At 34.8% G+C, this 133,949-nt stretch overlaps 3 protein-coding genes across 10 annotated transcripts; 1 reads left to right on the top strand and 2 right to left on the bottom strand.

The window, feature by feature from the left end:
• Positions 1-16,058: 16,058 nt before the first annotated feature.
• Positions 16,059-53,362, bottom strand: LOC123531217 (vacuolar protein sorting-associated protein 41 homolog). Of its 3 annotated transcripts, none has more exons than XM_045312010.2 (27): positions 53,315-53,362; positions 52,480-52,563; positions 52,056-52,151; positions 51,518-51,601; positions 47,647-47,721; positions 45,469-45,720; positions 44,735-44,796; positions 44,048-44,129; positions 42,724-42,790; positions 41,842-41,939; positions 41,204-41,336; positions 39,567-39,584; positions 35,330-35,445; positions 34,142-34,198; positions 33,050-33,193; positions 32,518-32,610; positions 30,254-30,381; positions 29,503-29,550; positions 29,183-29,321; positions 25,165-25,215; positions 24,562-24,754; positions 21,690-21,830; positions 20,836-20,972; positions 19,756-19,855; positions 19,103-19,147; positions 18,451-18,527; positions 16,059-17,946 (listed from the first exon to the last, which is right to left on the bottom strand). In XM_045312010.2, exons 1-27 carry the CDS (start codon positions 53,339-53,341, stop codon positions 17,881-17,883), a joined length of 2,613 nt encoding a protein of 870 aa, XP_045167945.2. In that variant the 5' UTR covers positions 53,342-53,362; the 3' UTR covers positions 16,059-17,880. The 3 variants fall into 3 exon arrangements, with proteins under 3 accessions (XP_045167945.2, XP_045167943.2, XP_045167946.2); XM_045312008.2 differs by lacking the exon at positions 39,567-39,584 and adding an exon at positions 38,353-38,379; XM_045312011.2 differs by lacking the exon at positions 39,567-39,584.
• A 431-nt stretch (positions 53,363-53,793) lies between these two features.
• Positions 53,794-89,401, top strand: LOC123531267 (POU domain, class 6, transcription factor 2-like). 3 transcript variants are annotated; one of them, XM_045312079.2, is made up of 10 exons: positions 53,794-53,928; positions 67,077-67,260; positions 73,523-73,703; positions 75,046-75,198; positions 75,867-76,028; positions 76,755-76,906; positions 77,099-77,480; positions 78,884-79,061; positions 80,575-80,795; positions 81,597-89,401. In XM_045312079.2, the coding sequence occupies exons 2-10, from the start codon at positions 67,162-67,164 to the stop codon at positions 81,719-81,721; spliced, it is 1,653 nt and encodes a 550-aa protein (XP_045168014.1). In that variant the 5' UTR covers positions 53,794-53,928; positions 67,077-67,161; the 3' UTR covers positions 81,722-89,401. The 3 variants fall into 3 exon arrangements, with proteins under 3 accessions (XP_045168014.1, XP_045168015.1, XP_045168018.1); XM_045312080.2 differs by lacking the exon at positions 53,794-53,928 and adding an exon at positions 53,974-54,116; XM_045312083.2 differs by lacking the exons at positions 53,794-53,928; positions 67,077-67,260 and adding an exon at positions 67,584-67,910.
• Positions 89,402-95,063: 5,662 nt separating this feature from the next.
• LOC123531059 (uncharacterized) lies at positions 95,064-132,148 on the bottom strand. 4 transcript variants are annotated; one of them, XM_053517592.1, is made up of 10 exons: positions 132,031-132,148; positions 118,094-118,340; positions 114,785-114,864; positions 111,088-111,160; positions 109,781-109,939; positions 107,579-107,737; positions 107,232-107,302; positions 106,824-106,899; positions 104,265-105,538; positions 95,064-101,041 (listed from the first exon to the last, which is right to left on the bottom strand). In XM_053517592.1, exons 2-10 carry the CDS (start codon positions 118,287-118,289, stop codon positions 100,922-100,924), a joined length of 2,208 nt encoding a protein of 735 aa, XP_053373567.1. In that variant the 5' UTR covers positions 118,290-118,340; positions 132,031-132,148; the 3' UTR covers positions 95,064-100,921. The 4 variants fall into 4 exon arrangements, with proteins under 4 accessions (XP_053373567.1, XP_053373569.1, XP_053373566.1 ...); XM_053517594.1 differs by lacking the exon at positions 132,031-132,148 and adding an exon at positions 121,571-121,720; XM_053517591.1 differs by lacking the exon at positions 132,031-132,148 and adding an exon at positions 121,565-121,705.
• Positions 132,149-133,949: the final 1,801 nt, after the last annotated feature.

Below are 133,949 nucleotides of genomic sequence, written 5' to 3'. Positions count from 1 at the left end.
TAATCCAGTATACAACCTCTGTCTTATCTGCTGCTTATCAGCGATTATGTAATTGTCGCTAATTGATGGGCACTTTTGCACAACAGGGGTCCCTATTAGACCATGAAGATTTGCGGAGTAGGAATTAATTTTCCTTTAATGAATGTAGGATAATAATAATATAATTATAACAATAAAACACAGATATAGTGTAAACTAAAAATTGTCTTTGTAATATATCATGATAATGAAAAAGATCATATACCGGTGAAAGTGATTATTGTATTTAATAAATATATACATGTCTGTGTGGTTTTTCTTTTTTTATTCTATATATGTTCAATAATAAGTTGCATACAATGCGCCCTTTTTCATCTTCTACTTTAATTATAACACTGAAATGCACGCACGAGTAAATTAATCACATTATCATCACAATTAAAATCACCATCATTCATTAATTTGTAATTCATACTTTTACATTTATGCAGTGATCAGAGAACGTAAAGAAGCTATGGTTGTATGCAACATTTTAGGCACAGGTATATATGTGAATCCAACACAAAATTTTCGCGAAATGTTTCAAATAAACGAAGTATGTTATATTGTAACATCATCAAAAATCATACCGGCACACAGTTTGTGTACAGCAATTACATAGAATTAATTTTAATTGCTTTTTTAATTTAATGCGGACTTTTTAAGACTTATAGTTCGTCGATTCAAAAAAGTTTTACCTTTAATCATAATATCAAACAGAATATATAATTGGCACTAGAGACGGATAAATAAATAAATAAATATATAAATAAATGAATAAATAAATCGCTCGAACGGACATGCAACACATTGATATACCTTGCCTTGTACCGCCGTACCGACAAGTAAATGTACTAGTATGTGAAAACGTACTCAAGATTGCGATTACTTCATTTTCAAATTAAAATTGAAGCAATTTGTCATTCTTCAATTTTAAAATAAAACAAACCTAGACAATGTTCAGACAATGGAGAATACTTCACGAGGTTATAAAATAATGTCATTTTGACAAAAAATATAATTTTAAAGCCTTATAAAACCTGACATATACGGTATTTTCCTCATTTTTATATAGAAATACATAGAAACCATAGTCATCAACTTCAAACAAAAATGGAAGCAATAAGTTTTTGTACCACATCGATAAAAAATACATTGAAATAAAGGGCAAAAAATGAAGATTACTTCACGAGGTCACAAAATTTCGTTAAATAACGATAAAAATACGTTTTTAATGTTTGAAATATATTTTCCTAGGCTATACAAATCTATGGTAAAACTGTTTATCGATAAACGTTATCGGGTCCGCGATCCGTGTATATTCAAGGGAGACTACTTTTGCCGAAACTACTGGTCAGTGTATTGGAATGTTGGCCATGGAAAGAAATGTATATTTCATACCATTTGACGATAATAAAAACAAGATTTAATCTAAAACACAATATGAGCACATTACAATGTGACAGATAATGTCTTACTGAATATTCTACTACTCATGGTATTATTTCTAAAAGCATATATGATATTGTTGATTTTTTTTTACTGCTTAATTTTTAATTGCTCTTAGTATTGATAACAAAATGCATCTAAGACACTTGTTCAGATTAAACAACAAACGTTCCTATAGAAAATGCCAAAATGCCGACAAATACACTTTTGCAGTTTTTATACTAAATACAGAACAAGCAGACATGTGCAGTCAATACACTTGTGCAGTCTCGTTTTCAAATACGAACAGACCGCCAACTGTCCTCGCACTTGTGCACTTTGGATTCCAAAACAACCTGACAACATTCAATACACTTCTGCAATTTTTTTAACCAAGTTCAGAACATCCTGCCAATAGTCACCACACTTTTGCAGTCTCGATTCCAAATGCAGAACATCTTGCCAACAGTCAAAACACGTGCGGTTTGTTACTAAATACAGAACAACCCGCCAACAGTCAATACAATTGTGCAGTCTCGATTCCAAACACAGAAAATCCTGCCAACAGTCAATATACTTTTGCAGTTTCCATTCAAATGCAGAACAATCCGACAACAGTCTTTACACTTGTGAACTGTCTATTCTAAATTCCGAAGAAAAAAAAAAACTTGAAAAAAAGTCTATACACTTTTGAAGTCTCTATTCAAAATGCAGAACCACCTGAAAATAGTCCATCCTCTTGAGCCGTCTATATTCCAGGCAGAGAACCACCCGACAACAATTGTGTAGGCTCTTTCCAAACAGAGAATAACGTGACAAACGTCCATACACCTTTCCAGTCTCCATTTCAAATGCAAAACAACCTGACAACAGTCTTACACTAATGAACTCTCTATTTTAAATACAGAACAACCTGACAACACTCCATTCATTTATGTAGTCTCAATACCAAATACAGCCTGACAACAGTCCATACATTTTTGTAGTCTCGATTCCAAATACTGAACAGCCTGACAACAGTTCATACATTTTTGTAATCTCGATTCCCAATACTGAACAACCTGACAACACTCCATACATTTATGTAGTCTCGATTCCAAATCCAGATATAATCTCGATTCCAAATACAAAACATCCTGACAACAGTTCATACATATTTGTAGTCTCGATTCCCAATGCTGAACAACCTGACATCACTCCATACATTTATGTAGTCTCGATTCCAAATACAGAACAACTGGACAACAGTCAGCCTACACTTTTGCAGTCATGATTCCAAATACAAAAAAAAAACTGACAAAACTCCATACATTTATGTAGTCTCGATTCCAAATACAAAACAACCTGACAACACTCGATACACTTATGCAGTCTCGATTCCAAATGCTGAACAACCGGACAATATTCCATACATTTATGCAGTCTCGATTCCAAATACTGAACAACCTAGCATTCAATACCTAGTGCAATCTTGACCAACTTATATTAAGTAACAGTCATACATTTGTGTTGTTTAGACGATATATATTTTAAAGAACATACTGACAAGAGTAAGGCTGACATTCTTGGAATCGATGATGGTTCCATTTTCATACAGCTCCGTGCAGCGATAGATGCCAACGTCGTCTTGAGTGATCCCTGTAATATTTGAACAGAATTTATAGACAAAATCATTCCATTCCTTTGAAGTAAATCACATAAGTAATCTTTTCTCAAATAGTTAGATGTGGATTAGACTGTCAGTAAGTTTTGTTTACTTTTTACTATTTACAGTGCAGATCTTGATCAGACAGCACGGATGTGCTAAGGAATAGCAACAATAATACAGTAAATCGACATACAATAAATCATTTATACCTTTCTGCTACTGAATTATGGAATACACTTGATATTGCTGTTCGCGATTCAAATTCATTAGAATTAGAGGTGTTTAAAGCTCACTTAAGTACCTCATCATTTTTGTTCGGAAACAGACTTTTTTCGGTTATGCATGCGCACATAAGAACTTATTGTAGTAATTTGCATGGCGATCTGTTCAAAAACTATTTTGGGGAAACTTTGACATGTAAGTGTGGATACTTTGTTGAAGATGCTGAACATTACCTATTTCACTGTCCCATATTTAAACTTCTAAGAATTATACTCTTTGCAGAAATCAGAATCTTTCATCCGCTTAACTAATGTTAATCTGTAACTATCGGTAGTGATTTGTTAGACGTTGAAAATAATCAAAAAGTATTTACAACTTTTCAAAAGTTTATTAAAGCTACGAAACGTTTTCACAACACTTGACTTTATTTAGTATGTGTTTACACTCTGCAAATGTTTATGTAGACAGAAACCAACCCATTGATCGTGGTGTGAGGATACTTCTTTACTTGATCCTTAAACCTTTTCAATAGTTTCCAATATATATATTTGTTAAAGTTACTGGTTCTAACGCAACATTTTGTGTCTTTTTTTCCCCTTCTTTTGATTTATATGTATGCATGTTACTAAAAGCATGCTTAAAATAATGCCATTATAATAACATATATTTACTTTCTTTGTAGGGGAGGTCCGATCGCTAATGTTGTAAGAACTTAGGCCAAACCCTGTTGCTTTTCAATGTATCATAAAGGTTTTGTTTCTGTACATACATGTGTATATAAGCAATAAAATATGACTAAACTAAAACTATTCAAAGTTTCACGAATTTGAATCGACAACGGGGCGCATACTAGCTTTTTTACAAGGCTGGACTAGTTTAACAGGTTCGTCCAGGTTGATATTTTCTAACAATTTTTGGATTTTTTCGCTGGTTGTGGCTGCAGAATATCCAGCTCGAGGGTAACTGTATAGGCGGTACCGAGGCTCTGTCGAGTGGCATCACCGGAAAACCCAGTCTGGGATGCAAGAACATACTTTTCTAGCCTTCTTTCAGTCTCTTCAATGTGTATTAATATTAATATATGAATACATGAATAAAGAAATAATTTTCATGTGTCTTCTGATTTCAGTTCTCATCGCTTATCGTTAAAACATAACATATCAAACGTTTGAACGTACGCTTAGCGGTCGCAATATTCTGCGTAACGTCAAAATTAAACGTTTTGACGTTACGCTTGTCGGTCGCAACATTGTGCGTAACGTCAACATCAAACGTTTTGATTGCGCTTACCGGTCGTAATATTGTGCATAACGTCATTGCATCTCTTCCACTGGACGGAACACGGAAATTTACGGCTGAGATCTTGAAGTAATGGTACGGAACATAACGATATAGATGATGGGTAATATTTTGAACATTCGAATCAATATGTCCACTTGATTAGATACCGGTATTATCCGCCAAAACGGAACAACAGTTTTATTTTTGAATTGCCTACAAACTTACCAAAATATAAATAGTCCGTAAATTTTGTTCATTTTTTCATAGTATGTATACGATATAATGAGGTTTTAGATCCCAAGAATATTTTTGATGTAAGAAATGATTAAGCTAGACGTTAGTCATGTTAAGGCCAAAGCAATATTCACTTTAATATGCAAGGAAGATAGAAATACTTTAACATCAATTAATCCCCTCCCTTCAACTTCAATATAATCCCTTTATGGACCTCTTTCGCAAACAGTAAGGGGTAATTGAGAAATTGGGGTCAAGGAGTCGAAAGGGGCGGTAACGATAATCTATAAAAGACCAAAATACTCTGAAAGCGGATGGCTTAAATTAGTACATATAGCACGTCTGAGGAGATTTTGGCCTTAATTAAAATGTTATATGTCTTTGATATAAACATGCCCGTGCTCTTCAGAGTCTGCCATTAATAAGAGTTTGTTTGCACGGGATCACACACGAATAAATTAAGGCTAAACATATAAGAGTAGTACACATTAATTTAGGTAAACTGAGAGCCGAACGAAAAAAAATCTCAATTAAAGTCCTTTCTGATAAAGAGTAGATAAAATACTTACCGTGCAATTTAATCTGAAAGTTATAGAAATCTTCCGCATTCTTTTGGGCATATTGAAACGTTACGTGTCCATTTTTAAAATTTTTATCAGCGTAGTCAGAAACAGACGCCTGGTAGAAAGATTCTGTAACTGCATGAATGGTGCCGTTTTTGTCGACAAAGTCCCATTTGATTCTGTAATATTTTAAGTACAATATATGAGTATAAGACATTATGTAAAATATCACAGTCTTGAATCAATATCATAGTACAGCTCTATGGAATAAATTTCGGAAAACATTGCTAACCATGAACTAACTAGCAACTCAAACAAAATGAATAACCAAGAAGTATTTGGTACAAATTACACAGTGAAACGCAAGAAATGGTGCCCATAAATACGAACTCCACATATATTTTTCGAAAATCATTTTATGAACTAATGGCAACCGGTGAGTAAATTTATTACAACGGCAATATTAGAACATCTGACAAGTTAAATAATTCCCAAAAAATGTCTTAAAATTAGCTGGAAAGGCACGGATTTCTTTAACCATGGACAAATATCTGCTATTTTATTTTTTCTTATTTTTTATTTTGTTAGTAATACTCACAACAAATATGAAGTCGATCCTTGAAATATTTCTCAATTTCTTCGGTAGAAAAATTTGCCATAATAGGCTGCCTTACTGAATGTTGTTTTAAAACATTTTATCTTTTTTAGGGGACGTAACCCATACTTCCTTAATTCACTGAAAATTGTGAAGTGTACTGGTTACCCCATTGTCCCCTAACTTTCTTGAATATAGACAAAAATTTCGCCACGGCTAAACATAAAATGTGTATTGTAAAGAAGTGAGTATTACATATATAACCATTATAAGCTTTTAATAAGGGGGGTGGGGAATCACGTTAAATGATAACTCTAGTTATAATATTATAATAAAAAACGATCATATTTGTAACAAATATTCATACCGATTTTTTATGTAGTAACTCAGAAAGTTGGAACTACCAGTACAGTTGAGTGAAACAACAACTCTGTTGCTGTCTGGTGTAAGCTTCACAAACACGTCTTCATTTACTGTTATACTTCTTGCTGCTAATGAACCTGCAAAAATACTAGTAGGGCGTAGTTAGCTTAAAATATTATGTACGCAAACCAATTTACAATGATTAGTGCGAGCGAACGAGGGGGTATGGCAGCTTGTTTCTCGGGGAAAATGAAAGGAAGACATATTAATTAAGCTTGGAGTAAGTTATTAGCCGCTGTCTCTGGATGAACTGCGTGATACAAAAAGTCTATACAATAAAAATCTGTGTCTATGCAGATCCATACAATACTTCCATTACAATGAAAACGTCCAAATGGGAAATTTCAAAGTAATCTTTTTTGTTTTTTTGTTTGTTTTGGGTTTAACAAACGCCGTTTTCAACAGTATTTCAGTCATGTAACGGCGGGCAGTTAACCTAACCAGTATTCCTGGATTCTGTACCAGTACAAACCTGTTCTCCGCAAGTAACTGCCAACTTCCCCACATGAATCAGAGATGGAGGACGAATTAATTCAGACACAATGTCTTTTATCAAATCGTCACGGAGAACATACGCCCCGCCCGATCGAGGATCGACCTCACGACCCTGCGATCCGTAGACCGGCGCTCTCCCTATTAAGCTAAGCGGGCGGGTTAAAATTGTGGTCTGCCGCCGACTGTTCCGTCAGCGCCGGAACCCGGGAATCAAAGTAATCAAATTAGTGCATGTTTCTAACGGGAAGCCAAATCGTCAAGAATAAGTTCGACAAATTGGGTTACTGGATCCCCGGCGACCTTGGAGAGGCTTACAACTATATTTTTTTTAATTCCAGTTGTTAAGACGGGCTTTAATTTTTTTAAATATCTTAAAAAGCATTTCCAAACTAGTAAGTTATCTGAGCTTGCTTCACCAGCACCGCATTCGGTACCGCCGATTTTCCAATAGAGTCTTCAAATTCTTCATGACACTCCATTAAACTGGGTAAAGTCCTATTTGACGGAAACGACCATGCGCAGTGGTTGTTGATAATGTATTTTTCAAACATGGAACCATTGAAATTTGGTGTGCCTCAGGGCGCCTGTGCATGTTCTGTCATTTTACCATGTATATCGCTGCTCTCAACAAAGTTGTTCAGAAATACTCAAATAAACTGTATTGATATGCAGACGACCATAAAATAGCATTCAGAATACAAGCTGAAAAGGTGCAGAATGAGACAAGTGTTCTTCAGTCTTAATGGCGTGATCTTTGGATGACAAAAATCAAGTTCAAGACCTGAAATCATCATATATGGAATTAAGCATCAACTAGCAAAATTGAATGTCTCGAGTTGGTGGATGTACAGTGATGAGTGTTGGTCATGTAAGAGACCTAGGTGTATATATTGACTGTTCACTTAATTTCGATATGCATAATATTATATTAAGATCTTCAGTTGACATTCAGTTTACTGTCTCAAGAACAAGAAAGAGAGTCGCTGATAGATCATTTGCTGTTGTTGGGCCAAAATGGTGGAACAATCTTCCTAGTGAACTGAAAACTTACCTTTTTAGAATATTTAATGGTTGAACTGCTTATATGCCTTGATGTCGTAGAGTGGAATGTGTAAATAACCTATGATTTGTGTGAAGCGCAATAGAATATTTTTGAAATACAAGTAGTATTTGTATATATGTGATAACGACTGTCAAACGGTGTTACTTCATTAGTTGAAAAAAAAATTGTGGTTATATAATAACCATCTGGATATAAAATACATTATGTTGTGTGTTGCGGCAAGTGTTTGTAATAATTTTACAACAAAACAAAAAAAAAAAAAAAAAAAACAAAAACAACAAAAAAAAAAACAACATGCGTTTGGATAAAGCATCCGGTATTGAAGGGAATGTGTAACTGATATGCATCGATGGTTTTTCTTTCTTTTTTTCTTTTTCTTTTTTGATAATGCATTGACAGAATACACAAGAACAAATTTTATGCATTTAGACAATTTTCCGTTCTACAAAGTGACCATTTCTTGTATCGGATTTCAATGTTTGCAGGATAGAGCAGTACTCACATGTAAATGATAGCACAAAACACGAGATCATGAAACGTCTACCTGTAAATGAAAAAAAAAAGAAATCCATTAAAAGTTCATAAGCTTGGTCTCTTTAAAAAAACCCTTACGATAGTCACCGTCACGTTAACGGCGTGAACGTCAAATTGTTTCTTTTCCAAACAGAGAATACTAATATTTTTCAGTCTCATTTAAAGCAATAAAAACCTGAAAAATTTAACTAAAACCTTATTTTAACCTTACAGAAAAACTCGACAACACTCCATTTTATTAGTTTAAAAATACGGCTTGCGCCTACGTATTTTAGTCTCGATCCCCAATCTGACAAATGTTAAAGTCATACATTTGAAAAAATATTCTTCCAATAATGTATATGAAAACCCAATTTTGTGCTTTAACCATAAAACTGACTTCAAATATAAAAGCCTCCTGGTTCATACATAAATTGTAGACGTCACCGAAACTGAACGTGACGTCATCTACATTTATGTGTTTTAAATACGCAACTGGTCCCCTTTGCGAACCTATCAAAAAAGTACGACATAACCTCCATACTTTATGTAGCCTGATTGCAAATAAACAAAAATCTGACTCGATAACTACAGTCGATTCCAATTGTACGACGGACAATTCTAATTAGGGTTTTCAAATCAATAAGCATTCAATACCTATTTCATTTAAACTTATATAATTAACTGTCATACATTGTTTGTTTAGAGATATATATTAACGAATCTTAAAAATAGGTACATTTTGGCATATGCCGATTCGCCCCAGTAAACTCCCGTCTCTTGGTGTTGTAATATTCGACCAAATATAGACAAAATCATTCAATTTCATTTAATTAAATAATATAATCTTTCCAATAGTTAATGTGATACTGTAGATATTTGTTTTTATACATTAAATAGATCTTAATAACAAATTGAAGGAATTAGATGATAACTACTTCAGTATTTCCACAAAAAAGCAATTACCTTTGTAAATTATAAACATACCCATTAATCGTTAGAATTAGAGGTGTTAAGGCATTCCCGGTTACACAACTTTTGGTTTATAAATTTAAGAACTTATTTTTAATTTGACATGGGATGATTCAAAAACTAAATTGGGGAACTTTCATTAAGTTGGACTTTGTAAGATTGAGAATTACCTAATTTATTCATATTCTTCTAAGAATGCCATCTAAACAGACTTATCGCATTAATTTTAAATCTGACTATGCCCGTAGGTTTTAGCGAAATTCAAGATAGTATTTAAACCAAAAGTTTGATTAAGCAAAACCACAAACCATGCTTTCATTTAACGGTTTACTCTTTGCAAAGTTTGAAAGACAGAACAACCATTGATCTGCGTGAGGATACTTGATCCAAACACAATGTTGTTTTATCATTGAGTACGGTTCAACATTTTGCTTTTTCTTCAACTACTTTTGATTTATATTATCATGTTACTACAAACAGTTAATATGCATTAATAAATTTTTCTTTCTTGTAAATTTTATTTGCAAGAATCAAACCGTCCAATTAATAAAGGTTTTGTTTTGTACATAATGTGTTTTTCAGTAATATACAATCTGAATATTGCAGATTTGGAAACTAATTTTTTACAACTGTGTTAACATTATTATATTTTAACAATGAATAGTGGTTAGTGCTCAAAATGTCGGGGGTATGTATAGGGGTTACATCTTGTAGTGGAAGGAAAACCAGTCTGGGCTGCAAGAAATTTTCTAGGTTTTCATCTATTCAGTGATTGCATATTAAAAAAATTATAATAAGAAATAATTTATTATTTCTTTAAATTTGTATAATTATTCTTTAAAATCATAACTAAATATTGAGCCCTAGCTCGAATTTTCTGCGTGAAAATTTTTGATTGGCTTGTTGGCAAATGGGGCAAAAAGCATCAAATATCAGATTCACTTCCAACGAAACAAAATTTCGGATAATCTTATAATTAAACAAACAAAAAAACTTTTAACATTAATTATTTCCCTTGATTAAGTCATTTTGGTTTTAAATATTAAATATTGGCACTTTTTCAAGTAGGGCAAATAAAGTTTTGAAAAATTATATTATGTAGAAATATTAAAGGACGTATGCATAAGGCAAGTATTCATTATATAGGAAAATAGAGATACGTTTTTTATTTCCTTCTTTTTTGGAGCTGAGACAACAGTAAAGTAATTAGATTTGTCATTTTTATCATTCTGGAACTGAGCAGTTTGGTATAATTAAAATGTTATATTTTTGATATAAACATGCTTCTTAATCTTAAATGATGTTGGACCAAATTTGGCAAGTTTTTCTTTTTTGGAAACAACCAAAAAAATTAGAAGGTTACCAATATACTTGTAAAAGTTAAAATTTATATACTCTGATAAAAGTAATAAATATTGTCCCAATTTAATCAGAAATTTGAATATTTCCAGTTTTTGAAAAAAGTCGCTGCACACTATTTAAATTTTTATGGGAAGTAGGAAAGGCCTGGTTTCACCAATTCGCGAAATCCATTTTTCCTATTTTTTTTATTGAGTATAGGTTTTAAAATATTTGTAAAATTTAAAATTTCAAAATTATAATTAGTTGAAAGCCCATACTTCAGGGCTTCCTAAAAATTACTAACTTGTATATTTGGTTACAACAACATAAAAAAAATGGTGCCCAAAATGATTATCATACAGAAAATCTTTAAACAAGGAAGTAGTTTTATTAATTTGGATAAGAACATTACCAGAGTAAATACATTAAAAAAACTGTTTGAAATTAGACTAAAAGTTCCAATTTCTAAAATGGACATCAATCTGTATTTTTATTGTCTTTAACCTTTGGAAATATAAACAAAAGAAATATTATTATTTTGATTCTCAATTAAAAACCATATGGTGTTTGTGTTTTTTAATAATTTATATTTTGGGGACTACCATATTGTTTTATACACTGAAAATAATTATAGATAACCATTGTCCTAACAGTTCTTGATCTAACAAAAATTTCGCCACTACAATAATTGTTTGTAACAAGGAGTAAATATGAAAGACATTATAAGTTATGTAAAATTTCAGTTAAATTAACTTGCATATAATAACTAAAAAAGACTTTATTGTCTCACATACATTTTTTTTTAGTAATTAAGTTGGAACTCCCCAGAAATGTGAGTGCAACCTCTTGCTTGTGTACTTCACAAAAGTTATTTTGTTATTCTTTAAGCTTCAAAAATGAAACAAAAGATACAATATTGTGATAGTTGCTTAAAAGTAACCTTTAAAAGTTTGTAAATTATAGTGTATCTGGATGAAAATAACTGATAACATATTAAAAGTTTTTTTTACCTTTGCTGGATTACTGCGTGTCTAAAAGTCGTATAAATTTAAAAATCTGGTTTAGGGCCAAGCTCAAATTATTAAATGAAATAAAAAAATTTCAAGAAAATACTCTTTTGTATGTGATTTAGGGTTAAGACTGCAAAAGTTTTCAGTCATGATAGCGGCTGTTAACTGCACATTTTCCTGGATGTTTATTGCGAAGCTGGCTTCTGAAAGTGCCAACATCCCCAAAAAGCATTGATTTTTGAGGCGAATTAATACATCTCATTTAACAACGTTCAGCTGGCCTCATCGAATCACTCACGAATCGATTAGATTCCTATTACTACGGGGTTAAATTTGTTGCGGGACTTTTCAAGCAGCCCAACCTTATCAAGTTATTCTGAATATTACTTGGTGACATTTTGTAAAAAAAAAAATCATGGCTCAAAGCCTACAAATATATAATTCAGTTTAGCACCATTTTTTAATTCAAGAGTTTGCAAACTATAGTTATCTGTCTTGCTTAAGAATTCCTCAAAAACTTTCAACTTCATAAACCAAAACGGGGAATGTCCTATTTAGCAGCTATCGCATTTGATAAATGTATTAAACATTAAAATAAATTTGTGTCTTCGGGGCCTCTGTGCATGCCTGATTTCCTGTAGTAATTGCTGCCACATAATGTTAAAGCTATAGTGTATTTGATACAATGACTATGATTCAGGATAAGAGCTGAAAAGGGTAGATTAACATGATCAGTTTAATTGGTATTTTGATGACAAAATCATTTTCAAGATGAATGTCATTAGAATTGAAGCACAGATTAATATCTGCAGTTGGTGATGGTATTGTGTTTTGAAGGAGACTAGGTGGATATTATGTCAGTTAAATTGATATGAATATGGGTTTTTTAATTTTGCAAAATATAACTTATGATGATTTAAATGGACGATCGTTTATGCATGAACAAAAACTCGCAAGCTTTGCTTTGGACATTTACAATCTTAGTTGAACAAAACATACCTTTTAGAATATTTAATGGTTAAATTTTATTGGGCTAATAATTTCAATACTACAAGTGTGAACATGTTTCATCTGAAATACCGTAGTTTTTATATTTTTTTGTCAAACGGTGTTACTTCATGTGGGGAAAAAAAATGTGGTTATGTGATGACATCTGGGAATATAAATGCATTATGCTGTGTGTTAGCGGCAAGTGCTTGTTACAATTTTAATAAAAACAACAAAACATAAACAGAAAAACCAAAATGCGTTTGAAAAAATCGGGGTTATTGATAAATGTGGTACCGCTAATGCATCGATTTTTGCAGTCTTTTTTCTTTTTCCTTTTTTGTTTAATGTGAACAAAGACAATTATTGCTTTGAGACATTCGTTGTGATTTTTGTTCGGATTTAAATGTTAAATGCATAAAAAAGATACAAAACCGAAATGAACGTTACTAATTGTCATTAGAATTCAAATTTTCCGTTAAAAATCAGATAGGAAATTAAGTTTTCATGTTGTTGTTGCGAAAGGATCATTCTTATTTTACTTGGATAAAGGATAAACAAAATTTATAGGTGGTTTTAAACACTCTAGCACTCCTCTTTACGTCGACTATTTCAGGTGCTCGCTGTGAAATTATTTTGATTAACGCATCTGCTTTGTTAAATTTATATATATTCTAAAGCAGTTTTTAGCCACAATGTTTTGACTATTTTGCCTTTAGTTAACTGTACATAATTGGAAGCCATTTTTGGGAACAAATTTGGACAGACCAGTTAAGGGTATTTAACTGGAACAAGCATATTAGAGTGTTGCTTAATCTGTTTTGTTTTGTTCGTTTTGTTGAGTTTAAAGTCGCACCGACACAATCACAAGTCATATGGCGACATCCTAGCTTTGATGGTGGAGGAGGATCCCAGGTGCCCCGTCGTGCATTATTTCATTACGGGCGGGCTTCCGGGTAGAACCACCGACCTTCTGTAAGCCAGCTGGATAATTTTCTCACATGAAGGTTTCAACGCCCCCAGTGAATGAGGCTCGGACTCACATCAGTAAGGGGTAAGTGATTTGAAGCCAGCGACCTTACTCATTCGGCCGCGGAGGACCCTGCTTAATCTATTGTATACACAGCCGTACGTGATATACAAAACCATACGTGATCTAAAATCCTAAAAAAGTTAGATAGATTAATGTATTTATGCGAAATTATTATGCTTATTTAAAGCCTGTTTCCAAATAGAACGACAAAAGTTTGTGTCTCTCTGCACGTGACATTAAAAAAAGTTATAAACTTTCAGAAAATAATATATACGTACAAGTCAACATTTTCCCGACAAACTATGCAAGGCTTAGTCAAAAATTAGTCCGCTCCTTCAACAGATGATAGGGATAAGAAAAGATCACAAAGAATGCGGATCTTTCAAGTTTTAGATGTCAGTATAGATAAGACATAACAGAACAAGAACTTAATATTCAAAGTGCATGATGTTTGTACTAAAGCCCGTAAACAGATATGTAATCTCTGAATTCTTGTAACTATGAACGGGAATGAATACTAGTAGGCCAAAACCAAATACGTGTAGACGGATGTCGCCATATAAAGACAGTGGACTACCGAGTTTTAGATAAAGATGGTTAATTAAAAGTTCATTTGAGTCATCGCACAATTAAATGACCATTGTACTAAAATTTCGTGCTAAATTATACATCACGATTGTTCTAAGTGGTCAGTCTGAATTTATAAACAGTCATCATCAGATTATAGATGCAGGAAAGAAGTCCGTCTAAACTACTGACTAGTATATACTGTAAAATCATAAAATTTCGTGGTTTTGGTCAAAACGGCTATTTCGTGGGCATCTGAATTCATGGATTTCAACCTTGGACATAAATGAAGGGAATTTTATGTTTATAAATTTGATTATCGTTGAGGATTTACATTTCGTGGAGTTGACAACGTCAACCAAGAAAAAAATTAGTCAACCCTAACAAATTTTTTATTAATGATTTTCAAGATGTCAATCCTACATTCTACTTGATGGTAGCTATTTTCAGTCAAAGCAAAAGACCCTTTCAACAAATAATGCGCTCCTTAACGAGGAAAATTCAATACCTGGCAATGATAGGTTAAATAGAAAAGTTTATCATCAAGGATTAACATTCAGGATCCAAATTTTCACTTAAGATATGGTAAATAAATGGGTCGGCCTCTCAAAAAGTGGGTTAACTAGCTTATTTCTTTGATTTTTGACCATTAAAACAGGAAGTGAAACTTTAGTTTTTTGCCCTACAAGTCAATGACCCAGATTCGAACTTGACCTATAGATCATCAGGATTAACATTCTGACTAAGTTTCATGAAGATACATCATAAGTGTGGCCTCTAGAGTGTTAACAAACTTTTCCTTTGATTTGACCCCGTGACCTAGTTTTAGACCCCACATGACCCAGATTCAAACTTGACCTAAAGATCATCGAGATTAACATTCTGACCAGTTTCATGAAGATACAGTCATAAATGTGGCCTCTAGAGTGTTAACAAGCTTTTCCTTTGATTTGACCTAGTGACCTAGTTTTTTTTCCCACCTGACCCAGATTTGAAAGTGACCTGTAGATCATCAAGATTAACATTCTGACCAAGTTTCATTAAGATACGGTCATAAATGTGGCCTCTTCAGTGTTAACTAGCTTTTCGTTTGATTTGACCTGGTGACCTAGTTTTTACCCTCCATGACCCAGATTCAAACTGGACCTTGAGATCATCAAGATTAACATTCTGACCAGGTTTTATAAAGATACAGTCATAAATGTGGCCTCTACAGTGTTAACAAGCTTTTCCTTTGACTTGACCTGGTGACCTAGGTTTTAATCCAGGATGACCCAATATCGAACTTGTCCAAGATTTTACTGAGGGTAACATTCTGACCAAGTTTCATTAAGATTGGGCCAAAATTGTGACCTCTAGAGTGTTAACAAGCTTTTCCTTTGATCTGACCTGGTGACCTAGTTTTTATCATCCCAGATGACCCAATATCGAACTCGTCCAAGCTTTTATTGAGGGTAACATTCTGACCAAGTTTCATTAAGATTGGGCCAAAATTCTGACCTCTAGAGTGTTAACAGTTAAATTGTTGACGACGATGGATGAGAGACAGACACAGGGCGATCACAAAAGCTCACCTTTGAGCACCTTGTGCACAGGTGAGCTAAAAATACACCTTACTTTAAGAATGACTTTGTTCCTATTTGGAGTGAGTCAAAAACAACGTACTTGCAACTTAGTACTTTTTATTAAGTAAATAATTATATATTAATAATTTAACAAGTTTACATCTGACTACTGACTGATTCAGCAAATCTGTAACCAAGGTTTTTTCGTAATTTCTTATTTTACAGATACTAACTGGAGCTGCTTTTGAGAAAAGCGTATGTCTCCCACAACTGCCTAATCATCTAGATTGACATTTCTTCTCCATTATGTGTCTCAGTCAACCATGCACCAAGACCTGTATCACTGGCATCAGTATTTTCGGTAATTCAAGGGCCATAATTCCTATGTTCCTAAGCCGATTTGATTAGTTATTAGAACTTGGCCGATGACTCATTTTGTTTAAGTTTTGTGAAGATCGGATGGAAATGTTCGACTTAGAATGCGGACAAGATTTGTGACAGATGGACACACACAGACAGGAGTAAATCAATATATCTCCAACCACAGTGGTGTGGGAGACATAATTACTTATTGGTCTGCAAGGGTGGTAGTGTAAGCTTCTCGAATTTTGAAGATACTGTAACAGCTCCTCTCCGTAGTACATCTCTATACATGTGTCCCACAGGGTGAATGGTAGTGTATTCTGAGGCCAGATCAAGGTGTCCCCGACAGAACTATCAACCTAGGAAATGGGGGTATTCCTATCTACAGTGAAACTCAAGGCAATGTAACATTTCAACCACTCTTACTAGATTTATAATGTAATGGAGTACATTACATCCTTATCAATTGAAGTGTAACTTTCATTGGAAAAAACCCCACCATTTACAAGACAATTTTTGGCCCATGAAAATTTCTCTTTTTCTTTTTCAAAGTTAAAAAGAATTACATTTAAGTATTGCTTGATGTTTTAAAACTTTTCAAATGTATAAATTTATGTCTCAAAATATGGAAGAATACCACACTTAAATAATTATAATGATGAATTCAAATGTAATCAGAATATTTATAAAATTTATAAAGTCTTTCAGAGAGAACGTTTTGTAAATTTTTGTTGGGTCTAATGTCACACCGACACATCTGGGTACAGGTCATGTGGCGACTTTCCGGCTTCTGATGATGGAGGAAGACCCTACCATCCTTTCAGAAAAAGAATTAATGGATAACCCTTGTTACGGAATTGGTGAAACAAACATTAAGGAATAAATTATTGCAACAAACTTCAATTTTTTTTTAAGTTCGCCAACAACAATATCATCAGCTAATACACAGTAAAATAAAAGTCTGTTCAACACTTTTTGTTTTACAGCTGAAGTATACATGTATATCAATTTATATATTAACTGATATAAAATAATTACGGAATTTACCTAACCTCGAGAAATAAAAGATTCCGAAGTAATTTTTTTTTAAATATTAGTAAAGTTCAATGCAGAAGTATCCTTTCTTGGCTGTTTTTAAATGTTAGGAGTATAACTTCTTTCTAAACATTTTGTTCTTAACATGGGTATCTAGCAAAAATATTTTTGTCAGCAAGTCTATACCAAAAGCTACTTTCAAAAAAATTTGAAAGGATTTCATTTTACCCTTCAAAAAGTTGAATTAACACATCTCTGAAACACGTTAGATATACCTTGCAGAAACTTATTCAAAAGCTAAATTACTGTATTTCAGTTACTTCATGTCTTTGTCTGTACTCTTTCTTTACAGTCACTGAGAGTGTTAAAAAATTGTTAATATACTGAGAATAATAGAAGTATAATTAATATAACAGTTAACGATTGCACATTTCACTTCAGGAGCACTATCACATTTATCATTACCGTATGGTGTAGGTTATAAAACAGAATGGTATGGTGTAGCTTTATACATTATAGAGAGTTTATTTTCTAATCATAGTACTTCTTCCTGGGCCTCTTCTCTGTGTTGTACATATGGGACAAGTTTCCTGAAATTCAGACAAAAAATGAATAAACAATCTAATCTGGCACAACATACATGCATACTTCCCATAACTTAATCAATATTCTGGACAATAATCTTCATAGTAAAAGGGCCATCATATATTTATATTTAGTCTGATACATTTTTGCAACAGTATTTCAGATTTAAAATAGAAGTCTGCTAACCTAACCAGTGTTTCAGGGTTCAGTACTAATACTAACTGTGTTCTCCACTGGTAGGGGACAACTTCCTAACATGAATCAGATGTTAAAGACAAATAACTGTTAACAGTAGTATTTTCAATTCAGTTGCTCCGGAGGACACCCACTTTCCTAGAGATCAAACCTGATGTTCTCTACCTACTGAGCAAAGTGGCTGACCGGACACAATTTCACGTGCAAACCATGAAAAAATATTGTTAAAGCATCAGCTTGGCTTTGTTATCTTCACCAACTTATAAATACTATTTATGGTACACGTTTTTGAAGAAATTATATACATGTATTACCGTTGTGCTGTTGAGGCAAAGCTCATGGGCAGCGTGGCTACAAAAGAACACAATGACATCACTTGCATGGCGGGTTTCTGAAATAGAATAATTAGACATTACCAGTTCAGACAATGCAGAATAAATCTTCAATTCGTAAACAAACCCTGCTATGGATTAGCTGGATCATACAGTAGACAGAAAGCCTCAAATAAAGAATACATACTGAAGTGTATGTTTGTGTGCATGTGTTCAGGTTCTTCTCAGCGTCTTATTAAAAAGACATAGACCACAATATACCCCTCCTCCTTCGAAGGGGGGCATAAGTGGGCCTAAAAATCAGTCATTTAAACAATGGTGTCTACTTGTAGCAGTAAGCACAATGCACAACTTTATAGTGCTACCTTGCTGAAACATCATGCCGTAGCCAAGTAACGTGATACTATATCCAGTCACAGTATACTGTCACCAGACTGACCAGTCCTTGAACTATCCTCATAATGCCGAGAGCCAAGGGAAAAAGCTACTGACCTGTTTTTTTTCATGTATTTGGTTTTATGATGCCAGGGAGTGAACAAACGACCTTCAAAACTGGAAGCGGGCCCTCTTAATACTAGGCTACTGAGGTGGTTACGTATACAATCTGTTGTCAAATAACAACAGCATTACTCACCTGTGACTAAAATCCTTTCATGACATACCGTGCATACATGACTAGCTGAAGAAAAAAACAAAGTTTATTTAAAGGATAACTCATAAATTCTCATGCATAATACATGAATTTATAAAAGAAAATACAATATATTACAAAGTCAATGGCAATGTACATAACTTGTCAATCCAATTATTTTTAAAAGGATACGTCGTCAGCTTTAAGTCAAAATTTTTGAAATCAATAAACATTGGTTGTAAAGCTATACTTTACATATTTCTCATGAGATATTAATTTGAATGATATTGGACTTGATGCTTTTTATATCAAAGTTGACCAAAAAAAATCAATTTAAATCAATGTTTATATAGAGGGATGCTGCTTTAAGACCTAAATATCTAAAACAAAAGGAAACATCAAAACAACCTTGAGTTTCTTGTATCATTGTATAGAAACTGCTAATTTTTGAATAACTTCATTACTAATGACCAAGGCAGTATTCAAATCAAATTTCATTGAAACTCAGATAACTATAAAAAGAAAACTACTATCTACTTCAAATATTTCCCTAAGTAACAAACTTAGTCTCTCCAAAAAAAAAAAACATGTACCACATGCAAACACGTTGACTACTTGCAAAATCATCGGAACAAAATAATACCAGAGTCACTTACTGTCTACTGATATGGCTTTTTTCTGCGTCTTTACTAATCTATTCATGAGACCAAAGCTATCGGCTACCAAAATTTTCTTGCAACCCTCTCTCAGAGATATCTAAAAAAGTAAAAAAATGAATGAAATCTCCGCATTCTAAACACTCTGAAAGGTACTGAATAAATACAGTAGACCAAATCAAGCATTCATAGCGTTGATCTTATGGCTATGGTTACAGTCAGACAACCCAGGGGTTGTGGGTTGGAGCCCAACTAGGGGCACGACCACGCCTTCTCATATTTATAGCACCAGTATTGGTTTTTCCAGGAAGCTGACTAGAGAGTGGTTCAAATAAGCCTGAAGCTTTCATCATTACTGATCTAAATTTAACTGGAGTGGCATAAACTAAACTAAACATTAAATTTTGTTTCTGAAGTTGGACACAACATTTCAAGAAAACAAGAAAAACAATTCTTTATATTTGCCATTTTAACTTGAGATCCATGGATTAATTTCTCCCAAGAAAGAACGCTTCTTGCTGAAACCACAAAATTTTATGCACATAAAATTAAATGATTTTTCGCAGTAATGTTTGTTTACCCTTTAGCCTGCTAAATTTCTAAAATGGAATGGTCCATCATTCAATTTGGGCAGCACCACTTATTATTCTAAGGGGTGTTCACTGAAAATTTACTGCCCAGACAGTGAACAGTGCAGACCATGATCAGCCTGCATGGATGTGCAGGCTGATCTTGGTCTGCACTGGTCGCAAAGGCAGAATCACTTGCCACTAGCAGGCTAAGAGATTCATAACTGATATTCACCAGTGGCACTGCTTGCAAATATTAGTGAAATTAAGCAATCACAAATAAAACCTAACCTACAGTATCATATATCTAGCTATCCCATTTTCACTTTGCAGACACCACATTAAATTAAAGGCAGTGGCTAGTGGTCTGGTAATCGGACCTCTGAAGCTCAATTACCATATACAATAGTAATACTGTACTAGTATATCAATCTGCGTTTAGATGTCTGGTTACCGAAACCCTAGCAACTTCCTTAACTTAAACCATTGTCAATGTAAAATATTTCCTAACCTGCAGATTGTAGTCCTGTAAAATTTTCACCAAGGAGTCTCTGAGTTCTGGAATCTCCATACCTGTCCTAATTCTCTTGATCAAAATGATTGGATCAACGTGAGTTCCAATGTTGTTCAACAAACCAGTGATAAAATCTGAGAGAAAACATGGTAAACAGGTAAAGAAGATGTTAACTTAAATGATGAAACATTTTGTATTTCTGCATGAAGTAGGAAATCTTGACTGATAAAAACTCATCTTTTCAAATTCAGGTGACTGAAGTTCAACCAAATGCAGATATCCCCTCTTTCACCATGTCTCATTCAAAATTTCATTGGCATTTAAATGAATCATGGCTTCTCATGGTTTATCTACTGCTTATTAACTGCATTAAGAGCAAATTATATTTTTTTCTTTTTTGTTCGGTTTAACATCATCCTGACATAATTATTTTGCAATAAGACAACCATCCAGATTTTGATCATGGAAGCAGACCTCGGCTGACAATCCAGACACCAATTCAGGCACTGACAGGCATCCAGGTAGAACCACGACCTCCCATAAGCCTGCTAGACAACTTCATCACATGATGGAATTCTACACCAAAAGCGAGATTTTGAACCCAAAGTGAGATTTTGAACCCAAAGCGAGATTTTGAACCCAAAAGCGAGATTTTGAACCAAAAGAGAGATTTTGAACCCAAAGCAAGATTTTGAACCCAAAGCAATGAAAGCAAGCAATTTAAATCAGTGGCCTTAACCACTCAGCTATGGAGGCCCCCGTAAGAGTAAATTAATTTGCAGTTGCAACCTTAACAATTCAGTCAAAGAGGCACTTCCACTCTTATTAAAAGATAACATATCTGTACATACTAGGCTTGTCCAATGAATAATGAATAAGGTCCTCCCACAGTTCCTGGTCGTTATGTTCCTTACAGAACTCTATAGCCTGGTCGACATCATGAAGTTCGTCTACTATAATCTGCAGAGCTGTTTTCATGTCACCAGTCCGACCTGTGAAAAGAATGTTCAAACTAGAGATGCTTTTGAGAAAAGCGCATGTCTCCCACAACTGCCCCTATGAAAAATATTAGTTTCTCTAGATGTTTTAGACGAGTGGATCCAATTAGATGGTCTGGATGAGTGGATCCAATCAGTAATTTAAGGGCCATAAATCAAAAGTGCCTGGGCAGATTTGGCTAGTTATCAAACTTGGGTAAGGTCTTATGGCCAAACACATTTTGTTCAAGTTTGGTGAAGATCGGATGAGAAATGTTCGACTTAAGAGTGCGGACATGAGTAAACAGACGGATTTTTTCGGTAATTCAAGGGCCGTAACTCTAAAATGCCTGGACCGATTTGGCTAGTTATCCAACTTGGCTGAGGTCTCATGGTCAAACACATTTTGTTAAAGTTTGGTGAAGATCGGATGAGAAATGTTTGATTAAGAGTGCGGACATGAGTAAAAAGGCCAATTTTTTGATAATTCAAGGGCCGTAACTCCAAAATGCCTGGACCGATTTGGCTAGTTACCAAACCTCGCCGAGGTCTTATGGTCAAACACATTTTGTTTAAGTTTGGTGAAGATTGTATGAGAAATATTCAAATTAGAGTGCGGACAAGAGTAAAAAGACCGATTTTTGGTAACTCAAGGGCCATAACTCCAAGACGCCTGGACCGATTTGGCTAGTTATCGAACTTGGCCGAGGTCTTATGGTCAAACACATTTTGTTCAAGTTTGGTGAAAATCGGATGAGAAATGTTCGACTTAGAGTGCGGACAAGCTTTGTGACAGACACACACACAGACACACACACACACAGACTGGAGTAAATCAATATGTCTCCCACACCACTGTGTGGTGGGAGACATAATTAACTAGACAGGAGTGAGGACTAAATGTGGATACTGCTATTACAAGTGAAGTTTAAACAAACAAAAACATTCATTCAAAAATAATCTTGTTAGAACGCAACATGAAGAAAATCTGTAAGAAAACCCTTTAGAAGCATAGAATGCAACCAGGCAAATTAAATGCATACTCGGTTTGATCGAGTCTGTTCATAATAGGTGCTAAAAAATAAGAGCTGTCCGTAAAACAGCGCGCTCGACTTTTCTCAGTGCTTGACTCTGAATTAGAGCTTTGCCAGTAAAATAAATCGAAGTTAAAAAGGGACATAACTCTGTCAAAATTCAAATCAGAGTTATGGGAATTGTGTCTCCTGACTTTGATAGCAAATAACTACTCTGAGTTTTAAGTTAAAAGCTTTTATAGTAACAGAGATATTTGACTTTGTAAAAAAATTTAACAAAAACTTCTAAGTTAAAAAGGGGCATAATTCTGTCAAAATTCAAATCAGAGTTATGAGGATTGTTTCTCCTGGTGTAGACTTTGATGGTAAATAAGTATTTTAAGTTTCAAGTCAAAAGCTTTGATAGTAACAAAGATATTTGACTATCAAAAACATTAACCAAAAATTCTAAGTTAAAAAGGGGCATAATTCTGTCAAAATTAAAATCAGACTTATGGGGATTGTTTCTTCTGGTGTAGACTTTGATAGTAAATAACTATTTTAAGTTTCAAGTCAACAGCTTTGATAGTAACAGAGATATTTGACTTTATCAAAAACTTTAACCAACGGCGACGCCGACGCCGGGGCAAGTGCAATAGCTCTACTTTTTCTTTGAAAAGTCGAGCTAAAAATGCAACACCTCATGCTCCCTAGCACAGACTTAAGCGGAATTCTGTTACAGAGATACTGAAAGATCATGTCATAATTTTAGTACAGGTAAATATTTGATTCAAACATTTTTCCAAAAAGTCACTGTGACAGATGATAAGCGTAACATTACCATATAACCTTTACACTTTCCACTGTCAGTAATAAGCATTTTTACAAAAAAAGAAGTCAAATAAAACTCGGGACAGTCAGACCAACATGTTAAAATCAAAATGCAATGTAGTGCTCTCAAGTAAGACTGATGTGCCTTAACACAGAATACCACATCAAAACCTTTTTATATATTTACAACATTAGGCAACAAAAATCAGCTCAAATGTAATGAACAAAACAATATTATGACAATTTAGAGTAAGTTTCTCTATGTTTCCGTGGCAACAGTTACTAAACAATAATAATGTTGTGTTTTTTTTTGTTGGATTTAATGTCATTTAGGCACAATTATTGATCATATGGCCATTTTTAAACCTTTCATAGTGGAAAAAAAGACTCCAGGTGCTCCTCTGTGATTCATTTCAGGCATGAGCTGGCACTTAGGTAGAACCACCAACCTACCACATGACAGCCGAATGGCTTCCTCACATGAAAGAATCCCATATTCCAAGCAGAGTTTCGATGACACATTGGTGAGGGGCAAGTGAATCTAAGACACAGACCTTAACCAGTCTGCTACGGAGCCCCACCCCACCAACCCCTGAAAAAAGACCTAAATGATAATAAAAAACTTACATGACAATGGTTCAGTTCAGTTCAGTGACACTGAACAAAGTTCTAAACAATCCAATGTAACAGTGTTATTTCATTACTTTACAAGAAAACCAGTTCGAACTTGAATTCTCGAACCGTAACTCCCTTACATAATAAGAACGCAACATACGGCTTGAATTCTCGAACTTCCTTTCATTAGAAGAATACAAGTTCTGGCTTTAATTTGTGAACTATGAATTCCTTTACCAAGAAGAACATAAGTTCTGGTTTAAATTCAAAAAGCTTTACTTACTTACCTAACAAAAACACAAGTTCTGGCTTGAATTCTCGAACTTTTACTTCATTCAAGGCCATATCGAGATTATATTGCACGCTCCCGCGAAGAAATGGAAGGAGCTTGGGACGGTCATATTCGGCATATAGCTTTACCATCTGTGTAGCGAATGACTTGATTGACTGCTGGTCTTTCATTGCAAGTTTGTCCAAATACTGTAAATATAAGTTAATCATGTTATACAAGAACGTATGTATTACCCATTCATCTTTCTAAATGCTGGCATGGAGTTTATGATACCCAACTTTTTAACCCAAAGCATCAGTTCAGTAAGGCAACCATCACAACTTAAGTCAGCACTTTTGTAATGCTGAATTCCACAATTCCATTATTTCTACTTTCAGATGATTCAATATGATTTCGAAGAGTATTTTAAAATAAAAATTGGTGTCTTGAAAGCATGTATAGGTTCACAAGTGTGCCTTTAGATATGATATTTAACGATTTTTAAGTACTACAGAAATTCATTCACGGTACTTACAGGTGTGCTTTCTCTTTCATTGCCAATGATTACAAATACATATCTAAACAAGACATAAAGAAAATATATTAATTATACACTCACCACATACAAATATTTTGGTCTTTTCTCTAGCTGTCGAACAACTTTGTCAACCTGAAAAACATAACAAAATCATTTTATTTACTATACTGACAGCTTAGTTTACCTGCTATTGTTTCTAATTTGCGTCTTGTATTCCTCAAATGTAGCTAAAAATATAACTCCTTTATCATATAAACATCTGAAATACATATAAAAAATAATTTATTCTAAAGGTCATGTGATTTTGACCTTTGACCTACTTATGCTCAAAATGTTACAGGGTCATCTACTGATCACAGACAATCATCCAATGAAGTTTCATAGCCTTAAATGCAAGCTTTCTCTCAGTCTGGAAACTTATTTCAATCTCAAGGTCACTGTTACCATGACCTTTGACCTCAAAACAAATGGGGTCATCAACTGACAACTATAATCCTATAAAGTTTGGTAGTGATCAACAGGAGAGTTCTGTATTCATTGATTAATTTATTGACTTCACTGGAATAAAGTTTCAGCAAAGACATGACTATTTTACGAGGACACGAATATGTTGATTTAAAATTTCTCACATCAAATTAATAGAATAAAATCATCCATTTGCTCTATAGTCTGCCAATATATTGAGAAAATGTGACTTATGATGGCATTTTTTGTTAATGCTCGGATATGAGTATAATAGTGTTCCTTAGGATCGAACATGAAATTTAAAAGGGCTGTCGCCTTCTATGGTTCCTAATTACAGTACAATGGGGTCAAAGGTCAAATAAGTGCATTTACAAATAAACTATGCCGCTATGCATTCGTTTTATTTTCATATACCATCTAAATTGGTTTAAATATTGTGTCTTAACGCCCTTTAGTATTTTGTAAATAAGACTGACGAAAATATATAAAAAAATGTATATAATATATATAATATTATATAGAATAATATATATCTGGGAAAAGTGGCATACGATGGCAAAATGTGTTTTACTTGACATGTTTGCTAATCTTTATATGCGGATGAACTAGAGAAATATTTTTGGAACTGTCGTATCCAAGGTTTATTCAAGGTTTATCCAATGTAATTTCAAGGTCACAGATATGTCAAGGTCAAAACTGAACTTTAAAAAAATGACTTCTATGTTATTTAAGGTAGCAAAATAGTACGTATATTAATAAAATACTCAACAACTTTAATAACTCCACACTTGTTTTATTCCCTTCATCGTCAAATTTTGACAGACTTGAACGAATGTTTTATTCATATAAATGTATAAAATTCTCATGTAAATATTTAATATCACTTTACTGTCATGTATACAAACAAGTATTTTTAGCTCAATCAGTAGGGCGCAGATCTAATTAAGGATCGCGGGGTCTTGAGTTGGCAGTTACTTGCAGGGAAAAGGCTATTACTTTTAGCGACTCCAGAACACTGATTAGGTTAATTGATCGCCGTTAAATGACTGAAATACTGTTGAAAGTAACATATATAATGTTATATGGAATCCGTCTCCAGCCCCTAAAGAAATGATTTCGAATCTGGTGATGGTTCATTACATGATATATATTTATGTTAATTTGTCCACGCGGTGGTGGTTAAATAGGACCATTTTAGAAGAATAACTGAAATACTGGTCACCACATAGGTGTACACAGTACATATACGGTATTAAACTTAACAGAACAGATCTGTAGGATTTCAACTAGTTAATATATACACTATTCCTTTGATTTGCTGTAATATAGTTCTATTTTTTTTTACTGTCGGTCAGACATTTATCGTCATATTTTATGTATTTGCAATTAAGTAGCACATTTCAAGAACTAGATTTTCTCTCACCGAAGCTCTTAATGCGATATTTGCATCATTTTATTCTGAAAATTCAGCAAGCTATTTCTGTTTCGATTCTTTTTATCTTTGGCTTTGCTTCTACACTCTTACTTCCTGTTCAAAACAAAAGATGAAAACGAATCAGATCGTAACAATTTACAGATCTGACACTTGGTTTCAGACAGGATGTCCTTGATAACATTGTGAAAACAAAGCTTGTGTCTTGACACTGAAACATTTGTCATTCAGACGTTTTACCAATAAAAATATAAAAATAAAGGTATAAAAACATCAGAGGGTTGATTTAGAAACCTTTTATAATAGTAAAATTGAGGCTCATTCAGTGAAATATTGAAGTTATACCCTCCGATATTTTCATGATTACTGACTGATGATGGTTCACCTAATCAAAATGATGAAATATGGTGGTTCGATATAAGAGATATACAATGCGTAAAAATAACTTCCTGCAGGATGAGAAGAGCATGTAGAAAAAACTTGAAATTCAAAACGATGGGTTTATAATAAACAAATAATCCCGATTGAATATGTAAGGCTAAGACGTATAGCTTGCGAAGAGTTATGGGGTTTATTCATTTTTTCATATAAGGGTAAGAAGTTATTTCTATATAAGGGTAGTTCATTCTAGCATTCCGCACTGAATCTAATTGACAATATATTTATTTGTACACGTTTAAGGCTACAATAGCGTAAGCTCACATTTGTTTATTTTATAACATCAGTAGATTCCTTTGTGATACATTGGTAAGTTTGCTCTACTCGGTTCTATCACCAACGAATCACTCGGAAATCTAAAGGTGCTGTAACAGGAAAACAAACATGCTTTGCTCCTATATTCACAGGCATAAAGATCATACTAATAACATTCGATATACTATCAAATTCACTGACAATTATCAAGCCTTTTTGAAGTTATGACATCTATTGAACAAACATAAACAAATAATTACAAAATTGTAGATATTGGAAACACTTGAAGAGCGGTTACCAGTTCTTATAATAGACTAATGTTAATGTGCAAAGAAATATTTTTTACCTGATTCAAAAATATAAGAAGTACCATTTTCATACTAATGGAATGAAAAAAAAAAAAATATTAAACACACAAAAAACATAACATTTGCGGTAATCTAATATTTATATTTAGACTTTGATACATAGGTAGTATTTCTAAACACCCACACATTCATGAAATTGCTACAGCACAAGCGTAAACCACTGGAAAAGTTTTGCTTGACAGCATAGATCATTTTAGATAATGCTAGCGAGAATTTGCACATCTCACAAACAGACATAATCAAACCAAGTTTGCTATTTTTACGTCCTTGAGTTCTATGCTTCCGAGGGAAACTTTAGATCTGTCAACAGTTAGTACAGTCAAAATATGTTTGCTAGAGATCGACGGGACAAGCAAAATGTGTTCGAGATATTAGAAGTACAAGCAAACGTGAAATATACATTATATAGACCTGACACCGAGTTCGAGCCAAAATTAGTAATTGGATAATCCGAATTCGAGCAAACGAAGTTTGACTGTACTAGTCTTTATAAAATATGCGCCGTAGATTTCTTTCTACCTGTACTGTTCATACAGACAATCATACACTCAGGTAACCAACCAGCCTTTGTGGAAATTGTTAGTCTGAAAACGGAAGTTTTAGAAACACGGGAAAGATAACTTCCATAAATGAAAAAAATATCTGAACGTACGAAAAGTTAAGCTTATTCTATAGAAATAACCTTAGTCGTTTTGAATTTTGCCAGTCTCAAATGCAATATATCTATTTGAATAACTTATTTTACTTCTCAGATTCCTAATTATCACCAAAGAATTACAAGTATGTTTTAGAATGCAGCAAAAATGGCGAAAATCTAAAGTTTATAGCAAAAATGCACTTATTGACGTTTGACCTTGTGCTGTGACCTTGCTATGACCCTTAGAAGGCGACAGCCCCCCTGAAAAGTTTCCATTTTTTATAAAGTTAACAATGAATATGGCTGTCGGGCATTAACAAAAAATGCCATCAAAGGCAATTTCTAGGCCTCTTTTTTTTTGGATATATAGGCAGACTACTAAATGGGACTTGATTTAAAATTTCGCACATCAAATTAATAAAATAAATCATACATTTGTTCTAAATGGGACTAAGTTTCTTTGTCTGACATATTCTAATTCAGAAGATTGGAAAGAAAACTTACAGGTATCTTGTCTAAATTATTAAGGAGCATTGTCACAGCTGCGTCTTGATCAAATTCCATCAGCTGAACAATTTTATCACTGACTGACTCAAACAGGTTATGTTTGTGTATCAGTACAAACACATCTCTGTCCTTCAACCTGTAAAACAATTAAAACCGAAGGTTGGCTTAAATAAAAGTTATAGATAAGAATTTTCAAAACAGTTTTTGGAAAATTTCCTGTGCAGTTACACTGACATAGTTTCTTTTCAATGTTAAAGAAGATCATATACTATTTAAATACAAAAGACGTCCACTAACAAAAAGATTTCATATCTTACTTGAGGTATATAGCCAAAGCTTTATCAAATGCCCTCTCATATCCATGCCTGAAATTGAAATATTTAATTCTATTAACATGCGCATATTTGTTTCATCCATAGCATACATAAAATGAAGTACTGTAACATCATTTTCATTTGCGTATTTCGCGCTAGGGCTGATGCGTAAATTTAAGACCGTGCTATTATTTTTTTTTATTTTATTTTTTTCATTTCTAAAATTGAAAATGCGCAAATTAAAGCCCGCGCGAAACAGTCCTTTTTCACGTTTGAGCATAATTTCATGCCAGCAAATTTAAATGATTCTACTGTATAACTACAATCACCTTAACAAATCTTTTACGTTTCCTAAACAGCATAAACTGTACATGCTGTATTCTACTGATTTTTTGTTACTTCAAGAGACTTAAAAGAGTAATGAATTGCTGATTTTATCATGTTCATAAAATCTTACTGCAACTACGAAACGGGCTTCTGGAACACTGAAAGTTATATAAAATCTCTTTTAACCCTTAGACTGCGAAATTTCTGAAATGGACTGGTCCATCATTCAATTTAGACAGTACCATTTATTAATCGAAGGGGTGTTCACTGAAAATTTACTGACTGAATAGAGAACAGTGCAGCCCATGATCAGCCTACACAAAAGTGCAGGCTGATCTTGGTCTGCACTGGCCGTAAAGGCAGAATCACTTGCCGCCAGCAGGCTAAAGTTTAAAATAGGCACTGAGTATATGAAATTGAAGCTTACAATTCAGCTAGTGCATGTAAGAGATCCCTGTTGTTCCTGTCTCTGTCCAGTCTATCTATCACTACTTTGATGATAGCTTGTATATTGTACAATGTACACTGCCATTCTTTGACCAACTGAAGGAACACCTGAAAGATTTAAATGGAAAAAAAAACATGATTATCTTTTTAAAAACTTTTAATGCTTGTCTGGTTTGGTTTCAAATCATATAAATACAATTCAAGTCATCAGACCTGGGCAGGTTTATTGATAGAACCCAATCTCCTTTGTAATGGTCTCTCCTTTCAGTAAAAATCGTGTGTTAACCAGTTCTCCATTGTAGTCAATAAGGAGTTTGAAATACATGATTTTTTGTGATGTATATATGGACAGACTAATGGCAAATTATACGGTACTCTGAGATAGTTCTGAAAGTATATATTGTACTGTACAAACTGTTGTACTGAATTATTTCTGGTTCAATAATTGACCAGCCTATTTCCTCAGTCAATATTATTTTTAAAGCAGGTCAACATAACTACATATTGACCTTAGGCGTAAAAAAAAAAATTGTTTGTTTCCGGTATCACGACCTACCTGTTTTTATGGCCTTGGAGAATATTTTTTTCAACTTTTTAACAAAAAGTTGCAAAACTGCACTTTTTATGCTTTAAACATGGTCAGCGATGTTAGAAATCAACTTACTGATGCTCTACTGGTTTCCCAGTAGTTTCCGGACCCAAGTAGTTTTCCGGACCTTTTATATTTTGTGCTGTACAGACTTTACGCTGTCGTAAAGCATCTGGGTAATGATATCATATCATCTAGACCTTTGTTACCTTTACATAGCAGCAAAAACGTAGCATTACCGAACTAATTTATTATTTGAATATCCCGGTTGTTTTAACTTACTTCGATGTAATGTTTACACAAGAGATTGTCAACTGCAGGGGAATGCCAGTTACAGTGCGCATGCGCAGAAATTGAGGCCCCTTGAAGGTAAACATCAGTCAATTGATGCTTCCATTTACAGACGATACAGTAAAAATATTCCGAAAGTAATAAAATAAAACAATGAAAGTCAGAAAAAATCTACCTATTCACTATACTACGGCATTAAATCATCGACTGAAAATAAGAACCAAAATAGACAGGGATTTACCTATGATACCGTCAATCAATCAAATGTTTAGCAGCAGTGTCCATGCCCGAGTGGTCAGGGCGTTAGACTAGCAATTTTGAGACCGGTCTTTTTCTTTTTTATAAAAAATGTTGTTAATTATATTAAAAGCTCTTAATTTCTTTTTTATAATATTACCAGTCCGCTAAATACATCCCGTCATTTTAGTGTGACGTTGCAAACGTCATTCAAACGTAATTAGACGTAACTGAAATGAGCGTATTATAAATCTAGTATTTGTTAAATTCTTGAAATATACTTTTCAAATCATCATCACGCCTTAGAATTATATTTTAATTTTTGATATAAATAACAAAATCGGAAATGTTTGCTTTTACAGTAAGGTTACAACTGTTACAATAGAAGGTCCGGAAAACTACTCGGACTAACTGAGATATTAATGGAATTAACTGCCCCGTTTGAGGCCTCATTTACATTTGTGTTATGAACGCAACTGTAATACGAATTCTGCATGGTGGTAACGAAGAACCTAACTTTTTTCTGTGAAAATTTTATGTTTCTACTATGTTTTGTTTGATAGTTACTGGCAAAAAATAGTGATTTCGGTCCGGAAACTACTGGGAAACCAGTAAAGGCATAACCCCCTTATTTGCATTCATTTTTTTTACACAAAAATAATTTCTGAAAAGTCTCCCTTAATAAAAAAAAAACAAAAAAAAAATTCCGACCTACCTACCCTAATTTTTTTGAGCATGTTACCGGAAACAAAGATTTTTTTTTTTAGGCCTTAATACCATACATCTAATGCATGCCCTGGTGCTCTAAAAGCATAACCCCCTTATTTGCATTCATTTTTTTATACAAAAATAATTTCTGAAGTCTCAATAAAAAAAATTCAAAAAAAAAAAAAAAAAATTCCGACCTACCTACCCTAATTTTTTTGAGCATGTTACCGGAAACAAAGAATATTTTTTTATGCCTTAATACCATAAATCTAATGCATGCCCTGGTGCTTGTCAACACAAAACAGTACAAAACTGTTGATAATGTATGGCACTTTGCTGGACAATTGAATAGTTCTTGACAGTAATGGTACGTTTTTGTATATAAGAAATAAAATAGTTTGGTTACTAGTATTGGTTACCTTACAGTTTGTGTGCAGGAAATCATTCAGTACCATCTCATATATAGCAGGACTAAGTCTGGGGTCATCTTTAGGTAAATAGGGGGCCAGCCACTGTAACATAGAAATCAACAAGGGAAGTCAATTGTTGTATATTCTGCGATGAACAAATGAATGCAGTCTGTTATTTTTATCATGATATTTCAATGTCCATATTAGAATGAAAATAAACTGTAACAAGGTATTCTTGTGATTTGTTGATGGATTTGCCACGGCTTGTCATTCCAATGCTTGGATATTTAACCATTCAAGGTTACACTCTCGTAGTTAAATTCCAACACATCCTAGCTCTGAACCATGGTAAATGAGACAATAAACCATGCAAAAGGTTTGGTTATTTCATAAATCAATAGCAATAAATTTGCCTTATATGTTTTGTTATTTTGAAGTAAATTGTACTGTACAGTCATACAGTGGCTATGAAAGTGTGTCTATAATAGCTCCAATTTCAATGAAATTACAAATAATCAAAACTAAAAGCTGTTTAATATACCTTTAGTTGGTTCATTCTGGCAAACTTGTAAGCCTCCGCCTCCCACAGGTCTTTGTTCTTACCAAATATCTTCACACAGAGCTTTGCTGCATCTTCAAATCTCCTCTGGTCTATGAGGTAGTTAAGAAACTGCCTTCCTATATCCTGAAAGTTCAAATTTAATCGTCAAACATATTACAATCCATCTTAAATATTTCAACTGGTTATACAAACAAGTCTTATTTAAATTATGAAACTGTGAAAAAATAAGATTCCTTTTAGCTGCCTATAATTTCATGAAACAAACTTGATATAAATGAAATCCTCTTATCAGAAAGCTTTGGCAGTCTGACCTTATCCATCTCAACATAATTTCCTATGTCTTTAGACTTAAGATATTATCAGTTAGGAGCACCTTTTCTACTTAAAATGTTATCAACTTGGTGCATATCTATAAAACCTAGCATACCAATAGTTGAATGGATAAACTTGTGAACTTGCTTACCTGGAATGTCTTCTCTTAATCTAATGAAATACTTCACTTACATGGAACATTCATCTCTTCAACTCCTGTTTATATTTTACTTACCTGGATTGTATGTCTATGACTCTTTTACTGCACTGCCAATAGTTTACTTACCTGGAATACATGTCTCTGTAACTCCTGATAATACTTTACTTACCTGGAATACATGTCTCTGTAACTCCTGATAATACTTTACTTACCTGGAATACATGTCTCTGTAACTCCTGATAATACTTTACTTACCTGGAATACATGTCTCTGTAACTCCTGATAATACTTTACTTATCTGGAATACATGTCTCTGTAACTCCTGATAATACTTTACTTATCTGGAATACATGTCTCTGTAACTCCTGATAATACTTTACTTATCTGGAATACATGTCTCTGTAACTCCTGATAATACTTTACTTATCTGGAATACATGTCTCTGTAACTCCTGATAATACTTTACTTACCTGGAATACATGTCTCTGTAACTCCTGATAATACTTCACTTATCTGGAATACATGTCTCTGTAACTCCTGATAATACTTCACTTACCTGGAATACATGTCTCTGTAACTCCTGATAATACTTTACTTACCTGGAATGTATGTCTCTTTAACTCCTTGCTGTGCAGGGTTGCTGCATTCATTGCTTCCTGAAAGAAAAGGCAAACACTGATTAGTAATTGCTGGATAATTCAAACTTATGGCTTTTTTTGTTTTGTTTTAAGTCACAGTCATACAGCAACTTTCCGGCTTCTAAAGGCGAAGGCAGACCCTAGGTTCCCATCCAAGCAGTATTTCAGGAACAAGTGAGCACCTGGGTAAAACAGTTAACGTTCAACAAACCATCTGAACCACCTGAGCAGGCCGCGAACTCAAAGGGGTGAGCATGCGTTTCAGTCGGTGACCATAACCTCACGATAATGGAAGCCCCATCTTGTGATAAAATATGCTACATTTTAGACAGAACATTTTTTGCTTTGTGACAAGAAATAAATTATCAAATTCAAATGAGCCGTGCCACGAGAAAACCAACATAGTGGCTTTGAGACCAGCATGGATCCAGACCAGCCTGCGTGTTCGCGCAGTCTGGTCAGGCTCCATGCTGTTCGCTTTTAAAGCCTATTGGAATTGGAGAAACTGTTAGCGAACAGCATGGATCCTGACCAGACTGCGCGGATGCGCAGGCTGGTCTGGATCCATGCTGGTCGCAAAGCCACTATGTTGCTTTTCTCATGGCGCGGCTCAAATTATCTTTTGTCTGTGTAATGACGAGATCAGACTGATGACATCTATGGGAGGTTTAATGTTTGCGAGGTGAGGGACCTTGTGAATATAGCAAAAATTAAACCCTCATGAAAATTTCTGCTTTTACAGGAGTGTTCAGGAATGTTTAGAGCGTGTGCAGACTGTTCTATATAAGAGCTTGTTGCAGACAGAACAGTCACATGATAAATATGTATAACAATGGAAAACAAGTCTTGATTCCTATCAACTGTGGATAACCTCAATGGTGCTGAGTACCACAGCAGAACAACTTGCTACTTCATTCCTTTGACAACATTTAGAACATTACTCCAGAATTTTTAGAACACTGTTCAGAGTAGTGAAAGGAATATGGCCTATAATAACAACTATGGCTAACCTCAATATTGCTAAGTACCATAGCAGACCAGTGTTCTACTTCATTCCTTTGACAATAATTAGAACATTACTCCAAAATTTTTAGAACACTGTTCGGAGTAGTGAAAGGAATATAGCCTATGATAAGAAGCTGTCATTACCTCAAAGTCTTCATGCTCAATAAGCCATGTAATATGGTCATCTTGATCCCTTGGTCTCGCAACCACAACATCCTTAGGACTGATGATGTAGAACAAATTGTCTTCAATCACATTCTCTGTAAAATAAGCAAACCTATCTCATAAAATTAATTTAAAGTTACAATACAGTCAAATTTCATTTGCTCAAACTTGACGGGACCAAAATATTTTATTTATTAGTACACTGTAGTTTGAGCCATCAACAATATACATTATGCAGGGACTCTGCCAGGCCCTGACGAGTTCGAGCAATGGGTGGTGCTTCAATTATCTGAGTTCGAGCGAACAAAGTTTTACAGTACATAGTACTTAAGTATTAACCATTCTTTTTATCATTTACTATGCCCAAATTAAGTAATAATTCAAATATATGCCTTCATTGTTACAAGACCTTTCTCTTGTTCTGAATAAACCTACCAATTTTTGTAAAATAAATATAGCTAATATTCATTCCAAAATAAGCTAATTTAAAACTTTCTTTTTATCATAAATAATAAATTAATTCAAACAAATACTCTACTACATGTATTAGCATGATTTAGAGCTTCAAAGGCATAAAATTAAGTCAGTATTACACAAGCATGTATGACTGATTATGCACTGGAAATGTATTGTGTGAGAAATAATAAACTTTTATGCACTTGTATACCCCTGACAATGAAAACCCCAGTTGCTGTGGCCATCTACTCATCAAATATCACTTTCAGTCAATCCAATAGGAGACCACTATAAACAGGTTTGTATGTATTCTACATAGATCCTTATATCAAATGTTTACACTTTTCAGGCAAGTATTTTGTATTTTACATAGATCCCTATAAATGTTACATTGGTCCATACAAATTTTTACAGTTTTACACTTTTCAGGGAAGTTATTTTGTGAAATATTTCACATAGGTCCATATAAATGTTACACTGGTCCATACAAAATTTTTACACTTTTCAGCAAGTTATTTGTATTTTACATATTAGGTCCTTATAAATGTTACACTGGTCCATACAAATTTTTACTCTTTTCAGGCAAGTTATTTGTATTTCACATAGGTCCATATACAGACAAACCTGTGCAGCGACCACCCATAAATAGCGACCACATGTCGACAACGACCGGTCTCTGGTCCCCCGTTAGAAAAATGCTAATAAAAAGGCCGTGAATAATGACCACCTGGCAACCGCGACCAGCCTAATTCATTCCCGAGGGTCATATTTGCCCCCCAATAACAACCAAGCTGAACCGTTCTGGCATGAAAATATTTGAAATCCGCCAAATTTTCACGACTTTCGCCTTAAAGCAAACATAATAATTACTGCTTGACTGAAAATTTGCAAGTTTGCACCGGCCAAATTAATACAGAGAACACAACGAAAGCAAGAAGCTGTAAAAATACTTTTTATCAGCATGATAATGGCTAACTGAGAAGTGACCCTTCCCCTCGAATAAAGACCACCTGTGAACAAAGACCACTTTTGCTTGTTTCGAAGAGTGGTCTTTGTTCACAGGTTTGACTGTAAATGTAATACTGGTCCATACAAATTTTTACACTTTTCAGGCAAGTTATCTGTATTTCACATAGGACCATATACACGCTTACATTTTTCAGGCAAGTAATGAGTGTTGTGCATAGATCTATATTATGTTAAGCTTTTCAGGCAAGCATTTTGTAATTTACCTAGATCCATATATATGTTAATACTTTTTAAGCAAGACAGGTTTATACATGTAGGTCACTAAGAAGAAAGATGGTATTATGGGATGAAAGCACAAGCAACAAATGAGCCCTGCCATAAGAAAACCAACATAGTGCGTTTGTGACCAGCATGGATCCAGACCAGCCTGTGCATCCGCGCAGTCTGGTCAGGAACCATGCTGTTCGCTTTCAAACCCTATTGCAATTAGAGAAACCATTAGCAAACAGCATGGATCCTGACCAGACTGCGAGGATGCGCAGGCTGGTCTGGATCCATGCTGGTCGCAAATGCACTATGTTGGTTTTCTTATGATGCGGCTCAAATACAGTACAGAATTAAGGTGTATGGTTAGTTTTTATAGATATGTCATGTAGCATGTTGTTTTTTCTTACAGTATTAAAGCTTTATCAAATATCATGTCAGCACAAAAATATGATTTGATAAGAGAGTTTACTAATGCTGGAAAAGTTTCAATAGAAACAGTGGTCCATTGTTCGAAGCACGATTTTCATACGTTTTTCTCGCATACCAGACATGTCACAGTCTCTGCTGTTTTCTCCTATACGGGAAAAACTCCATCTTTAACACACGGGATGTAAAAAGACTCTCATGTTGTAAATGGTGTGTAACAAACTACACTTTTGTATTTGTGCAGTAATTTGTATTTTCTTACATAAAACCAGATGAAAATCAAATATCTTGATAGTTTTTCTGTGTTCATTATAATAGTATATTTCTTGATTTGTAAAATGTTCTCTTATGGAAAATACATGTTATGCTGCAGATGATTAAAAAAAGCTGTACCCAACGCTGTGGTAAGAAAATAGTGCTATCAAAGTAATTTCTTTTATTTGGTTATTACTATTAATAAAGTTTGTTGAATATCACATGCCAAAAAAAAAACCCTATCACTGGTTGTAAATGTAGACTGGAATATAAACCTATGACTTGTGCAAGAATCTTATAAATCATGATGGGAAATGAAGTCTTTAAAGGCCCTAAATCTGTTAACCTTTTGCCTGCTCTGCCTTTGCAAGCAGTGCAGACCAAGATCAGCCTTGCACATCCGTGCAGTCTGATCATGGTCTACACTGTTTACTATTCAGTCAGTAAATTTTCAGCAAACATCCCTTTTAACAGTTAATGGTACTGTCCAAATTGAAAGGTGGACAAGTTCATTATAGAAATTTAGCAGGGTAAGGGTTAATACAGATATTTAAAGCAGTAGAAGGGAAGAGTTGTATTCTCTAGAACTGAAGTAAATTGCACACTGTATCACTTATAAGTTGATTTACCATCCAAACTTGCTTCTGATGAAACAGCTTTACATATAAAGAGGAAAAGAAATTTTAGGAAAAATATCAGAATATATTCTAAATCTAGATGCGCATATTACAAACAAATAAGTCTTAAAGACATCATTAAATGATTGCAAATATTTGAATGTGTTGTACCGACATTTCAATATACAGTCAAACTTTGTTCACTCGAACTCAACGGGTCAAGCAAAATTTGTTCAAGTTATCAGTAGTTCGAGTTATCAAAAAATATATATTAATTTATATAGATATTTTGCCGGGACCGGACGATGAACTGGGGTGAAGGGTGGCGCACAAATTATCTGAGTTTGAGCCAACAAAGTTTGACTGTAGTATCAAGAAATCATGCTGTGACAAGAGTGCCAGACTGTCACAAAAAACGCCCGTCTACATATTCAGTTACTTATCATAAAGGTAATAATCATTATGTTGATGTTGTATGCCTTGTTAACCCCAAAAAAGGGTAAGAAGGAATCAAGGTATTTGTGAGGTTCCATGTGGGATGAAATTGACAATCGGATCAAAACTGTTAGAATGGACAAGGCTAATTTCGCAGATTTCGAGTAATTCAATGGCCATAATCCAAGGGTGCCCGGGGCGATTTGGGTGGTTATCGAAACTGGCCAAGATATTATGCCCACAAACATTGCCAGCAAGTTTGGTAAAGTTCACATGAAAACTACTTGATTTAGAGACCAGACAAGGCTAAATTCGCAGTTTTTTGAGTAATTCAAGGGCCATAATCCAAGAGTATCTGAGGCAATTTGGGTAGTTATCGAACTTGGCTGAAACATTATGCCCACAAACATTGGCAGCAAGTTTGGTGAAGAACTGAATATCGGATAAACTGTACGACTTAGAGAGCAGACATTCTTTAGATGCCGACCGCCCGCCCGCCACAGGTGTTCACATAATACGCCTTGCTCTTTCAGAGATGGGTGTATTAAAAGTGCTTATCATAAACATATTTAGAAATGTCAAGAATTGTACTTGATAAATTTGGCAACAATTAGTTTTTCTTTAAAATCTTGTATATGAGGTTTACACAGGATGTGTTTAAGGGGAAAGCATGAAATTAGGCTTTTTTATATATAATAATTTTGCTTCATGTATACATTTAGCTACATACTCGGGTAAAGCGTGCAGATGGGTACATAGCTGAATAATGGTGAAACAAAATGTTACAGTACCATTTATACACATATTCCCTGTGTTCAAAAACTCAAGATTTTACTATGTTTTACCAAGGAATAATTCATGTAGAAAACACTCTTGAAACATAATAATGCAAAGTGCCTATTTTTGACATGATGAAAATATATCATGTTTAATATATTTAATTAGTTAACCTTAAGCCTGCTGGCAGCAAGTGATTCTGCCTTTGCGACCAAGATCAGCCTGCTCATCCGTGCAGGCTGATAATGGTCTGCACTGTTTGCTATTCAGTCAGTAAATTTTCAGTAAACACCCCTTCAAATAATAAACTGAATGATGGACCAGTCCATTTAAGAAATTTAGCAGGCTATAGGTTAAGTACTAGTGCTGTTTCAGAAGAACATAATAGACCTATGGTAAAATATCGGAATTATTATAATTGAGCTGTGCCATGGGAAAACCAACATAGTGGCTTTGCGACCAACATGGATCCAGACCAGCCTGCGCGGATGTGCAGGCTGGTCTGGATCCATGCTGGTCGCAAAGCCACTATGTTGATTTTCTCATGGCATGGCTCATATAAACTCTATTGCAAAACCGAAAATATTTCTACAACTTCTAAATACAGTTGAAACCTACCTCAGCAGCCACCTATATTAAGCAGCCACTTTGCCTTAAGCAGCCAGTAAGTTTTCAAATTGACTTTTTCAATTTGGCCTTAAACAGCCAGCTTGTAACACTCCTTTTGCCAAGGTTTTCACAAATATGACAGCAACTTGTTTTCGACAATAATTATTGAAATCTTCTTCTTTTTCTTCTTGGCATTCACCATTATTGCAGTTATACATGTATTACTAATACACATTTTTTATCTTTAAAATTAAAGCCAGCAAACTTAATCATTAAAGCTCCAAAAATTAAACTGAATTAAATGATCAACATCATAGAAACTCGAGTATTCTATGATTTAATCTCTAAGTCTGTGATCCAATATACTGTAAATTCAATATTTTTTGTTCCATTTTTATTTTTGATTTGACAGACATCAGCCTAATTTGTGTCATTAAAAAAATCACACTTCCCTAAGTTGGTATCACTTGTTGTAATAGTTGCTGCTTAATATCTTTGACTGTTTTGAATTTGTGATTCACTTTGTTCATGAGTAGCAGTGAAATAAAAATCTTAAAAATTACCTAGTAATCTAGTATTTTGTCAATTCTCTTCCATGACTAATGTGTTAGCTACTGTGAAATCATCTATTTTCGTGGGCACGTTATTTTGTGGTATTAGCCAAGACAGCTTTTCTACTTGGGATATAAATTCATAGATATCAAGATTTTAACCCTCATCATGCTGGACACCACTGATTCTGGCTTTGCGACCAGTGCAGATCATGATCAGATTGCACATGTGTGCAGTCTGATCATGATTTGCACTGTTCGCCATTCAGTCAGTATCCTTTTGGTATGCACCCCTTTTATCAGTTAATGGTACTGTTCATACTGAAAGATGAACAAGTTCATTATAAAAATTTAGCTGGGTAAGTGTTAAGATAAATCAATTTTGTTTGTTGGTATTTAAATTTTGCGGACTGACGTTACCAGGAAATCCACAAAAATTAGTCGCCCACAAAATATTAGTGATTTCACAGTAAAGACAATTAATCATTTACCTAGGTGATAGTCGTTACACCTATAATTCTGGTATCCTCGGATAGACAGGGCATCGTTAGATAGTTCCTCGAAGTATTCCATGTGAGCATCAACAATACGCAGGTTCGGACGACTTGACATTATCTTGCCACCCTGAAAAAAACATATCACTTATTAAAAACCCTTAACCTGCTAAATATCTAAAATGGACTAGTCCATCATTCAATTTGGGCAATACCCTTTATTATTCAAAGGGGTGTTAACTGAAAATTTACTGAATAAATACCAAACAGCGCAGACCAAGATCAGACTGCATGGATGTGCTGGTCTGCATTCGTTATAAAAGCAAAATCATTTACCACCAGCAGGCTAAAGGTTAACAATACTGGAAAAGAAAAATAAACATTGATGCGTGTCCATGGGACACAGGGGCCCCACTTCCATTTCAGCTGTCACTGTACATGGTTTCATAAGTCTACATGAAGCATTTTTCAAGATATATGCAGCACAAACTTTTAAGCATTTATTAGTGTATTTTTCACTAAGTAAAGAACCACAACTCTGGTCTAGCTGAATGAAATCCCAAACAGAACACAAGGTGCATAACTTCACATTCTTAAAACATCTAAGAAGTCCGAGTTTGCACTGACGATCTTACCTCTTGCTGTGTGTTTTTATCAAAGGTGAGAAGAACAAGGTGGTTCTCAAGGGAGGCAATCCCGCATATCATAAATTCTGGTGTGTTGAACATGGCAACTGTAATTCAATATATTCAATATTCAGACACAAGCATACTGTAAAATCGTTAAATTTTGTGGGCATGAAATTTCGTGGTTTGGGTCAAAACAGCAAATTTCGTGGAGATATGAATTTGTGGATATCAACTTTTGATGATGAAATGAATGGGAACTTTACTTGTTCGTTGGAATTAAATTTCGTGGATTGACTCAACCATGAAATCCACAAAAATTAGTCCCCCATGAATATTAATGATTTCACAGTAACACTATAAAATCACCATCACCAAAAATATCTATCTACTACTACCTAGAGAGACCTTAAGAATGATGTATTTATAATTCATATTATATGAATATTGCATGAGAAAGACTTATGAAAAGCCATCTTACAATTTTGGTGGCAGAATGTATACAACATAGCATGAAATAATTACTTAATTTCCTGGATACCATATCTTGTTTAATTACTTCATGAAATAGAACATTTAAAGTTTTTACAGACATTAACTACTCAAAAGACAGATTCCTTGCTAGCTATTGAGCAGAAGCCTTCGGAAACTTTTCAAACATAATAACCGACGTTGATGACACTACTTTCAATAAAACTAAAAAAAAAAATGTTTAAATCTGACATGAATCTGTTTAGTGTAAAGTGATTAATATGTCAGACATTTTTAATTGATGGACTGAACTGTAAAATTTCATACTCATCAAATCACAATCTTTGTTACATTAAAAGATTTAAATCAATGTAAAATCATTTTGCAACTACATGTACTACCCAAGTCAAAGAAACATACTTATTTCCACATATCTTGCAGGTAAATCTCTAATATCTTGTCCAACCCTGTCTTTCACCAAACAAACCTGAGAAATAGATATATTATAATAGTAAATGTTGTTTCACTTTATTTAAAGTCTTCACTTAATAACATAGTGAACCTATAATGATACTCAACTATTTCCATGTGATTATATATTCAAGTTAACCCATTTGACACCCTTCGGTCATAAATGCCAACATGAGCACACCTGCAGGTGCATCGTTGTCTGCATGTGCTGGACAATATGTAAGAAAAGAGTTAAAGTTTGGATTTTCTAGTTAATCATCTTAATATGATGATATACAAGTGTGCAAATTTCAAAGTTGGAGCTAAAGAAAAATTTAAATCAAGAAAATCAAATTTTCCAAGTACAAATAGAGTCATAATTCTGACAAAAAGCAGGTTAGAGTTATCATTCTTGTCCTAAATAGTCACCGAATGATGATAAACAAATGTGCAAAGTTTCAAAGCGGTAGCTCTTACAGTTTTTGAGGAAAGGTGGACCTAAACAAAAACTTTGACACCGACGATCAAGTAATGACAATACCTCATATATTTTTTTAAAAATCAGACGATGACGATCAAGTGATGACAATACCTTGTAGATTTTTTTAAAAAATCAGACAAGCTAAAAATGCACAATTTGTAAATGGTTTGCGTAAAAACTGGCGAATGCCGAAATCACATACAGAAAATACGTAACTGACCGATTGTCATTACTGGTCCACTACCATAAACAACCTGTCTGATGTTCATCAGGCAGATTCCTCATATTTTAACACCAAATATTAAATCATGAATTTCAATAGAGATTTGATTTCCATCAGCATCATTTTTGGTACCAGCTTTTTAATGGGACACAAAAGGTTGGCATGCAATAACCTCTGCTTAACCTTTTCAGCTGATGATCAACATCAACCAATAATGTTTGTCATGTAATGTAAGTACGAATAATTCATTTATTCAATTAAATGAAGGTCCGTCCCATTTTTCAAACTTCAAAATACATGTGTAATAACAGTTTGCTAACATTGAGACATTTTTGGACAGCTCTGCCATCCTGTCATTCATAGTTCTTTCAAGCAACTGCGCAGGTTATGATCACAGCATGAGAGGCAATGGATTTGGAAATAGTGACCATTACATCTACACGATGGAGACCCCTAATTTAGTCCATTATTAAAACGTTACATTAAGAATTATAAAAATACTTTTTAGTCCAGTAAAGCATCACATTAAGAATAAAATGCTTATGAGTCTCATGTTGGCCAATGAAAATCTTCTTTACTTCGGAACATACCTTTACAGTATCAGCCCAGCCAATCAGAAGTCTCTTGTCATCTTGCCAGTGAAGGTTGCACTGATACAAGTCAGGTCTATGGCTGCAAAAATGGGATTCTGTTTCTTTAAAAATTCCAATTTTGTAACATTTGTCTTGTAAAATATTTCAATTTCTTTTTCCAATATTTTTTTTTTTTTTCTAAAGATTTTAAATAAAAGTTGCATGTTGCTTTACATCATTACTTTATTTCACCTACATATGAATCTATGTCTTGGTAATCCAGATTGTGAAAACCAAAATCATGATAATGCAAAATTCAAACTTCAATTTTCACTCAAGCGAGACCATTAAATGACAAAGAAATGCAAATAATTTTCAAACTGGGCTTTAATCTAAACTCAGTGCCCTGGTAGGTTTTATCAAATCAAAAATGTTGCATTTCGGAAATGCCTCAAAGTCACAAGAAACAAGTTTACATTTCAAAGAAACAGCTGATGAAACTTGAAAAAAAAAGAGAACATACTTTGTACAATAAGCATCTATCTACACAAGGCATATCAAGTAAAACAAGAGCTGTCGGAGGACAGCAACGCTCAACTATTCAACAGCCTTGTCGAAAAAGGGGCATAATATAGTAAAAAAGCAAAATAGGGTTATGGAACCTGCATAGTGCTTATCAGCTCATTAGTTAAATTGTATACTTACTTTTGGTCTTTGGTGATAGATGTAATTCTTGTCCGAGAGTTCAGGTCATATACCTTCACACCCTTTGCATAAAAAAGGTATCGAATATAATAACTTCACATCCATAGACATATTTTCTACATTTATAAATGTTCCCAGTAAAACATTTATACTTTATAATACAAACTAGTTCAATTTCAGATTTACTTTCTAAAAGTACCAACTGTATTAATTTGTCTGAAACTTTGTAGATAATTTGAGCCGCACCATGAGAAAACCAACACAGTGGCTTTGTGACCAGCATGGATCCAGACCAGCCTGCACATCTGCGCAGTCTGGTCAGGATCCATGCTGTTTGCTAACAGTTTCTCTAATTGCAATAGGCTTTGAAAGCGAACAGCATGGATCCTGACCAGATTGCACAGGCTAGTCTGGATCCATACTGGTCGCAAAGCCACTATGTTGGTTTTCCCATGGCATGGCTCATTTGACAGTTGTAAGGTCTACAATGCTAACATTTTTCAGTAGAAAATTACTTCAGGAAAATTTCGGAGCTGATTATTTATTAGTGAAAAAGGAAATTTTGCAGTTTTAACTCTCTAACAAAGTTTAAGATTTTAAGGAAACATTTTATTTTTTGTTCAAAATTAAATAAATAACTGACTTAAAAATTTTCATAAAGTCCAAAAGTTTCTTTTAAATTAGATATTTTTCAACCAGAAAAAGGAACATGCAAATTTGTTCCAAAAACTTACAAAATCATTTGACCAAGCAATAAGTTCTCCCTTCCATTTGATCTGTCTGATAGCACCTTCTCCCTGATGTAGAACACGGGTTTTGTGACTGCGGAATAACCCCCGTTCATTCAGAATTAGTTTGTCATCCCCAGTAACAAACTGCTTACTGCTTGATCTATAGAATTCTGGATCAAGGGCAACAGATTTAACTGGACGGTCAAAGTTGACGACTTGGTTGTCCTCAGACGAGTACAGACCAAAGATGTTAACCTGCAAGAGAAGATTTTCAATTGCTGAATATTTCTGTGCTATTATAGTCTTTAAGTTAGGCCCTTTGTGATAAATTGTGATAACATTGAGCCATGCCATGACAAAAACAACATAGTGCCTTTGTGACCAGCATGGATCCTGACCAGCCTGCACATCCATGCAGTCTTGTGAGGATCCATGCTGTTGCTAACAGTTTCTCTAATTGCAATAGGCTCTGAAAGCGAATAGCATGGATCCTGACCAGACTGCACGGATGCACAGGCTGGTCAGTATCCATGCTGGTCGCAAACCCACTATGTTGGTTTTCTCATGGCGTGGCTCAATTATGCTGAATGTCAAAAGCTATTAGAAAGATATACTGAAAGCTGAGCATAAATCAACAAAGGAATCAGTATAGGATTTTTATTTCAAGGACAGTAAAACTAAAACTTGACAATGTCCAACCAATTTTCAATAAAGTGTTCATCAAGAGCTGTCCATAAGACAGTGCGCTTGACTTTTCTCAGTGCTTGACTCTGTATTAGAGCTTTGCCAGTAAAAATTTGTTTTATTTGTTTTGGGTTTAACACCATCTTTCAGCAGTATTTCAGTCATGTAACAGCGGGCAGTTAACCTAACTGGTATTCCTGGATTCTGTACCAGTACAAACCTGTTCCCCGCAAGTAACTGCCAACTTCCCCACATGAATCAGAGGTGGGGGACTAATGATTTCAGACACAATGTCGTTTATCAAATAGTCACGCCCCGCCCGAGGATCGAACTTGCGACCCTGAGATCCGTAGACCAACGCTCTTACCTACTGAGCTAAGCGGACGGGCTTGCCAGTAAAAAAAGTCCAACTTAAAAAGGTACATAACTCTGTCAAAATTCAAATCAGAGTTATGGGAATTGTGTCTCCTGGTGCAGACTTTGATAGTAACAGAGATATAAAGACTTTATCAAAAAAATTTAACAAAAACAAAAAATCTAAGTTAAAAAGGGACATAATTCTGTCAAAATTCAAATCAGAGTTATAGGGATTGTTTCTCCTGTGTAGACTTTGACTGTAAACAAGTATTTTAAGTTTCAAGTCAAAAGCTTTGATAGTAACAGAGAAATTTGACTTTATCAAAAACTTTAACCAAAAATTCTAAGTTAAAAAGAGGCATAATTCTGTCAAAATTCAAATCAGAGTTATAGGGATTGTTTCTCCTGGTGTAGACTTTGATAGTAAATAATATTTTAAGTTTCAAGTCAATAGCTTTGATAGTAACAGAGATATTTGACTTTATCAAAAACTTTAACCAATGCCGACGCCAACGCTGGGGCGAGTACAATAGCTCTACTTTTTCTTCGAAAAGTCGAGCTAAAAACAATCCTTTTGCTAGTTTTACCAAAGTAAAGAACATGTTCTTCAGTAAGGTCTATAGGTATCATTATGGTGTCCCATCAGTTACAGGTCAAATACTTGTTTCCAGCAAAATATATTTTTGCAATGCTTGTGTTCATAAGAAATATATATGAGCCGCACCATGAGAAAACCAACATAGTGCATTTGCGACAGGAATGGATCCAGACCAGCCTGTGCATCTGTGCAGTCTGGTCTGGATCCATGCTGTTTACTTTCAAAGTCTACTGCAATTAGAGAAACTGTTAGTGAACAGCATGGATCCTGACCAGACTGCACAGATGCACAGGCTGGTCTGGATCCATGCTGGTTGCAAATGCACTATGTTGGTTTTCTCATGGTGCGGCTCATATATATTTCTTATGAACACAAGCATTGCAAAAATATATTTTCTCATGGCATGGCTCATATTTTATGTCAAGAACTGTAGATGGGCCTCTTTTCAGAAATCCCAAATGATTTGCATTGAAAACTAAACCCATACTGAATAAAGAATGCTAAAGATTGAAACATGCAAAGTCTAAGATAAGTTTACTTACTTTTCCGTCATCAGAACAACTTGCTATGTAGTCCCCATTGTCATCAACACTGATCTGATTTACTGTTGTGGTGTGCTGGAATGAATAATATCACATGACTCCTTATATAAATTACTGTTCCACAGTTTCATACTATTGACTAGTCTTTAGTTTGTAATATTAATTAAAAGGTTTGTTGAGCCTAAGAGAAAACAAGAGGGCCATGATGGCCCTATATCGCTCCCCTGAGTACCGTTGCTTTAACCAAAAACAAAAAGAAAAAATTCTTACAAGGTACAGATATGTCAAAATACACCTAAAAATTGGAGGTATCATCCATGCTGTACCACAGAAAAGTGGTCTCAGTTTTTCCCTAGGGCCAATAATAAAAAAAGTTACTAAATAAGCTATTTATAGTAACATAAAAGGGAAGTAATAAAAGAAAAAATATTGTAAGCGAACAAAAGAAGGATCTGCCAAATAAAAACAACAGCACTGCAATGCAACGCAAATGCAGAGCAATATTCACATAAAACAAAGTCATATGACCTTTGACCCCTAAGTGTGACCTTGACATTGAATTTAGCCATCCGAAACATGCACTCTGAACATCCTTTCAATGAGTGAACATTTGTGTCAGGTTTCTCTGAAATCCATCAAGGGGTTCAAGAGTTACAGAGCGGAAGGGAAATTGCTTACCAACACAGACAGACAGACACCAAGGCGATAACATAATACGCGAATCGAGATCTTATGGTGATACAAGTTGTGTGCAAGTTTGGTTAAAATCAAATCATAAATGAAGCTGCTATTGTGCAGACAAGGTCAAAATAGCCAATTTTGGCCCTTTCAGGGACAATAACTCCGGAACCCATTATGGGATCTGGCCAGTTTAAGAACGGAACCAAGATCTTTTGGTGATACAAGTTTTGTGCAAGTTTGATTAAATTCAAATCATAAATGAAGCTGCTATTGTGCAGACAAGGTCAAAAAAGCTAATTCTGGCCCTATTAGAGGCCATAACTCTGGAACCCACTACAGGATCTGGCCGGTTCAAGAAAAGAACCAAGATCTTATGGTGACACAAGTTTTGTGCAAGTTTGGTCAAAATTAACTCATAAATAAAGCTGCTATTGTGCAGACAATGTCAAAATAGCTAATTTTGACCTCTTCAGGGGCCATAACTCTGGAACCCATAATGGAATCTTGCCAGTTCCAGAAAGGAACCAAGATACAAGTTGTGTGCAAGTTTGGTAAAAATCAAATCATAAATAAAGCTGCTATTGTGCAGACAAGCTCAAAATAGCTTATTTTGGGCCTTTCAGGGACCATAACTCTGGAACCCATAACGGAATCTAGCCAGTTCCAGAAAGGAACCAAGATCTTATGGTGATACAAGTTGTGTGCAAGTTTGGTAAAAATCAAATCATAAACTAGAAAATGCTTTTGTAAAAAAGCGCATGTCTCCCCCAATGCAAAGTCCTATAGGCAAGAAGTCAATAGGGGTCAGGAGCGAAAGTCAAAGAGACACTGATGGTTGGCTGCAATAGGGATCATCTACTTGGCATGTCCAGTCATCCTGCTGAATTTCAACACTCTTGGCCTAGTGGTTCTCAAGTCACTGTTCAGGCTCCTGTGACCTTGACCTTTGATCAAGTGACCTCGAAATAAATAGGGGTCATCTACTCTGCATGTCCAATCATCCTATTAAGTTTCAACATTGTAGGCCAAGTGGTTCTCAAGTTATTTCCAAAAAATGATTTTACATGAACAGGCCACTGTGACCTTGACCTTTAATAGACTGACCCCAAAATCAATAGGAGTCATCTACTCTGCATGTTCAATCATCCTATGAAGTTTCAACATTCTGAGTCAAGTGGTTCTCAAGTTACTGACCGGAAATGGTTTTCAATGTTCAGGACCCTGTGACCTTGACCTTTCACAGAGTGACCCCAAAATCGTTAGGGGTCATCTACTCTGCATGACCAATCATCCTATTAAGTTTCAACATTCTGGGTCAAGTGGTTCTCAAGTTACTGACCGGAAATGGTTTTCAATGTTCAGGCCCCTGTGACCTTGACCTTTAATGGAGTGACCCCAAAATTGATAGGGGTCATTTACTTTGCATGTACAATCATCCTATGAAGTTTCAACATTCTGGGTCAAGTGGTTCTCTAGTTATTGATCGGAAATGGTTTTCCATGTTCAGGCCCCTGTGACCTTGACCTTTGATGGAGTGACCCCAAAATCAATAGGGGTCATCTACTCTTTATGACCAATCATCTTATGAAGTTTCAACATTCTAGGTCAAGTGGTTCTCTAGTTATTGATCGGAAATTGTTTTCAATGTTCAGGCCCCTGTGACCTTGACCTTTGACGGAGTGACCCCCAAAATCAATAGGGGTCATCTTCTCTTCATGACCAATCATCCTATGAAGTTTCAACATTCTGGGTCAAGTGGTTCTCTAGTTATTGATCGGAAATGGTTTTCAATGTTCAGGCCCCTGTGACCTTGACCTTTGACAGAGTGACCCCAAAATCAATAGGGGTCATCTACTCTTCATGACCAATCATCCTATGAAGTTTCAGGGGTCGTCTACTCCAGCAGCCCTACAACCCTATGAAGTTTGAAGGTTCTAGGTCAAAAGGTTCTCCAGTTATTGCTTGGAAATGAAGTGTGACGTACGGACGGACGGACGGACGGATGGACGGGCGGATGGAAAGGGCAAAAACAATATGTCTCCTGTGGAGACATAATAAAGCTGCTATTGTGCAGACAAGCTCCAAATAGCTAATTTTGGCCCTTTCAGGGGCCATAACTCTAGAACCCATAATGGGATCTGGCCAGTTCAAGAAAGGAACCGAGATCTTATGGTGATACAAGTTGTGTGCAAGTTTGGTTAAAATAAAATCATAAATGAAACCACTATCGTGCAGACAAGACATTGTTGACGGACGGACGGACGAACGGACTGACGACGGGTGATCAGAAAAGCTCACCTTGTCACTATGTGACAGGTGAGCTAAAAAACCTACTGAATTTATTTCTGATGTTATGTAATAAATCATTTACTTAATGGCTTGCAGGTCACTAGTCAAAACTATTAGCTCTTAGTCATACAGACTACTGGTTAACAGTTTTAACTACTGACCCAGCAAACCATTCAGTTAATGTTTATTATATACTGTAAATATTTAGACAGTGTATCAAACATACAAAATAGGGATTTTATTAATTATTTAAGCAGATAGTTAAAGTTGAAAAATGAATGGGTTTCTGTGGGTTCTCTAAGCCTAGCTCTAAATGACCTATGACCCATTAGTATGACCTTGACCTCTGATACAGGGACCTTGGCTTTATGCACAACACTATCTCACTGAGGTGAATATTTATGCCAGTATAAAAAGATTGCTGGAAGCATGTCATATTATTGTCCGGACCAAATCAGACTTGTGCACTAACGCACATATGATCAAAAAGTCATTCTGATGACTATGTCAAGCTCATCTCTAGGGGGCTCAACAATAATCATATTTCTTGTGTTTTATAATTTAGTTTGAACAGTATTTCAGGTGTCCTTATCAGCTTTTATAGATTTTACCCAGCACCAGCCTATTCCACAAGTAAGATATGAACTATTATTAGAACTGAAGGACATTAACCCTTATGATGCTAGACACGATTGATTCTGCCTTTGTGACAAGCGCAGATCATGATCTGCCTGCACATCCTTGCAGTCTGGTCATGATCTGCACTGTCTGCTATTCAGTCTGTATTTTTGTGGTATGTCCACCCGCTTTAACAGTTAAATTTAAATGGTACTATCAAAATTGAAAGATGGACAAGTTCACTATAGAAATTTAGCAGCATAAGGGTTAACATATTACTTACAGCTTGGTATTCTTTTCCTTGTATATTGTTCCCCAGATAGTCAAGGATATGTATAGTACCCCAGTGTGTACCTAGTGCAAGAAACTGAAACATAAAAAATTAACCATATTATTCTCACCTGACATAATCCATTAATTTGTACACTTGAACACTCTTTCAAACATTCTATGGCCAAAAAAAACCTCAAGTTTTTATCAGTACTAGAAAATACAAACTACACTCACACTTTTTTGCTCGAACTAGACAAATTTGTTTGATTTATGGGTAGATTGAGCCATCAACCAATATCCATTATATAGGGATTTTGCTGGGACCTGACGATGAGACGAGACAATGATGGTGTTTGAATTATCAAAGTTAGAGTGAATGAAGTTTGGCTGTAACTAAACTGGTTACCTGGAGATTACAAGTATCTTACTCCTAACAGGACTACATGAAAGCTGTTTTGCCACAATATGTTTTAGATAGATACATATTTGCAAATAAGTTTGCAAAGTTTTGTGATGTAGCTATTCATTTTATTTGAAATTTTACTTACTTTTGAATGTACAGCCATGCAACTAGCACAGTCTTTGTTGAGTATTGCACTAAGGTCATTGGTAACTCTATCATAGCGTAATTTTGGTTCAACATCCTATAAGAGTAAAAGTAATACATGTATTCATTGATAAATGGACCTCTTGTCATGATTTATGATGTGCATACTGCATGTAACTTACTATTACCCAACATAAAATCAAGATAAAGTTGTTACTGCTAATATGATTTGCGTAGACTGGACTTTTAACTGACTGCTTAAACAGGACTTTTAACTAACTGTGAAAACAGGACTTTTAACTGACTGCTTTAACAGGACTTTTAACTGAGTGCTTAGACCAGACTTTTAACTGAATCTGCTTACATTCCAAAGTCTACTACATTGTATAATGAACAAATAAACAAGATGTACAGAATATTTATACCTCTTCCGAATCGTCCGAGTCAGTTTCAGATTCAGTTTCTTCTCCTTCTTCTTCCTGTGATGTTTTGTGTATTTCCTCAGGCACCTGATGAAGAAATGATTTAAATTTTGTAAGTATGAGAGATTAATTAGTCTGCTTACCAGGGCTTTTCTTGGGTTTTTCAGAAAAGCCCCCTGGTCAAAATGGGATTTTTTTGCAGTAAATTGTCAAAATTGGGAAAAAAAGTATAAAGAAATCAAGCAAATTGGAAATTTTTACCATTAATTGATTAAATCTAAAAAATTGGGGGATTTAAAACCCCAAGAAGTAATAATGGCAACTTGATAACTCATACTTTTACTTTTCCCCCCAGCAATTACATAAACATTTGAAATTATCTGACCCCTTGCCACTTCTAAAAAAATTACACTTGAAATTTGACCTAAACATTTGACAATTAAAATATATCTGTCAAATTAAAATGGATAAACCTGAAGTCAAAATGACAGATGCTCATAATATTAATGTTCCAGTTTTATTTATTTGTCTAGTATGGCAATTCGTCTGTGATAGATTATTAAAAATGTGCTACAAACTGTAGTTGGACATATGGCACGAATAAAATAGAATTTTACTATGTGTAACACCAATATAAATTACTAATGCGAGCTTGGTTCGAAAATAATGAGAACGAATCCTTCTACACTGATGTTATTTCGTTCTTCAGACTGTCAGCTTTTTCATTTCTGATCTAATTACAGTTTGGACAAAAAATATTTTACAACTTAATGTTATCGCCTTAATCTGACAAGACGTAAAGCAATAAAGTAAACAAAAATGCAAAAGAAATGCATACTTGATCAGAATTTGCGGAAGTCGCCATTTTGAGAGAAACACACAGGGATCATGTGATTGCGTATGAATATGAATATTATTAATAAAACAAATTTTCAACTGACACATTTAATAAACACTTGTTTTCTTTATTTCAATCTGTTTATTATATTGATATATTTTGAGTACCTTTCAATAATGTTTTTACGGATATAAATGAAATATTTGCTTTAGATATGGGATTACTTTTTCAATTACAATCGCAGGTGTCCGTCTCCTGTGTTAGGGGTCATTTCAAAATTCAAATTACCTTTCAAAAATTTATCTCCGTTTTAAATAGCCTTTTATATAATGTCATTCATATCTGAATATCTTGAACATCGTTAAGTTTACATTAGATCAAAATATGTATATACAATTTTCGCTGTTCAGTTCATATCACTAAGTTTTAAAAGTTTAGCATCATTCGATTTCAAAAATAATTGATACCACCCCTGTGTAACTGTAAATAGTTTGTTGATGAAAAGACTAGGACGCGGTGAAGAGATCATCTTTTCAACACAAAAAGCATAGAATCCGACGGCTTTTCATCGGGTTGAACACGACAGGTTACAGTCCCGTCTCTCTGGGATACGGGTAGGTACAGAAGCCGCGGCTCATATTTATGTAGTACCTGATTTGCATAATTTATTACAGAAGTCACGCACGTCAAAAATCTGAAGTATGAATATTGATTCCATCATTTGCAGTATCGCAAACAATGAATAACGGATTTTCAGCATCATTTTGATATTTACGTGCGGAAAATTGGCTACATTTTACTTGTAAGTGTAATTAGTTTTTCGTTTATATTATATATTAATATAAGATATGTAAGTATTATCATAATTTATAAATACAATGCTTTAATATTATGATGAAATGTACATCACCAAGTAGCTTTGCCTTCAGCATCTTCTTAGCTATTTTTAGTAACATTGTTGTTTCCATGGCTACAGTTTGATTCCATAGAATTAAGTCTTGAAGTAGAATAGGATAATGTAATTTAATTGTGCTTTTTAAAATAATTGTACAGATATAGTGTCTTTGCTAATGTTGAGATGATTATTGATTTTTATAACAAAGAATAATAGATATATATTGTACAGGCTGTTCAACATAGATCTACCTTTTCAAGCAGTATTATTGGTACAATTAAATTTAAGTTTAGAATTAGATACTGTCATAAATTTATAAATGAATAATTGTGTGTGTATTCTTAGTATATGATTTGGTGCAGTCTGACACTGAATGACAGATAAAAATGAAAAAAGGGAATTGGTGTAAAATTGTTAGTTAACAAGATATATATCGATGCTTAATTTTTTTGATATTTTAACATAGTTAAAATTAAATTTTCAGATAAATGATATAGAATTAAGTAATATGATAATGACATCATATGCATCAGATAATATAATTTTGAAGAAGATATTTAAGAATTACCATTAAAGGTAGTGAATCTAATTTAAGGTATCCGATCCACAAATAAGCAAGTTCTATGTTACAGTGCTATATAAATATATCAAATATTGATGCCTATCAACTAACTAGGCAAAATTTAAAGGAACAACCTGACTGAATTACATGACCTTACTATCCTATGCTAAGTGTTTTTGGAGATTTTGGCTTAACATATAGTTGTCAATGCAAATCTTTGACAAATTTATGTAAATTTTAATATTAAGTAATACAGTTATTCTTACAAGAAGTATATTCGTTTGATTCTTTAAGCAATTATTTAACGTGACAGTGGAGTTGCTTAACACTTTAAAATCTTGTTTCTGCTTATGATCACACAAATGCCAAGACCCATAACTCTGACACCATTCATGTGTTATGTCCATTTTATTTACAATGTTCTCAGCTTAATAATTTCACTTAAGGTTTTACCTATTACAATTCAGTTTATCAATATCAGCAAGAGTCCTAATAAACTTTTTAAATATTTTTTCATCAGAATTACTTCCCTTTAAGACCAAAAAAAAAGAACAATTTCCCTCCTTACTTTTCCCAAGTTTCTTTTAGTTCGCATAGTTATCCTTTAAATTTTGTTGAATACTGTACAATATAGTCTTAATTAGAGAAGCTTTTCCCTTTAATTTTGGGGTTGTAGTCTTAATTATATAAAAAAAATTATTTCCCTTTAAATTTTGAATAGTGTTCAAGATTGAAAAAAACTCAAGATGATGCTTTTGTTTCCTATTTGTTTAATGTATGTCTAATTCATTCAACTTATCAATGTCTTATTGGAATCTACATCACATTTTTTTTTTTTTTGTATAAAACAAAGTAAAATTTTGTCACGATATTATGATAATTATATAAGTAATATACTTTTTTGCTCAGAGTCTTTTAATAACCAGAATTCTCTTTTAATATTACATCAAAAGTTATTTGTAATATCATCACAATGAATTAAATAAAAATATATTTACAGAAGTTACTGCAGAATAACATCAAGCGAATAAATACACAAAATATTTTACTTTGAAATGCCTTAGAAGCCAGAGCAACACCTTGTAGAGTGCACAGTATTAAATGAAATGTATTAGGACAGAAAAAAAAATAAAAAAATTTATTATTCAGATCTTTCCTATTTTACACACTTCAGTGCCTATTTGGAATATTTTATCCTAATAGAGCCTCTAGGAAACGTCTGAAACTGATCAATACTATTACAGAGAAACAGTTCTAGCCAGGCTCCGCCGATCAATATCGCGCGCTGTGCCTACGTATTTTCTAGTAATGGAATCAAGTTGGTAATAAATTATAAGGCAATCTTTATCTCCATAGGCAGTTACAAAGAGACTTAATAAGATTCCGGGCAAAAATCAATACATTTTCTTTGCATTCCATCACTGATATTGTCCTTCTGTAGAAAATAACATAACATCATGACCTAAGCAGGTCTTGTTAGAATTTTCGCTTTGACTCGTACATGGCAGAACTTTGTCTGTGATTAAAACGTTTCGCAAGTCACCAGATTTGTTTGTTTGTCCTATACTTTTTAGAACCAGAATAAAGATAATCTTTTAAGTTAAGAACATCACTCAGGAAAGGTTCACATCAGTGATATAAACAAGGGAAGCAGTGGTATAGTGGTTAAGGCATTAGCTATTCAACTGGGGTGTTGTGGGTTTGAGCCTCACAGGGGTCATGACTATGCCCTTAACAAATGACACCACTACTAGTTTTTTCCAGGAAGCAGACTCGAGATTGGTTCAAATAAACTTAGAAATTTTCATTACAACTAAGCTAAAATAAATAATTATAAACTAATGATATAAGCAGTGATGTTTAAACCAGTAGATAGTGTTTTATGTATTTTAGAAACATAATAGGTATATTTTTTAAGAGAGGGAATGAGCCATCTGTTGAAAGACCTTTAAAAGAGCTTGTTATACAACGTTCAAACATTCTTTTGCCCTTTAAATGAAAAGCACTTATTTACAGTCATGTATTTTTTAGCTCACCTGTCACAAAGTGACAAGGTGAGCTTTTGTGATCGCGCGGTGTCCGTTGTCCGTCCGTGCGTCCGTAAACTTTTGCTTGTGACCACTCTAGAGGTCACATTTTTCATGGGATCTTTATGAAAGTTGGTCAGAATGTTCATCTTGATGATATCTAGGTCAAGTTCGAAACTGGGTCACGTGCCATCAAAAACTAGGTCAGTAGGTCTAAAAATAGAAAAACCTTGTGACCTCTCTAGAGGCCATATATTACACAAGATCTTCATGAAAATTGGTCAGAATGTTCACCTTGACGATATCTAGGTCAAGTTTGAAACTGGGTCACGTGCGGTCAAAAACTAGGTCAGTAGGTCTAAAAATAGAAAAACCTTGTGACCTCTCTAGAGGCCATATATTACACAAGATCTTCATGAAAATTGGTCAGAACGTTCACCTTGATGATATCTAGGTCAGGTTCAAAACTGGGTCACGTGCCTTCAAAAACTAGGTCAGTAGGTCAAATAATAGAAAAACCTTGTGACCTCTCTTAAGGCCATATTTTTCATGGGATCTGTATGAAAGTTGGTCTGAATGTTCATCTTGATGATATCTAGGTCAGTTTCGAAACTGGGTCACGTGCGGTCAAAAACTAGGTCAGAAGGTCTAAAAATAGAAAAACCTTGTGACCTCTCTAGAGGCCATATGTTTCATGAGATCTTCATGAAAATTGGTCAGAATGTTCACCTTGATGATATCTAGATCAAGTTCAAAAATGGGTCACGTGCCATCAAAAACTAGGTCAGTAGGTCAAATAATAGAAAAACCTTGTGACCTCTCTAGAGGCCATATTTTTCATGGGATCTATATGAAAGTTGGTCTGAACGTCATCTTGATGATATCTAGGTCAAGTTTGAAAGTGGGTCACGTGCCTTCAAAAACTAGGTCAGTAGGTCAAATAATAGAAAAACCTTGTGACCTCTCTAAAGGCCATATTTTTCATGGGATCTGTATGAAAATTGGCCTGAATGTTCATCTTGATGATATCTAGGTCAAGTTTGAAACTGGGTCATGTGCGGTCAAAAACTAGGTCAATAGATCTAAAAATAGAAAAACGTTGTGACCTCTCTAGAGGCCATACTTATGAATGGATCTCCTTAAAAATTGGTCAGAATGTTCACCTTGATGATATCTAGGTCAAATTTGAAACTGAGTCACGTGCCATAAAAAACTAGGTCAGTAGGTCAAATAATAAAAAAACCTTGTGACCTCTCTAGAGGCCATATCTTTCAATGGATCTTCATGAAAATTGATCTGAATGTTCACCTTGATAAAATCTGGGTCACTTTCGAAACTGGGTCACGTGCGGTTAAAAACTAGGCTAGTAGTTATAAAAATAGAAAAACCTTGTGACCTCTCTATAGGCCATATTTTTCATGAGATCTTCAGGAAAATTAGTGAGAATGTTCACCTTGATGATATCTAGATAAAGTTCAAAACAGGGTCACGTACCTTCAAAAACTAGGTCAATAGGTCAAATAATAGAAAAACCTTGTGACCTCTATAGAGACCATATTTTTCAATGGATCTTCATGAAAATTGGTCAGAATTTTTATCTTGATAATATCTAGGTCAAGTTCGAAACTGGGTCACATGAGCTCAAAAACTAGGTCACTATGTCAAATAATAGAAAAAACAACGTCATACTCAAAACTGGGTCATGTGAGAAGAGGTGAGCGATTCAGGACCATCATGGTCCTCTTGTTTTTTAATTATACAACATTGTTCACAAAAATGCTAAAGGGTATTTTTGACTTCTTCTCTAATATGGCTGCCACATTCTTTTGTTAATATGAACATATTAAAATATATTAATTTCTTAGTCTTTTCTATTTTTAGCTCGACTATTCGAAGAATAAGTAGAGCTATCCTACTCACCACGGCGTCGGCGTCACACCTTGGTTAAGTTTTTCGTACCAGTCCACATTTTGACAAAGTCTTTTGAGATAAAGCTTTGAAACTTTCAACACTTGTTTACCATCACCATGGCCAGTTATAGGCAAGAGTACATAACTCCATCAAGGATTTTGGCTGAATTATGGCCCCTTTTTACTTAGAAATCTTGGTTAAGTTTTTTGTACCAGTTCATATTTTGACAAAGTCTTTTAAGATAAAGCTTTGAAACTTTCAACACTTGTTTACCATCACCATGGCCAGTTATAGGCAAGAGTACATAACTCCATCAGGGATTTTAGCTGAATTATGGCCCCTTTCGACTTAGAAATCTTGGTTAAGTTTTTCGTACCAGTTCATATTTAGACAAAGTCTTTTGAGATAAAGCTTTGAAACTTTCAACTCTTGTTTACCATCACCATGTGCAGTTATAGGCAAGAGCACATAACTCCATCAAGGATTTTGGCTGAATTATGGCCCTTTTTGACTTAGAAATCTGGGTTAATATTTCGTACCAGTTCATATTTTGACAAAGTCTTTTGAGATAAAGCTTTGAAACTTTCAACACCTGTTTACCATCACCATGGCCAGTTATAGGCAAGAGTACATAACTCCATCAAGGATTTTGGCTGAATTATGGCCCCTTTTGACTTAGAAATCTTGGTTAAGTTTTTCGTAGCAGTTCATATTTTTTGTAAAGTGTTTGACATATGGCTTTGAAACTTTTGTCACTTGTTTAGTATAATAGTCTCTATCTGTAGGAAAGAGAACATATTAACTCTGTCATCTATTTTGGCTGAATTATGACCCTTTTTGGACTTTGAAATTGGTTCTGTTTTCATACAAGTCCATGTTTTGTCAAAACTATTTGACATATGGCTTTTAAACTTTGAACACTTGCTTATCATTATGATTTACATCTGTAGGCAAGAGTACATAACTATTTTGACTGAATTATGGCCCTTTTTGGACTTTGAAATTGGCTCATATATTGCCATTTAGTGCATTGTTTGTCTAATCTATTTATTTCTTTTGTCTGAATATCCGTGGAAATATTTTGACCCCATTCTTCAATCAATTCTTGAATAGTCGAGCGCGCTGTCATCAGACAGCTCTTGTTGATTATTGTTATCAAAGATTTTTGTCTTAGATTTGAAAATTATTATTATATTTTAGAAAATTTTATTGACTCGGACGTTTTTTATTATCTCCCTTTATGGCTTTGGCTGCCTAAGTTCATGCACAGCATAGGAAGTAGTAGTTTTATTACCATATTAAAATGCATATTCTGTCTTGGACAGCTGCTTTATCTATTTTTATCATGAAATTAAAAACTTTATGTAACTTTAAGATATTTAGTTACATTAGAAATTATTATAATATTATACAACAATTAATAATTATATTGCATCTGCTTTAACCTTTACCCTGCTAAATTTCTAAAATGGACTGGTCCATCATTCAATTTTGGCAGTACAACTTCTTATTCAAAGGTGTGTTCACGGGTGTGTGGGCTGGACTTGGTCTGCACTGGTTGAAAAGACAAACAAAAGCACGTACTTGCCACCAGCAGGCTAGGCATTAATGAAAATAGTCGAGGTTGATTGATTATGAAAGAATTCCATTGAGCAATGTTATTAAGTACCGGTAGCTATTTTTTTAATGGTCAGTGAAGGTGATGATTTTTAAGAAGTACATAATAGTGTTTGGTGCCAATGGTTTTTACTTAGGTCTTTCTGGCTGAGCAGTTATTGCTTTTTACTGACTGCCTAGGGTTTTTGATTAAATTCTTTCATGTGAAGAAGTCATCCAGTTTGTCTTACAGAAGATCGTTGGTACTTCTAAGGTGCTTGGTCTTGCCAGACTCATGGTCATAATGACTTTGTTCATAGTATGTCTTCCGCATGTTTTGTTATGAATATGAAATGTACGGTACCTATTATATCATTTTAAAAAAATCAGTAATTGTTATTTAACCTTTATCATGCTAAACACGACTGATTCTTCCTTTGCGCCCATAGTAGATCATGATCTGCACTGTTCACCATTCAGTCCGTATATTTTTTGATAAACACCACTTTTAACAGTAAATGGTACTGTCCAAATTGAAAGATGGACGAGTTCATTATAGAAATTTAGCAGGGTAAGGGTTAAGATAATTATCTCAGATTTGAGAATTTGAATATGATTGCAAGTTTAATTGACTGCATAGTTTTCATTATCTCCCTTTTTTGCTTTGACCATATGAGTTCATATTGTGCAACATTGAAAGTAGTACTTTTCTAAACATGTTAGAAGGCATTATCTCTGTTTGAACAGCTACTTCGAGCCATGCCATGAGAAAACCAACATAGTGGCTTTGCGACCAGCATGGATCCAGACCAGCCTGCGCATCCGCGCAGTCTGGTCAGGATCCATGCTGTTCGCTAACAGTTTCTCTAATTCCAATAGGCTTTGAAAGCGAACAGCATGGATCCTGACCAGACTGCGCGGATGCGCAGGCTGGTCTGGATCCATGCTGGTCGCAAAGCCACTGTTGGTTTTCTCATGGCACGGCTCCTTTATCTGTTTTCAACATAGAATTACAACATTATGGAACTTTGATAGCCAGAAATTCATCTTGCGGGTCTCCATCCAAAATCCAAAGAAAATCAATTTGTTTCGAATTTTAAATTGGCTACATTGCCTTTAGCAACAGTGATTGCAGACGTGTTGGGGTTGACACCAGAAACATTTGGCAAAGTGTAAATGGAACAATGTGTTTTTCTGCTTTTCATCTATTTTAAATTCATTTTTGCTTCTCAAGATATAAGAGGGAAATGAGAAAAGTTCTTGGTCATTTTTTATTGCTAATTTCCAACTATGTGAGTGTACATTTCTAAGACAGTTGGTCTGTTACACTAGATAGTGCATCTGCTGTGCGGAGGTTATATTATTATTATTATTATACTAGATTTATATAGCGCCCTTTTCATGATAAACATGTTCAAAGGCGCTTAACATATAGCAAACGCAGTCACACACGGCACGAAATTCATCCTGTACTTGTACAGACACAGAGCGATCTGACCAGAGGGACAGGGTGAGATAAAGCCCCCAGAACAGATAGAGAGAAATCATTTGTAGATACAGGCCTGTCTGGCTAACTTAGCCTAGCTCTTTGTGAATAGACTGGTTCTTTAACGTGCCCGGTGTATAGTACCGGATACACGCGAAGCCGTCTTTCCTGGGAAGAACCAGTACAGGCCTCTTAGTTAGGTGGGAGACACTCGAGTGCATCTCAGAAATTTCCAGTGCCTGGACAAGGATTCGAACCCGGACCTCTGGGTTGACAGTCAAGTGTGTTACCACTAGACCGGTTGGTCTGTTACACTAGATAGTGCATCAGCTGTGCGGAGGTTGGTCTGTTACACTAGATAGTGCATCAGCTGTGCGGAGGGTGGTCTGTTACACTAGATAGTGCATCAGTTGTGCGGAGGTTGGTCTGTTACACTAGATAGTGCATCAGCTGTGCGGAGGTTGGTCAGTTACACTAGATAGTGCATCAGCTGTGCGGAGGGTGGTCTGTTACACTAGATAGTGCATCAGCTGTGCGGAGGGTGGTCTGTTACACTAGATAGTGCATGACACCTGTGCGGAGGGTGGTCTGTTACTCTAGGTAGTGCATCAGGTGTGGGGAGGTTGGTCTGTTACACTAGATAGTGCATCAGTTGTGCGTATTACGCCTTATTTGTATCAGCTGTGCTTTACTCGTTTCAACTCGATGCAGGTTTTGTTAGAAATTGCCGTCTGATGACAAAGAAAGAAAAACTAGTCTAGATCATGCCAAGTCTAAAATCTAGACCTTAAATCTCTAGATATCCAATTTACCATTTACCTCCTTTTTGAAATCTGTATTGCAAAGAATAAGTCTAAGACTATATTTCAGACTTATTTAAGCTTGGTGCCTCCAGGTTTATGACAATTTTTTTATACTTTAGAAAAGGCTTCCTTTTGGTATCTGCAATAGCATTTATACAGGGTGTTTCATAATATCTGTTACCATTTTACTGTTTTGAATTTTCCAAGATATGGAATGTACTTTTGTGTTTTGTATTTGCAGTAACATACTAGTAGTCGTTTAGTCAAATAAAATATGTAGGCGACTCTCAGAAGCATTAGTTATCCTATTGAAAGTTGATAATGATAGAAGTACAAATTAACCCTTACCATGCTGGACACCATTGATTCCACAGGAGGCAGTAACATACCTAGGGTACAGTACGGGTCCATGAGCCATATACACTTAAATATATTACAATTATAATGTTTTCTTACAAAAAAAATGCCAGTTAAGTCATTTTGAAAAATTTTGCCCCTGTGACAATGACTTTTTGGCATTTTTTTCTAAGAAAACTTTATAATTGTAATATATGATGGCACCACTAACCAGGGGCTTTGAACCGCTATATCATTGTATAAAAATAGGCGTTTAATCAAATTATTCAGTTTCAGTTTCATTTAAGTGTATATGGCTCATGAACCCATACTGTATCCTAGGTACGGTACTGCCACCAGCGATTGATTCTGCCTTTGTGAACCGTGTAGATCATGATCAGCCTGCACGTCCATGCAGTCTGATCAAGGTCTACACTATTCACATTCAGTCAGTATCTTTTTGATATGCACCCCTTTTAACAGTTAATGGTACTGTCCAAATTGAAAGATTGACAAGTTCATTAAAGAAATTTAGCAGGGTATAGGGTTAAGATATATTTGAACAATACTGAGTCTTGTATTTCATTTTAGATGTCTCATATAAGTTTTGATCTGTTCTAAAATTAAATGAATATTTGATTAGGAGGCATGTCCAAGCCAAGCAAAGGTCATACCTCAGCATTCTGACTTACTTATCGCTGTATTTTAGCTCTGTTGTATCATTTGGGCTGTGATTTAAAAAAAAACACCCATAAACCTAAGGTCTATCAGTAATCTTTTATTTTTTATCATTAAATTAATTGGATGGATATAATAAATTGAAATATGATAAGATAAACCTTTCAAAGAAATGTCTGAAACATCAATATTGCCCATCAAATGGACAAAAACTGCCGGAAACTAACTTGAAACTATTTCTCGTTAAAGCAATCACAGGCAATTCCATTATGATAATAGAAGTGCGAATCTACGCATATTGTATTTTTGATGATTAATATATTCATAGAATCAATTTTCTCAATTCCCGTTCCAAAACAATTATTGATTCGACGGTTCCCTAAGCTAGAAATAGAGAGAGGGTTGTAGTCTCATGAATCATGTATTAATTCAGATGCGTTTCTAGCAAATATATTGATCCTATAATGAACTTGTATAAATTGCTTATTTCTGTATGAACACTTTCAATCACTGTCACAAGATTGTCTCTTATACAAGGGTAGCCAGTGGGAGGAACTGGTTTCTGTTGACTTTTGATTCTTGACTGAATTTCTGCTAACAAACCTAATATAGGCAGAGTTCCTGGTAAATGAATGTTGACAGACTTAAAGGTTTTGCCTGGTTTCCGTTTTTTGTCATTCTCAGGTCAGAAACATTAATTTTGAGACAATAACTTTGTCACCTCAGAAGGGAATATGGCACAATGAAAGACAGAAGTTGTAATACAGCACAAGAACCAAAACTCTTATCTTAGAGAGTGTAAAATTATCTCCCTTTTTGAATTTTTGTAACATTTTAAACAAAGTTTTAATTATTTAAAGTAAATTTAACTTTACTTGATGCATTCAAAGATGGCAGTTAGAGGAATATGCAGCATAAAATCACTCAGAACTCTACTTTGAAAACAATTTTTCATAGTTCTTACAGTTACTAAAATTAATTACCTTGCCCTCAAGAGAACTGCTATTTGGAATATTTTTTAGAAATATCCCCTTCTGGTATTTAATTTTTTACTTTTCTTTACATTCAAGACAACTACTTGTGTCTTCACAGCAGGAAATGTATTATGTTGTATATAAAATAGTTCTTTTAAGACAATGTCAGTTACAAACAAGTGGTGAAGGTAGTAATCACCTTTAGGGATAGCTCAAGTGTTTTTAATTCAGCGTCCTCTGGTAAAGTTATTTCTTGGTTAATTATATGTCCTCTCAGACTGGTAAAGTATCTGGTTTCATTATTATTTTGTTGTCTAACAGCTGATGCACTCTTTTGCTTGCTGGTTTGCATTTTGTGTCCTCTATCAGTATGTCTTTAACAGTGTCACATGTGTTTATCAAGAATGTCCTAAGCAAGTTCTCTGTGGTGTCTCCTAATGGTCAGCATGATACAGCCTCTGACCAGTATAAGACACAGTTTGTCTGAAATATCATATACAAACATGCTTTTGTTTTCCATGGAAGTACTTGACATGCCCCTCAGTGATGTGGGTTCGAGCCTCACTTCAGGGTGTTGAAATCTTCATGTGAGGAAGCTATCCAGCTGGTTTACAGAAGACCGGTGGTTCTGTCCAGGTGCCCACCCTTGATGAAATAATGCAAGGAAGAGGGGCACCTAGGGTCTTCCTCCATTATCAAAAGGTGGAAAGTTGCCATATGACCTATCAAAGTATAATTGTGTAGATGCGCCGCTAAACCCAACGAAAATAAAATGCAGAGTAGAAATCTTCAGACTTTTATCAAGTGTGATGTGTGCATAACTTATCTTGCTAAGTGCACACTGGTATTTTTTTTTCAATGAATTCTAGACATTCCCATACATTTAATCAATTCAGAAGTTTTAGTTTTCTGTAAATTGTTTGGTTTTGAAAATAAGCCAAAAGACATTAAAGGCTCGGGGAAGTTTTTTTCCTCGAGGTAAATAAGTGCTGTATTCTACGTTCTGTACTTTGTCAGATCTAGAGTCTAAACAAATAATAAAATAAAATTTTTCATTCAGGAAAACACAAACATTCCCAGAACTTGAGCACTTGCATGATTTGCAAGACATTTGTTCATTGTATATTTTTCATTTTTTTTTTTTTTTTTTAAATATGTGTAGATTTTGTAAAATTTTATACTTAGTCATCATTTTATAAAGGATTAAAAAATTTTTTTAAAAAATATGATTATATTTGGTAATATATGTTATTATAATGAAGAAAATTGTATGATAATTAATTTGATAATGACCTTTATCCTTCTGAACATGATTGACACTGCCTTTGCAACCAGTGCAGATCATCCGTGCAGTCTGATCATGATCTGCACTGTTTGCCATTCAGTCAGTATCTTCTTGGTTTGCACCCCTTTTAACAGTTAATGGTTCTGTCCAAATTGAAAGATGGACAAGTTCATTATAGAAATTTAGCAGAGTAAGGGATAAATAAGGATACCAGTAATAATAATGTCTCAATAATACTGAATACTAATAGGGGCTAAAAATACAAGTGAAAGAAATGTATTATTAATGATAATAATTTATTACTGGACTCCTTATATAAAATGGGAATCAATAGTTTCAACAGTTGAGGCTATTGAATGGCCTATAATTTAATGAGTTTGCTGGGTTTAAAATCAAAATGTTAGAAAAAAAAATTATATTAAAATATTAAAATAGTAGACAGTCAGCTTTTAATTGTAATTTGTATAGGTTGGTTAGGTCATAACAAAAATATAAAATACCGTATGTCAAACATTAAAACACAAAACTCTGCATGTTCTTAGAATGTAAATTTTTAAAGTCATTTTTGTATTATTTTTTTTTTCAAAATTTAGTTCACTTTCAACTACTGTACTTATATTGTCTCTTAAATAACATGAGGACATGCTGGCATTAAATATATAATTTGAATAAATTTACATTATTCCAGATTGTTAATATTTGTATAGTTAAATTATGCAGTGCATTTAACGAGCTTGCTCCATCGTTCCATTTTCTGAGAAATATTGAGAAATTTCGTATTATGTATACAAGATTTTCCCCCAGAATTTGTCCCTGTCAAAGGTCTGAGCGAATCTAGTTGGCATAATCAATTCACAATTATTGAACGCCTCTGAATTCACTCTTGAAACATCTTCGTTATTCACTGCTAAAGTATGCGGGGATATTAGCATTTCCATACTTTAACTGTATTATTATAATAGCCTTAGTGTCAATGTAAGGTTGCGTCCGTATATTTATTAATTTATTATTCTAAATTTTGTCGTCTGAATTATTAATTAATGTATTTAACGAGAAATTTCCTATGTGCATCTTGAATACCATTAGCAAACATTAAAATGGATACGGCAGAAATTTTCCAATACCTTTTAGTAGCGAAATTGTCGGAATCTCATATCAATGCCATTATAAGCTATAAGTGCTGGAATAATCCTGTGTCGTTTTTTCCAGGAGGTCAGAGATTCTGTATTAAAAGCAGTGGAAATTGGCTACATGAACCGTGGATTTTTTTCATGATCCCATCGCATTCTAAACCATGGATGCAGATTCTAATGATGGAACTGTTACGGAAGCCCTCAACGGGGAAACCAAGCCGGATGTTGCCAAGCTTGCGCAATCTGCTATCATCAAACAGGTTAGTAAACATATTTCTTCCATTTTTTGCCCACCCACAGCATTATGTCCGTGTTCTTTTGACCCTATTTCTGAAAATCATTCAAATTATTCACATCTTAGCTCCACACGCCTCAGCTTGGTACTGTTCTCATACGGAACAACCAGGTAAATATGAAATTTGAAAACCTCATTAATATATCTATGTTAATTATATGACCCATCGTGACTATGTGAGTGGAGAATAGAAGGCTGGTTGCTAAAATATGTACATGATCACTAAGTACATGTACTAGAATTCCATTAGTATTCGGCCTACCTTATCACTTGAAAGAGAAATATACTTAAATATTTAGCATTTCTTGATGAGCTGAAAGCATAGTGCCAGAAAATTCTTCTTGGAGAAAATATTTTGTCTTTGGATTGATTTTACAAATTCCCAAGATGTCGGAATGAAAATCTTGATTTAGATAATTGTTTACAATATTGATTGAAGGTTATTAGTGATGCTTGTCTGCCATAATTCTCTTGTGAGAAACAAAGCAAAGATTTTTTGTTGAAAATGGCTGATGTTGAAAAATATTATGAGTTTGTGGATGGTGGTCCAGCTTCAAGAAAATTGATGAAAGAGAGATCGCTAGAGAGGTTATCTGAGGGAGTAATTCTTTTAAGGTTTGTACAGTATTTGATAAAGTTAAAGCTAATTTTTTTCGCAAAATATAGTAAACTATAAACCATACGAAATGCGACTAATGCATATATCTGATGGCTGTTAAATCTTTACTGGTTTTAATAAGATGATAACAAATGTGTAGTGGAGATATGATAGAATATATATTATTTTTTCTAGAAATGTATAGACTCAACGATACTGGCCTCTTCTGAAGATTTAAGAAACAAATCAGATTTAGAACAATTTTTTTAGCAGTGGTATATTAACCTCAGCGCTTTTTATAACAGGAATAAATTAAATATCAGGGAGAAATGGGGCTTATTTTATGTGCTATCTACCTTGAACCTGGATTTTTTTTCTATCCATGTTGCTAATGAGATATTTACAAAATGAAAGATATACCTGTCTTAGATTTATTGATATGATGGAAGTATTAATGAAAGCAATTTTCTCTAATCTCCTATCATCTAATAGCATGAAAAAGCAGCTTTTTGTATGTATGTGATAAGCTTCATAAAACGGTAGGTTGGTAAGGTGATATTTACATACATAGTTACAAGAGAACAGGACTGAGTTGGTTTGGCACTAGCTGCTCAACCTATAGGTTACATGTGTGTAACAACACCAGGATTGCCGCTGGTCCATCTTGTATGACTTCATGTTTTTTTACTGAGAAAAGGACCGATGAGATTTGATAAAGCTCAAAGCTTCCTGATAGAGCAGAAAAGTTTTAGTCAGTTAATTGTATCAGTAATGTTTCCCCCACCAGTCTCTTTCCATTGCAGTCAGATGAATATAAGGTATATTAATAAACAGCTTTAACAATATATACTATGATATCGGTTTGTCCACATACTGCTTGCACAAGCAAATAATGTACAAGAAATTTTGACTCTTTTAATTTGTAAACTAAATGCATAATTTCATACTGCTCTCCCTAGCCTGTCAGCAGTTCGAGCACCTAGGCTCACTCAAGTAGTCAATGTGGTCCCCGGCCACAGTGGGAGCTCCCCAGTCAGTTTTCATATACATTTGAAACTTGATATTATCTCAAAATTCCAACAATTTCAAGTCCAGTCCTGAAAATACATGCACAAAATATAATTTTTAAGTTGAATTTCAGTTGTCTTGAAGTAAAATGCTCGATTCTTTGGAATTCAAGATACTGAGTTTCAGCTGTATTTTCTATAGTATGTGGATCACACCAAACCTTGAATAACTCTTGAAACGTTTTGCTTATTTTTGTGTGACCAGGAGTGTTCTATCTTTTTCTGTAATGTTCCCAAGAATTAGAATGAAAGATTTTGTTTAACCTTTACCCTGCTAAATTTCTAAAATGGACTGGTTTATCATTCAGTTTGGGCAGTGCCATTTATTATTCAAAGGGGTGTTCACAGAAAATTTACTGAATAGCGAACAGTGCAGACAAAGATGAGCCTGCTCGGAAGTGCAGGTTGATCTTGGTCTGCACTGTTTGCAAAGGCAGAATCAGTTGCTGCCAGTAGGCTAAAGGTTAATAAAAAAAAGACCTTCTAAGACTACTAATGAACTCCAAAACGTGTTTTATGAATCTGTACGCAGGTGGAGAAAGAAAATCTTATTAATAAGTAAAAAAAAAAACAACCTCTTAGATCTCCAGGGGTAAAATTGATGCATGTTGTATTCAAAACAGTTGTTAATTGTTTTAAGAAGTTTTCGTGAGATAAAAAAGAATAAATCAGGTCTTCTTGTCAGGTATTTGGCAAATAGAGCTCGGCTTTGAGAAATACAGATGGTTTAAATCAAAACAGTTTCAAAATTTATGCTTTTTGTTGATTGTAAGTTAAGGGAAATGCGTGGGGTATGTATAAAAAAGAATTGTCAGTTTTGTACTGAAGATAAACAAAAATAAATAAATCTAAAAAGTTAATGCGTTAAAGATAAACAATATTAAAAGAAGCTGCATTTTGCAGATTAACTGCTACTGAGGGAAATCATTAATATTCGAGGGGGACTACTTTTCGTGGATTTCGTGGTTTAGTTAATCCACAAAATTAAATCTCAAAGAATAAGTAAAAGTCCCATTCATTTTATGTTTAAAAAAAGTTAAAGTCAAAAAATCTATATCACCACTAAATTAAACTGCTCTGGCCAAACCCATGGATTTCTTTTTGCCCGAGAAATCAAATGAAATTTTCACTGAATCACAGATTATTCCTTTTTGCGGGTATATATATTCCCCAATTTAGGGAGGTAATTTCAATTTTCTTGAAAAAAACCCAAAAAAACACAAGCAAAGATAGCGCAAATTTAAATTCAAAAAAAAAAAAGAAAAGAAAAGGAATTCCATTTAATATCATCTTCAAAATGAAACAATTTAAAAACGTTGAAATATATATCTTTGAAGAATTTGTAAAAAAGCCTTTTCCCATTTTCTCTCTCTTCAATAAAAGATAATGTAACCAAGCCAACGAGTTTCCCCCTAATTGAGCCCCATTGTCTCCTTCAATGATGTCATCTGGAGGAATTTTCTGTGGCTTCGTTTATTTTAATTGTTAGAACTGAACTGTTGCAGGAACTCGGAATGTATTGGTTTGTGGCAAAAATCAATATACTCTTTTATTTTCTTGCTGGTTTTTTTTTTCATTACCCAGTCTCCAGATAGAGTGATTGTTTCGGCTCGATTGTGTATTTCCAGAAAGTCTGTATTTCCAATCGAATTTTATGGAATCTGTTTTGATACAGTCCTTAATAGTCTCTGTGAATTGTGTCACGTTCGCCTTATGCGCAATAGCATGCATTGGAGCATTAGTTCTAGGATTTCAAATTTCAATATAAAATATTTATTGTACCATTAATATTGCTATCCCTTATGGACTTAAGGACAAAAGAAAAACAATTTAAGCTAAACGGATGATAATATTGATTGAAAAATGATGCTTATCAATTAATGGCAATCCCATGGTTCAGACCATTAAATAGCTATAAGCCTCATTAAAATGAATAGACTGTAATGCCCTGTCGAAGTAAGACAGAGTAATGGTCCAATACTAAATCTTGTACATCCTGTTCTATGGGCTACAGAATCTCAGATTGTATAATATCATATGAAAAATTATATTGTTTTTGAATGTTTGAAATATATTTATCTGTTACTTGGTAAAATTGTGACTTTTTTGCATAAAAAATGAACTTGTTGAATTGGTTCGAAATATCTTTTTTTTCAGTGATTTGTTAAAAGTTAACCCCAAAATGTTTCATGGATATATACATAAATTATCCTAGAACCTTAATAAAAGACAATTCTCTTCTTACATACATGAAGGGGCCTCCATGGCCGAGCGGCTAAGGCCGTTGACTTGAAATCACTTGCCCCTCACTGGTGTGGGTTCGAGCCTCACTCAGGGTGTTGAATTCTTCTTGTGAGGAAGCCATCCAGCTGGCTTACAGAAGGTTGGTGGTTATACCCAGGCGCCCGTAATGAAATAATGCACGGAGGGTCTTCCTCCACTATCAATTTTAGCTGGTAAGCTGCCATATGACCTATAATTGTGTTGGTGCGGCATTAAACCCAACAAAATAAATAAACAAATACATACATGAAACAATTTCTTGACTTGTGGGCTAATTTTAACATGTGGATGATAAAATATTATAGAGACTGGCCAAACATTAATTTAACAGCATGAGATATGGAAAATCAATGTGCAGAAATAAATTCTTACTTTGATTAGAAGACTGATTGTAAAGCTATTATTATTAAATTATTACCCTTAATTCATACAGATGTACAATGGTAATTTGACAATATATATTATTTAAAGTTATCAAAATAGCAAAAACTTGTCAGAACAGGGTTACACATGTTAAAGTCTATTTACTGTCATTTCTGTTATTCAAATGATGCATATAATTTACCCTGTTGTAGACTTTCATGTTACTATTAATTGCCAATTTATCATCTTCCATCTATACCTTGTCTGATTCTCACATTGATTTCCAATTTAGAGATAATTATTGCTTGTTTATCCTGAAAAAATCAGACAGAAGACCAGTCTCACACTTTCTAATGGTCATGTGACCAATTATTATTGGTTTCATTGATTTTTTGTCCAGATATCTTGTCATCATCAATATTAAATATTGATTACAGAACAAAGTGTTTGTTTAAGGTGATGCAGCAGGGAAAATCGCATTGATTTAAGTTTTACAGTCACTTAACAGCAGAACAGAAAACAGATGGTCCTAGAATCAAATTGTATATCTTTCACCATTTTGTTAAAGTATTGATTATGAAATTTTCGTTTAAAGGGTAATCAGTTGGAATTTTTGTCAAAAAAAAGAAAAATCCTTCTAAATATTATAGAAATGATATTTCTCATAATTTTAGCGACATGTTTAGATTAAAAAAGTTTAACAGTTTCTAACTGTGTTGACGTGTGTTTTCAATTTTAATAATTTTGCTGACCTGACTTCAGTATGCAAGGTTTGGATAACTCTGGAAAAAAAAATTGCTATAAATACTATATCTAACATTTCCATTTTAATTTTACTAATTTTTCCAATTAAAAAACAAACCCTTGGTTTGACGATATGTCGAATGTTTTGAGTGACTTCTCATAATTGAAGCCTTGGAGCGATTTTCATAGAAATTTCTTTACTTGATAAGATTACCTCTTGTTTGTTTCTTTTAACTGACTGAGTAAAATATTTGGTCAACATCATGAAAAAATACCTTGATAATCACTGTAAATTTTATCAAAAGCATTCATCATTAATTATATTCAAAAGCCAACTTATTCAGTGCCAATGGCAGCAGTAGAAGTGAGGTCAACAGTTGAATTAATTTACAATTCCCAACCTTTTTTGCTACCATATTGTCTGACATCTGCTTTATGATGAGGACAAAACCTCGTCAACCCCTTGCTCATTTTGCATGGCGGAAAACCCTCATGTTTTTACAGAGGACAAACCCTTCTGAATTTAAAGGAGGACAAAACCCCTCATTTTACAGAGACAAACCTCGTTTTTCCAGTGATTATAAAGTTGAAGGTTTTGTCTCCTTGCAAAAGTGAAGGGTTTTGTCGCTGAATTCGCGAAGGGTTTGTCCCTGTGAAAATGAGGGATTGTCCAGTGCAAAATTAGTGAGGGTTTTCCAGGGATTGCATCCGCTTTTAATTCATGATCATTTGAATGTTTTGTTGAAAGGGCACTATGCTAATTTTTGTGTTGCAAATGATACAGATGATCGGCAATTTATGATAAGGTAAGCTTTGCCGATCCTATTCAGTCGTTCATTTTGCAAGAACACCGAAAAAAAGTTTCATTTCTTATATTTACATTATATTTCCTTTCCATTTGTAAACAAGGTTGTATTAATGTAAATTGCACACATTTTGTTGCATTTGACATTAGAATAGGCTACCCAGCCATTCTGTTCACCAGACAGAACAACTGCGGCATCATCTAAGGAACGGATGTCGTCAAAACAGTGGCCCGTTATCACTAAGCAGCTTTGATGTAACTTTCGCACCTAAAATTCCTTTAGCTGTTCATACAAAATGAATGTCATTATTATCAATGGAAAAGAATAGGGCGAATGTAAATATATATATGTAAATGTTGATTTCAGGATGTTATGCTATCAGCAACTACCACACAGTCACCCTTGGCAACCCAGTCCTCTGTGTTCACTATTCCGTCGGTATCTATGGGCTCCGCCGGGATAAACCTGACAGACCATCTCTTCCTCCCTGGTGTCTCAGCGTTAGATCCAACACATGGACCTTCAGAACCTAAAACAGACCAAAATGGTGGGTAATTTGTGATGTTATATGAATATTATGTTTACTTGAGGGTGCATGGCAGCAGATTTTGTGAATCCAAGAAAAAAATGTCAGCCAGTGCAGACCTAGATCTCAGTAGGGAGAATGCAGATGTATAGATCATAGGGTCAGATTAGCTTGATCCACTTCAGAGGCCTATATGTTCTCTGTGCCAGTTGATAAGACATTGTGTCTGAAATCATTATCCTCCACCTCTTATTCTTGAGGGTAAGTTGATGGTTACTTGTGGAGAATAGGTTAGTTCTGATACAGAATCCAGGAAAACTGGTAAGGTTAACCACCCACCATCCATTACATAACTAAAAATACTGTTGAAAAACAGCACTAAACATAAAATAAAACAAACAAATATTCTTTGTGATTTAGTGTTACACCAGTGTAATATCAATGTCGAGGTTTGTCTGCCTTCCAGTCTTATAGGGAACTTGTCAACAATAAAATGATACCGGTACAATTGCTGGAAAGGTTGAACGGTTAGTTGACTGCTGTGTCTAAAATATTGTCGCAAAAAGTGTTGAAATGGTGCTAAAGGGAAAGCAGTAGTAGTTTAGAGGTACAATATAGATGAGTGATGAACTTCTGACTTTTTTTGGTAGGCATGCTCATTAGTTTACGGTCAGAAGTAGTTTCATCCAGTCAATTTTCTAGGACAGAATAACCCAGTTCACCAAAGCTGCTAAGAAATACCTTTTAAAAATGAATTATGACATCACAGAATGAGTTGTGTAATATTAGCAATAAAGGTTAAACCTTCATATTGTCAGTTTGAAAATTTAACTTGAGAAAAAACGTGTCTTACAGCATCAGTTTTGAAGTGAAACTGGAACCTGCCTAAGGAAATGATTATGATTGGCTGAATCATGTTGATAAATACTGTCACAAGTAGGCTAAACAGACTTTGAATTTTAAAAATATTTATGATAATGTAGCAGTAGTAAAAAATTCTTCTAAGGAACATTCTAATATGCTTGTCTCTGTTAAAACACTCTTACGCTAGAATCATGTCACGTTAACATGCGGTGATGTCAAAGTTTTTGTTGCGACCAAGAAAGAGCGCTTCTATATTTTATCTACTGTTCTAGATTAAGGGATATTAGAATCCAAATAATTTATAGCAAAACCGTGTTTTAACACTATTTATACACTCGGGCGGTAATACGTCGTGCAAATAATTTCACTCGGGCTGCGCCCGTTTAACCGCCCATTGTACATATAAATAGTGTTAAAACACACTTTTGCTATCAATTATTTCTTAAATAAACAGTTAGTATGCAGTGATGATACTAAACAGAATATTATTATATTACAGGTGCAATATCTTCATTATCTAGTCCTTCCCAACTGTTTGGTCAGCCACAGGTGGCGCCACCACAGTTTTTCCTCACCGGAAATCCCCTCCAGTCACAGACAGGAGCCTCCGGGTCAGTTCCTGTACAACAACTTCTCATCCCAGTCTCCACAGGTATAAGACTATTGTTTTACATGAATAGATAGACATTAAGTATACTGGTATGTTTACCTCATAAATTTAAGTAATAATAACCTTTTGAAATGTTTAGGAACTTCTGAATAGATACTTGGAAAGTAATTGTTACATTAAGTTAGATGAGAATTTTGGTAGGCTTATTATAACAGAGCCATGATCTGAAATGTTGTATTCAGCCTGAGTGGATTTTGCTAGGCCTGGATCATGTGGTGCGCAAGCGCCTAGTAAGATATGTTCTTGTGAAATTCACGAGAGCAGAATACATCTTAGATCAAGCTACTGTTATTACATACATCCTCCAACTTTCTGTTTCTATCTGAACCAGAAGTGACTATGAACTCCTCTGAAACAAAGAAGTATTTTTCACCCTGTCATGAATATTAATGAAAGCAGTCCAGACTCAAACATATGGAATCCAACTTCCACTTAAAAAGCACACTGTGTATTTTGTTTTCTGACAGTTTTCATTTATTCATGAAAGAAAAGTCGTATTTTACAGAATATTTTTAGATAGTATTACAGCCAAAATTTGTTAAGCAGCTAAGGGTGCAATATAGTGTAGCTACTTAAGGCAGGTAACCACTTATGCAAGTCCGTCTGTTTATAATCTGAATAACATATGACTTTTCTTTTGTAACCAATAGGTAATGGTACCCAGCAGTTCATCAGCATTCCAGTTTCCATGGCAACTGGTGGGAACCAGCAAATTCAGTTGTTGACAACATCAAATGGTCAGATTGTCGCAACAAATCTTGCCAATCTTGCCGGACTATCCAATCCACTAAGTGCTAGTCTTGCTAACTCAGGTAAGCTTGCTTTCTCCTTTAAACCCTTATCATGCTGGACACTATTGATTCTGCCATTGCGGCCAGTGTAGATCATGATCAGCCTGCACATATGTGCAGTCTGATCAAGATCTGCACTGTTTGCCATTCAGTCAGTATCTTTATGGTAAGCATCCCTTTAAAGCAATTAATTGTACTGTCCAAATTGAAAGACGGGCAAATTCATTATAGAAATTTAGCAGGGTAATGGTTAATCATAAATGTTGAAGCAGTGACCTTTGTTGTTTTTAGACAGATAAAGAACATTTGTACAATTTTTACATTTTCAGTACAACACAGTTTTACTATCCAGAATCTTGTCAGATTTATATCAAATTTTAGAAATTAAGAAAAGGCTATCTTTAGGAAGTAATTGCAATAGAAAGAAATTTTAAAGTTATTCCATTCATTTAGGAACTTTTATATACAATTCATGCAGGCTGACCTTGGTCTGCACTGTTCCCTATTTAGTCTGTAAATCTTAAGTGTAACACTTCTATATATAATAAGTGGTCTACCCAAATTGAATGATGGACATTTTCATTTTAAAATTTAGCAGGGTAAAGATTAACAAAATAGAAAAGGAACACTGTTTTTCTAAGTACTCTTAACTGTTGAAGGTGTCTGTTGTATACCTACAGTTTCATTTGAAATACTTCCTGTATTTAAACTGTGTTACGTTTTGACAAGTATGATTTCTGTTTTCAGTAAATAATCTGGCTAGCCAATCATTGCTTCAGAATTCATCATCCCATCATTCCTCAGCAACACAAGCATTGACCAATCATCTTGCAGCAGTGGCACCCTCCCTCTTAGCAGCAGGTGCCCAGAGCCAACTTCTTGCAGGTCTTGGCCAACAGGTATGTATAACTGCATTTGCAGGTTCAATAACTTAAGCAAATTATAGTTTGACAAAAGCAGACCTTAATAATATTCTCTCATATTGAATATTCTTTGTTGAATTTTACAGAGTTTTCCTAAAAACAATTTGTAAAGGAATAAAAGCCAAGAATCCCAACTGTTATATAGATTACTGTTATTTATGTTTTCAGCTGCTGTCACAGGTATCATTAGCTCAGTCAAATGGGACCAACTCGTTGTCCCAGTCCAGTCAGGTATCAAACTCATCTGTCAGTCAAACCCAGGCTGTCCTCAATTCCCTACAACAAACACTATCAGCTGCGAGCGGGGGCCAGAACGGAATCTCAGTTCAACCGACGACCACGCGTGTCATCACTCAGAATCTCAACAATACAGCTACGTCATTAAACTCATCAAATTCAACAACTCATTTACTCGGGAAGATATCGGAAATCGGGGCATCGGGTCATACAAACACGGCGGTAAACCTGGCCAATCAAATTTTAGCAACACGAGTAACATCAACACAGCTAATAAATCATGTGCCATCATCATTGGAAGGTTTAATGCCAAGTAAGTTTCTTTCCCATTTATGTGATTCAATATTGTTTTATAAATTAACTCCCATAACTAGAGGTACTTTCTAATTGGTAAATTTTGTGACAAAACACACATTTTGATCTATGAACTTTAAGTTTTTTAGTCCTTCATCTAATCATTAATGTTTGGTGCTTGTGTCAGTCCATATAATAAAATCCAAATGAACAAATAAGATTGTTATTATTTGAACCGTGCCATGAGAAAACCAACATAGTGGCTTTGCGACCAACATGGATTCAGACCAGCCTGCGTATCAGCGCAGTCTGGTCAGAATCCATGCTGTTCGCTAACAGTTTCTCTAATTGCAATAGACTTTGAAATGAACAGCATGGATCCTGACCAGACTGCGTGGATCCATCCTGGTCGCAAAGCCATTATGTTGGTTTTCTCATGGCACAGCTCATTTTATCTTTTACATGTAAAATCCACTGATTTTTTCTCCACAAAATACATGTAGCTGTTTTGACCAAAACTACGTAATTTGCCCTTTTGGTCAAAACAGCATCATGATTTTACACTGGCAACAAAACTATAATTGAGCCGCGCCATGAGAAAACCAACATAGTGGCTTTGTGACCAGCATGGATCCATACTGTTCACTTTCAAAGTCTATTGCAAGTAGTGAAACTGTTAGCAAACAGTTTGGATCCTGACCAGACTGCGCGGATGTGCAGGCTGGTCTGGATCCATGCTGGTTGCAAAGCCACTATGTTGGTTTTCTCATGGCGCAGCTCATATGTTTATGCAGTCTTTATGTTTCTAAAGAAAAGACTGTAAGTCTACACTGAGCTGTAATTTTGATGCTTGGCTGTCTATACGATGGTTAAAAGTTGATTTCAAGCAACAGTAGTGTTTATTGAGTTTCTTACCACTACATGCACATACCTGATAATTTTACAACGAAAAGTATTTGTGGGTATGGAGCTACAAAATGGGTAATATTTGGTTAAAACTAGTGAACTGACATGAAATAAGAAGAAAATTTGTTTGTTTTACATGTCAGTTCAAAATACACCATATGGTACCTTTTCACTCTTGGCTATATTGCATCCAGTGTTCACTAATTTAAAGATATTTTCTTTGATATTAACACTGAAGCAAACAAAATATCCACTATTTCCCACGTAGGAAAATAAATTTGGAAACAAACAAGTTAATATTTTTCTAATCACATAAAATTATATTCTGGACTAGTAATGAAACAAGTTCTACAACTCTACACCTCGTTGCCGATGGTATCTACTGCTTCAAGGGTATGAGAGAAGGGATGCCAGTTCCCCTCAGATACACTTAAGTTAAGATTGGCTGTATGAACCACAATGCCGAGTAAGTTGGAAAGTCAATAGTGACATTTAATGTATATGTATATATTGTAGATACTGTGGGTAACTCAACAGAGAGCACAACAGTGGATGGTATAAACCTAGACGAGATCAAAGAGTTTGCAAAACAGTTCAAAATCCGGAGATTATCTTTAGGTCTTACACAAACTCAAGTGGGTCAAGCTTTAAGTGCAACCGAGGGACCTGCATACTCTCAGTCAGCTATTTGTCGGTAAGTAATCTAAAGACCAATTGTAACATGCATTTTGTACATTTTTTGTGAGTGGCATACATTTGTGTAATAGCAAAGTGTTCTGACATCTAATACGCATACAATTAGACAAGATTAACGCATGCTTTATCCACTAACTCAATGGTAGATTAGGTTAGACAGAAACTTTCAATATTTATTAAAAAATTCTTGAGGAGTATGATCATTTTGTATGACAGGAAAGTGTTTTGAAGAAAGAGAAAGCTCCTTGCCAATACCATCACAAAAGGAAATTAATGTATTTTGAAATCTACAAATTAAAAAGGCAGTGTATTTACAAATTAATTAAACATAAACACTTGAACTAAATTAATATATAAATAAAGCTGTAGATATGGTAGTCATGTGCAAGTATTTTCATCTTTCGAAGAAACTATATATAGGTACTGCATTCCAGTGCCAATGAAATATTTTTGTCCTAAAGACAGATTATTCCATAGATCTCAATGCTCTGTTGGCCATGTTTCTTCACATATGACATGTCGCGTCATACGATGTTTAATAGCTTTTCATCAAAAGTGTTTTTGGTTTTACATAATTCACAACCTGTAGATTTTACAATATTGTGAATGGAAGATAACAAAATGGGTATATTGGTTTAAATAGTGAAACTGCTTGAAATTCATGATGTAAATTGTGATGTGTTTAAAAACCATGTCTTTCAAAACTACACCTATGTCTTTCATTGCTATAATGCTCCATGTTCATAATTAAACATGAATTTTGTTGCATCTACACTGAACAAACAAATATCCACTATTTACCTACTTTCTAAATTTGACCGAGAAAATTTTTTAAGACAAAATCTTGTAATGAAACCCAGTTTTTAATCGTTGCCGCTGGTTCTATGATTCGGGTATAGGAAGGGATACCGTTCTCAGATACATAATTATTCAATGAACACAATGCGATATTAAGCTTAAATTAAATCATGTTGACATTTAATTATTCAGTGTATGTATTTTTAGTCGTTAATTCACGTCAGAGACACTGAGTGGATGTTAACTTAGACGAATCAAAGATGAAAACATAAAATAATTTTTTAGTAAAACTATTCATTTTTAGTGCCGAACTCTATTTCTCTTTGCATTGTATCAGTAATTTAAACAATTTTATGGATTAAGTTTGGCTGAAGGTTGGTGGTTCGATCACATCACGAATGATTTTTCCTTGAAACATACTGGTTTTTGAAATCGAGAAGTGTTAATCGTATCGACAAAAAAATAGTTAAACATCGATATATTTCAACATGCAGGCTGCCCTACTCTTTTATGTTGGTCCCATTGCTTGGGTCTCTTCAGTACTACACGCTTTAACCATAGTTGTTATTAGCCTTTGATGAATGAATTAATGATGTAACAAAATAGTGACATCTTAAAGCTACATATAAATATGAAATTTAGTTATTTCAGTAATTGCAGCAGTGTATCTTAGGATTAATAACATAATTTTCAGAAAAATTGTATTTTTTCAGGTTTGAAAAGTTAGACATCACACCAAAGAGTGCACAGAAAATAAAGCCAGTGTTAGAACGGTGGATGCTTGAAGCTGAGGAGAGATATAAAAATGGGATGCAAAATCTTACAGAATTTATCGGCAGTGAGCCGTCAAAGAAACGTAAACGGCGGACTTCGTTTACACCCCAAGCTTTAGAACTGCTGAACAAATTTTTTGAAAGAAATACTCATCCTTCAGGTACGTTATGCAGCAGTTCAAAATATACATGTAACTCTTTTTTGATATGACCAGGTCTGTATCCAGGATTGTATTTAGAGCAGTATAAAGTTGCAGTCTGGGGGCTCATGGGGCATGCTTTTAATTGTGTATATAGATTACTTAGCTCAAATGTGACTTACTAAAATGATTTCAGTCAGTATCCACTGGTGGCTCTAGGTACATGTATATAGCTATAAGTATGTATGTACTTATTGAATGCCACAGGTACGATGGACTGAGAAACAATAATTCTATTGACTGGCAAGCCATTCAATGAGTGTTTTATTACATGACATCAGAAATGAATTTTCACAGTTTTATATTTAAATTTTTAACTTGAAGGCCCAGTAACCATTATGTTTAACATATATTTTGGCAAAGTTAAGTTTTACATGGAAATCACTGTCCCCAAAACTAATGCAGATACTTGGTTGAAACTTCAAGCAGTTGAACAAGATCACAGCATCAAGTCCTATAACTCTTTCATGAAGTTTGACAAAATACCTTTTCTTAGATAGAAAATCTGTTTTACTGACAAGCCTTTGAATAGTCGAACATGCTGTCAGGAGAAAGCTGTGGTTATATTTTGAATTTGAAATCCGCAAACATATATCTGCAAGAATTAGCAGTTTTTGTTTTTAAACCAAACAATTTTATGCCCACAAAATTAAACAATTTCACAGTATTTGGTATAGATCAGCTTTTAAATACATTTATAGCTTTAAATTTACATTCACTTTTAAATTTGCATCTTATTACCTTATTATGTTTTGCCTACAGGTGCAGAAATGACAGAGCTGGCAGACAAATTAAATTATGACAGAGAAGTTATAAGAGTTTGGTTTTGTAATAAAAGACAAGCATTGAAAAATACCATTAAAAAGCTGAAGCAAGAAGGACCATGATTGGAGCATTGATTTGTTACAAGAATTGTGATTGGTCAGTAAAGCAGCACATGGAGTCTTGTCTTCAGAGGTTAACTTTGAAAGATGAGCTGTGATTGTTTACTTCAGATGCAGGGAAGTGTAAGAAGAGTTGTGATTGATGGAATTTGAATCTCAAAACGATGGACCAGTTGTTGTGTTAGATTTAGCATTTATAGTTTGTTTCAGATTTTCTTGACATGCATTTGTTGGCAAATCTAGATAGCAACCATAATATGTATAGAGTGTAGTGATTGGTGAAAATTCAGCAAAGAGTTTGGAGTCTTGAATGGAACCAGTGGGTTTCTTCCATATAGGTATAAGCTGTTAGTGATAGTTATTTAAACAGGTTGTTGATTTAGTGTATTTGGAAGGATTATTTGATTAACATGTTTATTGAATTTGTTGTTTTGAATGGATATAGATCACATTATTAAACACAGAGATTTAATCTATAATATCAAAACATACTTTAAAGGTTAAAGTTTATACTGCATAATAAGGTGACATAGATACTTTGTAAAACACATGGGCATCATTTGAACAAGTTCACTTTAGAAAGGGACCTTGAGACATTTTTGTGATATTTTCTATTTGGTACAACTTAAAATATGGTCCAGAGTTTTTCACATCAGTATTGGTCCATTTAAGATGTTTTTGGAGAGAAAAAAATAGTTAAAGCTTCCGGATACTTCGATTTTAGCTGAATATCTGGCCTACAATAGAATTTAGACTAAAACATGTGTTACTAGGTAAAAAAAATAGTAAGAGGCTTAATTTGTACATGGTAACATTGACAACTTGTCTCTTTAAGGTATAGATTATATTGCAGTATTTTTTTTCTCCGTGACACAGTCCAGCTTTGTCAATAACTAGGACATTACAGTAGGGTTGCAGCCGCTTTGTTTCTGCATTTCATTGTTATAATTTATGAATATGGGTTGTCTTGTTAAAAAGGACCAACTTAGATATTTTAAATTTCCATTTTTGCTGAAGAATGACTTAAAAAAACTTCTGTTGAAGAAATTATATATCTTCATAAAGTTCTCAGACTTATTCAAAGTTAAACTGAAATAGATGGTTTAAAGAGTATGAAAACTTTAAACTAGAGTTTTGTATGTTGTTTATAGGTAAACCTACAAAATGGCCCTTTCATGATGTGGCAACACATATTTATTATTTGTAGCTACTGGTATTTCATCAAATACTCTTATTACGGTTAGTGTAGCTTTGGAGCTTTGGTCAGTGTGCAACTTTTATAACATGTCAGTTATATACCCTTAATGAGCTAAATAAATATGAGTTTTGTGTTATCAGTGTTTAGTCTAGGTAATCTTAAAACGTGTCCCAATGACGTTTAAAGACTGTAAACTTTCTCTGCATAATTATGTTGAAAAGTAAACATGTTAAAGGTCCAATACTAAGGAAAGTGAACATTTTAATTTCTTTTAAAAAGCACAGAAACTATTTCATTTTATTGGAAAATGAAAGTTGGTATGTAGAAATTCGAAATAAATCGCAGTATATGTACAATTATTTTTCTATGAAGTATGAAGAAAGTTAAAAAGACCTGGGGGGTCATTCTGTCGATTCATTGAAATTTCAACATAATACACATACATTTCTTTGAGTTCCAAAGGCCTTCTGTAAATTTTGACCTGCCAATCTTCATTATTTAGTGTCTTGCAGAAGTCTATGCACTGGCTATGAAAAAAATTGCCAACTCACTTTCCCTTAGTAATGGACCTTTAAACTTTCAACTCGGAATTTTAGAAAATTTCAACACTAAACAGGGTACTGTAAAAACATTTAATTTCGTGGGCATGGAATTTCGTGGTTTTGGTCAAAACAGTAATTTCGTTGGGGTATGAATTTGTGGATTTTAAGTTTTGAACATAAAATGAATGGGAATTTTACTTGTTCGTTGGGATTTAATTTCATGGATTGACTCAACCCCGAAATCCACGAAAATTAGCCCCCCACGAATATTAATGATTTCAGAGTATATTACCTCAGAATAAAACTGAATCACATGAAAACAAATATGTGTACCTTCAGAAAGGAGGAAGGATCTTGCAGCTTGCATCTTGTCTACCAAAATATTTTCAAAACTTAGACTTTAAATTTAGAAATTTTATATAATATTGTAACGTAGATGAAATAATGGATGCTTCTTCCAGAAATATATGACTTGGTGCTTTAGTATTATTGTGTTACATTATTACTATAAATACACATTTAAATATTTCACAGATATGATATTCAATCACAAAAATTAATGAAGAAATGTTATGTTAGTTGGCTAATGGAATTTATAATATCGTGAATTGAATGGGTCAAGGTGACCATTTTAACTGATTGGTCAGGAGTCCCTTTTTGATTAATTTGCATACCTTCCATTCCGACTAATTGGTGAGGCCCCCATTTAGATTGATTGGTCTACCGTCCATTTTTACTAATCACTTGTAATATATAAGGAGGAATCTCAAAAATTACTTCAGCAGAAATAAACTTAGATCTGTGTCAAAATGTTCTTATTTCTAAACATGATGATTATATTATTTATTTGAAACGAAACAATATTAAATGAGGACTTTTATAGAACTCACTGGCTGATATGCTTTTTATAAACTTTCTACTGTACCATATGATGTTAGAGATGTGTATATTTATTGTACATTTGTTATATTAATTTATTTGTTAAGTCTGTTGTATGTAAGAATCAATGGCATTTAATACACATTATAAAAGACAGGAGGTTTTTCATGTACAGGTAGTCTGTTGACCTTTAGCCTGCTGGCGGCAAGTGATTCTGCCTTTGCGACCAGGTGCAGACCAAGATCAGCCTGCACATCTGTGCAGGCCAATATTGGTCTGCACTGTTCGCTATTCAGTCAGTAAATTTTTACCGAACATCCCTTTGAATAATAGGTGGTACTGCCCAAATTGAATGATTAACCAGTCCATTCTAGAAATTTAGCAGGGTAAGGGTTAATTAATAGAATTTTTAATATAATGGCATGTTTCTGGTAGTCAAGTTTATAGGGGCGGGTGGGGGGTGGGGTAACTAGATATAACAGAAAATCAATTTTATTCTAGGAATATAAACTTGATGTCCTTGATCGTGATTGAAACATTGTTTACAGTGAAAGGCCACTCGCTTCAGCATTGACAGCTCAAACACATGTAGACTGGCTCACATGGGAAACTCATGTAGGGCCCCCCCCCCCCCCCACCTCCCACTTCTGCCATCACCCATCACTGGCCGTTTTCTTTATATTTTGTGTGTTTGGGGTGCTCAAAACCCTGTATTTGTTCATTGTCTTTCGAGCCTGAACAATTTGTGTTTTGATTGCATTGTGCTAGACATTGCTGTTTCTTATTGTTAAGTGTTGGGTAAATTGTGCAATATACTTGAGACAAGAAAGCAGGGTCTTTTTTTTCTTGGATGAACACTTCACTCTGCTTTGATACAAATCATCAAGAGGTATTTTGTGTTTATTTGTCTATGGACAGCGGCTTCCATTTATGTTAGTAAAGTTTTCTTTTAAAGTAGTTACTTTGTTGAAGGAATATGTGTTCTTAGAATCTTTATTAGAGTATTTAAGAAAAATATTTCACTGCAGTTTTAATTTTATTTACATCATATTGAAGTAGTCTGAAATCATATTTAATCACGGGGGAGTTATCTTTGTGGATAGTGTGGTTACATCAATCAATGAAATAAAATCTCAATGGAAACAATGGGTAAGTTTTTTTACGCCGGAAGGGAGCTCTTTTGAACCCCTTGAAGGATTTCGAAGAAACTTTACACAAATGTTCACCACATCAAGACGATGTGCAGAGTGCATGTTTCGGATGGCTGGCTTCAAGGTCAAGGTCACACTTAGGGGTCAAAGGTCATACCTTTGGGTGTATATTGCTCCTCATTGCAGTGCTCTTGTATTAATATGTGTTAATATGCTACAAATCTGAATGAAATTAATTTTATTACTTTATTTTGAAAATGATATTTTATCGAACTGTCTGTTTGCTGAATAATTTAAAATCATAATATTAGAGGATTTCCATACAGTGGTATTTTGTTGCCATTCATGATAAGTTGGAACTATTTACGGAAAATGATAATTTAAGTTTTACGATCCAATATATAAAGGGTGGAGTTTTGTGTGCGGAGGTTGTTTTTGTTTTTTCAAAATTTTGAAAAGGATTTTCATTTGTTAGAAATTGTAAATTCAGAGTGAAAATTAAGATGATTCATTAAGTTCTACGCAATAGTTATCTGTAAAATACTTGTATAAATTGTAAAATATGTAGGAGTAAAATTACTGTATAAGTTACACTGTTAAGTTTGACATGAAAACAGCAGAAATAAGGCATAAAATTCATATGTGGTAACACCTCAAATAATATTATTTATGATTTTGTCTTGTATTATATACGTTTCTAACTTTTTTAAAAGGGACATACCCTACACCTAGCAAATTATATTCTGGAAACATAGATAATGTGTTCAATGAGCGTAAAATGATAAATAAATAAAATTTTAAAGAACAAGATATGGTGAAATATGACTAACTTTTTTTTTATATCTTTCTTAGAAAGAGCTATCCATTATTTACGTTGTTTAATTCCCAGTCCCTGTCTCCTGTTACATATTATCAATCTTACATTTGCTTGTGGCAAATCTACATTTGCCTATGGCAAACTTACATTAATTTTGCTTTTTGTAAACTAACTTTTGCTTTCAGTAAACTTACATTTGCTCGAGGCAAAACTTATATTTGCTTGATGGTATCATCTGTACATACTATCATTCTCATTGTAACATTCTCATTATATTTATTTTGCATTTTTATAATCGGTTTTGCTACGCACATCTATTGTGGCATTCTTTTTATATTGCGTTTTATACAAAAGGGTATTCTCGTTGCATTTTCTTTCTTAGCTACATGTTTTAAATACCTAATATGCTGTTAATTTTTTTTTTTTGCTTTTGTATTTGCTGTGGAAAAAATGGCTGTTGTGAAGAATGTGTATGTGCTATTATAAACTAGATTATTTTAATTTCTGACGTAGAACAAGTTGATTAACTGGACTTGTGTCCAATGGGTTTTAACATTGTGTTCAGATTTTATAATTGAACCACACCTTGAGAAAACCAACATACTGCATTTGCGACCAGCATGGATCCAGACCAGACTGCACGGATGTGCAGTCTGGCCAGGATCCATGCTGTCCGCTTTCAAACCCTATTGCAATTAGCGAAACCATTAGCGAACAGTATGGATCCTGACCAGACTGCACTGATGTGAGGCTGGTCTGGATCCATGCTGGTCACAAATGCACTAGGTAGGTTTTCTCATGGCATGGCTCAATTATATTGTTTATGTTAGCATGACAATTCTCTTTGTTTTGCTGATTATAGAAGTGGTCTATGTTCATTGTGGGTATGTGTAATTCATTTTATGGTGCTACATTTTGTTCTGTTGCTAGTTTGTTAAACATTTTGTGCTTCTGTTTTTTAACATTTGAGGTCTTAAAACTAAATAAATGGGGATGATATAGTATGAACAACAGGTCAAACACTGGGAATTTATTTATCTACCAGTTTTGTAAGGACCTTCATCAGGAAATTTTTATGTCTTATACAAATTTTACGTGTTATAGTCAGTTAGGCAACTCTTTATTTTCTATTTTGATTTTTGACTGAACACTTTTCTTCTTAAAACATCATGTTTATAAACTGAGACAAATCAGCAAATTAAAAAGAAATGGAATAGAGTTGTCTGAAAGTATTGTATTTTCTGTTGTAATCAAGTGAAAAGTTACAGCTTTGGCTATAAGGGTATCACGATTTCTTCCACTAAATTGGACTTTAAGCTTTGTAATTTTTATTTCGTTGCACAGTGAAAAAATCTTCTGTTATATCTCGTTATTCATCTAGAAACAAAAAAAAACAAGCAGAAAATCTTTTACAAACACTAGCTGTTTTTATATATTTACTGAATTTTATTTTTAAATTATATTTTAGCAAGAGTTAAGTATTAAATGGGTATCATTACAGATTTTTTCACACACATTTTCATGAATTTATATAATAATTTATGTAATACTGTATGAATTTATTTGATTTTTTCTGAATTTGTGAGAGTTTTTATGTATTTTTTAATGAATTGAGAATCCTTTGTCCAAATTTTGGCTTCTTATTTTCCCAAAGATGAGAATGAGTATGATATAAGAGTATACTAAGTTACAGCATTTGTTTGTAAGGTCAGGATTTTTAGTTCACTCTCAAAGACACAGGCATTGTCTTTGATCAAAGTAGATCAGAAAACTATATATATATATATATATCCAAATGTCGTTCATCCTCGGTCTCAGATCCAAATGTATTTGTTGCCGTTTACTTGAGGGGAATCACGTCTGTTCTAACTAGAAATCTATGAACTAATTTTAAAATAAAACTTACAGATGTATATGAGCCGTGCCATGGGAAAACCAACATAGTGGCTTTGCGACCAGCATGGATCCAGACCAGCCTGCGCATCCGCGCAGTCTGGTCAGGATCCATGCTGTTCGCTAACAGTTTCTCTAATTCCAATAGGCTTTGAAAGCGAACTGACCAGACTGCGCAGATGTGCAGGCTGGTCTGGATCCATGCTGGTCGCAAAGCCACTATGTTGGTTTTCTCATGGCATGGCTCAATTATGAATTATGATAATTTTATCAGTTTTATTTACTGTATTATATTATATACATGTATTAGCTTTCATAGCTTAAGAATAAAAATGGTTCTCCTTGAAACATTGCTGTAAACTGCTACTGGTTCAAAATCTGCAAGGGATATTGACCTCTCTTGTTGTCAAGCTTATGGGCTGGTTTGTGTTAGATCTGTGGTTCTGCCCAGTGCCTCAATGCGTAAACTAATGCTTCATGTGGTACCTTGGGCCTTCTTCTTACAGTAAAGATATAAAGTTGCAGTGTGACCTAGTAAAATGTGTTGCCGTGGTCAAAAATGCAGCAAATAAACATGCTTCATATAAGATATACATAAATAAAAGATATATAAATAAAATCATATAAGATATAAAAAGAATGTCTCGAACACCTTGGAAACTCTACAGTTCCCTATCATTTAGCAGTATAGATCCAATATTGAAGACGTTTCGGCAACTTGAAATTCAAGAGATTTGAATTTCAGACTTAGAATATTGACACATCTAGGCTTGAAATATTTCTATAGAGTAAGAGTCTAGTCTCATGTACTGTAAAATCATTTATTTTTGTGGACATGCATTTGGCCAAAATGGCAAATTCATTAAGATATGAATTAGTGCATTTGAAATTTTGAACATAAAAATAGTTGGAATTTCACTTGTTTGCTTAGATTGACACAAAATCCACAAAAAAGTACTCCCCCCATGAAAATTAATGATTTTATTGTATTTACAAAATGTACTTTAAAATAAGAATAATTTTCTGTACAATGATTTATTGTTTTTTGCAATTTGATTTGTAACACAGGAAGTATTTCCATGAGATTTTGTTTATGTGTGTTATATGTGTAACATGTACACTATTGTATTTTATGTATTTTCTGTTGAAAAGTGCAATCATTTTTATTTGAATTCCAAATGATTAAAAGATGTTTAAATAAAGTATCTTATCTGTCTTATTTTTTTCTTCACGGTTTTGCAAACATATTTACTCATTTGCTTTGAATGGATAATCAAGGTGATGCAGTTCTTAACATTTAGTCTGCTGGCGGCAAGTGACTCTGCCTTTGCGACTGGTGCAGACCAAAATCAGCCTGTACATCGACGCAGTCTATTCATGGTCTGCACTGTTCACTATTCAGTCAGTAAATTTTCAGTGAACACCCCTTCGAATATGAAATGGGTCTGCCCAAATTGTATGATGGACCAGTCCACTTTAGAAGTCTAGCAGGCTAAAGGTTAAAGATTGGCTGTTCCAATGTTGGCTGCAGAGGATTTGTGCATACCAGTGAAGAAGTCGCACAAATTGTTAACTTTTTAAAATTATTTACTACGTACACAATGTAACGGATGATACATGGTGTCTCTCTTGTATAACATCACATGCATGAACACTCGTGAGATTTTACACATTAAGGCTTCTGGAATTTTCATCAGATTACGCTTCTAAAACTTCACAGGAAAACTCCTGAGGTTTGAAACTTATAAAACCACAGACACTGTTCTTCTGGAATTTTCATCAGATTACGCTTCTAAAACTTCACAGGAAAACTCCTGAGGTTTGAAACTTATAAAACCACAGACACTGTTCTGGAATATTTACAAAATTTAATTTAACACCGCATACATCCTCAAAATTCATGAGATTTGACACATGTAAAACGTGACATGCAGGCTTCTAGGAAGTTCACGAGATATAACACATGTAAAACACCACATGCAGGCTTCAGGGAAGTTCATGAGATTTAACACATGCAAAACACCACATGCAGGCTTCAGGGAAGATCACGAGATATAACACATGTAAAACACCACATGCAGGCTTCAGGGAAGTTCACGAGATATAACACATGTAAAACACCACATGCAGGCTACAGTGAAGTTCACGAGATTTAACACCTGCAAACCTCCGCATGCAGGCTTCAGGGAAGTTCATGAGATTTAACACATGCAAGACACCACATGCAGGCTTTAGGGAAGTTCATGAGATTTAACACCTGCAAAACACCACATGCAGGCTTCAGGGAAGTTCATGAGATTTAACAAATGCAAAACACCTCATGCTGGGTTCAGGGAAGTTCATGAGATTTAACACATGCAAAACATAACATGCAGGCTACAGTCAAGTTCACGAGATTTAACACCTGCAAAACACCACATGCAGGCTTCAGGGAAGTTTATGAGATTTAACAAATGTAAAACACCGCATGCGGGCTTCAGGGAAGTTCATGAGATTTAACAAATGTAAAACACCACATGCAGGCTTCAGGGAAGTTAACGAGATTTAACAAATGTAAAACACCACATGCAGGCTTCAGGGAAGTTCATGAGATTTAACAAATGCAAAACACCTCATGCTGGCTTCATGGAAGTTCATGAGATTTAACAAATGCAAAACACCTCATGCTGGCTTCAGGGAAGTTCATGAGACTTAACACATGCAAAACATAACATGCAGGCTACAGTGAAGTTCACGAGATTTAACACCTGCAAGACACCACATGCAGGCTTTAGGGAAGTTCATGGGATTTAACACATGCAAAACATAACATGCAGGCTTCAGGGACGTTCGTGAGATTTAACAAATGCAAAACACCTCATGCTGGCTTCAGGGAAGTTCATGAGATTTAACACATGCAAAACATAACATGCAGGCTACAGTCAAGTTCACGAGATTTAACACCTGCAAAACACCACATGCAGGCTTCAGGGAAGTTTATGAGATTTAACAAATGTAAAACGCCGCATGCGGGCTTCAGGGAAGTTCATGAGATTTAACACATGTAAAACACCACATGCAGGCTTCAGGGAAGTTAACGAGATTTCACAAATGTAAAACACCACATGCAGGCTTCAGGGAAGTTCATGAGATTTAACACATGCAAAACACCTCATGCTGGCTTCAGGGAAGTTCATGAGATTTAACAAATGCAAAACACCTCATGCTGGCTTCAGGGAAGTTCATGAGATTTAACACATGCAAAACATAACATGCAGGCTACAGTGAAGTTCACGAGATTTAACACCTGCAAAACACCACATGCAGGCTTCAGGGAAGTTCACGAGATTTAACACATGCAAGACACCACATGCAGGCTTTAGGGAAGTTCATGGGATTTAACACATGCAAAACATAACATGCAGGCTTCAGGGAAGTTCATGAGATTTAACAAATGCAAAACACCTCATGCTGGCTTTAGGGAGGTTCATGGGATTTAACACATGCAAAACACAACATGCAGGCTTCAGGGAAATTCATGGGATTTAACACATGCAAAACACCACATGCAGGCTTTAGGGAAGTTCATGGGATTTAACACATGCAAAACATAACACGCTGGCTTCAGGGAAGTTCGTGAGATTTAACACATGTAAAACACCACATGCAGGCTTTTGGGAAGTTCATGAGATTTAACAAATGCAAAACACCTAATGCTGGCATCAGGGAAGTTCATGGGATTTAACACATGCAAAACACAACATGCAAGCTTCAGGGAAGTTCATGAGATTTAACAAATGCAAAACACCTGAAGCTGGCTTCAGGGAGGTTCATGGGATTTAACACATGCAAAACACAACATGCAGGCTTCAGGGAAGTTCATGGGATTTAACACATGCAAAACACCTCATGCTGGCTTCAGGGAAGTTCATGAGATTTAACACATGTAAAACATCACATGCAGGCTTCAGGTAACACATGCAAAACACCACATGCAGCCTTAAGGGAAGTTCATGAGATTTAACACATGCAAAACACCACATGCAGGCTTCAGGGAAGTTCATGAGATTTATATGTAAAACACCAAGTGCAGGATTCAGTGAAATTTATGAGATTTGACACATGTAAAACACCACATGCAAGCTTCAGGGAAATTCATGAGATTTAACACATGTAAAACACCTCATGCAGGCTTCAGGGAAGTTCATGAGATTTATATGTAAAACACCACCTGCAGGATTCAGGGAAATTCATGAGATTTGACACATGTAAAACACCACATGCTGGCTTCAGGGAAATTCATGAGATTTATATGTAAACCACCACGTGCAGGATTCAGGGAAATTCATGAGATTTAACACATTTAAAACACCACATGCAGGCTTTTGGGAAGTTCACGAGATTAAATGCATGTAAAACACCACATGCAGGCTTCAGGAAAATCCATGAGATTTAACACATGTAAAACATCACTTGCAGGATTCAGGGAAATCTATGAGATTTAACACATGGAAAACACCACATGCAGGCTTTAGAGAAATCCATGATATTTATCACATGTAAAACACCAGATGCAGGCTTCATGGAAGTTCATGAGATTTAACACATGTTAAGCAACACATGCAGGATTCAGTGAAATCCATGAGATTTAACACATGTAAAACACCACATGCTGGCTTCATGGAAGTTCATGAGATTTAACACATGTTAAACACCACGTGCAAGCTTCAGGGAAGTTCATGAGATTTAATACATGTTAAACAACACATGCAGATTTCAGCGAAGTCCATGAGATTTAATACATGTCAAACATCACATGCAGGCTTCAGGCTATTTCATGAGATTTAACACATGTAAAACACATGCAGGCTTCAGCGATTTCATGTGATTTAACACATGTAAAACACATGCAGGCTTCAGACTAATTCATGAGATTTAACACATGTAAAACACATGCCGGCTTCAGGCAATTTCATGTGATTTAACACATGTAAAACACCTGCATGCTTCGGGCGATTCCATGAGATTTAACACATGTAAAACACATGCAGGCTTCAGGCAATTTCATGTGATTTAACACATGTAAAACACCACATGCAGGCTTCAGGCAATTTCATGTGATTTAACACATGTAAAACACATGCATGCTTTAGGCGATTTCGTGTGATTTAACACATGTAAAACACCACATGCAGGCTTCAGGCGATTTCATGAGATTTAACACATGTAAAACATCACTTGCAGGATTCAGAGAAATCCACGAGATTTAACACATGTAAAATATCACATGCTGGCTCAGAGAAATCCATGAGATTTTACACATGGAAAACACCACGTGCTGGCTTTAGAGAAATCCATGATATTTAACTCATGTAAAACACCAGATGAAGGCTTCATGGAAGTTCATGAGATTTAACACATGTTAAGCACCACATGCAGGATTCAGAGAAATCCATGAGATTTAACACATGTAAAACATCACATGCTGGCTCAGAGAAATCCATGAGATTTAACTTATGGAAAACACCACATGCAGGCTTTAGAGAAATCCATGATCTTTAACACATGTACAACACCACATGCAGGCTTCAGGGAAGTTTATGAGATTTAACACATGTGAAACACCACATGCAGGCTTCAGCAAAGTTCATGAGATTTAACACATGTAAAACATCACATGCCAGGCTTCAGGCTATTTCATGACATTTAACACATGTAAAACACATGCCAGCTTCAGGCGATTTCATGTGATTTAACACATGTAAAACACATGCAGGCTTCAGGCGATTTCATGTGATTTAACACATGTAAAACACATGCAGGCTTCAGGCAATTTAATGTGATTTAACACATGTAAAACACCACATGCAGGCTTCAGGCGATTTCATGAGATTAAACACATGTAAAGCATCACTTGCAGGATTCAGAGAAATCCATGAGATTAAACACATGTAAAATATCATATGCTGGCTCAGAGAAATCCGTGAGATTTAACACATGGAAAACACCACATGCAAGCTTTAGAGAAATCCGTGATATTTAACACATGTAAAACACCAGATGCAGGCTTCATGGAAGTTCATGAGATTTATTTGTTGTTGGATTTAACGTCACACCGACACATGATAGGTCACATGGCGACTTTTCAGCTTTAATGGTGGAGGAAGACCCCAGGTGCCCCTCCGTGCATTATTTCATCAAGAGCAGGCACTTGGGTAGAACCACCGACCTTCCATAAGCCAGCTGGATGGCTTCCTCACATGAAGAATTCAACGCCCTCATGAGATTTAACACATGTTAAGCACCACATGCAGGATTCAGAGAAATCCATGATATCTAACACATATAAAATATCACATGCTGGCTCAGAGAAATCCATGAGATTTAACACATGGAAAACACCATATGCAGGCTTTAGAGAAATCCATGAGATTTAACACATGTAAAACACCACATGCAGGCTTCATGGAAGTTCATGAGATTTAACACATGTTAAACACCACATGCAGGCTTCAGCGAAGTTCATGAGATTTAACACATGTTAAACACCGTATGCAGGCTTCAGGGAAGTTCTTGAGATTTAAGACATGTTAAACACCACATGCAGGCTTCAGCGAAGTTCATGAGATTTAACACATGTAAAACATCACATGCAGGCTTCAGGGAAATTCATGATATTTAACACATTAAAACACCACATGCAGGCTTCAGGGAAGTTCAAGAGATTTAACGTTAAATTCTGTTATTTGACCCTTTATGAAAACAATACTGAAGGCATTGGATGAATTTGAACGTGTTGTAAAGATTTATTTTAACTACCCAACTTCATTCAGGAATAGACACTTGGAATTAAATCTCCAAGTGCTAGACAACAACAAAATGAACATAGATTTGTTTATGATTTAATACTTAAAACAGATAAATACTAACAATTTAACAACATGCAGAACGTGTAACAAAATTGATTACAAAATGCCATACAGTGAGTACATGATAAGTAATAATGATATATGATAGTCAAAAAGTGATTTAAGTGCACCAAGTAGCATTTGGTATGCTTGTGAGCAAATTGAATTGACTATAAGTTATCTAGACAAGTATATAAATCTAAATGAAGCCATATAGTTTCAAAAATATTTCAAACACTGTTTACAAGCTATTACTAATACTCCTGAAAATTTAGCAGACATAAAGTCCAGACTCCAGTCTTATGATCTACCTTCTGATTTAACCAGCGGGGCTTTACCTAAAAACATACAGTTTATAACTTCAACACTCAAGACATTCCCTCTTTTGATCATTTCTTGGGAAGCTATAGAGACAAGTGCCTTATCGTACAAGTATCTTAAGAGTATCTATGTTACTGTAAGTTGTAGCTCATTAACAGAAATCTAACTGTATTCTTAGTGGTAATCCAGCATGTCCTATGTTCGGGTCCTTCTGACAAAAGTTCGGCTTGAAAATATTTAACAAAAAAAAAAAAAAAAAAAAAAAAAAAGTTGTTCATTAGAAATAGTTGAAAAGGTACAATTACCCATAATACATTAAACTTCAATTGTTTTCACTAACTTGTCTTTACATTTATTTACTACTCTTTAAAATTAAAATTCACAAGTCGACCCAAAAAAATGTCCCTGCACCAATTCCTGTAACTCCGGTACATTAACATGTACAAATGTACAATGACATCATGCACTAACATAAAACTATAAGTGATAATGATGAAATATTACAATAATTAAATACAATAGATTATACATGTATAATAACAAGGTATAATACAATGACCTGCCAGATTAAATGTAATATATCACAGTTGGGTTATAATGATACACGACTACGCTATTTACTCTCGGCAACACAGAATACATTCTTGCCATATGAATAAAATAGCAGTAATAACACTGGCTTATATTTGTGCTTTAATGCTAACAGCAGCAAGTTGATATAAACTGATTCAAGTATACAAGATATAATTAAGAAGTTTATGCAAGGCTTTTAAAATATCTGTAGCTCATACTGATTATAACTACCTTCTAAATAGATGATGGTATTTCTTTATGTGAGGTAATAATATACAGCTTAACCCTTAGCCTGCTAAATTTCTAAAATGGACTGGTCCTTCATTCAATTTGGGCAATACCATTTGTTATTTGAAGGGGTGTTCACTAAAAGGGAAAAAAGCCGATTCAGCAGAAAAATTTGGGTGCAAAACCCAAAAGTTTTTCAAAAGAAATTTATCTTTAAGTTCTTTTTTTTCTATTTTTAACTCATGCTGCCTGCTTGTGTAGACAGGTCCCATTAAAATTTGTTCATAAAACTTCATAAAAATTATCTATTTTCAAGTCTGGAACATCTTTGAAAAAATCTTACAAAACTTCAAAAACAGGCTCTACAGCCAAAGCATGACGGCTCTGTAGCCCTATGAAAATCCACAAAATGGTTTCTACTGACCAAAATTTGCTATATCTAAGTTTTACAGTTTTATTTAAGAAGTAATTTATAGCAAAGCCGTGTTTTAACACTATTTATGCACGAAGGACGGTTATACGTCGGGCGCAATAATTTCACAAGAGCACAGTCCATGTGAAATTATTACAAACGACATATAACCTCTCAAGTGCATAAAATTAATAGTGTTTAAAAAACGGCTTTGCTATAAATTATTTCTTAAGTTTATCTATTGTTTACAAACATGAAAAAGACTTTGTCAAAGTTTGTGAAAAATGATGTACAGAGCAGGTTTTTTGAATATGCTCTTAGCATTTTTTGTTTCCTTTTTAACTCCTACAAAGAAAAAAAAAATTTGTTGACTAAAATATACCATCTTAAATTGAACAGAAATAAAATTAGAAATATTTACAGAAAGTCCTTTTTATATGACAAATGATATATGGAAATTATGATTATAAATAAGGAGTATACTATGACAGTATATATGAATATATATCTAATAGTATATGAAGTATGTTTTAATAATTTCTTAATATTAATAAATTACAAACAGAAATAATCTCAAAATCATAAACATAATGAAATACAAAAATGTAATATCAAACAAAACTGTATGTGTGTCTCTATTCCTTTCCAAAAAAAAAAATGTTTGTAGTAAAAAAGTATAACATCACAAAAATAAATTCAACAGTACTTTGGTAAAATGTTACGATTTACAGCTTTCAGGTTTTAACAAACCAATGTCATGACTGGGGGAAACCTCCATTTAAAAAAAAAAATTTTTTTTTTTCCAAGTGATTTTTAATGAACTGAAACAAAAATGATTGGCAAAAATTTGCATTCACTGTAAACCATTAAGATCTAGTTAAGAAAAAACTGTAAAATCATTAATATTCAAGGTGGCCTAAATTTTATGGTTCAATCCACAAATTAAATCACAATGAATAAACAATAAATTGTACTCCCATCGTACTCCCCATCTTTTTTTTTTTATCTTCAAAAGTTGAAAATCCATGAATTCATATCCCAAAACATAACTTTTTTTTGGCCAAAAACATGAAATTTCATCCCTAAAAAATTTGGGGAGTTTACAATAAATGAAAACAGAATACTGCTAGTATCAATTATGATACTGTTGGAAGTTGCTGGAATTAGACTTGAACTTCAGTTTGATCTGCATTTTCTATCTCGCTAGAACTTCTACTTAGAAACTTGAGTTTCAATATTCGAATAAAAACATTGAAAATAGGCATTCCAGAAAAAAGTACAAATGTATTGTGACACCCTACAGCTGGAGTTTTTCAAAAAAAATCTGTTTTTCGCAAAACATGGATATCTAAATTGACAATTTAAAACCTAAAGGGTTCATAAAAGTCTGAAATTACTAATTTATTCTAGTCTTATAGATAACATTTTTATATATTCTGTCTTGACATTAAACTCAAGAATATAGTACAAATAAAATAAAAAGAACTTTCTTAACACAATATGGTTTGTTCATTAATATCAGTATTTTCTACTGTAAAACTGTTTATGGGCACTATTGTGGTATTGGCCAGAAAAAAGCAAAGCAGTGGTCTAGTCTTTAAGGTATCGGCCACTCAACCCAGGCGTTGTTGGTTTGGGCCACACAGTGGTCACCGCCACACCTTCTCATATGACACCAGTACTGGTTTTACCAGGAAACCGACTCAAGAGAAAGTTTTCATCGCAATCCAGCTAAAATAAATCAGTATATAAACTAAAATATCGGCCAAAATGGCTACTTCATGGGAATATAAATTTCAGGGTTTCAACTTCTTAATTTAAAGTGAATGAGAATTTTACTTGTTCATTGGAATTTTATTTAGATTTGGATTCTACTCAGATATCCATGAAAATCAGTCCCGCATGAATCACAGTGATTTTACAATACCATCAAAATATCAAAATTACCTAGTCACTACATTTATATATAATACAATAAGGCCTTTAAAATAGGTCTTTGGTCTTCTAGATATATCTATATGCTTGACGACATAGCCATTATGCAGCAATGGATTATATTTTAGGCCGTGAAAAGGTGGGAGAGTAAATAACTAGGATACAATAAAAAGTGACATTTGTATACAATGATGGCACATACATTCAAAACATAAATAAAATTATGACACTGCAGTGTAATACATTGATTTCTTGGCCATTTTTTCTTTAACATCCTGAGTTTCAAATGTATTTAAAAGGAAAAAATAGACTTAAAAGTGCAAAATTTTCATTAAAAAACTCTGTTAATGAAGCATTTATACTGAAGTTTATTTATACAGAAATTTTGCTTTACATTTTACTTCAATAGTGAGTTTCTTTGTAATAACAAATGAGCATTTCTGTTTGTTTGTCTGTTTTGGGTTAAACGCCAATTTTCAGCAGTATTTCAGTTATGTAATGGCCGGCAGAAAATCTAACCGGGGTTCCTGGATTCTGTACCAGTACAAACCTGTACTCCGCAAGTAACTGCCAACTTCTCCACATGTATTAATCAGAGGTGGAGGACGAATGATTTCAGACACAATGTCTTTTATCAAATCGCCACTGAGAAAATACAATTTGCCCTAGGGTCGAACTCACAACACCGCAATCCGTAGACCTGCACTCTCCCTATTGAGCCAAGCAGGCGGGCTATGAGCATTTTTCAACGAGACAGAATTACATATTAGGCATTATAAAATTAATGCAATAAACTACAGGAAATACAAGATATAGGCACATTATGCTTTTAACAAAAATACTAATACCTGATACACAGAAATAAACATACATAACAAAGACAGATTAAATATAATATAAAATTTTGAAATAGAACTGTATCACAGACTAGAACATCATAATATCTTATGAAATTTTGATACATTTGTCGATGAAATATAACTATTAAAGGTTACACATTTGTCTGTAATGGTATAAACAGATTTAAGAAATGATATATAGCTGAAGCATGTTTTAATCAATTTAAACACAAAGAGGTTATATACCGGTATATGGAGGTGCGATTGAATTATTCTGTGTGACATATCACTGATTCCTACTGCATTAAATAATAAAAAAAAAATGTTCTGCTATACATGCCAATATGTCTAAAATGTAAAATAGTTGGACAAATTCTGTAGCACTGTGTCTATGTTGCTACATGGTTTGATTTATCATGTTGTTCTGTTAACCTTTACCCTGCTAAATTTCTATAATGAACCTGTCCATCTTTCAATTTGGACAGAACCATTAACTGTTAAAAGGGGTGTTTTCAAAAAAAAAAGATACTGACTGAATGGCGAACAGTGCTGATCTTGATCAGTTTGCATGGATGTGCAGGCTTGTTCATGATTCACACTGGTCGCAAAGGCAGAATCAATTGTGTCCAGCATGATAAGGGTTAACCGACTTATAGTATGCATTATGCTAAAAGTTCTTTAAAATGTGATTATGTGGTGAATAAAGTACAAACATAACACAGCTGCCACATATAACTTAATTATGCAAAATTATCATGAATATGAAACAAACTCAATAAAATGGAAAATATGTATCAAGTAAAATATATTTGTCACAATACGCCATACATGTAATGGTACCGGTATATTATTCATAGTCAATTCAACATGTTTCTATTTAATAAACTTAACATATAAAGGTATAAAATTCAGTTATTGGTCGTGTGTTCAACTTTCTTCCTTTTTTATGGTTTAATTATATAACGTAAAAGTAAGAATAAGACAGGATAACTGAAGAACTTTCAGCCATCTTCTACTTCAGTCTTTAAAGGGTGGCCTCCCTTTGCTACTGTAAAAGTGATTATTGTTATAAAATTGTGACAGCATAAGTGTGTGCATGTGTAAGCTGCAGTGATTCCTGGTCTGAAAAAGAAGAAATGGTTTTTAGCCTGAATTCCTTTGTACCAGGTGTACTAGAATAAGTTAGGAGCCTAACATCCTCTGGTCCCTAGCTTGTGTATGATTCATGCTTATTGGTACCAGACCTATAATCAGTCCTCCTGATGTCTAACTAGGAAAGAAGATGTTCTTGTACTGGGCATTATTGGGAGGAAATAGTATCTCTGATCCCCAGCTTCTTGAATATTCAGGCTCACTGATACCCAACTAGTGAAAAAGCCACATCTCTGGTACCAGGATTCTAGAAACAGTTTCCCTGGCTCCAGACTAGTAGAAAATTTCATCTCTCTGGTACCAGGCATTACAGTACTAATGGCCTCCCAGGTACCAGACAGTAGTTAAACCAGCTTCTCTAGATACAGAACAATCATCATGACATAGAGTTTATTTGCAGTTTCCACAGGGGTAATGGTTTAATGCCAAAGTTGACGGTAGTATTGTCTTTTCCTCCAATGATTAGAATGTATGGTGGCTCAGTGCTCTGTACTGCCTGAAAGTATAAAGTGTATTTACAATAAGTAATTCATCCAAAATACATGTAATATAAATATATGGTCTGTATGTTTGTTAATAAATCTACAAGTATTAGGATTAGCAACTTTTCTGTTTTTTTGGTTACACACTATACCTAGTAATTATTGTAACAAGTCTTTTTTTCCCTATAAAGATACCTCCAGTCAATGGAGGAATTCCCAATGCAAAAAAAAGTATGTTTTTTTTTTTTAAATCAGAACTTAAAACTTCAAAGGATTATTGCTATAATTTTGCTTTCGTAGTTCCATTATTTTGTGTATTTATCTGTGTATTTATATCCAGGATTCTGTAAATGGGTTAATTTTATCTGCTGATGTCACATCACATTCCCAAAATGATGAAAAAATTTCCTGCATTATGCTTTTTGCTTTCAATCAAGAACCCATTAGCTGTTTTCCAAAGTGACTTACAAACACACAAGAAATAGCTGCTAAAGAAAACATTGCTATAATAGGCTTTCCTAAAACAAGGATAAATGCAACTGCCTTACAAACTTGCAGGCCTGATAAGTAATACATGAAGACCACATAAATTTCTCTAGCGAGCCTAGGTGCTTCAACTTATCCATGCTTGAGGGAACAATGTTTTACTTTATTACATACTTGTTTTTATTCCCCTTTAAGTTACAATGGTAATGGAAACATCAATAATTTTCCATACACTGATGCCTAAATTTCATATTGGGTGCATGATTTAATTTAATGTGTGTCATTGCATTAATTCTTCTATTTAGTTCAGTATTGCCAATTTTATTCTGGCTATTGAACAAATTCATAATATTTACATTACATATATAGGTGTAGATACGTATGTAATAAACAAGAGCTGTCTAATGACAGTGAGCTCGACTATTCGAAGCATTGATTGAAGAATGGGGTCAAAATATTTCCACGGATATTCAGACAAAGAAATAAATAGATTAGACAAACAATGTTCCTGTATTTCTTTGATTTCGATAAGTCTTGCACTAAATGGCAAAGTATGAGCCAATTTCAAAGTTCAAAAAGGGCCATAATTCAGTCAAAATAGTTATGTACTCTTGCCTACAGATGGAAATCATAATGATAAACAAGTGTTCAAAGTTTAAAAGCCATATGTCAAATAGTTTTGACAAAACATGGATTTGTATGAAAACAGAACCAATTTCAAAGTCCAAAAAGGGCCATAATTCAGCCAAAATAGATGACAGAGTTATGTTCTCTTTCCTACATATAGAGACTATTATACTAAACAAGTGATAAAAGTTTCAAAGCCATATGTCAAACACTTTACAAAAAATATGAACTGGTACGAAAAACTTAACCAAGATTTCTAAGTCAAAAGGGGCCATAATTCAGCCAAAATCCTTGATGGAGTTATGTACTCTTGCCTATAACTGGCCATGGTGATGGTAAACAGGTGTTGAAAGTTTCAAAGCTTTATCTCAAAAGACTTTGTCAAAATATGAACTGGTACGGAATATTAACCCAGATTTCTAAGTCAAAAAGGGCCATAATTCAGCCAAAATCCTTGATGGAGTTATGTGCTCTTGCCTATAACTGGACATGGTGATGGTAAACAAGTGTTGAAAGTTTCAAAGCTTTATCTCAAAAGACTTTGTTAAAATATGAACTGGTACGGAATATTAACCCAGATTTCTAAGTCAAAAAGGGCCATAATTCAACCAAAATCCTTGATGGAGTTATGTGCTCTTGCCTATAACTGGACATGGTGATGGTTAACAAGTGTTGAAAGTTTCAAAGCTTTATCTAAAAAGACTTTGTCTAAATATGAACTGGTACGAAAAACTTAACCAAGATTTCTAAGTCGAAAGGGGCCATAATTCAGCCAAAATCCCTGATGGAGTTATGTACTCTTGCCTATAACTGGCCATGGTGATGGTAAACAAGTGTTGAAAGTTTCAAAGCTTTATCTTAAAAGACTTTGTCAAAATATGAACTGGTACGAAAAACTTAACCATGATTTCTAAGTCAAAAGGGGCCATAATTCAGCCAAAATCCTTGATGGAGTTATGTGCTCTTGCCTATAACTGGCCATGATGATGGTAAACAAGCGTTGAAAGTTTCAAAGCTTTATCTCAAAAGACTTTGTCAAAATGTGGACTGGTACGAAAAACTTAACCAAGGTGTGACGCCGACGCCGTGGTGAGTAGGATAGCTCTACTTATTCTTCGAATAGTCGAGCTAAAAATTTATTATCTTTGCATTCGGAAATATGCACTAGTTCTTTAGCGGAAGAATATTGCGCTACATAAGTCACGCGAAATTTCTGCTGCATAAGTTGTGCATATTTCCCGATACAAAGCTAATAACCTTTAAGTATATAATAAATCTTTTCCTGATAGACTCTAAAGTAACCTTTCGAGTCAGTGAATTTCAATTCATAAGTAGAACTTTCTAAATTTATAAAATGATTTCTGATAAGGTATGACATCCTCTTTATTGAGAAAAGTATTCAGGAAAACTTAACACAATAACACAGGGGGTGCAGACTAAACCAAAGCATAATATATCAGTAACTAATTGTTCATTACCGCTTTCTGAGTTTCTAATCACCGTTTCGAACCGAAAGTGCCCCGTTCTTTTGAAATACTAACCTTGTTAATAAATATAAGGTCAGGAACTTGATATTTCTTAACAGAAGTTAGAACTCTAAATACGAAAAGGTACATTTTTATTTATGAACTAAAATGGCATCCTGTTGTAATTACTGATTACCTTTAGCTTGCTGGCAGCAAGTGATTTTGCCTTTGCAACCAGTGCAGACCAAGATCACTTTGCAGTGTTCGCTATTCAGTCAGTAAACTTTCAGTGAACACCTCTTTCAATAATAAATGGTATTGTCCAAATTGAATGATAAGACTAGTTCACTTTAGAAATTTAGCAGGCTAAAGGTTAAGGTCATCCGTAATAAATAATGCAAATATATGAGCCGTGCCATGAGAAAACCAACAAAGTGGGTGTGCGACCAGCATGGATCCAGACCAGCCTGCGCATCCGCGCAGTCTGGTCAGGATCTATACTGTTCGCTAACAGTTTCTCCATTTCCAATAGGCTTTAAAAGCGAACAGCATGGAGCCTGACTAGACTGCGCGGATGCGCAGGCTGGTCTGGATTCATGCTGGTCGCACACCCACTATATTGGTTTTCTCATGGCACGGCTCATATAATGAAATTTACCTTTGGTGGAGATTTTGTATTTTTTCTGTATATCCCAGATACACTTTCATTTTGAGATGGATTTACATTTACACTCTGAAAGGTTGTTTCCATTACTTCTCTACCAACTTCCTGTTTCTCTAAAGTAGTCTCCCTTACACCAATTCTAGAATCTCTGTCATGTTTGATTTTTTCATACAATTGCCCTGACTTTGTTAGATTTTCTCTATTTTTCATATTTTCTACATTATCTGACCTCTGTAATCCACAGATCTGCACTGAATCCCTATTTTTATTAAATTTTACACTTTCACTTCCAACGTTCATTTCTGTGACAGAAGAACTCCTGACCTTGTTCGTCGTCATAAAGTCATGGCAACGTTCCAGCTCAATTGTTTCTAATTTCCCTGAGTCATGCAACAGCGACTCTGCTGATTTGAAGGAAGAAAATCTAAAAGGGGTTGAATTTGGGTAAGGAATCTGAATATCATGGGGAAAGCAGTCTAAATATTCTAAGTCCTCAAGAACCAATTCTGGATCCAGTCTGCTTTTTTTCACAGTAAAAGTTTCCAGTCTATCATCACCTTCACTGACTAGAGAGTCATAGCTACCAGCTATGACTGACACTAAGGTTTCCGAGCTGTCACAAAACATGTTTTTACGCTTTTCTTGTTCTGTCATGTAACTAAGAGATCTCATGAATGCTGAGGGACGGTTTCTATCACAGAGAATTTCAGTTTTCAATCTGCCGTGTTTAGTGTAACTTTCACGTATTAGTTCCTCCGTACTGTCAGAGATCCCTGGATTGTCTAGACCATTATTTACAGTATTTCTATCTAACATATCAATGGCATTATAATTAACATCCATCTTTTTTGGACAAAGTGGCGACTTATCTGCCGTGTTTTCCGACGGTGACGGCTCCATTTTCAAACATTCCTCACTTCCCTCCGCATACAATTTCAAAACATTCGGTTTTTCAATACATGTTCTATTTATAGTAACACCTTCTTTCGACAGACTTCTACTCCTGCTCCTGGATGACACAGACTTCTCAACATGCAAGCTGTCCTGAGATCCTGACTTTTGCAAGAGTTTACTTGATCCAGGTCTTACACCTGGACTGGATCGAGGTCGTTCTAAACTTAGTTTTGCAATTTTTTTCTGAAGGTATGGTACAGAACCTGCTTTCACAGAATTATCTTGTTGGTTACTAGGGGTAACAAGCAGTGCTGAATGGAATGTTCGTGACGGTATCTGCTCTTTTAAAAAGATCTGAGTCCATCTCAATGTTCCTGAAATATTAAAGATTTAATTGAACATTTGACAAAGTCAAAGATCTAAATATGTTTAGTTATGTATGTATCTACAGCTTACAGAAAAACTGATTACAATTACAAATACTGAATTTTAAAATCTCTCATGCGCAAAAGAATGATTTACTGAAGACGGTGATGAAAGCATTAATTTTGTCGGCAAACAAAATTTATGTCAGATAATAAAACTTTCAACTGCTGTTCACTTGAATAAGAAAATAGGTTGTTTTTTTCATTATATCTGACTTCCACACCTAGAAAGGATAAATATTATGCTAATCTAGTCTTTAAGTCAACCACATGTTCAAAATTACCATCACTTAGATCAAAATCATGCAAAATATTTCTGTTGGTTTTATTTTGGTTTATACAGCAATATATATATATGGCAACTTTCCAGCTATTAATGGTGGAGAAAGACCACAGGTGCCCTAAGTCACTGATGTGCATCCAGGTGGAACCACGGACCAAAGACATTAAAACCAGCTGATGGCTTCCTCATATGAAAGAATTCTACAAACTAAGCAAGATTTTGAACCCATCGTGGTGAGGAGCCAGTGATTCAAACTCAGTGAGCATAACCACTCCATCACAGAGGCCATTTTTTCAATAATATTTCAGTTATGTTATGGCCATCTGATAACCTAACAAGTTTTACTGGATTCTGTACCATTACTGACTTTCTTTTGCCAAGATCCAAAAACAACTTCGCCACCGGAATCAAAATATCTGAAGTCCAATGTGCATGATTTCAGACACATTGTCTTTTGTAAAGTTTCTCCAAATATGTAACAAAAATTCAATATAACTGTCTCCCTTGGGAACTGAACTGACAACCTTTGGATTCAAAGTTTCGAGTTTTATTTATTGAGCTGAAAAATACCATTACATCATTAATATTCAAGGGGGACTAATTTTCGTGGATTATGCAGTTACATCAATCTGCGAAATGAAATCCCGACGAACAAGCAAAAGTTCCCGTTCTTTTATCTTGATGAGAGGAAATCCACAAACTCATTTCCAATGAAACAGCTGTTTTGGTTAAAACCACAAAACTTTATACCACAGAAACTAAATGACTTCATAGTAATCAAATCCATGATTGTGCACCATTTTAACATCTTTGAAGTAAAGCTAAAAGTTTTAATCTCTTCCTCACAGATATAGCGTAACTGTCACAAATTTTGAATGATGTGTGTACTAATCCATTTAACTTACGATAGCAGTTGGTTTTAAGTACAAAAACATATTTATAAATACTCACTGAAGCAGTAGTACCACAACTGGTTGCATGGTTCCCTGCTTGTCTCACCTCCAAATATAAACATCCGGGTACCAATCTGCAAAACAAGACATTGAACAGGTATATACAGCTAGCGTTAAAATACAAAGTTATGTTTCATTCAGGTTGGATTTAGGATGTCAAAAAAGGCTGATGTTTCAAAAGTGACCCCTGGATTCAGAATCAATAGAAGAAACATAATATCTTACACTATTGCAATACCCAAAGAGTTATAAAATTATACACCGAGTCATATCATCAAAGTAAAGTACATTTTATTCACAAAGCTGACAGGCAATCAAAAATAACATGTCAATCTCTACTAAGCTTTGGCTACAGTTTGGTGGGAGGTCTTGAAACATAGAGAAACGAAGAATTTGTAATTGTTACCACAGTAGCTGTGTGTCCAGTGAGAGCCGGAGGCCCATACTTCAACTTCACTCTGTCCCATCTGTTTACACCTGTAAAACACATTCTATTATATACATATTTTCAACCTCCCTGTATCCACAATAGCACCCAAAAAATGTCAATCTTAAATGTTCATTAACAGTGATATTTTCAGTATTACACAGGACAAGGAAAATATTTATAATTTTTTTATGATATTAATAAGAATGTTCGTGTATGTAATAAAAAGACTACTAGCTTTTCAATCTTTCATGGAAGAACACTGCTCTCCTAAGGTCCAACAATATGGTCGCTAAAAAAAAAAAAGTACACTGAGTTGAACATACCAAAGCTGTAACTCCATAGATCTTGTTTAGCCGAGAGATCAGTATTTCCACCATATAACCACATATGTTTGTTATATACCACTGCTGTGTGACCATGGCGACCACTGGGAGTGTTACGTATCTGTTGCCGTGGTGACACAAGCTCCCATTCCTCATCATCTGAAATATTAATGATTTAAGATCAATATAACTTAATGATTTATCAATATTGTGAAATCATTTAATTGCTATGGCATGACATTTTGTGCTTTCAGTCAAAACATATATGACATGTGGACCTGAATGAGTAGATTTTAAATTGTAATATATCTATTTATTACATATAAAGAATGTAGCACATCATATCCATACAAAGAAGAACTAGTCCACACACATATAGAAAAAACTAGTCCAAATACACACAAAGATGGTAGCAGTCCACTTACATACAAAGAAGAAGCTAGTCCAAAATCATACAAAGAATGTAGCTATCCACTAGCCCACAAACAAAGAATAATCTAGTCCACAAACATACAAAATGAAACTAGTCCACATAAAAAGAAGAAATTAGTCAACATTCATTTAAAGAAGGTACTAGTCCAAAAACACTCACAGAAGGTACTAGTCCACATGACATTGTATGCAACAATGAAACAAGTTGATATACATATATAGAAGGAAACAGTCCACATATATACAAAGAAGGAATAAGTCCACATACATACAAAGGAACTAGTCCACATACATACAAAGAAGGAACTAGTCCATATTCATACAAAGATGGAACTAGTCTGCATACATACAAAGAAGAAATAAGTCCACATTCAGTCAAAGAAGGAGCTAGTTCAGATATATACAAAGAAGGTAACAGTCCACATGTATGCAAAGATGAAACAAGTCCACATACATTCAAAGAAGGAATAATCCACATAGATACAAAAAAGAAACTAGTCCACATTCATTCAAAGGAATTAGACAACATACATACAAAGAAGGAACTTGTCCACATACATACTAATAAGGAACTACTCCGCATACATATAAATAAGGAACTAGTCGTCATACATACAAATAAGGAACTAGTACACATACATACAAATAAGGAACTAGTACACATAACATACAAATAAGGAACTAGTCCACGTACATACAAATAAGGAACTAGTCCACATACATACAAATAAGGAACTAGTACACATACATACATATAAGGAACTAGTACACATAACATACAAATAAGGAACTAGTACACATAACATACAAATAAGGAACTTGTACACATACATACTAATAAGGGACTAGTACACATACATACAAATAAGGAACTAGTACACATACATACAAATAAGGAACTAGTACACATAACATACAAATAAGGAACTAGTCCACATACATACAAATAAGGAACTAGTACACATAACATACAAATAAGGAACTAGTCCACATACATACAAATAAGGAACTAGTACACATAACATACAAATAAGGAACTAGTACACATACATACAAATAAGGAACTAGTACACATACATACAAATAAGGAACTAGTACACATAACATACAAATAAGGAACTAGTCCACATAACATACAAATAAGGAACTAGTACACATAACATACAAATAAGGAACTAGTCCACATACATACAAATAAGGAACTAGTACACATAACATACAAATAAGGAACACAAATAAGGAACTAGTACACATATATACAAATAAGGAACTAGTACACATACATACAAATAAGGAACTAGTATACATACATACAAATAAGGAACTAGTACACATACATACAAATAAGGAACTAGTACACATAACATACAAATAAGGAACTAGTCCACATACATACAAGTAAGGAACTAGTACACATAACATACAAAGAAGGAACTAGTCCACATACATACAAATAAGGAACTAGTCCACATACATACAAATAAGGAACTAGTACACATAACATACAAATAAGGAACTAGTACACATACATACAAATAAGGAACTAGTATACATACATACAAATAAGGAACTAGTACACATAACATACAAATAAGGAACTAGTACACATACATACAAATAAGGAACTAGTCCACATACATACAAATAAGGAACTGGTACACATACATGACATGCTGCAATATATGGTCAAAGTTACGAAGCATTCTCTATAACCTTACTTAATGACCCTATGAAAATTACAGACAATCAAAATTTAGAACATGCCCCTACCAACTTGGTATCTCCACAGCTCAGCACTTGAACCTTTCATATCTATATAGCCTCCATAAATGTACATGGCACCATTATAAACAACAGCTGAATGATGCCGTCGTATACACGGTCTCTCTGATCCAACATCTAGCACAGTTTTCCTTATGTAGCCAAGATCTGAAAATGATGAGAGAAAAGAGAAAGTCAGTATTGTTTTCAGAAGATATTATATAGTATTAACATTATCATATGGCAACTTTCCAGCTTTGATGGGTGAAGGAAGACCATAGGTACTACTCTGTGCATTGTTTCATCACGAACAGACACCTAGGTAGAACCACCAACCTTCTGTATGCCAGCTGAAAAATTTAACGCCCCGAGTGACACTTGATCCCCCACATTGGTGAGGGGCAAGTGTTTCTAGGTCAGCAAACCTTTGCCAATCAGCAATAGAGGTCCCTGCTATAGCCATACAGTAATAATGGCTAGGGGAACTGAAAATGCAAAACATATTGCTCAGCCTAGTCTGGCTACTGACTAAAAATTTCATATAAATCTTAACCTTTTTCTTAATTTCTTTTTTTCACTTTTAACTATTTTGTTAGTTCTGATTATTAGCAATGTTTTGAGAAACTAGGGTCATAATTTTTTAGACATTTGAATAGCCCAAAGGCTACAAAACAAAAGGTCTGGAAACTGCCCATGCTCAGCTCTGTAAGTAAAATGCATGTTTCAAAATGCCAAAAATACTAACTATGGTGTACACGGGGTAATATTGGCAATATTCCATAATTATAGTCTTCACTACCAAATGAAATGTGTTATATCCAAATAAATCGCCAGCAACCATCTGGACTGTCTTAAACTTACATATATTCAATACAACATTCTAAAGGATTACTAAATTAAGATACCTTTTTTCTCTGCTTTATCATTTTTGTTTATTTCATAAGTGGTTGGGACTTATAATGAACATGTAATATTTCACAATGTGTTCTAATTTACCTGGATTACTTTAAGGTAAAGTTTCACAATATATTTTAACTAACCCGATTAATTGTCCAGAGTTGAGGTAAAGTTTCACATATATATCTTAACATCTTAACATACCTGGACTAATTATCCAGAGTTGGGTTAAAGTTTCACAAGGTATTTCAACTTACATGCATTAATTATTCAACTATAAGGTAAAGTTTCATGATGCATTTTAACTTATCTAGGTTAATTATCTGGAGTGTGGGGTAAAGTTTCACTAAGTATTTTCTTACCTGGTATAATGTCCTGTGTGTGGGGTAAAGTTTAAAGTTCTATGCATTTTAACTTACCTGGATTAATTATCCAGAGAGAGGACTCTGTTAAACAATCACCAAATTCTCCACCAAACAGAAGGAGCAGTTTCTACAATAAATCATGGAAGTTAAATTACAATCCTGTCTTCTACATGTAAACATAATAAATCAAGTAAGTCTAACTTTGGTTTATCTAATTTTTTAAGTCTATCTTCTTGTCCTTATGACTTTAAATTTTATAGCCTGAACAAAAAAATTGGCAATATCGCAATAAATTGGTGAGTAATTTCACTATTAAAAACATTAACAGAACTAGTTGCTCACGGGCAACATGTCGAGCCTGCCCTCTGACCCATAACTGTGACCTTTGAAATAGGAACCTGGCGTTTGCACATGACACTCCGTCTCATTGAGTTAAACATTCATGCCATATATAGACAAGATTCCTCAATGCATGTGTCAAAGTTATGGGCCGGACAAGATCTAACACAACCTTTGACCTCCAAGTGTGACCTTGGTCTTTGAGATAGGAACCTGGGGTTTGTGCATTATACTCCATCCTACTGAGGTTTACATTCATGCCAAATATAAACAAGAGATCACAGAGTGATCTTGGCGCCCACCATTGAGCCATTTTTGAATGTTCCAAATTTCAAGACTAGATCAAGGTCAAAATCAAGGTCAAAGTTCATTTCGGTACACAAAACGTGCATGTGGTCCATGCATGTGGTCCAAATTTGAAGCTGTAGCTTGAGAAATGTGAAAGTAGGTCACTAGATCAATTTCAAGGTCAACGTTCATTTCTGTGCACAAAACTATACTATGTGCTTCAAATTTGAAGGCTGTAGCTTGAGAAATGTAGGCACTAGGTAAAAATCAAGGTCAAATGTCAATTCAGAACACAAAACTATGCATGTGTTCCAAATTTGAAGGCTGTAGCTTAAGAATTGTAAAAGTAGATCACTAGGTCAAAATCAAGGTCAAATTTCAGTTTGGAACACAAAACTATACATGTGGTCCAAATTTGAAGCCTGTACCTTCAAAAATTTGAAATAGGTCACAAGGTCAATGTCAAAGTCAAAGTTCTGTACACAAACCTATGCATGTGGTCCAAATTTGAAGGCTGTAGCTACAGAAATGTGAAAATAGGTCACTAGGTCAATCTCAAGGTCAAAGTTCATTTCGGTACACAAAACTATGCACATGGTCCAAATATGAAGGCTGTAGCTTGAGAAATGTGAAAGTAGGCCATTAGGTCAAAATCAAGGTCAAATTTCATTTCGAAACACAAAACTATGCATGTGGTCCAAATTAAATGTGAAAGTAGGTCACTAGGTCAATGTCAAGGTCAAAGTTTATTTCGGTACACAAACCTATGCCTGTGGTCCAAATTTGAAGGCTGTAGTTACAGAAATGTGAAAGTAGGTCACTAGGTCAAGATCAAGGTCAACTCATGTCAAGGTTCATCTAGCCACTCAAAACTATACATAAGGTCAAAATCTGAATGTTGTAGGTTATGACAAGAAGATTTTTAAAGTTTTTCCCTATATAAGTCTATATAATTAAACCATGTGACCCCCGGGGCTGTGCCATATTTGAGCCTAGGGAAATAACTTGGACAGTCTTGGTAGATGATCGCTAGATGATGCTACATACCAAATATCAAAGTCCTAGGCCCTGTGGTTTTGAATAAGAAGATTTTCAAAGTTTTTCCCTATATAAATCTGTGTAAACAAGGCAGTCTGAAAGACAGCTAAATCCCCCGCCACTGCTATGGATAGTGAAAGGGTAAAACCTTTGATTTTAGCTGTGACCTTGACCTTGAACTGACACGGCTGACTCATGAATTCTGCACAACGTCTTGATGAGGTGATCATTTGACCAAAGTTTCATGAAAATCCTTCAAGGGGTTTAGGAGATACAGAGCTGAAACCTTTGACCTTCAGTTGTGACCTTGACCTTGAGTTGACATGGCTGTCTCATGAGTTCTTGAAGAGGTGATCATTTGACCAAAGTTTGATGAAAATCCTTCAAGGGGTTAAGGAGATACAGAGTGGACACCAAATGGAAGGCTCAAACCTTCGACCCTTAGTTGTGACCTTGACCTTGAGCTGGCATGGTTGACTCATAATTTCTGCACATCGTCTTGATGAGGTAATCATTTGACCCAGGTTTTATAAAATTCCTTCAAGGGGTTTAGGAGATATAGAGTGGACACGAAATGGAAGGCTCAAACCTTTAACCTTCAGTTGTGACCTTGACCTTGAGCTGACATGGCTGACTCATAAGTTCTGCACATTGCCTTGATAAGGTGATCGTTTGACCCAAGTTTGATGAAAATCCTTCAAGGGGTTTAGGAGATATAGAGCGGACACAAAATGGAAGGTTCAAACCTTTGACCCTAAGTTTTGACCTTGACCTTGAGCCGGCATGACTGACTCATGGGTTCTGCACATCGTCTTGATGAGGTGATCATTTGACCCAAGTTTTATAAAATGACTTCAAGGGGTTTAGGAGATATAGAGCGGACACAAAATGGCAGGCTCAAACCTTTGACCTTGAGTTGTGACCTTGACCTTGAACCGACAAGGTTGACTCATGGGTTCTGCACATCGTCTTGATGAGGTGATCATTTGACCCAAGTTTCATGAAAATCCTTCAAGGGGTTTAGGAGATATGGACCGGACACGAATTTGTTACGGACGGAAGGACGGAAGTACGGAAGGACGGAAGGACGGACGGAAGGACGGACGGACGCAGACCATTCCTATAATCCCTCCGCCACGGCGGGGATTAATTATAAAAATAAACTAAGGGCCATAACTCACTCAAAAATTGCTGAACCAGTCTGATTTTCAGGGGGACACAACTAGGGTACCAACACATCATTCTGACAAATTTTGGTCAAAATCCCCCCAGTAGTTTCTGAGGAGATGCGATAACAAAAATTGTTAACAGACGGAAGGACGGACAGACGGACGGAAGGACGACGGACCACAGACGTAGAGTGATTTGAATAGCCCACCATCTGATGATGGTGGGCTAACAAGACTGTTCCATGCATGTCAAGTTATGGTCTGGACAAATAAATCCGGTCGGACGCACATATATACACTGCACAGCCATTTGAACGTCTTTTGCTTCCACAAGCTGGCTCGACAAAAATGAAATATGTTTAATGGCTGGATAAATTTAATCAATGTCAGCCTGCCTGCTTAGCTTAATAGGGAGAGCGCAGATCTATGCACTGCGTGGCCCTGAGTCTGATCCCTAAGCGGGTCACATCTTCTCCGTGATCATTTGATAAAAGACACGGTGTCTAAAATCATTCATCCTCTACCTCTGATTAATGTGGGGAAGTTGGCGGAGGTTTGTATTGTTCATACGGCGGGGGTTTGTATTGGTTCTGAATTAAGGAACACTGGTTAGATTAACTGCCCTCCATATATAACTGAAATACTCTTGAAAAATGGCTTTAAGCCCAAAACAAACAAACAAAGTTGTGTCTCTTGCCAAACAATTCTTTTTGAACTGACAGCAAACATAATTAAATTGTACGATTCAACAGATCTTGAAAGGATTTCTCGCTCCTTAAACATTTCAGAAAGTTTTTTAAGTTGTAAAATAATCCATATTCAAATAGTCATAAATATGTAAACTCCTGAAAATGCTAAAAAAAAAGTACAGTCAAAAAGAGATTTGTTTTATTTCACTAGGACAGAAACCACCATACCTTACATGATACCAGTGTATGACCCTCTAAATGTTGTGGGGTATCACCTCGGAAACTGAGCGCCTCCCATTTCAGATTACCTGTAAGACAAGAAAGAATCAACAACATTACTTCAGCTGGAATATGTACTGGATCTCCACATAACACTAAAATGTAATTTCTTATCAATTATAATGATAACAAAATACTTTTATGAAATCAACAAGAAAAGAGATATTTGACTGCAGCAGCTTAAGCTCTCATTTAACTACAAACTGAGGTTTTTATTTGAGATGGACATATGCTATTCTTGCATGCCAGACAAGATTATCCTGTGTTTCACTAGTGCTTGAAATATCTCATCTTACACCCCTGGGTTAAGATGACTCAATTGACCTATTGACCTAAAGATCATCAAGATTAACATTCTGACCAAGTTTCATTAAGATATGGTCATAGATGTGGCCTCTACAATGTAAACTAGCTTTTCCTTAGATTTGAACTTGTGACCTAGTTTTTGACCTGACATGACCCAGATTCAAATTGGACCTTGAGATCATCAATATTACCATTCTGACCAAGTTTCATGAAGGTACAGTCATCAATCTGGCCTCTATAGTGTTAACAAGCTTTTCCTTTGATTTGACTCGGTGACCTAGTTTTTGACCCCACCTGACCCAGATTTGAACATGACCTATAGATCATCAAGATTAACACTCAGACCAAGTTTCATTATAATATGATCATAAATGTGGCCTCTACAGTGTAAACTAGCTTTTCCTTTGATTTGACCTGGTGACCTAGTTTTTGATCCCACATAACCTAGATTCAAACTGGAACTTGAGATCATCAAGCTTACCATTCTGACCAAGTTTCATGAAGATGCAGGCATAAATGTGGCCTCTAAAATGTTAACAAGCTTTTCCTTTGATCTGACCCGGTGACCCAGTTTTTGACCCAACAAGACCCAGGTTCGTATTTGACCTAGAGATCATCAAGATTAACATTCTGACTAAGTTTCATGAAGATACATCATAAATGTGGCCTCTATAGTGTTAACAAGCTTTTCCTTTGATTTGATCTAGTGATCTAGTTTTTGACCCCATCTGATCCAGATTTCATTGTGACCTATAGAGCCTCAAGATTAATATTCTGACTAAGTTTCATTAAGATATGGTCATAAATGAGGCCTCTACAGTGTAAACTAGCTTTTCCTTTGATTTGACCTGGTGACCTAGGTTTTTGATCCTACATGACCCAGATTCAAACTGGACCTTGAGATCATCAAGATTAACATTCTGACCAAGTTTCACGAAGATACAGTCATAAATGTGGCCTCTAGTGTTAACAAGCTTTTCCTTTAATTTGACCTGGTGACCTAGTTTTTGACCCAAGATGATCCAATATCTAATTTGTCCAAGACTTTATTGAGGATAATATTCTGACCAAGTTTCATTAAGATTGGGCCCAAATTGTGACCTCTAGAGTGTTAACAAGCTTTTCATTTTATTTGCCCTAGATGACCCAATGTCGAACTCGTCCAAGATTTAATGGAGGGTTACACTCTGACCAAGTTTAATTAAGATTGGGCCAAAAATGTGACCTCTAGAGTGTTAACAAGCTTTTCCTTTGATTTGACCTGGTGACCTAGTTTTTGACCCTAGATGACCCAATATCAAAACTGTCCAAGACTTTATTAAGGGTAACATTCTGACCAAGTTTCATTAAGAATGGCTAAAATTGTGACCTCTAGAGTGTTAACAGTCAAATTGTTAACGACGAACGACAGACGAATGACGACAGACACAGGGTGATGACAAAAGCTCACCTTTGAACACTTTGTGCTCAGGTGAGCTAAAAAAGACAGAAAGAGAAATGGATGGAAGCCATGCTATCATCTTTGCTTGTTATTGGCTTTCTAGAATTACATATATTGTGTTTTAGTAATTTATGATTATGATTCAGAATTGAAATTTCACTATAAATAGACAAAATACAGTTATACCAGTATGTTACTGGTATGTTTCCTAGTTACAGTTGTCAAGTAGGAAGATATTTATCTTATAAATTTGTCGGCTGACGGAAGTACATGTAATGTACTGGTTGAAAAGTGCATGCCTGACTTCAGCTGTGGTTGATTGAGGTGACTAAAAATTTGTCCTTTTTAAGTTGCATCAGCATGGTATGATTGTTAGCGTCTGTATGCAAGTCTGATTATCCCTTATCATGATGGACACGACTGATTCTGCCTTTGCGACCAGTGTAGATCATGATCAGCCTGCACATCCGTGCAGTCTGATCAAAAACTGCACAATTTGCCATTCAGTCAGTATCTTTTTGGTAAGCACCCCTTTTAAAAGTTAATGGTACTGTCCAAATTGAAAGATGGACAAGTTCATTATAGAAACTTAGCAGGGTAAGGGTTAAAGTTGATTGCAAAATGTGGTCTCTATCATGTTCACAAGCCAAAAATAGCAGATTCTGGCCCTTTAAGGGGCCATAACTCTAGAACCCATGATGGGATTGGCCAGTTTTCGGAAGGAACTGAGATATAAAGCCAATACAAGTTATGTGCGGGTTTGATTAAAGTTGATTGCAAAATGTGGTCTCTATCGTGTTCACAAGCTCAAAATAGCAAATTTTGGCCCTTTAAGGGGCCATAACTCTGGAACCCATGATGGGATTTGGCCAGTTTTCGAAAGAAACTGAGATATTATGCCAATACAAGTTGTGTGCAAGTTTGATTAAAATTGATTACAAAATGTGGTCTCTATCGTGTTCACAAGAAATTGTGGACGGGCGGATGGACAATGGATGGACAGATGACGGGCGATCACAAAAGCTCACCCTGTCACTACCTGACAGGTGACCTAAACATAAAGGAATGTTGAAAAAGAATTTTCATCTGGTAGACAGGTTGCATGCGACATATCATTAAAGATTTCAGAAACCACATGGGCCAATATCAAACTCTTTTTGGGATGAAAATAGCCTATTTATATAGTTAGCACTGTAATACAGGATATAACGGCCATTTTTACTTCAAATAGTTTGGTGCTAGCTCCTGTTGGGGGAAACATAGCAACAATGACATTAACCTTTAGCCTGCTGGCGGCGAGTTATTCTGCCTTTGCGACCAGTGCAGACCAAGATTAGCCTGCACATCTGTGCAGGCTAATCATGGTCTGCACTGTTCGCTATTCAGTCAATAATGTTCAGTGAACACCCCTTCGAATAATAAATGGTATTGCCCAAATTGAATGATGGGCCAGTCCATTATAGAAATTTAGCAGGCTAAGGGTTAAACTATCAAGTTTCAACAATACTTACTTATACTTAACCTCCAAAAATCCCTGAGTGATATATTCCCATCCTTTCCGGCATAGACGTAGATATAATTTTCATGTAAACACGACACATGTTTGCATCTGCACTGTGGGTATGCTGCTTTGGTTGAGAATTTTAACTGGTTGCATTTACAGGTAACATGGGCTTCCAATGGACCCGTTGTCATCTCTATTGTCATGGAAACCAAAATTCAGAACTCAAATCCATTTTCTTTAAGTCGACATGTTTTCTGAAAAGAAGACACAAATTTCAAGGTGAAATATATAGTTGACCAGAATCTATAACAACCATTAACCCTTAGCCTGCTGCAGGCGAATTTAACAGCCGATTAAATCGGCGTCTGATCAGGTTCCAAGCTGTTTGCTACTCTGACAATATTTCTTCCAATTTTGGAGCAAATTGAATGAACTTTACAATTTTAGCAGACGACATTTCCAGCAGACGACAATTTATCTAGCATGCTAAAGGTTAATTAAGACATTTGAGATAGTTCCTGAATTTCTTACCAATACTTCCTAGTTCCTCACAGGTAACTAACAACTTCCAGACATGAAACAGATGTGTGAGAACAAAGAACAGTGCCCATATGCATCAACATTTGAAGTCTGTAAAAAAAAATAGGTTCTGGCCTTTAACTATCAACTTTTCTTTGTTGCTCTGTCACTGTCATTTTTGCAAAGACTTTTGGCAGCTACAGACTCCTCAACAAACACGAGATGAACAAAGTTAATTAGGCAAACTGAATATGACATTGTGCAGATTTTAAGTCTTAAGTTTCAGACTTTTAAAATGTTCCTGAATATGGGGCGAGTGTCCTGATAGTGCAAACCTACAATATTTAAAACATCCTGACTTTTGGCCTAGGTCAACTTACTGGTACCGCACTAGAACATGCTGGTAAAAGAATAAGGTTCAATGTCATAAAAACTAATTTAAAACCTGATTGTTTCCATTCATGTATACAAATATGTGAGAATTACCGCTACAAATGTATGCCTCGATTAATTAGCACCTTATTTTCAAATGATGGAACTGAATTTTGCAGAACTTTAGCTTTTTCTTCACCAAAGTTTCATGTACTTGTGAGCAAAGTGTTAATAAATTGTAAACTATAAGTTAGCAGATATTGGTACACTGTATACAATCCTCAAATAAAGAATATCTAAGGACACAACAGAACTGTCAATATTGACCCAAGTCGATCAAAACTTTATGAGCCTTTTCATAAGCTACCATTTTACAAGGTTTTTTTTGTTGGGTTTAATATCGCACCGACACAATTATAGGCCATATGGCGACTTTCCAGCTTTGATGGTGGAGGAAGACCCCAGGTGCCCCTCCATGCTTTATTTCATCACAAGCGGGCATCTGAGTAGAACCACAGCCAGCTGTAAGCCAGTTTGAGGGCTTCCTCACATTAAGAATTCAACGCCCTGAGTGAGGGTTGAACCAACACCGATGAGGGGCAAGTGATTTGAAGTCAGTGACGTTAACCACTTGACCATGGAGGCCCCCATGTTACAATAGGGACTGTATTACTTTATTATAGGGCCTGTACTTCAGAACAAATTTAGAATTCACTTTGCTTTACTTATAACAAAGAAAAAGTTTTAGAATTCAAGATTACAGCTTAACCAGGGAATACAGTTTTCTGCAACATGGTGCATGTTTAACCCTTACCCTGCTAAGTTTCTAAAATGGACTGGTCCATCATTCAATTTGGGCAATACCATTTATTATTCGAAGGGGTGTTCACTGAAAATTTACTGACTGAATAGCGAACAGTGCAGACCATGCACTGGTCGCAAAGGCAGAATCACTTGCCGCCAGCAGGCTAAAGGTTAAAATAATTTTTTAAATACATATTTGCTTTCATGTGAGGAAATACTTATTTCAATAAAGCTTTTTTGTCTAATCCAGTCTTTAAACAATCAAAATTTGAATACATCTGGATGCAAACATAACCTCTACAAATTACCATACAAACATATAACTCTTCATCCAACATTCTCAACTGTTGAAGGGAAAATATCTCTGCTTACATACCAATGACATTTCACTGGTAACAATAGCTACATCAAACAAACCACTAAGAGTGAAAATTTTTAACTGAAATTTGAAACTCTACCATCATTATGATATTCAGCCACTGTGACAAAAGGAAACGTGATACACTTGTACTTTTCCGTTAATACTTCAACATTTTTGGTCACATTCTTAGACTCAAGTTACACTTCATTTGTGATCATTTTATGACAGAAATAAGAAAAAATTTTTTCCTTCTATGATTTGGCATTGTTTGACTTTTTTCTCAAAATATGGGGCTAATCAGTAAGTGTCAAAGGTACAATAAAAGAGGAATTTTCCTTTTTTGGATATGACTGACCTGACCATGAAATCGATGTAAAATAGTCCCCTACAAGTATAAATGATTTTCACAGTATTTTGGTATTATTAATAGACCAATGCTGATACTGTGAAGTAAAAAAAAATAAAATTATGTAGGGCTCAACTATGTGAAAACAAACGTTAAGCTTTGGAGACCAGCAAAGATACAACCTGTGCACATCCATACCGTTAATTCATACCCACATTTATAGTGAGTGATTATCAGTTTCACCTCTTGTATACAACTGATAAGGCGTAAAAAAAAATTGTTTGTTTCCGGTATTCCGACCAACCCTAAATTTTTAGCCCGACCCTAAATGTTTTTATGGCCTTGGAGAATATTTTTTTCAACTTTATAACAAAAAATTGCAAAACTACACTTTTTATGCTTTAAACATGCTCAGTGATGTTAAAAATCAACTTACTGATGTTCTAAAGGCATAAACCCCTCTATTTGTATTCATTTTTTGACACAAAAAGTCTCCCTTAATAACAAAAAAAATCCAAAAAAAATAAATATTTTCCAACCTACCTACTGTAATTTTTTTTAGCACGTTACCGGAAACAAATGTTATTTTTTTAGGCCCTAGGAGTTTGTTGAAATCAAATTTTGGAGATTTAATGTAAGAAAACTGTAAGGTGTGTTCTTCTCTAAAATTTAACCCTTAACATGCTTCACACAATTGATTCTGCCTTTGCGACCAGTGCAGATCAACATCAGCCTGCACACCCATGCAGTCTGATCATGATCTGTACTGTTCACCATTCATATGCACCCCTTTTAACAGTTAATGGTACTGTCCAAAGCGAAAGATGGACATGTTAATAATAGAAATTTAAGCAGGGTACAGGTTAATTTTGAAGATGATCACTACTGCAACAATGAAATCCACAAAAATTTGTCCCCCACGAATATTAAAGAATTCACACTATGACATTTTACATAAAAAATTACATATCCAAAATCTATATGGATTAAGACTTTTAAATTATATATAGCAGTAGAAATATTAAGTAGAAACCTATAAAACTCTTTAATATGTAATAATAACAAATAATTCTAACTTAAACCTGTCAGGAAATAATCCATATTTCATTAAGTATCCAATCAATAACATTTACATTAAACACCTTTTATTAGTATGGTAGTATAATACTTTGAAGTGACCTAATATTGATTGTAATGCAAACATTTCAATTAAACCTATATGATAAATTAATTGCACCACATACTAGCTCAGCCTCTGTAAAATGATTCTGCTAGACTGGACACAAGGGAGGTAAGCTAGATCAATGCTTCGACACAAGATAAGCAAGACCCATACATACTGTATGCATGCCAATAGACTTTTCCTAAGTCAGCAATTTCCTAAATTTCTGCAAGAGGGCAAATAATATTATGGAAATGAAGAGAAATCACATTTATCATGTCTGGAAAAGTAAACAGAGAAAAAGCTGATTTTTCTGTTCATATCGTAGACTAGTTTATATTTGAGCTGCACCATGAGAAAACCAACATAGTGCGTTTGCGACCAGCATGGATCCAGACCACCCTGCGCATCCACGCAGTCTGGTCAAGATCCATGCTGTTCACTTTCAAAGCCTATTGCAATTAGAGAAACCGTTAGCAAACAGCACGGATCCTGACCAGACTGCGCTGATGCCCAGACTGGTCTGGATCCATGCTGGTCGCAAATGCACTATGTTGGTTTTCTCATGGTGCGGTTCAATTATTTATTGCAACTTGTTCGTGAATTACGCCCTAAGCTTAATTCACGACTAGATGTCCACGGGCAATATGTCGAGCCCGTCAGCTGTCAAAAGGACTGGGAGTTGTACATGACACTCCTTGTCTCATTCAGGCAAACATTTATGCCAAATAAAATAGAGATTGCAAAAAGATACAATATAAGTTATTTAAAGAGAATTCCTATAGTTTTTTTCCTTTCATAGAATTTTTTTAAATTCACATATATGATAGGAAAATGTGTGCTGAAAACAATGAACAAATAAAAACAATAGGTCACCAGGCTTGTTTTTGTGAAAAATTGTTTTGAACACACCCACTGTTGCTGAAACTGCCAGCGATTTTTCAACATTTTCATGATTTTCTGCTTTTTTATAAATACCAACCAAAATATACACCCAGGCAGCACAATACGGATTTTTCTTTTTACAGATTTTATTATATACTTATTTGATATCATAGTCATATTTGTAATACTCTATCCTTACAATAATGTGTACAAATGAAAAAAAAATATTGTTTCATATTTACTTTTGTGAATTTTTTTCAATGAAAAATACCCATAGAGAAGAATTTTTTTTTTTAATTTTGAAAAAACTCTTTCATAGAATTTTTTCTTTTTCTTCTTGTGTATAGATTATTGTATTGTGAGCATAAAAATGGCTAAAAATGTATGGGTCACCAGGCTAAATTTTATGTTAAGACAGCTAGAATACAACACCTGTTCGGACGGAAATGGCGCGAACCTGGCCAAATTGATTACATGTATGTCTGCTAAAAGTTAAAAAAAAGTTTTAAAAATTCTTAATTCCTTCTGTAATTGAATACTAAATAATCTGAAAGGTGATATTGTCTTATCAGTACTAAGTCAATTATCTTACATTATATAAACAACACTGTCTTTGTACTAAAATGCGATGTGAAAACACAACCACAACAAGAGCACCGCCTTGCGGGTGCTGACGCTCATCTGATTTTTTTTGTGTAATAGAAATATTGTCCTACCCATGATTTTCTAAGTCTAAAAAGGGCCATCATTCTTGCAAAAAGCAGGATAGAGTTATGTTTCTTGATGTTCAGTGTCTACTTATGATGGTGAAAAACTGTTGCAAGTTTTAAAGCAATAGCTTTGATAGTTTATGAGAAAAGTTGACTTAAACATAATACTCAACCAAGAAAATGATTTTCTAAGTCCAAAAGGGGCAATAATTATTGCAAAAAGCAGGATGGAGTTATGTTGCTTGCTGTACAGGGTCAGCTTATGATGGTGAACAAGTGTTGAAAGTTTCAAAGCAATAGCTTTGATAGTTTAAGAGAAAAAGTTGACCTAAACATAAAACTTAACCAAGAAATCTGACATTTTCTAAGTCCAAAAAGGGCCATAAATCTTGCAAAAAGCAGGATGGAGTTATGTCTCTTGCTGTACAGGGTCAACTTATGATGGTGAACAAGTGTTGCAAGTTTTAAAGCAATAGCTTTGACAGTTTAGGAGAAAAGCTGACCTAAACATAAAACTTAACCAAGAAAACTGATTTTCTAAGTCCAAAAGGGGCAATAATTCTTGCAAAAAGCAAGATGGAGTTATGTTTCTTAATGTACAGGGTGTGCTTATGATGGTGAACAAGTATTCCAAGTTTCAAATCAATAGCTTTGATAGTTTAGGAGAAAAGTTGACCTAAACATAAAACTTAACCAAGAAATCTGATATTTTCTAAGTACAAAAGGGGCCATAAATCTTGCAAAAATCAAGATGGAGTTATGTTTCTTGCTATACAGGGTCAGCTTATGATGGTGAACAAGTATTCCAAGTTTCAAAGCAATAGCTTTGATAGTTTAGGAGAAAAGCTGACCTAAACATAAAACTTAACCAGGCAAACCCGACGCAGACGCAGACGCCGACGCCGACAACCGCTCAAGTGATGACAATAACTCATCATTTTTTTTCAAAAAATCAGATGAGCTAAAAATAGCAAGATAACTGTCATGCATGATACTTGTCAATACAACATAAACCAGTATCAACATTTGATTACTGATATAACTTATCAAAAATGTTATTTCATTCAAAATTCCTCATATTTAAGATTGTCTGTAACATGTTTCAACAAATGTTGACTTCAGTTCAGTTTTCCATAGAAAGTGTCGGCTGCGCAGAAAGATGCGCATAAAAAACTATAGGAATTCCCTTTAAAGTAACAACAAAATCTAAAAAAAAAAAAAAAAAAAAAAAAAAAATTCTAAGTCCGAACAAAAATCCGTACCAGTAGAGATAGGTCAAAATACACCTGAAAATTGGATGTAACATGCATGTTGTACTACAGAAAAGTGGTCTTGATTTTTCCCTACGACCAGTAATAAAAAAGTTACAAATATAAGCTATTTATAGTAACAACAAAGGAAAGTAATTCTAGGATCTTGCGCATGACACTACATTGCATGATGATGAACAATTGTGCCGAGTTATATCAAAATCCCTCTTCTTGTATCTGACATTTGACCTCTAAGTGTGACCTTGACCTTAGACCTAGGGACCTGGTTCTTGCGCAAGACACTCCATCTCATGGAGGTGAACATTTGTGCCAAGTTACATCAAAATTCCTCCATGCATGAAGAAGAAATGCTCTGGACAAAGTTGTCATTTTTGTATCCTTTGACCTCTAAGTGTGACCTTGACCTTAGACCTAGGGACCTGGTTCTTGCGCATGACACTCCGTCTCATGATGGTGAACAATTGTGCCAAGTTACATCAAAATTCCTCCATGCATGAAGAAGAAATGCTCCGAACAGTCATTTTTGAATTTGACCTTTGACCTGTAAGTGTGACCTTGACCTTTAAGATAGGAACCTGAGGTTTGCGCATGACACTCTGTCTCACTGAGGTTAACATTCATACTAAATATAAACAAGATTGCTCCATGCATGTCAAAGTTATGGTCCGGAAAAAACAAATCCGGACAGACGCACGGACGCACATAAACCGAACAGACATTTGGACAACTATTTCTTCGCTTCCGCAAGCGGGCTCGACAATAAAATCAAACCTGATGTTGCAATATAAAAGGACGATTCATTTGGGTCTCCAACCCATTGCCTCTGGAATTATCATTTTAAGTTTTACTCTGAACCCCTATGGGCAACTCAGGCAAGTATCTTTGCCCTAAAAGATTTGTGTTCTCTTCATCCAAATTTTCAGATTCAATTTTATTAAACTATTTGTCTTTCTGACTTTGTTACTTTTTATGTGGTCAAAGTTTGTTCGGTAATTTATAAGCTATAGGCAGAAAAAGTTCCTCCTAATCAAAGGAATATTCCAAAAAGTCAAGCACAAATATTTTTCATTCATTCTGTCTTTAAGAGTATCTTCGAATTAAATCCCATTTTTTGGGGGGCAAATATCTAAATTTCATCGGCAGCTTACAAGCACATTGATCTGTTTGCAGATATATGCATAAAATCTGAAGCCATCAAGGAAATGGTGAATGTGACTATACATTAATACAGTTATATGATAAAGGGAGGTAATATATTTTTATGTATCATTATTTAATATCAAAGTTTCAATTTGAAGAAACATTATAAAATGACATAATTTATAATTTATATTCCCAAAATTCTTTTAAACACTCATGAATAAATTTATGAATAAGTTTGTTAGGTTTATAAAACTTATAATATTCATAATTTATTTGAAAATTGAATGTACAAAATTAATGTTAAAGCAGTCATCTGTGACACAAGAATGCTATAATGGCCTCCCTGAGGTGAGAATGACTCTTTCAATAGGAGTCATTGCATCTTGTAATTCTTTTCATGAATTCGAACATAAAATGATTTCATGATTGAATTTCTGATGTAATAAAACATAACCAAAATGTATGGTCAGGGCTTTGTTTCTTCTATTAAACTTTAGCCTACTGGCAGCAAGTGATTCTGCCTTTGCGACCAGTGAAGACCAAGATCAGCCTGCACATCATGCAGTCTGATCATGGTCTGCACTGTTCGCTATTCAGTCAGTAAATTTTCAATGAACACCCCTTTTGATAATAAATGGTACTGTCCAAATTGAATGATGGCCCATTCCATTTTAGAAATATAGCAGGGTAAAAGTTAAAGTTCCAACCAGTCAGCATGATTTAGCATCATCTGTTTGATTCTTTACCCTGTTTGCAAAAGGTAAATAAAGCTTTATAATTGAGCTGCGCCTTGAGAAAACCAACATAGTGCATCTGCGACCAGCATGGATCCAGACCAGCCTGCACATCTGCGCAGTCTGGTCAGGATCCATGCTGTTCGCTTTTAAAGCCTATTGCAGTAAGAGAAACTGTTAGAGAACAGCATGGATCCTGACCAGACTGCGCGCATGCACTATGTTGGTTTTCTCATGGTGCCGCTGAACTATGTTTTATAGTAAAGCATAAATGTTTCTGAGCTCATTTTTTAAGTCCAATTTTGAAAATTATTCTAGCAGACTGAATTTACATAGTTAAAGAACAAATTCAACAACATTGCCTTTTCCTTTAAGAATTTGGAAGCTTTCATTAGCTTGCAGAAAGCCAACCATTGACGCTGATAAAAAGTAATCTGTTCTCATGGAAACCTGCTCACAAACTCATTTATTCACACAATGTGGCAATTTCTATAAAAGAATTCTGGAAAACAGAATACCGTTATCACAGAAAATAAGATAACAACAAGGTAAATGATCATTTAAGGAAATCAAGAATTATAATCCAGTCCTAGTTACCATTAATCTTTAACTTCAGTATCCATGTATTGATAATTTGACAAACTAGATTGTCAAAGACAGCTGAAGACAATTACAGATGAAAAATCTATAAAGATTCCCAACATGCAAAACCTTTAATGTATACAGAAGAACCTGTTTTAGAGGCCACCTGTATTAAGCAACCAAAACTGTATACAGCTGAACCTCTCTTAACAGCCACCTGTATTACTAGCAAGCTTCCGCTTGCTTTTAGCAGTCACTCAGCTAACTTCCAAACTGACTTAATATCAACTTGTCTTAAGCAACCACCTGTATTAAGCAGCCACCTGTCTTAAGCAACCACCTGTCTTAAGCAACCACTTGTCTTAAGCAGCCACTGTGTTAAGCAACCACCTGTCTTAAGCAACCACCTGTCTTAAGCAACCACTTGTCTTAAGCACCCACTGTATTAAGCAGCCACTGTATTAAGCAGCCACCTGTCTTAAGCAACCACTTGTCTTAAGCAACCACCTGTCTTAAGCAACCACTTGTCTTAAGCAGCCACTGTATGAAGCAGCCACTGTATTAAGCAACCACCTGTCTTAAGCAACCACCTGTCTTAAGCAACCACTTGTCTTAAGCAGCCACTGTATTAAGCAACCACCTGTCTTAAGCAACCACTTGTCTTAAGCAGCCACTGTATTAAGCAACCACCTGTCTTAAGCAACCACCTGTCTTAAGCAACCACTTGTCTTAAGCAGCCACTGTATTAAGCAGCCACTGTATTAAGCAACCACCTGTCTTAAGCAACCACCTGTCTTAAGCAGCCACTTGCCTTAAGCTGGCAGATTGTGTTGCTCCCTTGGCTGCCTGATTAATACAGATTTGACTGCACCGTACAAACGATTGAAACTGTTTTTTCAATAGTTTTAAATTGGTACAGGAACATGGGGTTGTAGCATTTTTGCAATTTGAAAACTAAAAATTTACAACATGTAAATTCATAAATTACTGATTTTTTACACAAATTCACAAATACTAAAGTTCAATAAATCCCTTGCTGAGTCACTAGAGCAAGCAATGCAAAATTCTAGTGTTCAAATCCATTATTGCCAACATTACATACAAATAACTGATAGCAGGTTTCTAAACATACACCTATCATAATAGTTTACCTAAAAAAAAACATCCTCCTACTATTAGTATACAAACTGAAATTATATATCAGAACTATATTGTCACAAATATCCACAATAACAACAACAACAACAACGAATAAAACATAAGTATCCAGCATTTTATCAGAATTCTAAAACAGAACATTTTCAAGTTCAAAAAGCACTAATGGAAAAGCTACAGAATCAATGATTTATTAAACAACTTTAGATATCTGTGTTTCTATCATGTTAAACCTTCAGTAAACCACTTTTATGTTTTATTTATGCTATAAACAATGAAGCAAAGACAGTATCATTGTTCTTTGAAAATCCTGAATGTCACTTTCAGTAGTTGACAAAAGCTAAATAATTCTTGTTTTTCTTTTGAAATTAAATTTTAAGGATATTGTAACATTTTTAAATGAAAGTCTAAATTTGCAAGTAGATTTTCAGATTTAGCAAGTATTAGGAAATAAGCTACTTTAATTTGCAAGTGGTCAAAAAAGTTAAATTTGAGCCCTGGAATAATGTATTACACTTCATTATTCACATGGCATTCATGTCCGTTAGAAAATATTGTAAGCAATTGTAATAGCTCACTGGAGACACCAGTCCTGCAGATAATACGGATTTCGCAATCGTAGTTTTGGATACATTTTATTCTCTGATGTATTTTAAGGCACGGACTTTAAAATTATGTAAATTATACCGAGCATTTTCCAAAAGGTCTCAAATTTTTGTGCAATAGTTTTTACTTCTTTATTTATAATCTATACGACATAAATATCCTAAATATATACTTTATTTCAAATGTCAAATGGAGAGAAAAATGTGCAGTCAGTCCGGGGCTTGAACCCGCAACTCCTCATTTATTAGGTAGTGCTCCACCGTCTGAGCTAACCAGCTGCCTGACACATACTCTTACATGACCAAGTCCAGGGTAGAATGCACTTTAGCTGTCCCTGGATGTTTACAATGCGCATGTGCAGCAAGTTGCTGGGTGGGGCAAATTGGGGTGTGGGCAGCAGCCCCTAACCATATTCATCTGAAAATAAAGTAACCCCTTATAACTTTCAATTTTAAAGACATTTTTAAACTATTATTGTTATAGGGACCGTTAAAGTGCAAGTGCAAGTATATATCCCATATGACTTCTATAAAATTTATTTACACAAACCTGTACCTGACCTTAATCTAATACACTTAAATTGATCCAGACTACCTTTTGAGGGTATGAAAGAAAACCTTCATCAAATTAAACAACAATAACAAGATTCTTGACAGCCGAATGAAAATTTATCTGAAAATCAGTGTACGAAATTCAGATTTGAATCCACTTGCCCGTTCGGCTTACCAGATAGGAAATTTTCTAAGCCTGACACCAATTTCACTAGCCCAAACTTTAACACCATAAAATACTTAATGTTTGCACCATATAACATTTTGTTTTACAGATATCTATGCATGTTTGAACAATTTTAACTCTGAATACGCCAGTCCAGATCAGCATCACCAGAGTCCAAAATCATCGGTCATGTCACTCCTTGCCAAACAAAATCTAACTTCAAACGCCTGATTTTTTAGGATCCACACTCACCAATTACTGCTACTAGGCCTGTTGACAATTTGCAAGATGTCAAAATGAGTGAGGAATAAACGCACACACATACACACGCTGATAGCATAATTTAAGCCCCGCCTATTTCAGGTACTTGTGAGATTTCCGAGAGAAGTGTGAAAGCTAATCAAATTATCCATTACACTAGAGGTAATTGTATTCAGCCAATTAGCGCTGCGGCTACGTCTTAGACACTTTGTGTTTCATTGTCAACACATGTGAGTGCAAAAAAACAACAATAATTCAATAAGCATTCCTCAATCTGGATGATGCGTGATGCATTCTTGAACAATAAACATTTATTAATGGAGATCATATGAAATCACGATGCTACACTCGTTTAATTACCATGTTTTTTTAATTATATTAGGAAAATTCGGTAGCCTGGTCGGGCTTGTTATCTGCGAAAAATTGGTAGTCCGAGTTGAAATTCAGTAGCCACAGGCTATTGGACTACCGCGAATTTCGAACACTGGAAAATAGACAGCGAAATCTGTACACACGCATTTTCTGCCATTCTCTGTTTACAACCAGTTATGAGTCCCAAAAATGAGAGTACTGTACAATGAGTCCTAAAAATGAGAGTACTGTACGATGATAAGGAACAACAGACAAAGACTGCCGTGTCCACGGGACTGTGTCCCTATATTGACCATATTGACATCCGTGTTCCGGTATTTCCGTAAATAGGGTGGGCTGGCGAGATTAACCAATATACGGACCGTGTACAATATCAGCGATTATTTTTGCCAGAAGATAAGATTTTAGGAAAGTTCTTACTTTCTCACAATGAAAATAGTATTTTACGACCTCAGCAAAAAAATTTTTGCAAAAATAATTTGTTAACCTTGAAAAATGCAAATAATTTCACACCTTCGGTATCGAGCAACAGAGGCGGCAGTGAAGAATAAAAGATAAAATTTCAATAATAAATTAAACTTTGAGGATATTTTTGCTAAATCTTAATGACAACAATGTTTTATGATATAATCTGCAATACCTTTTATTCATATTCTTAAACCTTGAAAAATAATACATGTATTAAACCAGGGATATAAATTAACACTCGCCCAGTGCGACCAGATTTAAGCTGGGTGAGTCAATTTTCCAAGATAGTCGCCCAGCCGGCGAATGGCTTTGTATTCTCCTAATGTCAATATTCTGGGTTTTCCGAGACTGTCTTATTAATATGCATGACGTCGCTTAAATCGACAAATAAAAATTACCGATACTTACTACGACCAATCGGCATACATGGATTATTTACTCCGTCACTAACATTATGGCTACGCCCATAGAAATACTGCACTAAACAGTAGAGGTTTATTGAAGGCTGTTAAAGAGCTTAAAACGGCCGGTCGCAGCGACAAAAGGAAATATTATCAGGATTATGAGAAGTCCCAAAGGCCAAAGAGGACTTTAATGAAAAATGGGCTGTTAACAGACCATGGCTGCTTAGAGCACTGACCGCAACATGGTTTGTACTTTCTGTGACAGGTTGCGAGTCCTGTAACTCGACAATGTAACAAAATACCAGAATTCAGATGTCCATAAGCATGCAGTCTCTGTCAAAAATGCCCATAAACAGCCCGTATCCTCCTCTAGTGCTGCAAAAATCATTCAAACTTTAAATTAAATGCGTCCGTGTTTGAGAGGCTGTGTCCTATGTTTAGAACATGTCATGCACTGGTTGATAAAAACTTTCCTCTTTCAGTGTGAGTTGGTAAGTGATCTGTATTTAAGAAATTGATGTATTTTGGCAGGAAGTATGTAGATCTAAACCAATGTTAGTATATTTTCCGCTAATAATACCTTTTAGGCTGGGCCCCTAGAATTTGCCTGTTGGGAGCCAAGATGGCTTATAGGGTCTGAGTGTTAATTTATATCCATGTAAACACTACCGCTATACAGCGTAATGGCCAATACCCGCCTCACCGTAAAACAGGGAACGGGTGTTTATTGGTGGGTATTACCGTAAAACGGGATTTATCCTATAATGTCAATATCGAGAATAAAGTGGCCTAAAGTAAAGAACTATTCGTTTGTCACTTCATTTTAATTTAATGTGTATAATTCACTCGAGCCACAAGCATATCTTAATTAACTTTGTGTATATTTTGCTAAACGTCATATGAGACGCTTACTTATTGACGTAAATCACCAAATTTCAAACAAATAGATATATTTCCGGATCGAAAGAACTCGAGGGCGAGGAAGAACGCAGTCAACAGATCAAACATATTGACGCAGCAATCAAAGTTTAAAGCAGATATTTTGTTAAAAAATGAGCTAGAATTAACCTACCTTTATTGGTTTCAATTACTTTTTAGTTCTATGTGTTAAGAGGTTTGCAAAATCGACGGATACTAATATTTCGAAATCTATTTTTGTTGTTGTTGTTTGTTGATAAGGCCAAACTTGGTTTCTACTATTGGAGAGTACGCATAAGAGGCCTGTCCGGGGGTACGCCTATAGTGCGCAATGGAGATAAAGTGCGCAATGGCGCGAAATGGAAGTAAAGTGCGCAATGGAGTCAATTTTTTCTAGGAATGATTATTTCTTTAAAGGAAATGTCATTGGAAGGGTAATTAAATAATAATAATTAAAAAGGAAACACAAACATCAAATAATTTTATATTATTACGTGTTATTTTTATATATTTATACTAAGTTTAAACGTATTTGAGTGATATATATGATGTTAAAGATATACAAACATATGAATTTAATACATTAGTGCCCAGCCCTTTAACATTTGGTCAATTCGTTTTCCTCTTTAATTGTCAGATGACGGGACAGTTCTTTTGGGACGGACTGGTTTGATTTTTGTCCTCTGTCCTACTTCGTCGTGCCCTAAATTGTCTTTCCTTTGGTGCCGCTGGCTTCTGCAAAGTCATTACGGTTCCACGGGTTTCGATTTATATGTCTTTGCATATTTTGTGTTTTACATTGTGTTCTTGTGATTACTGTTTTATGTTTAAGAGATTAACATGACTGGGAGACATTCTATTTACACTTTCTTGTAATATGGGAACATAATGGGAGTTTAAGAGAAAGTTTTGGCGCCAGTAAACTAGTTTAAACCCTCACGTGTTTGTTTTGCCACTGACCGTTCCAAAGTGGTACCCTATTATTTTTCTTTTACATGTATATGCTACTTCTGTATTTTCACATTCATTTGTGTTAATGTATACATGTGCTCAGTCACTACCGGTATGTACGTGTACACGGTTACATATACATATACCCATATTTCTTGCGGTTGCGTTCTTTGAATGTGGCTTTACATGTTGGACTTTGATCTTTGCTTTTTTATGAATGCAAGCAAAACGTGTCTGTTAGACTAATATCATTTGAATAAATAAATTTTAACCATATTGTGTAGAGTCAGTTTATTTAAATTACTAATGGCTAACACCTGATTTGCGAATAATGTATTTATATATGAAACAGAGAAAAGTGGAAATTTCACAGGTCGTTCAACATGCGACTGTGTGACCTTCATTAGATAGAATCACTTCCAAGATAACTGCTTTATTTCAAGTTTCCATCTGGTTCAGACTCGGGGTGCATTTGATGTTATATACCGTTTTGTTAGACATTTAAATGTATAATATCAAGAGAAAACCAGCTCTTCCCAGGAATATTATTACATAGAGCAATAATTTCAAATTGAAACAAAAAATGACGATATTTTTTTCTGCGACACATTGCTGATCATACAAATATAAATAGATACTATACTGCACTTACTGTAATATCTGAAACTGTACTTATATAATACAATCTGAAAAGTCAAGAACATATTTTAATTGATATCGTACACTATGATTAACAAGAGCTCGTAGAACACAAAATTCCCCCCTTAATGCATTCAGTAATAGCACAAGGAACAGCAATTATTTGGTCACTGTACAAAAGAGTTCACTGTTCAGGGTCAAGTCAATGTGACATTGACCTTTGACCTATTGACCTCAAAATCAACAGGGGTCATTTGCTGGTCTTGATCCCCCCCCCCCCCCCCCCCCCCCCCCCCCCCCCCCCCCCCCCCCCCCCCCCCCCCCCCCCCCCCACACACACACACACACACTGCCTATAAGTTTCGTGATCCTCGGTTTAAGCGTTCTCAAGTTATCGTCCTGAACTGGTTTAACTGTTCTGGGTCAATGTGACCTTGACCTTTGACCTACTGACCTCAAAATCAATAGGGGTCATCTACTGGT

This window comes from Mercenaria mercenaria, chromosome 11 (assembly GCF_021730395.1).
Source record: "Mercenaria mercenaria strain notata chromosome 11, MADL_Memer_1, whole genome shotgun sequence".
Taxonomy (NCBI): Eukaryota; Metazoa; Mollusca; class Bivalvia; order Venerida; family Veneridae; genus Mercenaria; species Mercenaria mercenaria.
Note: the sequence above shows the minus strand (reverse complement) of the source record. Positions and strands in the feature narration are given on the sequence as shown.

Bases quoted from the DNA above. Each gene is read 5' to 3' on its own strand.
- LOC123531217 (XM_045312008.2), bottom strand. From the start codon at position 53,341: ATGGCGACTTCCGCAAATTCTGATCAA. The intron at 34,199-35,329 runs GTAATGACAGCT...CTTTTCTTTCAG, and splicing joins TTGAGCATGAAGACTTTGAG to GAAGCAATGAATGCAGCAAC. The intron at 19,856-20,835 runs GTTAGGAAATAT...TTACTTTTTTAG, and splicing joins TACAGGACTACAATCTGCAG to ATATCTCTGAGAGAGGGTTG.
- LOC123531059 (XM_053517592.1), bottom strand. From the start codon at position 118,289: ATGACAATAGAGATGACAACGGGTCCATTGGAAGCCCATGTTACCTGT. The intron at 111,161-114,784 runs GTATGGTGGTTT...GATTTATTGTAG, and splicing joins ATACACTGGTATCATGTAAG to AAACTGCTCCTTCTGTTTGG. The intron at 101,042-104,264 runs GTAAATTTCATT...TTATACTTTCAG, and splicing joins ATACAAAATCTCCACCAAAG to GCAGTACAGAGCACTGAGCC.
- LOC123531267 (XM_045312079.2), top strand. From the start codon at position 67,162: ATGGATGCAGATTCTAATGATGGAACTGTTACGGAAGCCCTCAACGGG. The intron at 76,907-77,098 runs GTATGTATAACT...TTATGTTTTCAG, and splicing joins TTGCAGGTCTTGGCCAACAG to CTGCTGTCACAGGTATCATT. The intron at 79,062-80,574 runs GTAAGTAATCTA...GTATTTTTTCAG, and splicing joins TCTCAGTCAGCTATTTGTCG to GTTTGAAAAGTTAGACATCA.